At 43.3% G+C, this 102,500-nt stretch overlaps 10 protein-coding genes across 15 annotated transcripts in view; 6 read left to right on the top strand and 4 right to left on the bottom strand.

Annotated features, from left to right (window-relative positions):
- vwc2 (von Willebrand factor C domain containing 2) overlaps nucleotides 1–624 on the bottom strand; it is a gene marked incomplete at both ends in the record, with an annotated part of 14,847 nt that extends 14,223 nt beyond the window's left edge. Inside the window, one exon of the mRNA XM_084470165.1 lies at nucleotides 1–624. This exon is cut by the window's left edge and continues 30 nt beyond it. Within this exon, the coding sequence (XP_084326291.1) occupies nucleotides 1–624 (624 nt within the window).
- A 10,057-nt stretch (nucleotides 625–10,681) lies between these two features.
- Nucleotides 10,682–16,855, bottom strand: LOC311350143 (poly(rC)-binding protein 3; the record flags this gene model as incomplete). Its single annotated transcript, XM_084470164.1, has 12 exons — nucleotides 10,682–11,018; nucleotides 11,428–11,597; nucleotides 12,324–12,376; nucleotides 13,485–13,560; nucleotides 14,007–14,057; nucleotides 14,845–14,931; nucleotides 15,280–15,408; nucleotides 15,787–15,918; nucleotides 16,099–16,215; nucleotides 16,319–16,351; nucleotides 16,628–16,651; nucleotides 16,775–16,855. 12 exons carry the CDS (start codon nucleotides 16,853–16,855, stop codon nucleotides 10,682–10,684), a joined length of 1,290 nt encoding a protein of 429 aa, XP_084326290.1.
- Nucleotides 16,856–22,930: 6,075 nt separating this feature from the next.
- On the top strand, nucleotides 22,931–29,911 carry mocos (molybdenum cofactor sulfurase). Of its 2 annotated transcripts, none has more exons than XM_084470881.1 (15): nucleotides 22,931–23,364; nucleotides 23,454–23,543; nucleotides 23,646–23,712; nucleotides 23,812–24,471; nucleotides 24,705–24,781; nucleotides 24,906–25,105; nucleotides 25,265–25,381; nucleotides 25,482–25,886; nucleotides 26,788–26,950; nucleotides 27,060–27,147; nucleotides 27,477–27,601; nucleotides 27,840–27,933; nucleotides 28,051–28,192; nucleotides 28,347–28,451; nucleotides 29,299–29,911. In XM_084470881.1, the coding sequence occupies exons 1-15, from the start codon at nucleotides 23,253–23,255 to the stop codon at nucleotides 29,407–29,409; spliced, it is 2,556 nt and encodes an 851-aa protein (XP_084327007.1). In that variant the 5' UTR covers nucleotides 22,931–23,252; the 3' UTR covers nucleotides 29,410–29,911. The 2 variants fall into 2 exon arrangements, with proteins under 2 accessions (XP_084327007.1, XP_084327006.1); XM_084470880.1 differs by having other exon boundaries at nucleotides 27,837–27,933.
- A 1,885-nt stretch (nucleotides 29,912–31,796) lies between these two features.
- LOC311350806 (protein ABHD12B) lies at nucleotides 31,797–37,872 on the top strand. 2 transcript variants are annotated; one of them, XM_084470897.1, is made up of 13 exons: nucleotides 31,797–32,019; nucleotides 32,199–32,317; nucleotides 32,440–32,545; nucleotides 32,644–32,763; nucleotides 32,855–32,885; nucleotides 32,975–33,020; nucleotides 33,576–33,705; nucleotides 34,755–34,792; nucleotides 34,874–34,953; nucleotides 35,052–35,137; nucleotides 35,518–35,596; nucleotides 35,687–35,808; nucleotides 35,902–37,872. In XM_084470897.1, exons 1-13 carry the CDS (start codon nucleotides 31,919–31,921, stop codon nucleotides 35,933–35,935), a joined length of 1,092 nt encoding a protein of 363 aa, XP_084327023.1. In that variant the 5' UTR covers nucleotides 31,797–31,918; the 3' UTR covers nucleotides 35,936–37,872. The 2 variants fall into 2 exon arrangements, with proteins under 2 accessions (XP_084327023.1, XP_084327024.1); XM_084470898.1 differs by lacking the exons at nucleotides 32,199–32,317; nucleotides 32,440–32,545.
- A 2,097-nt stretch (nucleotides 37,873–39,969) lies between these two features.
- tm9sf3 (transmembrane 9 superfamily member 3) lies at nucleotides 39,970–50,117 on the top strand. 2 transcript variants are annotated; one of them, XM_084470887.1, is made up of 15 exons: nucleotides 39,970–40,125; nucleotides 41,067–41,262; nucleotides 41,342–41,464; nucleotides 42,444–42,604; nucleotides 43,404–43,481; nucleotides 43,877–44,008; nucleotides 45,011–45,177; nucleotides 45,487–45,581; nucleotides 45,732–45,862; nucleotides 45,979–46,118; nucleotides 46,696–46,764; nucleotides 46,885–47,031; nucleotides 47,174–47,257; nucleotides 47,990–48,066; nucleotides 48,387–50,117. In XM_084470887.1, the coding sequence occupies exons 1-15, from the start codon at nucleotides 40,033–40,035 to the stop codon at nucleotides 48,452–48,454; spliced, it is 1,761 nt and encodes a 586-aa protein (XP_084327013.1). In that variant the 5' UTR covers nucleotides 39,970–40,032; the 3' UTR covers nucleotides 48,455–50,117. The 2 variants fall into 2 exon arrangements, with proteins under 2 accessions (XP_084327013.1, XP_084327012.1); XM_084470886.1 differs by having other exon boundaries at nucleotides 43,877–44,020.
- Nucleotides 50,118–50,180: 63 nt separating this feature from the next.
- prdx3 (peroxiredoxin 3) lies at nucleotides 50,181–52,629 on the bottom strand. The gene is made up of 7 exons (XM_084470910.1): nucleotides 52,582–52,629; nucleotides 52,164–52,236; nucleotides 51,718–51,859; nucleotides 51,379–51,514; nucleotides 51,142–51,245; nucleotides 50,625–50,790; nucleotides 50,181–50,360 (listed from the first exon to the last, which is right to left on the bottom strand). Exons 1-7 carry the CDS (start codon nucleotides 52,615–52,617, stop codon nucleotides 50,310–50,312), a joined length of 708 nt encoding a protein of 235 aa, XP_084327036.1. The 5' UTR covers nucleotides 52,618–52,629; the 3' UTR covers nucleotides 50,181–50,309.
- Nucleotides 52,630–52,909: 280 nt separating this feature from the next.
- Nucleotides 52,910–56,198, top strand: sfxn4 (sideroflexin 4). The gene is made up of 14 exons (XM_084470916.1): nucleotides 52,910–53,049; nucleotides 53,234–53,299; nucleotides 53,378–53,434; nucleotides 53,523–53,549; nucleotides 53,978–54,032; nucleotides 54,208–54,233; nucleotides 54,448–54,501; nucleotides 54,588–54,650; nucleotides 54,945–55,013; nucleotides 55,191–55,281; nucleotides 55,387–55,502; nucleotides 55,582–55,667; nucleotides 55,875–55,992; nucleotides 56,074–56,198. Exons 1-14 carry the CDS (start codon nucleotides 53,011–53,013, stop codon nucleotides 56,149–56,151), a joined length of 945 nt encoding a protein of 314 aa, XP_084327042.1. The 5' UTR covers nucleotides 52,910–53,010; the 3' UTR covers nucleotides 56,152–56,198.
- Nucleotides 56,199–56,911: 713 nt separating this feature from the next.
- dennd10 (DENN domain containing 10) lies at nucleotides 56,912–59,954 on the bottom strand (the record flags this gene model as incomplete). The annotated part of the gene is made up of 10 exons (XM_084470900.1): nucleotides 59,822–59,954; nucleotides 59,667–59,721; nucleotides 59,194–59,390; nucleotides 58,995–59,074; nucleotides 58,760–58,908; nucleotides 58,533–58,644; nucleotides 58,305–58,405; nucleotides 57,716–57,823; nucleotides 57,510–57,604; nucleotides 56,912–57,079 (listed from the first exon to the last, which is right to left on the bottom strand). The coding sequence occupies exons 2-10, from the start codon at nucleotides 59,710–59,712 to the stop codon at nucleotides 56,912–56,914; spliced, it is 1,056 nt and encodes a 351-aa protein (XP_084327026.1). The 5' UTR covers nucleotides 59,713–59,721; nucleotides 59,822–59,954.
- Nucleotides 59,955–60,793: 839 nt separating this feature from the next.
- Nucleotides 60,794–72,388, top strand: eif3s10 (eukaryotic translation initiation factor 3, subunit 10 (theta)). Of its 3 annotated transcripts, none has more exons than XM_084470874.1 (22): nucleotides 60,794–60,951; nucleotides 61,391–61,581; nucleotides 61,671–61,807; nucleotides 61,999–62,162; nucleotides 62,296–62,495; nucleotides 62,645–62,853; nucleotides 63,248–63,419; nucleotides 63,542–63,646; nucleotides 63,776–63,874; nucleotides 64,011–64,127; nucleotides 64,463–64,648; nucleotides 64,920–65,267; nucleotides 65,596–65,700; nucleotides 65,803–65,916; nucleotides 66,003–66,125; nucleotides 66,256–66,409; nucleotides 69,571–69,755; nucleotides 69,869–69,981; nucleotides 70,076–70,491; nucleotides 70,733–70,865; nucleotides 71,324–71,469; nucleotides 72,009–72,388. In XM_084470874.1, the coding sequence occupies exons 1-22, from the start codon at nucleotides 60,903–60,905 to the stop codon at nucleotides 72,242–72,244; spliced, it is 3,702 nt and encodes a 1,233-aa protein (XP_084327000.1). In that variant the 5' UTR covers nucleotides 60,794–60,902; the 3' UTR covers nucleotides 72,245–72,388. The 3 variants fall into 3 exon arrangements, with proteins under 3 accessions (XP_084327000.1, XP_084327001.1, XP_084326999.1); XM_084470875.1 differs by having other exon boundaries at nucleotides 69,866–69,981; nucleotides 70,745–70,865; XM_084470873.1 differs by having other exon boundaries at nucleotides 69,866–69,981.
- Nucleotides 72,389–75,207: 2,819 nt separating this feature from the next.
- On the top strand, nucleotides 75,208–78,627 carry emx2 (empty spiracles homeobox 2; the record flags this gene model as incomplete). The annotated part of the gene is made up of 3 exons (XM_084470911.1): nucleotides 75,208–75,598; nucleotides 76,944–77,128; nucleotides 78,460–78,627. 3 exons carry the CDS (start codon nucleotides 75,208–75,210, stop codon nucleotides 78,625–78,627), a joined length of 744 nt encoding a protein of 247 aa, XP_084327037.1.
- Between the last annotated feature and the right edge of the window lie 23,873 nt (nucleotides 78,628–102,500).

The following is a 102,500-nucleotide window of genomic DNA, read 5'->3' as shown; positions in this document are numbered from 1 at the left end:
GCCTCTGAACTCACAGTAGTTTTTCCTCTCCTTGCACTGCGGGCAGCACTGGCTGGTGTCCACCCTAATACAGCGAGGGTGCATCCGGGGACACTCGGGCTTGCTGCACAGCGGCCCCTCGTCCGTGCACAGGCATGGGCACGCCGACGGGCCCGGCGTGAACTGCTCCCCGATAGCGAACACGAAGCCGCTCTCGTCCATGCAGCCCTTGCCCCGGTAGTCCGGGTAGGCGTACTCGTCGATGGCCTCCTGGGAGAGGTCGACACGGTCCCCCGTGGGGCCCTCGTCTATTTGGTTGTTACGCTCGCTCCACGGCAGCTCCTGCGATGTCCCCGCCTCGCCTCCCTTCCTCTGGGGGCCCGGGTGGGGCTCGGCGCTGCTCCCGTTAGCCTCCCTCTGGAGCCCCAGTGGTGTGAGCTCCTGGAGCCCCGGCTGATCGTCCGCGTCCAGGAGTGGGTCTCGGGTGGCGGGCGCGGCCCGGTCCCCGCGGGCCCCCTGGGTCAGCACGCGCTCCAGAGGGTCCCTGCGCAGCGGCAGAGGCGCTATGGGACCGCCCCGCGCTACGCTCGCTAGGAACCACAGAGCAAATATAACCTCTGCTGTCATGGCAACCGCCTGCAGCATCGCTCTCCCCCTTGAGCCCCCAGCCGCCACCGCCACCTCCGCCTCCCGCCCGCCCGCCCGCCCGCCCGCCCGCCCGCCCTCCTCCTCCTCCTCCTCCTCCACCAGCTAGGTGGGTAACTGGTGTTGGCTCACATAACACTCTTCACATCCCCGGTACAAGCGGGTCCATCTGTAAGGACATGAGAAGGGGACAGTGAGAGAGGTATATGTTGTTACATGTCACACATCACTGACATTGCCTTTGTTCCGTTCCTTTATTGAACGCTTCAAAAAAATAGAAAATTGGACTGACTTCAGAGCATGCTGAGCAAACACCCTGTAGTTCCTCGCAGAAGCATGTAGGATCAGTGAATTGGATTGTCAGAGTAGGGTGTTTTTGCAGGACTGTGTCAAGCAATCAATGCAGCTTCACACCGGAAGACTTCCGTGCATCAATTGCTTCCAGTCGCGGCACACCGAGGAGAAATCTGATTTTTCTGAAGAAAAGTGTGAATATATATTTGTTGCTTTCCTTTTCTACTGCAGATCAGTGCCTTTTTTGGAGTTTCATTATATTAAAAAATCAGGAATTGATTTGAAATTGATTTGAGTATCGCTCCATGCAAGGCATGGATCATTTATCAGAGCTAATAGTAAAAAAGATTAATACAAAACAATCAACATTTAGTTAGTTCAAACAAACTTTGTGTAGTGTGCTCTGGTTGGATTTTAAAACAAGTAATACCAGCCTTTGTTAGAAAAATAGTCGTGTAGAATTTAAATTAGTGGCAGATCTACGGGGTGAACATTACTAATGTGCCAACCCATTAGAAGGCACTTGGAAACGGGGACGTGTAAGAAGTCACCGATTAGCATTTCCACTGCACTTGATACTGCACTGTGGAGTTTTCTTTTATTAGCCTGATCTGTAGAAGTTCCTAGAATTTCAATGGCCTTCTCCCAATCAGACACCTGGCATCTTTGCGGTGCCGTCTGTGGTCTAGTTGCACTCATGTATCACTGAGGCACACTTATGTTGTGCGATGGCAATGTGGACATGTGTAGTTGCACTCAGAAGAAGCTGGGAACTGACTAGCTCCCAATGGAGATGATAAGTTCTGAGGCCTCAATAATGAATTTGTCTGCACAGCTTCGGCTGATTTGTAAACTTCAACAAACAGATCTTATCCAATGACTGATGCAGCAGCTGTCTTATGTCGTCTCGCTAGTAAATGTGTTGTTGGGAAATCCAAGACAATGTAAGCGGTTTGAAAGATAAACACATCTATATTCATTTCTGAATAAAATGCTGTGGACAAAATAGCTGTGAAAAAAACAATTCTTCAAACTCTGTCTTCAATTAAATTGAATGTATTTTCTCTTTAAAATGTATTGTATTTGCTGTGGAAAAAAAGTAGAAGGAATAGCAGTAATAGTAGTAGTAGAAAAACAGAGTGATGGTAAATTGCTGTTATATGGCCATACTATAATAGTTGGCTTGCTGTGTTAGAGACAGAATCCTTGGACTTGCTGTGGTACGGAGGAAGGGAGTGGAACGAGTTGCATACAGATAGAGTTGCAACTCGCAGTTGAGAAATACAGACAGATAGGGAGAAGACAGAAAAAATCATAGTGACAAAATGAGAGGAAGAGGGGCAGTGCAAGAGGAAATTATAGAGAAAACTAGCGAGAGCCACAGAGTGCACGCAAGCAGCAACACAGGAAGTGTTAAAGCAAGAGAGTGAAATAGCACAAGAAAGGGGAGAGAGAGGGATAGAGAGAGATAGATGGAGATGGCAGGAGAGAGAGAGATGAGCCAAGGTCTCATTAGCAAAATAACCTCATTTGGATTTCCTCAGCCTCAGCCTCTCCACCTTAACAGCTGTTGTCACGGCTGCTGCTTTCACACACTGCTGCTGAGTTGCCCTGGGTGTGCATGTTGGTGCCTTGTCTCTCGTGGGCTAAACTGGGATGCATCATCAGCCTGTCTGAACATCTATCCTTGCCTCCTCTTTTTTTATCTGCCTCGATCCATACAGAAGTATCCAAACACACATCCATCCAGCTCGATATTGGCCTCTTTGCGGATCGATACGCACTGGAATTGATTGATTGTTCCACCACACCTGGATCTAGTCAAGTTCTTGTTTGAAAATATATTTTGACTTTGCTCTTATATCCCGCAGTAATAATAATAAACCAAATTTGACCAAATATGGTATTTGAAGGATTAGCCTCTGCTGGGGCTTTGGATCGAAATCCAAATTGAACACGATGTTTCCTAGCAATAGGCTGAAAAGTTGTAGCTGTACTAGAGGGCAGGAATTAATAGAGACCAGTGGGCTGTATGTCAAATAAGACTTGGTTTTCCCACAGCGACCCCGGCGAGGCTGAGCTATTGTGTTATTACCTCTGCCAAGGAGGACATGTTTCTACCCAGGGTCGACAGTTAGTTTTTCTGACAGATTGTCGAGAAGAAGAAAATGCACCCTTAAAAAAAGTTGGGGATAATGGTATGGAGTAGCGCCATAGTGGATCGTGTTTTATGATTCCTCAAGAGAGAAAGGTATGTTTTATTAAAACCCAGAACGGTGTAATACATATTCTGTGTCTGTCTGTGTGACAATAAGTAGGTGATATGAAAAGGACACGGTTTGATAACCAGATTGCTAGAATAGATAATCTGACAGAAAAAGTTCAGGACAGAATAAAATTGATATGAATTCAAATAAAAAAGTAATCTATTCAACTAACATCCCGAATTGTTACATGAATAAAGTACCATCTTATCTTATCGACAGACTTTGGTTGGGGTCCATGGCTAGAGTGTGGAATGAACCATGCTGGGAGAAGCTGGGTATAGAGGGGTGTTTAAACATTCTTACAGCATGGACCCCGCCCCCCCGCCCCAAACACACACACACACACACACACACACACACACACAAACCCGAGGATTTGCTGAATTAAGCATCATGCAACACCATGAAAACAATCACATGCTAGCATTTGACCGATGGTGATGAATGATAGCAGACAGCGATGGAGTTGGAGAGGCTGCCTGTGAAATGTTGATTTTGGTTCTGCCTGTGACTTTGTATTTTACCACACTCACTCTTTCTCACTAATTGCAACAGACATCGAGTTGGCCTAGCGCAAACAAATGGTTAGTTTCGAGAAGAGTGGGCGTTGCAAGTTGCATAATCATAGAAGAGCCTCTGAAGCACCACTTTAGAAGGAGCAAAATTTTCAGAAATTGTTATGCAAATAAAAAATGTATGTTCAAATGTGTGTGGTTGTGGTTGGAAATGGTTAATAACGGCACAGGTTGGCAGGCACAGGACAACATTAACCAACCCGAATATGTAGAAGAACTCTGTAGGCGGCCAGTAACCAATATGAAGCTCTATAAAATACGCAACGACCACACAAACAGCTGTTGTGTTGTTGTGTTTTCCACCCCTAGTGCTCGAGCAGCATTTGCTTCAGTTCCACTTTGGCTCCATTCTGTAAGTCTCACAGTGTTTATTATCAGACCAGAATACACAGCCATCGATACGGAGAAGCACAGGACTGATGGCCTGAGGAGATTTGTGCAACCAAACAGAGTATTCTTAATTGGAAAATGCTGTGATCATTCCCTGGGCCCGATGTGTGCAAAGCACATTGTACAGAACTAAAAATTGACAACTACTCCTGGTCTGGTGTTTCCTGCAAATGAAGACCCATAGTCTAAAAATATATATATATATTGTTTAACATTTAGCCACACAATTGCTAAACTATGAAGTGGGTTTTACTGAGATCTATTGGGTTATGTTTTGAGCTCAGGAACAACATAGTGTGAAAAATACATAATTTGTTCACGTTCTATGTTAACTGCATTGCCAGACAAAGCAAGGCAGTGTGCATGTTGGTAATGGGTTATGTGTATCAGGGAAATTACACTGTTTTGGACAGCTGGGTTGGTAATGACAGCATTCCACATGGTGCCTCATTGAACCTTCCTCTCCGTTCAAGGTATCTCATCTGGTTGCATTCATGGAAGCTGACGTTTATGGCATGCCACATCTGAACAGGTCTTTATGGTCCGCCTGACTGTAAAATTGAATATTTTCTCTCAACAATACAGTGATGTGTGTGTGTGTGTGTGTGTGTGTGGTGGTTTCAAAGGCAATTCTGACCACTGGCAGCCTCAATTCAATATAGTTCTACACATTATGTCGGACATAACTGGTACACCGGTAAATATGACTATTCTGGGGTAGTAGGAGGTATTTATTTTAAAACTGTAAACTGCCGTAGTTTGTTCCGTGAAATATTTCTTCTTTAAAGGCCCTATTGCTTATAATCAATAATATTATGATATACAACTGAATACCTGCCATTCCAACACTGTTGTCTGAGGCCAATGGAAATATGTAATTAATGCGATTAAACACTTTGATAGGTCATTCTTAAGATGTTATGAGTCTAGATGATTTTAATGTGTCTGATTCATATCAGTACCAACAGAGCATTCACATTAAGATGCTGAATTCCTTTAAGTTACTCCCTGGCCAACAATGTACTTTAAGACACCTCATTAATTCAATTATCTAGCTAAGGACTTGTCAAGCAGGATCATAATAATTATGTGGCTAATTTTGTTTTAATAATCTGTTAGACATGAGAGATATCACTTTTACTTGTGCTAGGCATTAAATATAAATTGCATTTATTCTGGAGTGGCCCCATAGATGATTAACATTTGAGTATAAATTAAGTACGTATCAAATAAATGCCAAACCTTGTCTCCTAATAGATACTAAGATGAATATTTCAGCCAGAAATACTGCGTAGCATTCATTCTGGGTGTGTTATTTTAGAAGCTTAACACTGACAATTTTAACAGTATGGAAATCAGGGCTGGCAATCTCAGCTTTATCCCTGTCGAAAACAATCTTCACAAGCACATTAGTTCCCTTGCTACAGTTCCCTATCTGGCCCTCTTTTGATCCTCATGGGAATGCCATTTTATTGAAAATCGATAAATGATATACATATTTGCATATTTAACAAATCAAGTTGCAGTGGAAATGGCAACAATTAAACATGGCCAATGGTGGCAAATGCTAACTAAAGTAGCCTATGCTTTGCAATTAAAAAACCAACTACTGTGTGGCTTGTTAATCTGACGAGCGAGTGCTGACTAACAATTTGAGGTGATGAAAGAAGGAATGTGGCACCTTTGCCAAGATAGTCATTTGCATCATTAGACAGGTAAATCACTCAAAGTTGTGTAAATGTCTCAGGCCATTAACCATAGCCTCTTGTACCATTACGGTACAACAGCTTGGATTTATCCACTACCATTCTCAAACCACCTCCAAATCCAAATTTAAAATCTGCTTTCCTGTGCAGTGAATTATGATTTATTAAACATCTTCCTGCAAGTTTCTTTATCAGCTTGTGTGGCTGAAACGCACATGTGCTCCCATGGTGCTCAAGGTGTGAACCTTGACTGGTACAGGTTTCATTTTGCTTTGAGATTGAATTGCCAAGGATTAGATGTCATTATGAAGCAGGACAGTTGAGGCTAACCAGACCTGCCTGGTCCTTTGTGTCACTGTTCTTTAGTGGGGGGATGGTAAATGTGTTACATGTTCTATGTCATGCATGACAACATTTACCTGTACTCTCATCTCAAGATAGACTGCCATGTATCTGCACCATTAGTTTTCTCACTCTCCTTTAGATGCATGTTATATTTGTTGTCTGGTTTTTTATAGCTGGACCGATTGCAGACAATAAAAAACTGCACATTAAACAGCCTAAATAATCAATACAATCAAATGAAAACACATTTACAAGGAAAGGAGCATGACCAAAGCAAAGCCTTGAAGGCATGGCTTCAGGCATTCTCCTCAGGCAGCTGCTTCATATGCTGCTGTTGTTTGGTATTCAAACGTGCATCAGCCCCTTACACCAAATAACGTTAGCCATGCAAACCTGTCCTTGTAATGAGTCAAATCTGTAAGACAGAGTACGTATGTTGACGAATAATGTATCATGTTTATCATTCTGGTGGCCCAGCGATATCATCCTCACAACATTTAACATTTATGTAAGTCCAGTATTGGTTGACTTCAGCTCAGAGCAGCTCGAGGAAGATGGGATTTAAAGGGTTTAGACGGTGGAAGCTGGTGGGATTTGACAAGGTTGAGAAGGCATTGATTTAATGATGCTCAACTTGAAAACAGGACACAGAGCTAAACGGTGTGAAATTGTGTCCTCTAATTGCACCAATGAGAAAAATGAGAGTATTTCTTTCCCCGTCATTCGCTGAAAAAAGATTGCTTCAGGCCTGTCTTATTGAATTTTATCTTACGAATGTAGAACTTACTTTTGACCTAAATCCATCAAGGTTTTCTGGGAAAGCGGTGTAGTACCAGTGTTTCATTCACAACTGTCACTGTTCCTGCTCCCAGAGTGTCAAGCCACCACCTGAACTGTATAATACGTCTGGTAGAACGGTTTACTTCATATAGTATTGTTCATATTAGCAATTATTATGTTTGTTTATTATTGTGACTTCTATTATTATTATTATTAAAATTATTATTTATTATTATTATTATTAAAATATAGATATATAAATAAATAATAAATACAATAGGGTTCCTACGTTTCTCGTAGGACCCATAATAATAATAATATTCTTCTCATCATTATTATTGGTAGTAGTATTATCATTATCATTATTATTATTGTAATTAGAAATAAGAGATGTAGAGGTCTTTGCTTTACTTTAGCCATGTCTAGACGGTGTCAAACTCAATTCACTCATGTTATTACACTCATGCCAGGGGTTATGTTGTAGGCCTATGAATATAAGATCTTTACACGTGAACACATTGGACCCGTTGTCTCTTAACAACGACAGGCTATTTAGACAGTCTATAAGAGTGCCTCGTTAATATATCTTAGAATAGCCATGCATTGTCTACTCCTCTGCACTCAGCCGCGCTGTATCATCAGGCATGCATGATCCAATACAGAATTATTAGGCTACATGTATAATGTTTAAAAAAACAAAATATGAATGGTGCCAAATCACCAAGGTAACTACCTCGATACATTGGGGTTCAACTTTAAGATTATCCGATATACGGGAAATTAAATATGTTTGCAATAGTCCGCTCCTAATAAAGGAGTGCACAATAAAGTATTTACCTGGAGTGTGTCCGTGTCTTCCCTGGTCCCTTTATTATCGGCTTGGCTGAAATCAAACCCGGTCCACAGTCGTCGGCAAGGAACCCAAGAGAGCAACAAATTATCTCTGCTGAAGAGCGGGAAACTAACGCTCCAGACAGCCGGGAGGATGCTCGCTGCGGGTCATACGTCTCCTCAGTTCAACTTTACCAGCTACAAGTGAAAAGCTTTCAGTCCTTTCTGTCCAACCCCGTGGTCGACGTTGCGAGGGCCCGCGACGTGCATCTGGTACTGAGGTTCCTGCCGTCTACATTGGCACTTTTTCCGTACAAGGGTGACAAAAAACAGTAGCGCTTCTACGTCACTTGCAAGTAGCCGCTGGTCCTCGGGAATTGATAGCGCCCTCTCACCACGAGATGGCGCTGTTGCAGCTTTGAAACAGAAGCCAAGCATCGATGGAGGCATGTTCACATTGTTGCACTGTTTGGTTTGGTGATGCGGTTTATTTTTATTTTTATATACGGTTTATTTCTGTTTTAAATACTTAATTTCGTTCATTGGCACGTCTTACTACATCCAAATGACGTCAGATGGCATCTTACGACGTTTGACTCTGATCTATAATAAGTGATCGTTATCAATAAACTGAAAGTCATGGCGTGTCTCCGACCTATGACACTATGAAAACAGCAGTAGTGCTGGCTGTGAACTCAGTGCAGCCGTGGCCATGGTCCTATATCCGCACACAGGAGCAAGACTTTGTGCCACTGCTGAGCCTCCCCCGAGGTTGAAACGACATTCTTCAATGTCATTACATTTCCACCCCCATTAACTATTGATTCAACATTTTACCCTCGATGGTAGGAATGGTCCGTTTACAGCTCCATCCTACTACTTCTAGGTTTAGGATATAAAATCCATTGAAATCGCCGGACATGGGTAAAATGGAGTGAGCACCAAGTGAGAAAAGTAACGGCTCATCAGCAGGCTACATGGCACATTAGAAGCTGAGCTAGAAAAGTTTGCTATTATTCCTGTGATAGCCTATATTGAATACACCTCCAGGGTGTCTGGGGACTTCGACTCTAGGTCGATTTGTAAAGTAGACCAGGCTAAAAGTACACCTGTATGACTAAGTTGCACATCTTTACACAACTGAGCATCAGGGTCGTTGTTACTAATACAGAAGTCCCCATTTAGTTTATTGTAATTGCTGGGATGTTTTTTTTCTCTGTGGTTTTCCAAAATTAGAAAACACAGAAAAGTAGGTACAACAGCAGGTCTATTGAATGAATGGAAATAGTCTAGTTAATGTGGTCATGTTTTATATTTATGTATTTACAACGATTTTGCAGCTAGCAGAAGAGGGAAATAGTTGCAGGCAATGAGAACCATCCAAATCAAACCAAAGACAAACATCAGCCCTCCCTAGAAACGTTGGTCGCATGAAATGTAGTTCCTAGAGCAAGGTTGATTTGACGAATAGGCTGGATCAGAAATGTGTCAGCTCATGAGATATTGACAATAAGATGAATGAACAGTTTAAAACAAAAACAATGTTAGGTTACAGTCGCATGGATGAAAACATGACATAAATCTCAGCAATAAGCAAAAAACTAAAACAAGAATATGCAATTTTCATTGAATTTCATGCAACAAATGTGACTCATTGTATACGCATGATAATGCTTCTAATGCAACTCATGAAATAACATGAATTCATTTTTTTTTATCAAAAAGTCTTTATTTTATTATTTTTCAAAACGTACAATATGAGATCACCCACAGACAAAAAGTAAAACACCAGCAACAAACAGATGTTTATTTTTTTTTTAAATAAGAAAGTAAGTAAGTACACTTACTTATGAACTGACTTGCTAACTTACTTACCTACTTACTTCCTTAATAACTTACTTAATTGCTTACTTGCTTACAATTTATCAGAACAAAACCAATGACATGATTTAGTGAGGCCAGACAACAGGGTTACCATGACGAGTCTAATCCTCTACAATCCAATGATGTGGCTTTAGGACAATCCCATCAGAACTTAATACAGAACACCCAAGCCTGTTACCATTGAAGAGAGCCTAGTGTGGGAGAGGAGGGAATATAACAAGAATACACACGGGTGGGAGATTAAATTTAAAACCGGATCCCACATCAAGACATCAAATTATCACATGACTAAGAAGAAAAACACAACTCAAAAATTGTAAAATTATGGTAGAAAAGGACCATAACAGAGCATTAATCTATTAAAACAGTTTTAAAGGAAATGTTTCACCCCTTCCTTTAGACATTAAGCTATAATCCGCTCCAAATGGGGCTTCAGTCCCTTATGATGTGACACATAGCACATGCCATTCATACCGATGGTAATTTCACATTTCCAGTTGGCCTAACCTTTATATTTTTGGTCATGGGACGAGACAAGAGTATCCGACAGTAATCCCATGCAGAAACAGGGAGAAGAGCCCACACTGACAGCCAGGACACAACCTGAATATCAAACTGATTATCTAACGCAGAGCAAATAACTAGTGAGGCTCTGTCTACAGTCCTGAGATCATCACATGCCGCTCATAGCATGTACGGTATCACAGAGCTACAACACCCCGGCTGTTACAATTAGTAGTAGGTAGTTTCCTGATGTAGCATCAGCTACAGCATGTAAATCAACCTGAGATCCTTACAGTTGCTATAATATTCACAAGGAATAAAAAACACCATCAGCAGATGGTTAGTAGGGCAGTGTGAGCTTGTTGCCTTTGTATGGAATATAAATATTCATAACAAATGTCCACTTATTCATGTCATCGACAATTGATGACAAGAGCTTACGCCCCCACCCCCTCGTCCCCCAACAATCCATGGCTAACAATTAATAGGGTGCAAACTTCTGCCTTTCAGACTTTGGCATCTTAGCTGTGTAGTGGGAGAGACTCTGAGCTAGGCTGGAGGCGGCGGCCGGATGCATGGTGAGGACAGGGAGGGATTTCATGCCAAGCAGGCTGGACACTGGCACGGCGTAATGCTGGTTCTGCATGGCGGCTAGGGTGGAGGGGGAGTGGACGTTAATGGCAGGCGCCGGCGTGCCAAGCATGGCCATAGAGTTAGGCGAGGAGACGGGCACCTGGGCGGACTGGGGGAAGCCCATGTTGAGGTCAATCGGGGCCATGGAGGACGCGGCCTGCATGGTGTACTTAGCCATCTCTAAGCTGCGGGGGCCGGCGAACAGCAGGCGAAGCGGGGGGGGGGCGGTGTGGATGAAGGGTGAGGGGTGGAGCGGGGGTTCGGTGAGAGGGAAGGAATGGGTGGTGGTAGAGAAGAGGGGGGTGGTGGAGGTGGGAGACAGTGGAGAGAAAAAGGGTGTGAGACAAAAAAGGGGAGAAGTAGGAGAAAACAAGTGAATTAATGGAGGAATGTTATGTGTTAAAAAAAAAAGAAGATGTGAAAATATGGATTGCCATGCTATCAAGAGAAAAGGAGCAGTGACTAGAAGCTAACTCAAGCCTAGCCTGAACCGAGAACAAGGCTATCTTAATACTCGAGCAGAGCGGCATTAGACCGACTTGGGCTTGAGTGTGTTTTGTGATGCGAGGACAGGCGGAGCATGGGGAGACTTACCTGGCGTTGATAAGATACTGAGCCACACTGATGCTGGCTGGGGAGCCTGTGATCGTGACTTGCCGCATGGGTGAGCCATCAGCTGTGCTGGCTATCTTAATGTGGGCTCCGGAGACCTGGCGAATCTCATTGATCTTGCTGCCTTGTCTTCCAATTATGCAGCCAATAAACTGGACAGAGCGGGAGAGTAAAAATAAGCCTCGTTCGACACACTATTTACAAATCAGACAATTAAACAGTTGCCCCAGTGCCTGGATTAGACCTATGAATCAAACTGTAATGAGGGCACATATTGCTGTAAAACATTAATATGACATTTAAAAAACATGAAATGCAAACATTGACATTTGCAATCATACACCATAATAAATGGGAGCCTGTTTGGGTGTTAATGAATGACAGAATTTATTTAATCATGTTCATAACAGATTAAATAATCAGTAGAAACAGATTTATACTGTCACTGTGACATTTAACACCACCTTTTATTTATGCTTGAATGCTGTCTTGTTAATTGCAAACATACACTGCATACAAAATTGCAAACGTTATATAGTATTATTGATGTAAATTATTTAAACTAATATACACAGTGTTAAATTATCATAAATACCTAAAGAGACATTCTTTGGTGCAGCTTTGATCTGTAATGGCAATCTGTATATTTTCTCTTTTTAATGCCCCATTAAGCGTTATTTGTTTCTGAAAGGAAATCGGCTGAGCTTAATAGCACACTGCGTCTGTGTTGGACTGTTTTTGTTTATAAATCTACGGACAGCGGAACTTTCTTCATTACCCGGGAGTGCATGGTCGAGCTTCACAGGATGAGATTGTACCATTAAGGGGTGTCATGGGGGTCTGGGTCTAAATGGAACTCAGAAGGGATGGACACTCACATCGTTCGGTATGGCCAGCTCCTGTGAACTAGTCGGGGCGGATGCATCGAATCCTGAAAAGCAAGACAGTGACAAGTAACACCTGTGTTGGGCTAATGGATTTCATTGTTCACTCTGAGCTTATCTTTCTGTGGCACTCAATCCCTGATGCACTCGGAATGATTACTAAAGAACATGCATTTGAAGTAGCAAAAATATCAGAGACCCATAGTATACATGAACACACACAACAGGACTCAATACACAAAGGCCAATTGGGCACTTTGATAGCAAAACACAGCTCTTGTGTACAGCCTACTGCATGAACACCCCAAACAGCTTATCTAAATTAAACCTCAGGATTAAGACAAGCTCTTTTGTGTTGCTTAAATAATGCAGAGTGCTGTCTTGTAGTTAGTAGTAATAGGACGTTGAATTAGTTGTTGGAAGTAGCGATGGGATGTTTGAGGCTGGGAATGGGGGGGGCCATGACAATGTTAGAAACATGTTGAAGTGGGAAAGGGAGGGGAAGGGGACATTTCAGGATTCATGAAGGGAATTGGGCAAACGGAATTGTCATTTTGTTTTTTTAAGTAACTGGGAAATTGGATGATATTTACAGGCTGAAAATGTTCTTTCAATTTGTAGCACATTTCTATTTCAAACTGTTTTTTTTTCATTTTACTATTTGCCATGCTCTTATCATTGATATATGAAATAACTGCAGAGGATAATACACTATTCTATGAAAAGATTCACCCTCTCAAAGCTTTGGTCTTTACAAGCTACTTTGTATGCTCTCAGAATGAATAGCAGCATCAATGTAAGGGTATCTGATATGTAATTTACTATAAATACTAATACAGCTCCAATGGATGGCAAGAGAATTATCTGAGGTTACCTATATTTATAAAAAGAAACACTATTTGCATAATCGTTTAAACCCGCAGGAGACAGAATTGTTTTTGTGACAATGTAAACAGACTCGGATGTCCTTGGAAAGAGGGGGTTCAGTGATGGTGTGATTTTAAAAGGAAGCATATGTTTGGAGAGAAAGAAAGAGAGAGAGAGAGAGGGGGGGGGGGCTTGGGGTGGGGGTGGGGGGGTGGGGGGTGGAGAGAGAGCTTGACAGAAAGAGAGACAGGGAGACATGGACTTCCCCAGGGATCCTTGGGTACGTACCAGGGAAGGTAGGGTTGCTCTGCCCAAGGGAAGGGAGGGGGATATGCTGCATAGCCAACTGGTGAAGCTTGGTCAACTGCAGGGTAGGAAGGAAGTTAGAGCTAACCAATCAAACTGGATTATTTCAGAGGCGCCCGAAAACTACAACCACGAGCCAATCAGAGGGTCACAAACGAGATTGATGATTGTGTCACTGCGGAGAGATGTGCAGATCCCGATTTTCCCCGAAAGAATGAAGTTATTGTGGCAGTTCACGGTGAAAAGCACAGTGGTGTGTTGTGGCGTAAGGGGCTGATTGTCCTTTACCATTAGAGGGTTAGTGTTTGTGACTAGATATGTGATCAATCAAAGCGTGCAGCTGTGGTTGGTTAGTGTTAGTAACGTCAGCAGAACAGGGAGTTCTTCGGTCGTTCTTGCTGAGTGAGAGGGACACAGAGGGTGTGGTGGTAACTCGGGAGGAATGGGCAGGACTAGGTCATCGGGGACAGATGTAGAGTCAACCGCTCCAACAAACACACTTACATCTTGATGTGGGAATGCATACTGCCCTGGATGCCCTGGGATGGCAAACGCCTGAGACACACACACACACACACACACACACACACACACACACACACACACACACACACACACACAAAAGAAATAAGAAAGAATTGTTGTTATGATGACATTGATTTTTCTCATTCAGAACCGTTTTGCTCTTCTCGTTTCATTTCATTTTGTTTCTAGGAGATTTGTAGTGCCACAAAAAGTATTACAACGAAATCTACTGCTGAGTTTGACATGAATCAAATACCCCCCACTTCGCAAGTCTAGCAATACAGCACGCCAGCATTTGTGAACAGGTCAACCATTCTGTACGGTTTCATTACGGTTATGCTTTCTGCCCGCTGCTTCGTGTCATAAATCTTGATTTCGCCTCAATCAGCTTAATATAAATCCCACAATCATCATAAGAATGCTGAACCAGTGGATTTCACTGTTTCAATATGTTTCTATATATATTACATTTGTATTTATTTACCGTGTTGCTTAACATTTCCTTATTGTGGTTGATTTTTTGACGCATCATTTTATTTCCTTGTAGCTGTGGTTCAAATTTAGAATTGATTGGTTGTTGTTTATTAAACCTATTAAACCTTTTTTACGACCAGAAGTAAGCATGGCAGAATTTGTGTTTCTGTGTTACTACAGAAACCAGGAAGGTGTCCCTCTGGTGGTGACTATATATTATATTCTGTTAGTGACCACACAGCCAACCCATCTAATTGATATTCGTGTTCACGGAGATCCTGGTGATTGTGAGTTCTTAGAACGTAATGGAAGAGTAGTGTTCAGACATCACAGGGATACCTACTGGTGCGCCGTGCTGCTGAGATAGTACCGCATGGCCCCCAGCCAACCCCTTAGGACGATATGGAATAGTTGCTCCTTTTGGGGGGGACTGGAAGATGAAATGAACCAACATTTTATATACTGCTGTAAATTACATAGGGGATTAAACACATTCCCAGCTATTCTCGCAAGTAAGGGATTACATGCTTATTGACTTCATATTTTTGTTTCCATAAAGGGAGAGTTGACTAAATGTTATTGGACATTTCCCCCAAAAAGGGATAGAATTTAAAGAAGGGTCTTTCGAAGAGAGAGTGGTTCATGGGAAAAGCAGTTACAACAAACAACAAAACTATTCAACACTCACACAATTTACTACCGCACAGACCCTTTGGTATGGTGGTTGGACAAATCTTTCACACCGCAGTGAGTATAAAGTGTGGGGACATTCTGTTACCTCCATCATGACAGAGCAGATGTGTCGCACACACTGGGTGATGGCCTGTGGAGCTCCGGAGATGGTGACAGCCCTCTCTGTTGAGTCGGGCAGCATGTCTCCTGCCACTTGCACCTGGGCACCCGTGGTCTGTAACATGGCCACAGGAGCAGAACACAGAAGAAATGGGGAAAAAACACATAGAACACAAGGGGTAAGAAAGCCTTATTGACATAAATGAACATTGAGTTTGTTTGCATTTTCTTAATTTAGTTATGAGGCATGAAGGCATGAGGCATGAAGGAAAGTTATGTACCGATGTATTTAAGCAGATAAACATATTTATTATTATTAACAAAATCATTGTTATTCAAAGAAAACGAATGCATTTGGATGGGGGGCTAAAGTTGAGGATCATATTCTGTCACTGTGATGTTTTTATTTGCGGAAAGTCATAAATCAATAAATACATCCACAAGGAAAAATAAAGTCAGATGACAGACAAGAGAGATGAGGAGTCGTGCATACCTCTCTGATCTCCTTGATCTTGGAGCCTCCTTTGCCAATCAGGGAGCCACACTGGCTCCCGGGGATCACCAGGCGCAGGGTGACGGGCGGCTTGCTCGTCACATTGCTGTTCGTCATCGCCGCAGTAATATCCTGTGGGAGTGTTCCGGAAGGAGAGAAAGCACAGGGCTTTCAGGGCTTGCGCAGAGTTCACTTTCGTCTACAAGTTTTTTTGAAAGTCATGCTTGAGCAAAATCCAGTCTTAAGCCACGGGGTAAATCCTGTGTTTGTTTATGTGTTGAACGAGGGCTGTTTAGATGTTCTGCCACAGACCTCCTCAAACCTCTCAGCGATCATGGAGAAGGCCCTGAAGAGGCCCTCTGTGGGGCCCGTGATGGTGATGATTCTCTCCGGGGAAGACCCTTCAGAGATATTGATGCGAGCTCCACTCTGGAAGCACATTAACAATTCACCAATTATAACACTTGACTTGCTATGTTTTGGGGGGTTTATTTTTGTGTTGTTGGTGCCTATTGCCGGATAATGAACATGCCTCCTCTCTCATCTTCTTCACCGTTTCTCCTTTCTGGAAGAATTTAAGAAGACATAAATCAGACACTTCATGGCACCATGTCATTTATGGGATGTCAATATGATAATAATGAACAAGGGGAGCTTTGCACTAGCCAATCAATTTTGGCTGACAAATAATGCATTAATTTGATAATAATTATTGACAGTTGTTTGACAGTCAAATTGTATTGACATTCATCCTTTGTAAATATTTAAACCAGAGATGATTAGAGTTTTCTCAAGAACTGTGTCAACGACAGGGTTAGACGGAATAATCCAATTCCAGTACCTTTCCAATGATGCTGCCCACTTCCTGTGGATAGAGATGAGATGGAAAAAAGCATGATTATATGTCAGTACAAAAAAAAGAGCATGTCTTATTATCTGAGCCATTGATGGGATTTCATTCCATTCCATACTAAACGTTTGCACAAACCTTCCCATGCATTAAGAGCCTCAGTGTGAGGGTGACGTTGGGGCCCGCCTCCGATCCCTGCAGCTCCTCCATATCAGACATGCTGTGTTTCTCAGTCGTTAGCGTTAACACTCTGCAAAGAGCGGGGAAGACAAAGCCGAGAAATTAACCACCACCATCGCCAGAGTTTTGAAGTACGGCTCACTCGAGGCTCAATACATTAGCATCTTGATGCAATCACCCCCTACGAAGGAGAAGCAACGTTCTCCCCCATATTGCATATTCAAGACAGGGGATTTGACACTCTGTGTGTGCCCTTGGGGAGCCGTACTGTATTAACATGCTCCCATGACACTCACAAACTAGAAAGTTTGTTTTGTCAAAGAGTGAGCGTGTGCCCTCCACTCCTGCTGTGTGTGGGAGGAGACACATCAAGCTAAACAGCGATATGTGTGACTCTGTGATGACCCTTGATACAGAGGCAATGGAACAAAATGTGATCATAAAATTTTTTTAATTGAAAGCAAGCTATTTTCCTCAGCCTACAGGTACCAATCCATCTGTTTCACATCTCACACGTGTTTGATTACTTTTGTTTATCCACGGTGGCGGTGTTGTCGGTGTGTGAAAAGAAGTACCCATGTTATATGTTCAGCGACAGGGACTCCCTGACCTCGGATATAAAGCAAGAAACTGTTCCACAAGAGACGGGGAGCAAGTGAGAACTGCTTCCAAATATAACAACATAAGGTTCCACTGTCTGAATGTCACCATGTTTCAGGAAGGATGAAGGATGGTGTCTGTGGTTGTAATCATTGAGGGGTAGCTGCCGTTGTAACCTTAGTGAACTTGTTCAACAGATGGCTGCGTTACTTTGGCTGCATCTACATCGCAACGTCACACCATAATGGCCGCCATTTTGGAACCACATGAGCATTGGAATTGGAATGTTTGTTATTATGTTATTAAGTTATTATGTTACTTCTTTTTCGTCATTGTTAATAATTAATCGTAAGAATGTATGTCATTATGGGGAGACAAGTGTGTTTGAAACTGCCACAGGAATTCTCCTGCAAAATGTGTGTTGATTAAGGATTTTACAGTCCCACAACTGTCCTGAGCTTCTCAAATTTTCATGAGGCACTCTGACGTACAAGCCCTATTACATTAAAAGGATAGCAGGAAGCTTTTAAAAGTTTATATACTATGGGGTCAGGGTGAGGAGTGGTGTTAAAGCAGAACGTGCCAAACCAAAACTTTAATTTGCATATTATTATTGGAAAACTAGACAAATAAAATAGAAAACTGTTTTGGTCTGGATTCATTTCTTTCTGGATTTATGACTACATTCATTGCGTTGTGATATTCTAATTCGACTGAATGGACTTTTTCCCAAATTAGCGAGAGGCTTTATAGCCAAACTCGAATTACATAAATACTTCCAGGAACCGAGTTGATGCAATCTTGGGGAAACACCATTGGTGGAGTGCACTAAGGTGTGGCCAGTTAATCCTCAAACCAATCCAATCACACTGTGTTTGTTTTTTCATGTAATGATAATATCACATTTGACCTTTAACTCACTATAAAATACTGAAGAAAACCAATGAACAAAGAATTCCCTATCCCCATTCCACATCTAAAAAACAGAGCAGAAAGGTGCACTAAGGTGGCCCAAGCATGGCCCATGTGATTACATTTGATTAATGTCAATACAATTAAGAGCTGTGTATGATAACTTTTCTTTGTAGCAAACGGATGACATTTAGCCATGGTCAAATCAAATATTAATAACATGCTTTTTAAATGAGTAAATTGTGACGGAGAATGAAATGGAAGAATATGTACAAGACCATTTGCACATGGTCAATATCCTCTGATTTAACTGCACCTTATGACATTAACCACACTGCTATCGATCAGACTGTATTTTATTGTACACTCACTCACCCCCTGTGCAATGATGACAATCCAGTTATAGCCAATAACTAGAAGAGAGTTTGTGCATGTGTTTGTGTGTTAGTGTGTGGGTTTGTGTGTGTTTATGAGCATGTGTGTTTGTATATTTGTTTGTAAATATGTTTGTATGCGCAGGTGTGTGTGTGTGTGTGTGCGTGTGTATATGTGTGTGTGTGTGTGTGTGTGTGTGTGTGTGTGTGTGTGTGTGTGTGTGTGTATGTGTGCGTGGGTGTGTGAACAAATATGACATTCATTCCAAGATGTTAGTACATTGCTGTTACTGAGACAATACCACAGAATCTTACTTCCTAACGCCTACAAATCCAGTTCGGTGGCATTCACCCCCACTGAATGTATGTCTGTCTGTCTGTCTGTCTGTGTGTATCAGTACAAAGTTAGGGTATAGGCAACCCTCACCCTAACATTGCCGTGGTGGCCTAATCCTATAGAGCAGGATTTGTTTAGATAATACTAAAACCCTTTTGACCCATTTCTGTCACCCCTGGCACGTCAGCATTCGCTCAAGACTTCAGAACAAAACAAGGACCACCAAACATTACCCCCATGATGACCACACTGAACACACTTGATGCAATGCAAGGAGACACACACTCAGGCTGAGCTGAACAAAGAAAGAGTTTCCCGTGAATATATTTTGGCAAATAATATCTTCTAATACCCCAAAAGTTTAGTTCTCTGTTATTTTATCAAGGCCCTTAGATAGCAAAAGGTGCAACATTTGATTTCAAGAAAGACAAATGTGTCTATCCATAAGATTTCTTGTTGTACATAACAAAACCAATACATTTCAGGAAATAATCTACTGTTTCATTTATTAAAGTTCGATATGAACACATTTTTCCAGTTATCAATGGTACCATTGATAACTGAAAAAATTTCATCAAATCTAATTTTAGATTTGACATAGCCATGGTGACCTGAATATCTTCTCTTAATGTGTACTACACACATTTAGGTAGAAAATACAATGGAAATGTTTATGGAGCATTCATTTAGATTCTACTAGTGAAGACCACATAGGGACAAACATTGGTAGCCTAGCCACACTTTCAACAAAAATCTTGGACGATACCAAATGCACAATTACCCCATAATAAACCCACGCATTGCACATATCTTGCCATGAATTGCAAAATAATTACAAATATATATATATATATATATATATTTAGATATATATATAGATTTATATTTATATATATCCCAGAATACTATTCTGGTCTATCACCAATGGAAACAGGATCAGTTAATCGTCTGATCCTTTAAATCCTCAATGTGGCTGCAGGGGCATGTAATACACCAAGAATGAGAAGCATAAAAAGTACCAACCTCCTCCTCCTTTACAACTTCTTGTATCCTTCTCTGCCACTCCTGGCTGCTGTATCTTCTGACCAAAATGTTCTTTACCTTTCAGTCAGTCGCTCGCTGCGAACGGTTTGCCCCCTCTTTTGTTGTTGGCTACTGCCACTGAGTGTGGCCAGATGGCTCCCAAATGCCCTCAGACCGGCTGGAGCAAGGCTGGCTTTGCTATTAGTCCCTCAGCTTAGCCCAGTGCTAAGCCCCTACACAGGGCAAGTGAACCCGCATCCCTCGCCTTAATTCTCCCTGTCAGCTCCACGGAAGAGGCGTTTCCTCTGCGGACAGCTCAGCCAGCCCAGGAGGCCGGAGGGCAGGGCGAGCGAGACTCTCTCTGGTCTGGGCACTGTCCAGCATGGATCACCGGGCTACAGTTACACTTTACAGCACACACACACACACACACACACACAAACAGACACACACATTCAGAGGTGCTTTTTTAAAGAAACAGAACATAAAAGGTCGCAATCGATGCACTGCTTGATGATCACAGGGAAGAAAAGGATGTGAAAATTTGGAAGAGAAAAAGAAAGATCACGTGTAACTGTGTGACTAACCAGCATGACCGCTGTGCTGATCACTAGGTTCTCAATGAACTTCTTGTTTCATCAAAGCCTGAATTCCCCTTTACATTTTTTTTAAGAATAAATCCCTCTGTGCAAAAATACTATTTTTTTTTGTTGCAAAAGACTGCCTTGGGCACTAATTGAGAACAGAAAGCTGGAGGGGGGGGGGGGGGGCGGAACCGGGGGACAACGTGATGTCTGAGGTGTTCAGTTTTGTTTAGCACAATGTCTTCATGGGGTGCTCTGGCCCCTCTCGCCCCGACGCGACCCCTCCCCCAACGTCAAGGCCTTCGGCCCCAGCCCGTAATGAGGCCATCGCGGATACAATACAACCCCTTCTGCACAGAAACATGTATTCAGTCTGCCTCCCACATTGTGAAGGGAAATGGTTCAGCCAAGCATAAGTGGCATATTTAATTACTTTTCACTGCGTTGCACGCAGACAATGATGGCTGCTGTGGGGGCCATGGCTTGCAGAAGATGACCCCCAGACCCAAAAAGAGCTGGCCTATGAGGCCCAAACAGAAGCTGTCACTATAGGGTCTATGATCAATACCCTTCATTAGACACTCAATTTGTTAAACAGTTTATGGTGGTTATGTACAGTATGCGTGGAATCATAGATTAGGAGAACTGTGTCTCTATGTGTGTTTGAGTCAGTGTGTGTTAGTATGTGTGTGTGTGTGTGTGCATCCGTGTGTGCGTGCATGCATGCGTGTGTGTGTGTGTGTGTGTGTGTGTGTGTGTGTGTGTGTGTGTGTGTGTGTGTGTGTGTGTGTGCATGTGTGCGAATGTGTTATTTTGATAGGCCCACATTCTTTTTTCTGTGTTTTTTTACTAAGATACTGTTAGCCATGTGAGACAATATTATGTGCTTCCATCTTTTATGTACAAAGGATTACACCATTTGGGATTACATTTAAACCCGGATTAGAATACATTGATTACCAACAGAGGGACACCGTTAATTTAAAGTAATGATTTCATTATAAATGTTACAAAGGCAGTTGTAAAGTGACATCAACGTTAACATTGTTAACATCAACGATCACTTACATTTGTGGAGAATAGCTTATCAGAAATAAGTAATTGGAAAGTATGTGTTCAAATTGTAAATATGCAGAGTTGATTACGCGATTGTGAAAAGGGGAATTAGTTTGCATAGTATTATGATTCCTCCATATTTGGTACTCATGACTTGTGCAACTCTCCTTTGTTTTGTCATATTATTATCATGACAGGCGACGGTAGGCAATCCCTACAGTACATCTGGGAGAAAATGACTGTGGTTTGAAGGAAGTATAAGTAATATCTGGTATACATGATTGAAATCAGTGGAAAAAAGTAGGGTCAACTAAGGGCACTATTCAGTGGAATTCCATGTGTCTTTTATTACACCGCCCTCTACAAGGAGCCCCTTATCTCATGTTTACATTAGAGCTCGTCCTAGGGCGACTGGTGACCACTGAAGCTGTTATCGCTCCATATTCAATGACCTCAGTCAATTATTCACTTCACTTATATGTTATGGTTAACTAACTATTGTCACAATTAAAGCTAAACGTTAAACTCTGTATCAATGTATTTACCACATGGGTGAAGGAGTCATTATCTGCCCCTATTTGAAGGAAAGGTCAACAAATATCTACATCCTGAGGGGCATTCATGTGTCATCATGTCTCTCATTTACACCATTTGCTGATCCAGAGATAAACCCTGGTTACCCTGGTCTCTCACTTTGCCTTCACTAAGTTAAAGGTTAAGTTAACTAGTTAATACTAAACTTGGAGTCAAACCCTGCCTGCTTTATGAATGTATTCCACAGTCACGTACAGTGGTTGTCAATTGTTTGAATGCATGCTTATTGCCTAAGTAGATTCTCATTGGGCCCATGTAGTCATATCTTTCTTTGATTATACATGGCTGATCACTTAAGCACATGTGGTTTATTATGTCCGGTTTTAATCAGTTTAATTAATAAGATGACAAATTGATTTTAATCACAGTAATATTTTAGGGTTAGGGTTGGTATTTTATTTTACCGCCCTACATATGATATTACTGTAATGTTTAAGATGTAACTTCTTTACATTTAATGTACAGAGAATTCAGAGGAGGAGTATAAGTGCATGTTTACTTAATGAGGAACTGGGATGGGGGACACGGAGGTGCCAAAGGTCTAGGCCCGAGTGTTGTGATTGGTCAGTACATGTAGGTGGAAGCCACACCGTTTGGGAACATCCTAACGCCTGATGCCAGATCAAGAGCTCGTTGCAAACCAACTCAGGTTTTGTCTTTACTTCTGTTGTGATAATAACTTCTTATAATAACTTATCTTTGAAACCTTGTCCTTCTCGACCTCTCGTATTTTGTTCAAGTTTTACAACAAAGTTGTACATTTACGCAACCTATTCCCCGTCATTGATTTAAGGAAGAATGCGAGGAAAACGGTTTTGACATGCACTTGGTGACACCCGGGATTCGCCATTGTATCTCCGTGTACTTGGACCTGAGCGAGCTGGCATGACACAGCCTCTTCAAAAGGTTGTAAAAACATAAGAATTGCAACTTACGAGGCGGCAATAAAATATGCAATGGAGTTCAGAAATCTCTGCACTCTTGAGACGTTCAGGGACGTTTGCAGTCCCAGTGGTTATTCAGAAAACTTGGAAGACGTGATCAAAAAGGAGTTTACCAGGATCAAAGGTAATTTGCGTGGTGTAAAGTGGAGCGTGTGCTGTGGGCCTATGTGTGTTTGCGGCCGCCTTTTAAACCACCGATGCGTTTCCATACAGGAGTCACCTATCTGGACCACGCAGGCGCAACTCTGTACCCCGAATCATTGGTGAGGGAGTTTTGTCTCGACATTTCAAGGAACGTATATGGTAAGAAAAGTTCAGTTGTCATGTACTTTATACCACATTTACTTGATGTGTGTTTACATTTACTTGATGTGTGTTTACATGTTTACCATATTTACCATACAGGAAACCCCCACAGCCACAGCCCCAGCAGTAGATTAACCCATGACACTGTTGACCGTGTCAGATACAGGTAGGACTGCATCCTGCTTACCTGATTACTAACTATGTTTGCCTTGCGCTTCACTGGGTTAACTATGCAAACAGTCACATGATACGGCCTCCCTCACAGGATACTGCAGCACTTCAACACCACCCCTGAGGAATACTCCGTCATCTTCACCTCCGGAAGCACAGCGGCCCTTAAGTTAGTGTCTGAGGCCTTTCCGTGGATCGCCCCGACTGCCACCGAGCCAGGCAGTCTATTCTGCTATCTGACCGACAATCACACCTCCGTGGTAGGCATCCGAGGCCCGGCCTCAGCGCAGGGGGCTCTCCCCCTCCCGGTCTCACCCCGGGAGGTAGAAGGCCGGGTGCGGGACGGAGTGGTGGGCTTGGTGGGTCATGATGGGCACGGTGCCTGTCAGACGCCACACCTATTCTGTTACCCTGCGCAGAGCAACTTCTCTGGCAGGAAGTATCCCCTGGGTCATGTGCGGGGCATCCAGGCCAGACGCCTCTACCCGGCGTGCGACCACCGCGGCCGCTGGTTCGTCCTGTTGGACGCGGCCGCGCTCGTCGGCTGCTCCCCGCTGGACCTGCAGAGCTGCTCCGCCGACTTTGTCCCACTCTCCTTCTACAAGATGTTTGGCTTCCCCACAGGCCTGGGGGCGCTACTGGTGCATAACCAAGCTGCGGCCTGCCTGAAGAAGAGCTATTTCGGCGGGGGGACAGCAGCTGGCTACCTGGCTGGGGAAGATTACTTTGTGCCCGCAGCAAACGTCTCTGACAGGTGATGAGAATTAAATAACACACACACACACACACACACACACACACACACACACACACACACACACACACACACACACACACACACACACACACGGCTACACCATATGGGTAGCTCTTAGCTATGGCAACATTGTTTCCCTTTTTATTTGTTTTGAATGCATTCAAGTGTTTATTAACGTATTTTTAACATTTTATTATTATAATTCGTTTTTTGATTTCTGCAAATTAAAGGTTTGAAGATGGCAGTATTTCTTTCTTGGACATTATTGCCCTGAACCACAGCTTTGATGCTCTGCAAAGGATCACAGGTATTATGATGGAAGCTAGGAGGAGGGAAATGGATTTGTAAACACAAACAGGCCTTGAAGAGTGTGTTTATAATCAGCGTCAAGGACACTCAAACAGCCCCCTCTCTGTATCCGTTGTCTTCAGGAGGAATGGACCACATCCAGCCGCACGCCTTTGGCCTAGCACGCTACACTCACATGCTGCTCTCCAGTCTTTGCCATGGTAACGGGCATCCTGTGGCTCAGATGTACACCCAAGGCCAGTTTGAAAGTCCGAGCACACAGGGGGCTATCCTCAACTTCAACCTGCTGGACTGCCGTGGACACATAATTGGATATTCCCAGGTGCAGTTTGTTAATTTTATTCCTATTTTTTCCCCTGTTAAATCATTGTTGCAAAACACATATTGTTTTGCCGTTGCCGTTACATTTGGGTATTAGGGTGTGTTTGAATACTGCATGCTAATTCAGAATCCAATGGGCTTATATTTATCCTGACTTCAGGTGGATAAACTGGCCAGTCTTTACAACATACATTTGCGCACGGGATGCTTCTGCAACACCGGGGCCTGCCAGCACTTCCTGGATATCACCGATCAAGAGGTGAAGAACAATCTCAAGGTGAGAAAAAACGAAATAGGATTTCGGGTAAAATGGACGGTCAATTAAAAAATAAATCGAATATGGCTGTAAATGGGATGGTCTTCTCTTCTCCTTCCAGGCCGGTCACGTGTGTGGAGACAGCGTAGACCTGGTGGACGGCAAGCCCACTGGCTCCGTGCGCGTCTCCTTCGGCTACATGTCGACCTTCGACGACTGTCAGACCTTCCTGAGCTTTGTGGTGGACTGCTTCGTCGAGAAGCCGGCCCGAGTGGACCGAGTGAAGCTGGAAAACCTGCGACAAACAAAGACCGGGCTGTGCGGGAGCTCAGACCGGAAACTTTCACTTCAACCGTTGGCCAATGGCAATGGCATTGAGCAGGAAGTTGAGACGCGCAGACCAGCAGAACCATCACTGGTGGGATGTGGACGACCCAGTAGCGCTGTAGACACTACCGTCCCGAAGAACCCCTACACACTGACCCACATCTACATCTACCCCGTCAAATCATGTGCGGCATTTGAGGTCGGTGTCTGCCACATTTTTCACAGAATGCCAAAAAAACACTGAAAAAATGGACGCAATATTTACTTAAGTTAAGTTTGAGTATAAGTTATACATGCAGTGCATTTTTACGTTGGCAGTATAAGATATACCATGACATCATGTGACTAGGACATCAATGATGTCACGTCCTTTAAGCTCAATGAATCGCCCCTCCTACTCCATGATGACACACTTCCTTATTCTCAATGAATCGCCCCTCCTACTCCATGACAACACTTCCTTATTCTCAATGAATCGCCCGGCCTACTCAATGACATCATGTCCTTATTCTCAATGAATAGCTCCTCCTACTCCATGACGACATGTCCTTAATCTCAATGAATCGCCCCGCCTACTCTCTTTAATCCAATCTGCTACTGGCTCCACCCAATTCTGACCCATAGTCAGACCCATCTGATCACATAGTATCAATTAAGTTCTAAGCATGTAATAACCCTTCACGTATATGATCCTAACATTTGTGACAATGGATGCACTTTTAGAGCAGAGTTGAATGTTGAATGTACTTTAGAGGCTTTACTATGTGTGGAATAATATTATGTTCAGGATGTAGGATGGGCCTCCGACTTTTCCATCCAAGATACTGATGGCTGTGACAGTATGTTCACAACCATGCATCTATCAGCAATTTCTGCTGGTGGCTCCATTAACCAACCACTGAGCTGAGGCACCGACCCAGTGCTGCTGCTGCTGCTGCGACAGCAATGTTTCCAGTCCCGAAATTATGTTTCTCACACACTGTCCTCTGTCAGGATCAGAGCATGGATGGATGTATTTCATTATAGGAAAGCCATGAACAGCATGGAGTTTCAAAGATTTTCTACCATCTAACCTTTTTTTTCTTCCTTTTGTTTCTCAGGTCTGCGACTGGCCGCTGGGAGCCTCTGGGTTGCTGTACGACCGGAGCTGGATGGTGGTCAACAGCCACGGGGTGTGTCTGAGCCAGAAAAGGGAGCCGCGCTTGTGCCAGATTCTACCGCGAGTCCACCTCTCCCTGGGGCAGCTGTCACTGCACGCACCAGGTCACGGCGAGCATCGGGTTGTACTCCGACACAAAACATTTGACAAACGAACCACTGTCATGTTATTACTCTTGTCCCTCAATGTTGTGTGATTGAACTCTCCCTTTAGGGATGGATAACCTTTCGGTACCGCTGGAAAGTGCCGCTATGTTGACAACAAGTCAAAGGGTCTGTCAAAGCAAAGTTTGTGGTGACAGGTTAGTTGGCCTTTTCTAAATTTGTAGTATTTAATAGAATAACTGTAACATGACATCACACAGCCTCAAATTCTTTCAACAGACTTTAGTTTAGTTTTTAGTTTTTCATTTGCTAAATTTGCTCTGACGAATGAGAGCAGAATTATTCATATAAGATGTGCAGTATTTACTGCTCTTTTCTGCCATACTTTTCTGACACAAGTCCAAAGTAAAGGGACTATCTTATGCAGTTTTGAAAGTACATGTAGCGCCATAGAGAGACCCTTTGAGGGCCAATGGATCCTCATAGAATCTGGGACACAATATTCACCGACCTCCTCTTCTCCTAGGGTGGAGACAGTGGACTCCGGGGACGAAGCAGCGACATGGCTCTCAGACTTCCTGGGACAGCCCTGCCGTCTGATACAACAAAGTCCTGATTCTACCCGAGGAGGGCAGAAAAGATTGAACACGGGTAAAACAAAAAAAGCTGCTGTTTCTCAAAAGCTTGGTGTCAGATCCACTACATTTTATGTTTTTATTTCGTTTTTCTTACAAATGGTTTTGTATTGGTAAAGAGAACTGATGTAAAATCAGCTGTGGTGCATTTTATTCCATTTCTTTAAAATCGCTGTGATGTAGTAAAGTGAAATATGGGAATGAAGGAATGCATTGAAGCATTGCGGTAATGCATGCTGTTGCCCTGTCAGCAGCCTCGACAGCTGTGCTCTCTCTTGTGAACGAAGCTCAATATCTCCTGATCAACCAAGCCAGCCTGGACCTCATCCAGGAACATATTGGAAGCAGGTCAATATGCTTTTAACGCAAAATAAGTCAACATTTTTTGATGCTGTGACATTAACAATGAATGGAAATGCATATGCCGTCTTCCATGTTCTGTATCCGCTGAATGCCGTGGAACAGACAGGAATCCTCGGAAGACAGCCAGCCTCTCGAGACGCAGAATCTCATCAGTCGCTTTCGAGCCAATTTGGTTGTCGCTGGATTAGAGCCTTTCGAAGAGGATACTTGGTCACAGCTGATCATCGGAAACGCTCAATTTCTGGTGATCTGACGCATCTGATTGCATTTAATGAATGAATGACGGAATGAATCGATTGGTTGTTGGGCTTCAGGGATATATGACAAAAAAAAAAAAAAGATGAATTGAATACAACCAGGGCTTTCATAGTGCACTAATATGCTTCTTAAACGCTAAGGTCGGAGGTAGATGTGAAAGGTGCCAGATGATTTGCGTGGACCAGAACACCGGGACTAAGACCAAGGCTCCTCTTCTGGCTCTCTCTGCCTGCCGCTCAGGGAAGGTTGGTCCAAACCACCCCTACTTGCTTTTACAGCCGCGTCCACAATGACTGCGTTTACATGCTGGACCATAATCGTGTAATGAACGTATTGATTGATATAGATATAGTATAGATTGTATAGATTGGATTCATGTAAACAGGCTTATTCTATCTGCTTCGCCAAAAGGATCGTCTCAGGACCGGTTTTGCGAAGTCGATAGGATAGCTGGGCTTGAGCCGGTCATAGGCGGCTATCTACCTGCATGTGTACTCGATCGTATCGTATTGCCAGGAGTTTGCGTCCTGCGCATGCTTGAGAATTTCGGCCGGGGATTTCACCCGGAAGTGGAAGGAGACGACCTAATAAATAGTAGTGTTGTTGCCGGAAAGGTCAAATGATACCATGGCTTAGACTAATTCAGCAACGCACTCCTGGACGGACGAGGGGACCCAGTTCATGCTGCACCAAGTGCAAGAATTATGCACAAAATGTACACTACTGTTGCCTCGTCAAACTCCTCGTACGCCATCTTTGTTTGTATGCCGCCAGATAGTTTGTTGTTGCTTTTACGTTGCCGTGAACCGGAAGTGGCTCTAGTACCACTTGTTGAAAGGGATACAGTGCCACCTAGCGTAGCGGAGTCAGCCAGGTCTCCGACCATTATTCCAATCGGATCCGATGTATGTATACTCAGACAAGTGACAGCCCCCCCGTCGAGTGGCAACATCGTTATATGGCTTAATCCATGATAAGTCGATCTGGTCCGACCATGTAACCGCAGTCATGTCGTTGTGGCTTTGGTTTGCCTTATGTGTGTGTGTGTGTGTGTGTGTGTGTGTGTGTGTGTCATTTCTTTATTTTCTCTAGCTGACCTTTGGAGTGTACCTTAGCCGTCAGCTTCAGGAGGATTCCCCCTCAGTCCGGACTCTCTCTGTCGGCTCTGCTGTACTGCACAGAACTTCGGATCCCTCCTTGTGATTGTGTTGTCCAAATATTTATTTGCCTATGTATTTCCATTGTAAAAACGTTTAAAATGTTCTCCTGCTGGCAGAGTCCTACAAAATAAGATTTTCTTTGCATGTACATTTTGCTCATTCAAGCCACTTTTGAATCACAGAAACAAAATCATTGACAATGCACAAACAAGTCCCTCTCACTTGTTATGTATGTGGTTATAAAAACACTCCGCACTACTGATTGGATTCATAATTTTTATCATCACTAGTCAATCATTACTGCTAGTTCAAACAATTCATTGACAGAGTCAAACTCGACTTGTTAGTTACTCCAAATGAAGTCAAATTAGGACATCTAGGCTATGTTTACATTGTCAAAGGAAGCATGTACTATGTTGGTTCTATGAACATCCTTACTGCACCGACAGCTATATATTTTTTCACTTTCTTATGACAAACTTAGGCCTACTTATTGTAAGTCACTTTAAATAAAAGCGTCTTCTAAATGCCCTCAATGTAAAATGTAAATGTAAGCAGTGTGCGAAATACCCTTCAATATTCGGGGGGGTCCCCATCTCCTGATTGTTGCGCAATATCGATCTAAATTATTCTTATGCAGTAGGCCTATAGCAGTGGTTCTCAAACGCGAGCGTTCTCTAGTGGTACGAACGCGGAGTATGAACGATTTTTTTTTTTTTTTTTTTAAGTTGAAGCAGAGCTGGGTTCACCGTGTGACACACGCTTTTGCCTGCTTACACACACGCCACACATCCAACAACAATAACAATCCTGATCGCCCCCCCCCCCCCCCTCAAAAATCCCGATCGCATTGTTGACGGTTCATTTATTAGCCTACATAAATGAACTGGCTACAACAATGAAACAATAAATTATTTACAATGCTCCGAATGAGCACATGTGTGATGGCCGTGCAGTGTTTCCCACACATAGGCCAATGTGTGGCGCTGCCCCACAGATTGAACAACGAGCGCCACAAATTGATTCCGCTTTTCTTATTTATTTTTACTTGAACGCGTTTTTTAAATGTAACTCCGCCAGCCCGTAATCGCGCCCCCGTAATGCTGCCAGTCCGACATGTTCCCATTCCGACAGTCCTGTGCGCGTATGCAAATTAGCCATGTGCGCCAAACAGAAGGGCCCTATCTTGCGCCCGGCGCAATTGACTTTCTACACCGACGCATGTGTCGTTGCTAGTTTGCACCCGGCGCAAAGCTGATTTTCCCCTTTACATCGTCTATCTCCTCATCTCCGAGTGCCACCTTTTTCGATGTGAATCCGAAGTGTGCCAGTGATAAACTTTGATTTTGCTTTCGCTTGTTAGCCATTGTTATTGACGGCCTACGTCATTGCTCTGGGCTCTCGCACATGGCTAATTTGCATACGCGCAGGCGCAGGACTGGTTCAGCTTAATGTTAAACAAATTATTATTATTAACATTTTTGAATTATAAATACTTGACATGGTGATCTCTTAAACACATCATTAGTGACAATAAAATTATTATATCATTTTTTTAATTTTTTTTTTTTACAAGATTGAGACCCCCCCCAGGTTTTGCTTTTGAGTCTTTCAGGGGGTCTCAAGGGGTTAATCGGGGGGGTCCGACCCCCCCAAACCCCCCCGTATTTCGCACTATGAATGTAAGTGTAAAAAGTTGAATAATATTCAGAAATAAAAAAAAGGTTTAAAAAAAGGTTTCAAAGGTTTTTGAAGTGGAATATGTTTATATAAAGTATACATAAAGTTTGCTAAAACAAAAGTATTTGTATTGTCCTGTCGCAGAATGTCAGCCACATTTCACAACAGATGTCCGTTTTCATGGGTTTCCATTTTTGTTGATACTTTGTGTGTCTCTGGGAAGGAACGGCTTCTTGGAGCAAAGGAGGAAAATAACAACAGCACAGTTTCTACAAGGTTTTTGTGCAATGGACGCTGCCTGTCTAGGCTGTCTTCACTTTCAATCTGGGACCTGTTGATCCGTGTCTGTCCATCACTCTGCATATGGGATTGTGAAACTGAGCCGAAACCTCGTTCCCAGGTGTTCTGGAACGGGATGCCCCAAATGGCCGTTATTGGCGAGAGAGAGGGCGGGACTTTCTCTGACATGGGTTTAGCGGCGAGAAAGACGGACACAAGCCTAAGGAACACCCCTTTCAGCCTGAAATGCAAAAGGCTAACTGAAAGAGAAAAATAAAAGATGTGCACATGTTTCGGGCATATACTTTTATCATAGTCATGCTTGTCAGGGAGTCGGGTTCTCAGGAAGTAAAGACGGACCGGGATAACGATGCAATGCATCGTTGCATTGCATTGCATGCAATGTCCTCTCTCCACCCACTTGGCTCCTCCTCCATCATGTAAAATATGATTTGAGGGAGGCTTATTTTCGCTATATTGTATTCCCCCCTGTTAAGAGACACTACCTCGAAACACGCGTTGGAGTTGAGGCCGCAGGCATTTCCTATTCCCTGCACATACTAACTCTACTTACTTAGTAATTACTAAGTATAATGAGGAAAAGAGTTACTGAACATTCTGACGGCCGGAATGTGTCCTCATCGTCTCGCATGCAGACGACAACAACCGCATGCCAGGAAAAGAAGGGGCTGGCGTAAGTTTTACTTTTGAAAAGTTGTGATTATTCATAACCATTATAGTATAACTGCATAACAAATGGCTGACGAGCTCTAAGACTCTTATGTCATAGGCCTACCTATGTCCACTGGTTTCTCCCTTGGCAATAAACAACCACGTTCCCTCTGACCCTCTCTCACATACCCTTCCCTGCAGATCAAAATTGTGGATTTGGGTAAAAAGAGGCGCATTTGCACTTTGTGCTATTTTTGTTATGATGCCTATCGTGGAGGAGCTCCCTGAAATAATAAGGCAGCGTGTATATTATCATCGAAGTAAGTTAACCCCTGGAAATCACTGCTAATCCCCCCATGCAAAAGTACCCTGTAAATGCATCTCCATGAAACCTTTGTTGAGTTAATTATATAGGCTAACTTTTACCTTCATCTATTTGTAGTCAGAGCACCATTTGTGTTTGATCTCAGCCATCCGGCTGAACTGACACTAAATCACACCATCAACATGTACCTTGAACCTGAAGAAGGAATCTCCCTTGGCATATGGTGTGTTTGCAAGTCCAAGGCTACATTTAGAGTAAGGATTTGAAATGCTGACTAATGCCAGCTCTATTGTCATATTATTACTACCATTGTTTCTCAAGGCATACTGTCCCGGATGACAAGTGGAAAGAAGCTGAAGGGAAGGACTCTGCATGGTACCACAGATCTCTGAAAGATGGAAGTCCAGTTATCATTTATCTACATGGTAGAACACAGACAAGGTACAAGGTTTAATCATATTGTAACAGCAATAGAATTAGTAACTAGTTGTTAGTAGTCGGTTCTCACTGAAATGTGTTTGCTTTCTAACAGGGCAGCCAAGCATCGCATTGGAGTGGTCAAGGTGCGTAACCGCCGTGAAATCATAAAATAGAGTTTTATATCTATGGAAAATGTGAAAGGAATTCATTATTAATATTATTGTCTCAACAGGTATTGAGTTCAATTGGTTACCATGTGTTGACAATGGATTACAGAGGTTGGTCCATGTCTCATTGGCCTGTAAACTCATTGCTATGTTAATTTTATTTTTGACTGCAGACGCTAAATTGTATGTGTCTAGAATTAAACCCATCCGTCCATTGGCTCAGTTCTCTGAATCAATGGGTGTTCTCCATTGATTCTGGTCTTGGAATCAATTTGGTCTGTGGAGAAAATGTACTCATGGCCTCTTTGCTCTAGCAAAGGCATCTGGCCCCCCTCCTGTTTAGACTGATTTCCAGCAGACCTGGCCTTGGTCAGACCAATCACAACAATTTATCTAATATGGGGCATCTTTATTGACTGTGCAGACAAGCGTCCTATGGGAGCGCTGTTTGGTCGTTTTTTTAGAAACAACCAAGATAGCTGCCACTGATTGGTCACACATTTTTTAGATCTGATTGTTGGTTGTAGGTCTGTACAATTATTTTCCCATGCGCGTTGATAACAGTGCCATAGTACAGGCTCAAGTCGTACAGGTTTCATATATTAAGTTAAGTCATCACTAAGTAATATCATATCCCTGAAACACCAATGGTTGGTATTCTGTCAGGGTACGGTGACTCCACTGGAGAGCCAACGGAGGAAGTCCTTACCAAGGACACTGTCTGGCTGCACCGCTGGGCCAAAGAGCATAGCGGAGGCAGCCGGGTCCTCATCTGGGGACACTCTCTTGGAAGCGGGTAAGAAAGAACTAGAACCTGGTTATCAGAATAATTCAAACTGATTATTAGGGGTCCTACGAAAAACGTAGGAACCCTATTGTATTCATTAGTGTTATTTTTTAAGCTTGTAGAAGGGAATCGTCATCGTCAACAATATAAGTATCCAAGTATAAGCACAATTACAGAATAAGTGCCCTCTCTTGTACGCAAACACAAGTCGACAATGATCATTTTGAAGTACCTAATGGCACATTACACATTCAGGCCAGCACTGGCAACCTTTCGCAGTACAAACTGAATAATCACAGTTAAAAAGTCAAAGTTAAATTGTGTCCGGCGTGGCTGGAGGTTCTTTTCTACGACCCGCCCACGTTGAAGAGGTATGATTTTTAGATGGAAACGCAACATGCCTGGAACCAAACCAAGTCGTACCGCGCTAAGTCGTGGCGAGTTGAGCTGGTACTGTCGGTGGAAAAGCGGCATTACTCAAATTAGCAACAAAAGTTTTTTTACCGCATGTACAGCTCAGCTCCACCTACTGTTCAGGTCGGTGAACTGGCCGAACACAGCTGGATTTCTGAGTATTTTATTTGCAGATTTTTCTTACAAGAGAAATTTGTGGCAAAAATATTTTTAGGGAAGCGCAGATTTGACACTTGCAGGAGAAGATTTGTAGAGTTGTAATCCATAAGATCAGGTTATTTTTATATAAATATATATTTTCTGCGACTAGAAATACCTACCTACAGTTCACATCTGAAAAAAAAAAAAAAAATATATATATATATATATATATAAAATATATAAAAATTCTGACTACAATTACAATACTTAAGAGTAGAATTAAACTCCATACCTGGTTAGTCAAGCAGGAAATGCAATCAAAGTTGAACTGGGTTTGACACAATCCCCTTTTAATGATAGGAGAAATCGGGCATTGCCAATTTTATAATCATTTGAATGATTCCAAGGTACATTTTTCCGAAACATCTCATTACAATAATAATGATATGATTCTTTGTTTGGGTATTAATTGTAAGGTGATTACATTTCCTCTCCCCTTGCAGAGTGGCTACAAACACAGCTGTCAGATTAATGGAGCAAGGTATGATATGATTTGCACTAAACAACTTATTTCATCTATGGAAGATCACAATGACACATTCTTCATCTATGTTTTCTAAAGGTGTGCTAGTTGATGGTGTGATCCTTGAAGGTTCATTTAAAAATGCACAGATGGAAATGCCTCTCAATCCCTTCACCCGGGTAATCTTTTTAAACTCTCCTTGCTCTGCCTATTCCTGCAATGGATTTGCATATCAATTTCACAGCATATCTCACCTCATCTTTTCTAAAATTCCCAGTATTCAACGTTATACTGGCAGGCAGTAAAAAGGTTCATCTTGCGAGACGAATTGGGCGCTAGCATGATCTTCCCTAATGACGAGAAGTATGTCTTGATTGCTTGGTGACACATCCCAAAAATATGTATCATCATTTAAAGTCGCCATGTGTAGGATTGAGACCTTCCTAGTTGTTCGGCGGGAGACTTCCAGAATTCAAAAATTCTGTCCACTGTATCTGGCTATGCAACTGTCTGATTCAAACTAGCTTAGTTCGGCTGGCTGAGTGGCCTGGGTGAGGGGCTATGGGGGTGTACGGGCTAGACAGCATTTTGTATTTGTAGAATATGTAAATTTCAGCATTGACTACAGATATGTCCAGGTTATTTAAAGCATTGAGCTAGTTGAAATGCTACACATGGTGACTTCAAGCTGATTGTTTATGACTACCAGTAACAACAAATGCCTTGCTCTCGTAATGTTGCAGTGTAAAGAAAATGAGAAGCCCTCTCCTGTTCCTTCATTCAGAGGATGATCATTTAGCTACGCTTCTTAACGCTCAACAGGTAAGAAGAGCCAGTATAATAACAACAGTTATAATAATGGTAATATCATTGTTGTAGTTGTAGTGTTTGAATGCTGGGTTTCTGTTCCAGCTGTATCAGACAGCACTAAGTGTCCAGGATGCCGAGCGAGTCAGGATGGCAACGTTTGAAGGTTCTCTAGGGTATCTGCATAATGGATTATATAAAGACCCCCGTCTGCCCCCCATCATCAAGTGAGCAACATTTCACTATACACATCTGTTAGAATAGACGTTTGGTTGGCAAATCGAAATAATTCCATAACATGTTGATTGTGTTCCCAACAGGAACTTCGTGGTTTCAACAGAAGAAATGTTGTGAAGATCTTCAGAATGGCCTCGCCATGCAGGGAACAATGACGTAAATATACACGTCCCATAAATTGAGAGGATATAAATGATATTATGATAATAGACTCCAATGACTTTGTTTGATTTACATTACATTACTGTAAAACAGTATTGGTGCTAATGAATTGTTCACAAATAGAGATGTATATGCATTGGCAAATGAATATTAATAATAATAATTTTGTAAAAATAACCCAGGTTTCTCAGCTTGGCAATGTACTAGATGGTTTAACACAAAAAGTAGAAGCTTCTTTCCTTTTCATTTCTTTTCTTACATTAGATATATATATATCTATATATATATATATATATATATATATATATATATATATATATATATAAGGATGCTTTACACATAACATACAGCAATATTATTACAAGAACAGGGCAGAAAACAGTTACACTGTTTCATGGATTAATATAATGGTGGGTTTGTGGCTTGTCGTCATCTTTTCCAGCCATGAGCTTGTAGGCTCATGGCTGGCAGGCCAGGCTACCATTTCTAGCACCTCTACCAAAGCAGGCCTTGTGGGGTGAAACTTGGGAATCAGGGGGGTTCTAGTGCTTCTTTGGCGCGTAAGGACTTATCTTTGGCCTCCTCCGCTCTACATGAGAGGAGGCCACAGGGAAGACCAGTATGTATCAGGGGCGACTGAGATGCGTACTTCTCCTGCTTGTGATTCAAGAATGCTTTCAAAAGAGGGAGGAAACTTTGGCCCTTGTGGTAACGCAACATTTATAGTACAATGTACACAACCAGCTTTTTAGCTTTTTCGATTCTATTAAACTGGAATCATCCGAGGTGTGTTCTCCATCTGCTATACGTGTCTGCTATTGGCTCGTCTGGTGTTGGACCTGCTCTGAAGCTCACTCTTGATCCGAGTTGGATCAAGAGTGTTGGTTCATCCAACACTCATGCAACTCATCCAACTCATCCGAGTTGGATCAAGAGTGGATTTGAAAGAAACATAATTCCTACACACAGCAATCTCAACTCAAACACACAGATTTGAGTCGAGACGTTTCGGTATCAGACATCCCTCTTGCTCATTTCAGCAACGAAAGCTGCTGGTTTTGAATATAAAGTGCTTCCATAGTTCACAAATCTAAAGTACAGCTATAGTTATAACAATTCTGACTACAATCACAATACTTAGAGAGAGTAGAATTAAACTCCATACCTGGTAGTCTAGCAGCAATTCAATCAAACTTGTGTGTTTGAGACACCATCCCATGGTGATCAGAAAGTGGGCATTGCCATTTTTTTTAATCATTTGAATGATTCTATGGTAAATTGGCCTGGGGATCAACAGACAAGTCAACAGATCCCACCAAAAACGAGATGAACTGAGATGGATTTTTCTGGGACCACATCGGTACTCCATCACACCATCAACATGCACCTTAACACTGAGGAAGAAATCTCCCTTGGCTCATGGTGTGTTCATAAGTCCTAGGCCAAAGAAGCTCTTGTATATTGGATGTGCTGTGCAGTCTTGTCTGTGTGTATGTTTGTGGGGCCAAAGATGAATTTCCACAACAGTGGACAATAAAGATTTCAATCAATCAATCAATCAATCAATGAAATGTAACATGCTCCCACCATTTCCAGTAAGGATTGAAGATTAGAAGTTGTATTTGCAGGCCCTTTTGTTTTGTTATTAGTACCATTGCTTCTAGAGGCACTGTCCAAAGAATAAATGGGGAAAAGCTCAAGAGAAGGATTCTGCATGGTACCATAGATCCCCTCATGGTAGTCCAGTTATCATTTATCTTCATTGTAGAACACAGATGTTACTATTAAATATGTTCAATCAAAAATGTTTATATAAACATTATATATATAATGTTTAAAACATTATATATATAATGTTTATATAATGTTAATAAAACAGAATTACAAAATAACTGGTGACTGAGTGTAATCGGTTACAGTGTCTTGTCAATGGATTACAGAGGTTGGTTTAAACTCCCATGTCGTATGGATCGTATTACATCATCTAATATTAGATGGAAAAAAAAAACAATAGAATGATTTTTTGTAAATTCAAGATTGTGCTGTTTTGTTAAGTTAAGATTTAGGTTCTTAATTAGACCTAGAGAGAATATTACTCATCCAACCATGGCCCAATTAAATTAGGGATTTGTTTTTCTCAATTTGTTCCATTGAGAAAAAAGTCTACAAAATCAAGTTTGAATACAAATCTGACAATCTAACAGGTTCATTGTTGTTTGTTTCACGGGTTATGTTTTGTTGAAACTAATAAGGGTTTGGTGACTCCACTGGAGAGCCAACGGCAGCAGGCTTGATCACGGACCCTGTCTGGCCTTACCCTCGGGTCAAAGGGCGTAACGGAGGCAGCAGGTTGTCATCTGGGTAAGAAAGAACTAGAAACTGGTACTCAAGCAGGGAACTCAATCAAAGTTGTACCGTGTGATGAGACACAATCATCTTTTAGAAAAAAAGAGCCATTTTTGCCATTATTTGAATGATTTCAAGGTACATTGTTCGAAGACGTCTCATTACAATAATAATTCCAAGGTTCTCTCTGTAATCATTTTAAAAGTGATTACATTTCCTCTCCCCTTGCAGAGTGGCTGAAAAACCCAGCTGTCAGATTAATGGAGCAAGGTAGCCTATGATATGATTTGCACTACACAACTTAATTACATCGATCTGTGGAAGATAACAATGACATCCTGTTTGTGTACGCTCATTTGTGACCCTCCCTTTTTTTTGAAGCCATGCCTCCTAACGGACGTTGCAAAGATTTAGAAAGGCCTTAAATGTAATGTCAATAATGATTATAAAGTGATAATGAATATTTTTCTATCACGGTCAAATAATCCAAAAATAAAGCAGTGTTTGTTTCCCTCTACTGGAGATTTGTGTGTAATGAACATAGGTCTACACATATCTGACCTGGTTAATTTCGGACAAGGATGCAGAAAAATGTATTATTAAGTAAGTATGCCTGATGATTAATGTAAACTTTCGAATTTGTAATTAATCAGTTGTGACACAATTTTTTTGACCAAATCATGATCTCGATCATTATTCGACCCATTGTTTTTTTTGCGTAGGCGAAGATAAACATACACATTCAGTCTACAACTAAAACACGGATGTCCACCACTGTGTAACACAAATGTTGGAGTTAAACGTTATTTTTTGAATGTAAATGAACTCAATGCACTTTTACAAGCACTTTATAGGGATCATACATTAGTTGTTACAGTTTTGTTATATTAAGAAAATGGCTAAATCCTTGCTCCTAGCCAGGAGACTAAAGCCCCCCCATCTTAGTCTACACTTCAGATAGATGTATCTGATAGACTTAAAAAACAATAGGGCTCTATGATATCGATTAAATATTTGCGTGTAGCGTTCTCAATTTAACAATAAATAAATATAATCCATTGTTAACTTTGTTAGAAAGACATTTAGACTTGAATGTCCTCAAAACATTTATAAGCAAGTCATAATGTGATTGGTCAAAGAAGTACATGCTTACTTCAAATAACTGGCTGTATATATATATATATTCAGTCAGTGATCATTATTTGATTAGTAGTGACTATTTGCGTAAGCCAAGATAAACATAGCCTACACATTCAGTCTACAACTAAAACACGGATATCCACCACTGCGCAGCACAAATGTGGGAGTTAAACGTTCTTCTTTGAATGCAAATTAACTCAATGCACTTTTACAAGCACTATTCTACTTTATTAGGATCATATCCCATGAATACCCCTGTCAAAGGTGAAGGCGCAGCTCCACTCTTGGCAGTCGGATGACGTGGCTGAAGGTTGCGGACGATGTGGAAGCGGTTGTATTAATCATCGCTGCAGCCAACGCTGCTGAACGTGAGTGGAGGGACGGCTCCACGTGACCTCATTGAGTCAATCACACGCCTGTGCGATGAATGCGCACGAGTTCCTTTACGCCATATGCGTACGAGAGCGTCCCTTAAAAAATCGCTTCTGTCATACAACCAGGAAGGAGGTGGGATAGCCGTGCAAAGCTAACATCCCCGTCTTTTCGCTATTCTTTTGCCGAAAATAATGGGGTCTTCCAGGTGGAAGATTGCAGTGGCTGTGCTTTTCGTAGTAGAGTGTTCACTATTATCTGTGGCGGCAGATGAACACGAGCATACGGTAAGACGTCTCTGAGGCCGGAGGGAAAGAGGAGCCCTGCTTGTATTGAAAATAATGGACGTGTCTGCTGAGTGTGAGACACGCTAACATTAGCCTGGATAGCGAGGGACAATCAGCAATAACTAAAAACTAAACTGGTGACAACTCAATAACTCTTGTGGCAGCCTGGGGTTTCGGTGGTCTGTATTCTGACTGTTTAATGCTCGCATTAACATTTCATTGCTACTTAGCGGACATCTTTCTGCTTGCTAGTGCTAGCTAGCTAACCCTAGCCAGCTAGCGACCCTCAGTCAGTTCTGAAGCTGCATACCCGAGCCCAGCTTTGCAGATAAACTGCATTAACGTTTGACATTTAAATAGGGTTAATAATGTGGTTGCCTTTCTAATGGCATTGGTATCCTATGGTGTGGTGCATGTGTGAACGAACTTGTGTTTCCTGTTCTCAAGCCGGTTCAGGGCCTTTTCGTGGTGATTCTGTCTTAATTGTGAAAAAAAAGGTCTGGTCTTCCACCGTTTAACATAAGTGAATTGCTTTCTGCAGATTATGCTTATGGCAACGCTGGTTTCATGTCACATCAATCTCATTCCTTATGTGGTACTTTCAGATGTCGATTAGTATGGCTATTTTTATTTTATCCATTTGATTGTGGACTGAACTGTAGTGAACGATTTCGACAAGTTTACGAAGTCATGTCTTTACTCACCCTACCAAATAAATAAATACATATTTAAATATATAACGAAACGGATGTTAACTAAGTTCTCAGCTGTCTCATAGTTATCCTGATCTCTAAGTTGCACTTCATCCCTGCCTAAACTTGAATTGTTTATCATTTGGCACGTCTCCATTTTAATAGAAAATGAATTATTGGTTAAACTTACTCTTTGGTTTTTCAGCCATAACCAAGAGCAAAGTGATCAAATGCCATTTCTTTCTACAGTACACAGACAAGGAGGAGGTGGTGTTATGGATGAATACAGTGGGTCCTTACCATAACCGACAAGAGACATACAAGTATTTCTCCTTGCCCTTCTGTGTGGGCACCAAGAAGACCATCAGTCATTACCACGAGACTCTTGGAGAGGCTTTGCAGGGAGTGGAGCTGGAGTTCAGCGGACTAGACATAAAGTTCAAAGGTATTTAACTGTTTCACTTGGCCACCATTCTGAATTTGAATGATCTCAATGTTGATTTGGTGCTCTCTTGTATTTGTAGATGAAGTGATGCAAACCTCATACTGTGACATTGAACTGGACAAAGCAAAAAGGGATGCCTTTGTTTATGCTATAAACAATCACTACTGGTACCAGATGTACATCGATGACCTTCCCATCTGGGGTAAGTAATACTAATTGCTCAGACAGTTTTGGTAGTTAATTATTCGTTTTTATTGTAGCTTGGAGCGATTTATTAACAGGGTTTTTGTGTGCCTGCATCTGTGAATCATTGGAAAGGAATGCATGCATGCACTAAATGATGATGTATATATGTATGTATTATCAATTTGTTTGCATGTTTAGATACTTTTTGACTAGAAGCAGAAAACGTGTATCCGTTTGACACATCATGCCTCTCTATCACTCGCTCCCTTTATTTTCTTCTGGCTTGCTTCTCGATCACTTGTTTAACCTGATAGAAGCAGAACCAGTTGTCATTCATTGCATACCTGGCCAATTGGCTCCTTGCTTGATTAGATTCCTTGAAATAAGTAAGTTGAAATAATGGTCAAAGCTGGCTAATTCTTGCAGTGTAAATTCTTGAAATAAGTTACATTTTTAATAAGAATTGTGATTAGTGCTGTATAATAGTAACATAATAAGCTTTGACAGTTAAAAGTTCATATGGCTTGCCATATGCCTTTCTTTTCCGCCACTCCCAGAGTAACTCAAACAATGCAACTATTACCTGATTGTAATTTGAACAAAGGGTGGGGCAAGGGCTCTTATTTAACTCTACATACGTCAAACACAACGTAAATCTGTTTATTCAGAATAACAAAATATGGACTTCAACCCTGTATCCGGTTTCTTGTTTTTATGGTGGCTTTAATAAGTGCTGATAATAATTTAGGTAGTAGACTTGTTCAATAAATTGTCCTTTCTGCAATGTCTAATAGCAGAGCAACATACCTGAATGCACATTGGTGTATGAATATCTATTTATTTATATCTATTTCTATTATGTCTATTTAAGATTCCATGGCCATTCCACAGATTCACATAACATGACACCTACCATACAGAAATGGTATTGCTTGCAACCAATGACCCTATTATGTCTGCCATTTTAAAAGGATGATCTGTGTCTCGTTGATCAGGTATTGTTGGTGAAGCTGATGAAAATGGAGAGGACCATTACCTGTGGACGTACAAGAAGTTGGAGATCGGCTTTAATGGAAACCGGATTGTGGACGTGAACTTGACAAGTGAAGGCAAAGTCAAGCTTGTGCCAAACACAAGAATCGCTATGTCCTATTCTGTGAGTAATGAATACTATTCATTCCTTTGGCAATGAAGGTGATAAACCATATACGATATCAGTAAAAGTGTCTTTACCCGTGCGCAGAACAGTGCGTAGACGACTTTGCTTTTCTGATCCCAAGAAATGGCAGTGGAGACTTTTAGTTTTCACTATTAAAGATAGATAAATATATGGTGACGGCACCAATTGTTATATATTCCATTAGACGATCATCAATTATTATTATGTTAATAACTGCATTACACTACAGCGATGCAATGTTTACAATCCGTGTAGTTTCCTTTTTAATTTAAATAATGGCATATTTTTGCTTTAACTCTGTATGTCTTTCCTGTTCAGTATTTTTAAAGTTTATTTCCTGGTCTGTTGATATTCTATATACTCCCTAAAAAATCTTCCAAGCATTCCAAGAGGTGCTTTGATGTGTACTACAACATGTAACCAATCGATTTAGGGACGCACTGGCTATGACTGGCTCTGCCCACCAAGTACCAAAAGGAAAACAACCGCAGAAGCAGAATAAATATTAAGAGTGTGCAAAAAAACACTCAAGAGCATAGACAACAGTTGTGCACAGGGGCCTCATTATTGCAAGCAGAGAAATGCTGCCCGTGAGTGCGCAACGACGACGAGACATTCTTGCTCCAGATTTTTCGCAGTAGTATGCCACCATAGGTTTTGTTACGGTATAAAAAAGACAAATGACTAGCTTCTGGTTAATTTAATCGGAAACAATTAAGTTTAATGACCATAGAAGTGCAAGGCAGATCATTGCTGATTGTTGAACCCATCGCAGGTCAAGTGGAAGAAGTCGGACGTTAAATTTGAAGACAGGTTCGACAAGTACCTTGATCCTTCCTTCTTTCAGCACAGAGTAAGTGTTTTTTTGTTATTGTAACGCTAGTGTGCATTTCTTCCAAATATGCTCCTATCCTATTTAACTTCCAGACATTCAGTTTTTTCTGCAAGAATGTAATTTGTTTTCCGCCCTATTACTGTTGCTGCTAGCCAACGGCACTCCCCCCAGCCCTTTCTGATTGAATGTCATGCACTGAACCTACTTTAGCTGAATCTAGTGTAAAAAGTGCCTTTGATCACTTATTGCCAGCTAAGAGACTTGGAATTACCAAAAAAAGATTTTAATTTAGGAAGTTACTATGGTTTTAGTATATTCAAACGATAAGGTTTTTCCAATTTTGCATCTCAGCACAGCGGATCTGGTGATATGATTTAGTGAATGGAGATTTGAGAGGGTTGCTCTGCTTTCAGATCCACTGGTTCTCCATCTTCAACTCCTTCATGATGGTCATCTTCTTGGTGGGCTTGGTGTCCATGATTCTGATGAGAACGCTGAGGAAGGATTACGCCAGATACAGCAAAGAAGAGGAAATGGATGACATGGTAAACATACTTGTCAGTTTGCGCTTTTAATTCATATTTTTAATGCAGTTATTTGTCACTTCCAACCCCAAAAAACACAAAATGCTTTGGCTTAAATTTTTCCAGGTAAATTTTATGCACTCAAAGGCACTTAGAGCAATTGCTAGATTACAATAAGGACTTCATGTTTTTTAGTACATCTGTTGCAGTTCATTGATCTGTGTGTGTTATGTTAAAGTTTGATTCCAGGACGGTATCCTAAAAGGGAATTCCCTTCCCCAGTGTTTTTTAGTAATAATGTAGTTGGAAACACAAAGAGAAGGGTAAGGGCTGATCGGGGAACCACAAAAACTAGTACTGAAGAGCTCGGCTTCAGGAATAAAACCCTGACTAGACTAGCTAGAAACAGTAATACAAAACCTACACGGGAGGCATCCAGCGTTTACCTAGTGTTTCTAGACAAGGGTTATCTACGTATGTGGGCAGTGTAAAGAGTACCCTAAGCTTACCTAGCGCCCTTCCCTGGGAGGACAACACGAAGAGCAGGTAGCACACGGCTTTCAACACGTAGCTTAGGCAAACAAAGTCCAGAGAGGGAGAGACTTCCTGGGATGTGGAGTTTTTGGAGGTCCAGCCGTCCAATGAGGAACAAAGGAGGGTGTGACCTGGGAAGATAGAGGGAAAATAAGACAGGCCCACAAGCACATGTGCCACTGGCAGAGCATGGGACAGAACACTGGCACTGTCTTGAGTCTTTCTTCTCCCTGAGTGACTGACGACAGTGAAGCATTACAAATGAACCATCCATGCTTTACCATGTAAACTCTGTAGCCTGTGTCCGTGTGGCATGTTTCCATATGCCACAAGGACAACACCATGCCGTTGTTTCAGTTTGGTTTATGTGTAGCCTAATTTGCAGCAGTCAACCGCTTGTAAGCAGGCCCCTTCACCCTGTTCCCCATCAGCGACGACGTGAGGGCAGTGCTGTTCTTAATGTTGTGTTCCTCTCCACCCCGGTTCCAGGACCGTGACCTGGGCGACGAGTACGGCTGGAAGCAGGTCCACGGGGACGTGTTCCGGCCCTCCAGCCACCCCATGCTCTTCTCCTCCCTCATCGGCTCCGGCTGCCAGATCTTCTCCGTGTCCTTCATCGTCATCATTGTGGCCATGATCGAGGACCTGTACACAGAGTGAGTGCCCAGAGGGCCCGGAGGCTCAGGGATGCAAAGTGTTGGTCTGTTTGCCATGACGTTTGGTATTCTCGAGTCACCTACTCTGAGACGTTTAAGGGCAGTTATGGAGTTTGGAGATGTGAAACGGTTGTTCAAAAGCAAAAAATTCTAAAATATCTGACACTGTTTTGTAGCTATTTTTATTATACATTGGTTGACCACTTGATATCTGCCTGGTTAAAAAAAAGTACAAGTTGCACAGCGACTACAACAGGAGGTGATGTGGGCTTGGATGCAGACCTATGCTCATGTCCTGTTTCTCTGCAGGAGAGGATCCATGCTGAGCACAGCCATTTTCGTGTACGCTGCAACCTCTCCCGTCAATGGCTACTTTGGGGGAAGTCTGTATGCAAAGCAAGGAGGTAGTTCCCAACCCTTCTCTCCTCTTCCTCTTCTCACTACTTCTCCTGGTTTCACCAAGTCATTCATTCTCTACCAAAGTAATTAGGCCATTTCGTGCTTCTGATGTGCCTTTATATCAAATGGTGTGCTATTGATTTCTGGCAACTCAGGCAGGAGATGGATCAAGCAGATGTTTATCGGGGCTTTCCTGATCCCAGCGATGGTCTGCGGCACTGCCTTCTTCATCAACTTCATCGCCATGTATTACCATGCATCCAGAGCCATCCCCTTCGGCACCATGGTGAGTTCTCCGCTGTGATTTAGAAACCTTGCGCCGACATCACTTGAGGAAAGAACACCCGAGGCAGAGTGTCGGACGTGAATACAACACGTCTTGTTTTGCTTACCTCTGTCCAGGTTGCCGTCTGTTGCATCTGCTTCTTCGTCATTCTGCCGCTAAACCTTGTAGGAACCATTCTGGGGAGGAATCTGTCCGGCCAGCCTAACTTCCCCTGCCGAGTTAACGCTGTGCCCAGACCGATCCCCGAGAAGAAGTGGTGAGTGGGGCTTGAGTTTAGTCTTGTTGTGAGCGTCTCTCCACCTGGAGCCCTGGTATCAACACACACTCCCGCTGTGGTCAGAGAAGGGTGTCACCTTTTAGTTATTTTTGTTTGTGGGTGAGTGAGTCCAACTTGTATGTTCAGTATGAAGTGCATTTTATGGCTATAGATGAGTGTTTTAGAGTGAGGCGTGTTCATACCAGTTTTGCATGGCAAGCCTGCATTCCTTACATTGTAATATGTCAAACCGGAACTATGACCAGGTTTTAACTTTGAAGTAAAAATTAAATTGTGCTGGTATCGGCTATCAAGATGCAATATTAAAAATGATGAACAATATAACAACAAAGGTATTATACCTTGAACGGGCCTCATAGCTTAACTTTGGTAGGCACTGGTTTAGATGGTAGATGATTATTTAGGCTGTATTAGTCTTTGGTTGAATGTTCAGAGTTGCATATACAAATAGTATCTGTATCTAGTATCCCTGTCCAAATGCTCTTTAAGTACTTTTATTTATTTTCCTGTTGCATTTAAGTCAAATGATGTGGTTAATTACATTGTGCTCTGCTAGGTTCATGGAGCCGGCTGTCATTGTCTGCCTTGGAGGAATCCTGCCGTTCGGCTCCATTTTCATTGAAATGTAAGTCTTGTATGTGTGCTCTGTGTATCAGACAAGTGTGTGTGTCTTTGGGTCCGCTTGTCTGTGTGTAATGAAATCCCCCTCACTCCTCTGTTCGCCTCCTTTATTTCCTCCCCCTAGGTATTTTATCTTCACGTCTTTTTGGGCCTACAAGATCTACTACGTCTATGGCTTCATGATGCTGGTGCTGGTGATCCTGTGCATCGTCACAGTCTGCGTCACCATTGTGTGCACCTACTTCCTGCTCAACGCCGAGGACTACAGATGGTGAGGAACCATGACGGCAATCGAAATTACATGCACAGGAATGCCTCTTGTCCATCCCCGGTTGGGCTGTTTCATGTCCCCTGGAGAACTCATCAGATGAATTATTCAAACCCTTTAATGCCTACCCTGTGTTTCTCTCTAGGCAATGGACCAGCTTCCTCTCTGCAGCATCTACCGCTGTATATGTTTACATGTACTCCTTTTACTACTATTTCTTCAAAACAAAGTGAGTTTCCCCCCCCCCCCCCTTCCCTGGGCAATTTCAATTTATCTTCTTGGAGATTGCAGTAGATAAAATAGTTGTTGCTCGATACCAGAAATTGCAGTCGGTTAAAGGTTGATTTAATTGTTTTCTCCGAGAAGACATTTCTGCCGATTTGTATAAATTGCGGCAAGGCACTTCTCCAATAAAAATGCAGATAGTCTGGGGATTTTCTTTTTTTTATGCAGTATTTTCGTTGTACAGGATGTTTCTTCTTTTATGAATCGTTCTGTACTTTTTTGTAGTACAGAACGTTTGTTTTTAGGGGGGGATTTTTTCTTTTTGGTGCTTGGGATCAATTTCAGGCAGGATATCAGCCAACATTGTTCTGTTATATCCTGCCTGAAATTGCATGAAGTTTCAAACTAACTCATATAATCAGACCAGGCTTTTAATAGGCATAATTAAACGTGTAGTTTCACAAAATATTCAATCATATCATTTTATGATTTCATCTATTCTGGTTCACAATTCTAAACTGCGAACTTCACACAGTGACCGCAGTTCGCAATCAGTTGGTCTTTCCATGGCCCCATTGAAATAACTTTTTAATTATAGGCCTATAGATAAATATCCAGGGATGTACAAACGAGCACTGGGCCTTTTCTTTTTTTCCAACTAGTTGTAGCAATAAGTTAGTACATCCTATATACTATTCAAAACTACCTCATAATTGATTTGGTTTGACTGTTTCAGAATGTACGGGCTTTTCCAGACATCCTTCTACTTTGGCTACATGGCTGTGTTCAGCACTTCCCTGGGAATCATGTGTGGTGAGTGGCCGGGAGATTCATGGACTTTCCAGGAATAGTCAAGTCCTCAACCCTTATCACAAGGATTTCTGTAGTCCATCCAGGGTTTATCAAAAGGTTGAATTGATGTTGTAGTTCTGTAAATGTTTTTGATTTGACACAGGAGTATCTAAGGTTACCATCCAATGATAAAATGGCTTGATAACTGCTGAGACTATAGGAATGGTCGAGGCTATTGGAATGGGCCGAGTACGTCATCTCCATCATTAGGTTGGAGAGGTGTGCTGTTTAGTTCTTTGATTTTATATGCTATATTTACAGAGGGATCACCCTTCTTGCAGGTGCCGTTGGCTACGTTGGAACAAGTGCCTTCGTGAGGAAGATCTACACAAACGTGAAAATCGATTAGGATCGGGAGATCTGACCACGGGCATTCTGACCAAGGCGGCGGGCACAAGTCATTCTTTTTTTTTTTTTTCTCCTTTCTTTTTGCAAAGAGATTTCATATAATCTCACTTTGTACAATGTCTTTTTTTTCCCCAAAATTTCTTTCCAGAATGAGTTTCAATGCCGCAACACAAGTGAACACGAGCAAATCCGTGGCAAGACGTGAAACATTGGTTCTGTTTTTAATCAAACGATTTGAAACAAATGTTGGGGCAGATGTTTACGGATATGGTGATTTCTCCTTCCAGTCCCTCCTGAGACCTGAGAACATAGATCTTTATTATTGATGGATTAGTCTCGCTCTCTTCAGTGAAGAGGCCTAAGTGTATCGAAAGCCTTTGTTCTATTGTACTAGAACATTGGAGAGTGAGGTTTGTGTCTGTGCTCGGACTTGATGCTATTTTGTATTACTGAGTCACACTGAATATGGTTACTATTGTTTTTTCGGTCTCCTCACACTCTTACTGTAAACGACGGGGCCGCTGGAGTACATGCATAGGTTGGTAAAAGATGTTACACCCACAGCAGAGAAACACCATGCATTCAACCTCAAGGAGCTCTCGTAACCGTCCCAACACACCTTACGTTCTTTTGACAATGCAGACTCCGCTTCAATATCTCATCCGTTTTTGAGGGAAGTTATTTTAGTCCTGCTGTAGTTTTTTTTTTTTTTTCCACCTGCTCAAAACAAATGATTAAAGAGAAGCTGAACTGACCCAACAGTTGAGGTACGTTTCAACGCAGATTGTTTGAAATGGATGTTTTGATGTAGTTCCATTTCCCCTACATAGTCTGTTTTCTTAGTGTTTGGGTTTGAATGAAGTCTACTTGTAAAGATAATATATGGATAGGTGGGAAAAGTGTATATAACCATAATGTACCTTTTTAGATGTAGATCCCAAATGTATTTTCGTTGTACAGATTTACTACAGGGTTCTTTTTTTCTTTTTTAAACAAATCATTCTGTTCTGGACAGTTCCTCTTTTAGTTTAGTGTTTGGTGCTTGGGGTCGGGCTGGTGGCGCTGTTACATCCTGCCTGAAATTGCATGAAGTTTCCACCTAACGATGTGCTCATCATACTCTACTTTGTTCCGCGCTGTTTGGTTTTCTCTCTGAGCATCTCTAACCTGAGACAGCTATGCGTTTGGGGTTTGTTATTTGAGGATGAACAATATAAAGAGGTTCGGAAAAGCCTGCAGAAAGGGCGTCTCCTCGGTTTGTGTTTTACATATAATTTTTTAAGCTTTAAGAAGACTCAAACCTCTGGTAAGCCGCCCCACACACGTTTCGTTGCCTAACCCAAAAACATCTTTGTGAATGTCCAAAGGACCGGGAGCAGTAGTCTGTCTCCCTCCTGTAAACATATTGTACAGAGTGAAATTAATGTACACTTGATGTTTTCATTACCAGATGCAGAGTGTTTCAAATGCGTCCCAACTGTAAATACAGTATGTACCTTACATGTATGAAAATTGATAATGCCTTTGTTGATTTTTTTATTTAACATCCCCCCCTCTTCACTTAAGTTGATTTATTTGGCACCTCGTTGTGTACCAATGTCTTTAAAGACATTTCAAATCTGCATATTAACTTGCTGTAAAAACAAAATAAACATGTTTATGTACAGGGGTTATGTAAGTGTGGCTTTGTCACTTATGTAAAATGATGGGCAATGAAGGAGGCGTTTCTCAATTACACTGATATATTTACTACTGAGCATGACAAGGACAAATGAAACTGGATCTATGACAGGGTACATCATAATATTTGTAGATGTGGAGGATATGCCAATTTAGTAAACTTTTTACACATTCATTTAGTTTACTTTCTCAAAGTACTCCTTCGACCCTTCAGGGGTTGGCTTGATCTGCAATGGAAGATAAACAGTTTACTTGTTTGGGCATCTCATGGATTTAGCATCAAGTTCATAATTACATAACCAATATAGATTGATTTTATTCTTGAATTTGATGCAAAACTAAAAGTAAAACAAAAGTAAATGAATTATTAATCCTATAAGCATTGCTTATGGTAACCCTGGCATGATATACTAAGAGGCTTTACTTAGAATTGTAAAAGGGGTCAGCATCCACATTTACTTGAATGGGAATCTATTAAAGATTATGCTCACCGTTGGAGATTCTGGAGTCCAGCTGGCTGGGCAGACTTCTCCGTGAGTCTCCACAAACTGGAAAGCCTTCACCAGACGCAGGGTCTCCTCGACGGAGCGTCCCACCGGCAGGTCGTTCACACTCATGTGCTTCACTACTCCCTGGGGGTCGATGAGGAACAGGCCCCTGGAGGAACACAGAACGACTATTAACATTGATATAATTCAACAACAAAAAATTATATATATATATATATATATGCCCATTTTTTGACATTGACAAATTAATTCACAAAAAAATATACATACAAGTTACATATTACATATTTCTATCAGAATATCTTTGTTCTCCTGCAGACGACTTCTGAAACCATATTAAACTGATCACTTTTTCCCCTCAAAACTTCAGTTACTTAACAAATGTTAAAAAATGTATGTTGTGTTAACATAAAAATAATGTTAATTCACTCAACAGAACTGAATACATTTATGTGAGCTCAAAACATCCCCTTGTGATGAGGCTGTAGCAGGGACATGCCTTAGTGCGATACCGGGACCCTCCAGAAGTACGCCGTAATCCCGGGATATCTGCTTGGTGAGGTCAGCGAGAAGAGGGATGTGGAGGTGACCCAAACCCCCGGCCTAATAGGGATGAAAGGGTTAGACAAGAGACCTACTCAAAATAAAATAGTTTATACAACCAATCAAAGGGATTGATGACTGAGGACACACACACCTTAAGTCAACGTGTGTTATTCAGTGATATTAAGTGTACCTTGCGTGGAGTGTTCATCCACGCCAGGTGGCTGAAGTGAGAGTCCACAGACACGCCCACAACTTCACAGTTTACATCGTGGAACTCATTTGCTTTGTCACTGAACGCGATGATCTCAGTCGGGCATACAAAAGTGCTGCAAAGTCGAATAAACAGAAGTTTGAATTCAAAGACTCTGTATCATATATATTACCAAATAGATAAGACCTGTTTAATAAGCAATTCAATATTTGGTTAAAAAATACGCATATCCATCGTGAGACATACTTACAGTGTAACATTAGATAATCTACAATGATGCAATGAGGGCATACATGGGAGACAAGACCTACTACTCACAAATCCAGTGGGTAGAAGAAGAGGACAAGGTATTTGCCCTTGAAGTCATCAAGGCTCATCTCCTTGAATTCTCCATTGTGGACGGCTGTGCCTTTAAAGGCCGGTGCAGGATGAGTGACCGCCGCAGCTAATCTGGCTGTGCCTGAGAATGTCAGTTAAAGATAACATTTAGTTAACCTTCTGAACCATCAGCTCTTGTTCCTCCTGGTTACTGTGCCAACATTTGAGTTTAGCTCGTCACTAAAGAACACGTTGAAAGCAAAGTTAAGAAAGTGTTCACAAATACAGTGAGTAGACAAATGAAATGTATTGGACCAAATTTTAAACAAATTAACAATATTCCAAATTCAAAATATAACTCACTATTAGGCCTTAATATCAACCTATTGAGAAGAAATGTATCAAAACATAAATGAAGGTGAGCTTGGACTGAACATGATACATACTGGTGGAGAAACAGCCTCTCTGGAGGGCAGTGCAGTTGGCCGTTCTGGAGAGTCCTCCCACTGCGAGCCTTGCCTACATAGACAGGGATAATAGTTCAAATCCTTGTTTTGAAATTTGGAAATCAAATTCCCCAGTGAAGAGATTATGATATAGATTGCCACTGCCATTCAAAGGTATACCATTAAATGAATCTAACAAACAAACTTCTCAATGACTTCTACACTTGCAGGGTATTGCATATGACATCAGTCATGCGCGTCTCCAATTAAAGTGTGTAGCAAGCGCCTGGACATGAGTATAATTAATTCAAAATGCTGTCGCAAACCGAACGACTGACCCTGTTTGTCAGTCAAATATAAACATTTTGAAACAGCAAACATCGACAACAAGTCTTAATGAAATCGTATCTACACTTACAGAGGTCTTCAACAGTCTTCCTACGGTGGCTGCCATTTTGGATGATGACACTGAAAGAGTCAGTGTCAGAGTTACAGCCGGTGTGCTCAGTAGGTTTTTACGTCGATCATGAACTGCGCATGTTGTCTATAACATATTCCTACGCAAAATATTTATGTATTTTGTTAACTTAAAATCGTTATTTATGAAATGGCATGTTTTAAAATATTTTCACGGCATGGGAGGCGAAAATATGTTATGGGAATGTATGCGCAAAGTTGGCGCAGAATGACGCTACACAGTAACGTATGAACATTCCCGTCCCACAAGGCGGAAGCGATTTTGTAAATATAATTTGACCTTAAATCATGGGAGAATCTTGGGATAATATGTCATAGTATTGTATACTGAATATAATTTACGTAAATAATCTGCCATAAACAGGTTGAAATGGATCCCAACCTGCAGTTCTGGAAAAGTGAGGGACAGGTAATAGTATGCATAGCAAAGTACTGCATCTCATGCACTGAGCCTCATTCATTGAATTCATAACGATATGGAATGCTTCAGTGAGGCTCCCTTGTCTTTATCAATCATCCTATCACCCTATCAATCACACTGTCAATATTGGTTATGATATTCCTTTAAAATGTACATCTGAACCCTTTTTCAGATGTTCCTTAGTCGACTTAAAATATGGGCTAATCTCCTTGATCCATGTTCCTTGCTCTCCTCAAAAGTAAGTAGCAGACGTTTTAATGACCGTAGTGTGTCATCACTGAAGTCCAGGTCTTCTCTAATGTTTAATTTCGCTTAGGCTGAAATAAAGAACGCCCGTGTCACTGTGGGCAATGTTGAGAAAATAAATGACAAGGTAAGGAACATGTTCAACCCCGTCTTTTAAATACATCATAGATAATTAAAACATGTATGCTGAATATTGTTATTTTGTCCTCTGATAGGATGGAAGTGCGTGGACCTTATCTCTTGTAAGTGGAATGACAACACTGAAGTAAGAATATTATGTGTATATTGCATTCAAGTGATGTGGACTTGATATTACCAACATATCTACCTTGTCCTATTGGTATTAATACAATAATAATAATACAATAAGGTTGATTAACAGTCAAGAGGAGAGATTGTATGTGAAAAACTGAATTTCCAAAATGGCCCAAAACATTTCCATTAATTGTCGAATTTGGTCTTGCATAATAAACTAGGAGGACAGTGAAAACAACAATGATGTCATTACTTAGAGGAAAATGTCAGAAACGAGTGAGAGTGAATAATAATATTGCTAGCCTTTATCCAAGCATGATAAGGGATTGTTGTGGATGAATCTATTATAATGGGACCTCAACCCTCTCTCCCGGTAAGACATTCAGTCAACTGTCTAGTTTTGTTTCTCCAACAGTCCTCTGTTCATGCTGACTCTGGGGCTGTGCTACCATTTCCATTCCGACCTCCAGGTAGATTTATTACCATTGGGTCTTAAATCAGAAAATCTCAGTATTACTGAGATTGGCCTACCTAATATAAAATCGAAACAATTCCTATTTACTGGAATGGAAACTTTACATGATATTTTCATTTTGTGCTGCTACCAATGCTATTTTAACTATCTTTTTTCTAATTGTTTTCTAGCATTATTGCCTGTATCAGCTCCTTTGGTAAGAAAATGTATATTAATAATGCTGATTCTATGTTATTATATTATTCAAATATATATATATATATTTTTTTTAAATTAAAATATGTATATATGTATATTTTATTAGTTTACATATAAAGTTGGTAGTACTATTAACATTGGCAAGCCTCGCCTATGTAACCCATGTTTTAAGTCAGTAAAACATTGTAATGTTGAATCACTTTTTTTCCCAGGTCGTTGCCAGCTTGCTACCCCACAGCAGTGTCAAGTCTGCTCTTTTTTGTCAGGTAGAAATCCCATTTAACCAAACAAAAACAAAAAATCCATGTGTCCAAATGTTCCTCAGATTATAAAAAACCAACCTTTTCTACAGTTTTTGTTGCAGAGTTACATGGCTGGATTCAACCATGCCAACAGAAATTCTTCTTCAGAAAAGGTAATCTCTTTTTTTTGGTTAAGGTACAGTTTTGTTTTTATTTATGCCAAAATATGAATATATTCAAACAAAAGACACAGTTGTATGCTTAGTACAGGTCTACATCGTGTGTAGGCGGTAAAGACCTCTGCAAAGTGACAAGGGTGTCTGTCCTCTATATGATAAACCCCAGTGTGAGCCAACCCATTTGACAGTTGCATTATTTGAGGAATCGCAGGAGAGGCCTGCTCAGCAAATCTCCTGTGGGTTCGCTTTGCATTATCTGCCTTTTATTTCATTATCTCTCACCGGCAGGCCAAGAAGATGCCTTTGAAACAGGCTCTTTTGATCGCAGGGTCGGTTTCCTACACAACATGTGCAGGGGTGGGTACTGCTTGTTTTCGTGAAGACATTGCATTTTTATCGTCAATCATACTAGATACAGTATATTGTTTCCCTATAGCAACGTGATATCCCATACAGATGCTGTACTTTTGTTGTATATTGCACTGATTAAACGAATAATGCAATCAATTAAATGAAAATGTATTCATTATTCAGGCACTTCCATTCATTTTAATCCAAAGATTTGCCATCGGGAGCCAACCCTTACTGTTCTTCTTCAGGTCGATAGTGCCGGTTCCTCTCTCAGGCAGGTCATTTGTTTGTTTAAACATCTACTCTTGCATGAAACTAAAACTTAGGTCAATTTTTATAAATGAAACCAGCTCACAGTAAGTTGTGAAACCTTCCCCAGCTGCCCTGGGCTTCTTCAGCGTGTATACCATCAGGAGTGAAGAGTCGGATAATGGAATCCAGGTGTTTGATTCCAATGGCGATTCTGTAGGAATCTCTCGCGCAGCTGGAGACAAAGTAAGGATTCCAACCCTCTCCCTCCCGTTTCAAATATGTGATTCAGTGCATTTAACATGCCTTTGACTTGTGCATCCAGGCTGTAAGGGACACTGCGTGGTCAAGAGCAGTCATGTTGGGTGCATCGGCCGCTGTTCCTAACCTTCTGGTGTACCTCATGGGGAAGTAAGTCTTTCCTCACTATGGTGGCAGTGCCGTTCCATCCTCTGTTTGGACACAGTTCATCTGTGAGGCACACCTGATGCTACACAACATTTATCCTCACCATGTTTCATGACTCGGAGAAGGGTTTAATTTAGATTCCTCTGTGAAGACGTTGATATCAGAGGTATTTCAAAGACAATTCCAGCTAAGCAGAGTGTTGGCTTACAGGACGAGATTGTTCAACAAGAACTCCATGCTAAGAGCACCTCTTCGCCATGTGAGCACTGCAATGGTCTTCGGAATGATGATTCCACTGTCCTTCAGCATCTTCCCCCAACTGGGAACGGTGAGGCTTTGTCTTCCCTCTCCCTTCAATACTCCACAAGGGGTCGGAAACACCACACCTCATGTCCTCCCTCTTCTGCAGATTAAAAAGGAAAAGTTGGAGAAGGAGCTGCAGGAGGCCGCAGTCGATGGCAAGCTGTTCTACCACAGGGGGCTCTGAGGAGGCGGGGAGCCCCTATGGTATTACCCATTGACTCCAGATAACCTTGCACACCAAGACATTGAAACTGTCAGTCCCATTATCGTTCTGTTGTATTGCTTCCTGTCATGGAGTATTGGCTGCTGTTGGAGTTTAAAACGACAAATGGAAGGGTAATATCTTGGAGAGACATGAAGAATATATATCACATCCTGGGCAATTATTGTGCTTCTTAGTTTAAATTAAACAAATGTTTGTATTAAGATCCACTCATTGTTTTGATAATAAATGTATTTAATGGATGCATGGAGTGCAATTCTTTTTGCTAAGAAACATTAATTCATGAAAATACATTTGTTTCCAAATGTAAATTACATATTATTGCACAGCACACACTAATATAAAAATATTTAGACACAAAAAATACACTTTTGGGTATATGGATCTTCAAAGTAAAAATGATTATGCAGAAATGTCAACAAAAACAAATTGTCCATCATTGGATGCATTGAGCATATATTACAGTACAGTCAAAGTCAGGCCTAAACCAAAAGGAAAATTGTGATTGAGAAGAAAAATACATTATATTGCCTGTACTTGGGTGGAACTAAACCTTCCTTTCATAATTTTCTTTTGACCAGTAATAGCATTTAATCCTGCTCAAATAGTTGGTAATGGCACTGGTTATAAGACTCTGCGCATTCATTTAGTCCTCAGGACAATCCCCAGACAGTGAGAAAGTCCCGTCCTGTGATGGAGTATGTTGGCAGGTAGGCAGAGGTCATATTCTTAAGAGCATCTCCGCGGCCGCCAAGTGAAACAGGAAGTTTTCCGTGGCTGGGGGGAAGTGATGTTTCTTCAAACCTTCTACTGTTATTTTGGAATTTTCACACTCGTCCGCCAGTGCCATCAAGCTAGCAAGTATCTCTTTTGTCTTCGTAGAAATGTCCTATGAATTAAAAACGGGAAAAAAAAGTTTTTTGCAAAGGTGTGAGAAACGCAACAAATCAAGAATATGGAAATTATGTCAGGGCTCAGGGTTGAGCAGCCTACAAAACTCCAAGAGCTCTGCTTTTTTTCTTTGAGAATTGCCAATTTAACTTAACACAAAACTAAAAATGATCTATCTTCTGATCTATGACACAATAAAAATAATTAGATGACTGGAGACGGCTGGCCATTTTCAAATCATCAAATGTCCTCATGTTAATGCAGGCTCTGAGGTTGAACAGTGGAATCCATAGGTGAACTATTATGACTTCATGGTTAGTTTAACCAGTTTTTAACTAAAAACAAAGGCGATGGCACGGACGGCCATCCCCGCAACAATTACATGTCTAGCTGTTATTTCCTGTTTGATACCCTCAGCACATTCTTACCTTGATTACCTGAGCGTCTGTTCGCTCAGCATCTTCTGCTGATTGGACAATAAGCTGGCCGATGTCTTTATGAACCTTCCCCATAGCCATGGCCTCTGTGGCAGCCGAGTGGAACAATGTTAAGAGGACCGTTTCAGACACTGGTTTACTTGAAGATTCAAAGTGTTCAACTCACAACATTACATTTGAATGGATGTTCAACAAACCTTTGGCGGTGGGAGACACAGTTATTGTGCTGTCTGGGAGGTTCACGTACACATCAAATAGATCTGCCCTGTTGCAGACCTCTGGGTTGGTGAACCCTGCCACATATCCTAGAGAACACACATGATGTTGAGGAAAAGACAAGCAGACTGCCCTTTTTCATCGCCAACACAACCACCAAAATACTTGAGTTAGTTATAGTCTTTGTCAAGGTCACTTTTCTCCTCTCAATGCCCAAGGCCACCATTGTTGTCCAATGGCCTATTAAAAACATGCCAGGGCCTTTTTCATTGGGAGTGTTGGCAAGAAACAACACCCCAACAATCAATTACTTTTCCATCACCTTTTCACCACTTGAGTAAATGCATGATCCTGCATCGTTTTATGTTTGAAACAAGTCAAGGTATTTGTGCTGTGTGGCATGTTGGCACGCGACAATATAAAATGAAGTCCAATTTTTACCCCAGGAATTTTTTTTATTTTTTCATTATTTGATATGATGACGTGCACCTCAAAAACATTGACCCACCACAGGCCAAGGTGGGACAGCTACCACACCAAGTTGATGTCCCTGTCTGTGGGCTTCCTCACCTGGACACTTCCTAAGGTCGTCCAGCTCCATCTCTGTCAGGTGCACGTAGGGGTGCAGGATGGACCAGTCTTTCCTATGCCATGTAAAGGCGGGCAACACTCTGGGAAGACAGAACAATTTGATGGTGATGATCTTCCCCCACCCACCCTCCCACCCACCCTCACACAAGGTAGGCAATTTTCAAACCAGTCCTTCCATTTTCCCTTTATTCCATAACAAATAGTTACCTCGTAAACTCCAGCAGTGCTTCGATTTGGGGATGATGAACAACAATTCTTTTCTTCAGCATGAGGGCTGTATACAGGATAATTGACTCCATTCCAAACTGGGCCACTACATCTTAATATGGGAACATATTGGGAACCATAACGGAATGATCTGGATATCATGTCATTATTTTGACTTTCAGATCCTTCACACATGGGCAGAAACAATCCATTATTGTATATTTTACCTTTGATGGAACCTGCTAAATAGGCCCTCCTGACATCATAATTCTTGATAAGAAATGAGCCATTTTCATCGCTCTGGCAAATTCCTTTCGTTAGAACCGAAATGTAACCCTCCATCATTTTCACTGGACTGCCATGTTTGATATACAATCTGCAGAGAGGAATAAAAACACTGTTACCGCACAATTATCTTCTTGCCACCATGCAAAACAGAGGTATACTGAGTCTACACTTTACCTGCATAACACTCTACTAAATGCAGCATATTTCTCAGGGTTGAAGTCTTTCGTGGTAACAACTAGTGAGAAATGTGTGACCTAAGGAGGAAATACATAGAACAAATTAAAAATATGTTCAGCCACCAGGCATCAGATGACCTCATTAAACAGCTACAATAAGAGTCTATTTTGTAATTATTAATTATCAATGTCCCTACCTTCTTTAGGGCAGTAGGTTCCTGTATTTCCACTGTGGTAATATAGTACCAGGTCCGGCGGAACTGGCCAAAAACAAAGGAGTGGAGATCCCGTCCATCCTTGGTCAGGCAGCACTTGCTGAGGAGGATCTGTCTCACTTCCGCGGTGACAGAGGGGTAACACCACACCCACAGCGTGTCTCCATTCACGTCTTTCTCTAGTGTGTTAACAAAATAAAACCAAGTAAGCATTGGGAGCTTTTGGAAGATTTGTAACCATATCATCTATATTAACATAATGGTTGGGCCTGAGATGTTATGGGCAACAACTTCACAACAACCTTGCTAACCAGGAGCCACTCACGTGTATTCTTGGTCACACTGCTCTCATGTGATTTGATTTGACATGCCAAGGCGCAGAGCTAACGTTATTACAGAACGTTTTAGCAAGCTGAAAAGAAGAAACATATCGGACTGAAAGGAGAACTACTTACCGATTAGTCCGACGCTTAGCATAAGGTGCGCTTCAGATGCTGCCATATTCCATACCTGGAAAAATTGACAACCATACCTGGTTAGATACTTGAGGGAGTGAGCAGAGATCCTGCCCCTTATTCAGTAAATATGAGTGCAATGCAACGCTAGTTACCGTGTCCTTCGGCCAAATCACAATATATAATCGCGATGATTGATCAATGCTTGCTCAACACCTAATTTGAATGAACTTGAACAAGGGAAGTTATCTTGCGTTGTAACTGTCAGCAGACTTTGCTTACTTGTGCAGGTCGCTTCCGTTTTCCTTACTCGAGATTTTCGCTGGGAGGAGACACTGGTCACAACCAGTCACAGAGATGGCATTGTTGCACATGCGCAATACACGTTCATACCGGGTTGCCAGTATTGTGGTCGGTCACAAGATAGTAGACAAGTAATTATGAGTAATATTATTCCATTGCCAAAGAAAAAAAAGACAGACCGAGGAAGATACAGTATTTACATTAAAAATTATAATATACAGATATACAGGTATCATATACAGACCATATACGACTTTGACAAAGGTGTTCTGATAAATCGAGAAAACCAAGTATCTCAAATGATACTACTTCATTAAAGTAAAATAAAAAACATACATATATATTGGCCTATATATGGCCTATATATGTACTGTTCTTTTATATATATATATATATATATATATATATATATATATATATAGCAAATCAATAAATGCAATAATAGAGCACAGTTCCATTTCAGTGTTAGAAGTTGTCTTTATTTTCAACCTTCTCGGTTTCTAAAATCAAATCCACCTGCTTTATTCTAACAGTAGGTCTATATATTAACAAAAGAGGGTGGGGAAATATAATATATATAATCGTAATTAATATTTGTAATGAATGAAAAAAACTTAGCATTTACCCCAAAAAACCCACAAACGCTGTGTATGCTCAGCCAAAAGTTGTATATATGTCATTATTGCAAATATATCCATTCAGAACAATGCAATAGATGAATGTGTATTGTAACTATAAAGATGCACTTTGTGCAAAGCTGTATTAGGGGGCTTTTGCCTTTTGCATCTGGCAACCCTAGCTAGGCCGTTCACGAGGTTTTTCCTTTCTCGACTCCGTGTTGAAGCGGGTTACTGCCTGGCCCGGATGGACTGGTGAAATCGGTAAAATTCACCTAAGTCAGCCGATCCTAAGTTTCGCTAATACGCCACAGAAATGCCGGCCTATTTTCAACGCCCGGAGAATGCTCTCAAACGAGCAAACGGTAAGCATAGACCCTGTTGTAGAACTATGAAGACACCGGTCATTTAAGCTAGGTTAGCTGACGATAGCATCCTCGCTGTAGCACGTCGCTCCCAGCGGCGGCTAGCTAGCTAGCTTGCGTTGGAATGGCGTGGAGGCCATATTGCACACAGAGTCCTGCCACACAGCGGTTAGCAATACCATAGTGTTGAATGGGAACGTCAGTAGCCTTCCTCATTTAGCTTAACCTCAATTATTGAACCAATGATCTGCTCTTCAGTTGGTTTTGTTTAATAAGGTCAACTTTACACACCTGTCATTGTCCCGGCTTCTTTGTAAGATACGAGGTATTCTACGCTGACATGTCGATGATGTTCCCATATGCTCTACTCCCACCGGGTCACCTCCGCGGTCTTGCAATAGCGTATAGATGTTATACTAACTACAGTGCCTTTCTACAGAGTTCTTGGAGGTCGGCAAGAAGCAGCCAGCCTTGGATGTTCTTTACGATGTCATCAAAAGTAAGAAGCATCGAACATGGCAGAAGATCCACGAGCCCATCATGCTCAAGTACCTGGAGCTCTGCGTGGATCTCCGCAAGAGCCACCTTGCGAAAGAGGGCCTGTACCAGTACAAGAACATCTGCCAGCAGGTTTGAATGAGATAACGTGTCGAATTTGAAAGTCGCTATCTGGGTGGTTATGATAACACGCAAGGACTTACTTTTTTTTGTTGCTGTAGGTGAACATCAAGTCTCTTGAGGATGTGGTTAGGGCGTACCTGAAGCTTGCTGAGGAGAAGACTGAGACCGCCAAGGGGGAGTCTCAGCAGATGGTGTTGGACATCGAGGATCTGGATAACATCCAGACCCCTGAGAGGTGAGCCTAATGGATCATGTGCAAAGTAGCCATTTATTAATTGTATTATAGACTATAATGAAGCCATTAAAAATTGTATTGTGATAGAATTTTCGTATTTTATATATCTGACATGGTATCTGTATGGGAGCTAAGTCACATTGTGTATTTACGGGAGCTCATGTTAACAATGAGTGTTTGTGTGGCTTCAGTGTGCTCCTGAGTGCTGTCAGTGGAGAGGACACCCAGGACCGTACCGACCGTCTGCTGCTCACCCCCTGGGTGAAGTTCTTGTGGGAGTCCTACCGGCAATGTCTGGATCTGCTGAGGAACAACTCCAAGGTGGAGCGCCTGTACCATGACATCGCCCAGCAAGGTAGACCCACACACTGAACACATGAACACCTCTGCGGTTAACATTCAGTTTCTTAATAGGATTGTGAAATGTTCACTTCTAACAGGCAGCCTTTTTCAATCCAATGTATAAACAAGCTTATGTTTTCCCCCAGCCTTCAAGTTCTGCCTGCAGTACACCCGCAAGGCTGAGTTCCGCAAGCTATGCGACAACCTGCGCATGCACCTGGGCCAGATCCAGCGCCACCACAACCAGAGCACTGCCATCAACCTCAACAACCCCGAGAGCCAGTCCATGCACCTGGAGACCCGTCTGGTCCAGCTGGACAGCGCCATCAGCATGGAGCTGTGGCAGGTCAGTCCTCATACTTATTGTATAACCATCAACCACCATTAAATCCCCTCACTCTACTATCAGCAATATCATTTCGCCTGACCCCAGTGAAGAGGATTGAGGAGTGAGAGGATGTGTTGCTGATTCTGCTTGTTTCTTCCCTGGGTTAGGAGGCCTTCAAGGCTGTGGAGGACATCCACGGGCTCTTTGCTCTCTCCAAGAAGCCCCCCAAGCCCCAGCTGATGGCCAACTACTACAACAAGGTGTCCACTGTCTTCTGGAAGTCCGGAAATGCTCTCTTCCACGCCTGCACCCTCCACCGCCTCTATCATCTCTCCCGGGAGATGCGCAAAAATCTCACCCAAGAGGAGATGCAGAGGTAAGCATTGATCACATCTAGGGCGTCGTCAACCATTACTATTACTGCTCAAATACACTGGCGAAACTCATTTTCAGGGATTTGTAGTAATAATGTCCATTGAGCTGACATAAATCTGAGGCAGAAAAAAAAATCCACATTTACTCAATGCCATAGTTTGTGCGTATGGGTTTTTCATATTGGATTGGTTGAAAACCTCAAGATGAGGTCAAATTGTAATTCCAACAATTTTATATGCAAAAATAACTCATTCTATAGTAGTTTGTAAATAACTATCGGGTAATTTTTGGAGCTTCCCTAATCATAAATATATTTTCAGGGATGTATGGTCTGCATACTTGTTGTCCCACCATGACATGAATCAACTAAAGACCTGAATGTTCCCCATTGTTAGGATGTCCACCAGAGTCCTGCTGGCCACCCTGTCCATTCCCATCACCCCCGAGCGCACAGACATCGCTCGGCTGCTGGACATGGACGGTATCATCGTGGAGAAACACCGCCGACTGGCCACCCTGCTGGGCCTCCAGTCTCCACCCACCCGCCAGAGCCTCATCAATGACATGGTGCGCTGTTCTCCGCCACACAAGTCCACTGCGTCACTATGGTCGCCATGAGCCTCAGACAGACCATCCTTTACACTGAATACGTATCATGGACAGAATTTGAATCCTTTCATTGTTGACAGGTGAGGTTCAACCTGCTGCAGTACATCCTACCAGAGGTCAAAGAGCTGTACAACTGGCTGGAGATGGACTTCCACCCCCTGAAGCTGAGCGGAAGAGTCACCAAGGTGGGCAGCCTAAGTTGGTAGAAGCCATGCGTTCTAAACCTCTCCTGTACTCTAGTCTTTGGATCATACCGTTGATGGTATAGTATTTGAATGCACGGTCTGTTATTAAATACAGTTTCCTCAACACAGGTGTTGAACTGGGTGAGGGACCAGGCAGAGAAGGAGTCTGACCTTCAGCAGTATGTTCCTCATCTGCAGAGTAACACCATCCTCAGGCTCTTGCAACAGGTAACCTTACCCCACTACTGTACCCTCTCTTTCAAACATCGCCCCATACCTACTCAACCAAGAAAACCTTGTTACAGGTCCCCTCTCGACTGTACACAGTCTAACCATATCTGCTTTTCTTCGACATGCACAATAGGTGGCCCAGATCTACCAAAGCATCGAGTTCAGCCGCCTGGCCTCCCTGGTGCCATTTGTAGATGCGTTCCAGCTGGAGCGCTCCATTGTGGACGCCGCCCGCCACTGTGATCTGCAGGTACGGTCCAATTGAAACAGAGGCGGTGTACTTGTATATTAAACATGTTGTACAAACTGACGATAAGACAAATGTTTTGATGTTTTAACAATCGTACCCCTATAATGGATGGAATCCTATATATATATATATATTTTTTTTTTTATTTTTTATCAGGCTTAGTTATGTGACTGTCAAGAAAACCAGTGCACTTATTCGTACATATATACATCTATCTCCATCTCTAGTCCGTGGTGAAGTGTTACCCAGCGGACCTTAACATTAATACCGAATCGTGACTTTATAGTATACGGTTATACCCCTAAGAAAAACGATATCCATTTATTTTACTTTAGGTTCGTATTGACCACTCCTCTCGAACTCTGAGCTTCGGTTCGGACCTGAACTACTCAACCAAAGAGGACTCCCCAGTCGGGCCCTTCCTGCAGAACATGCCATCGGAGCAGATCAGGAATCAGCTCACTGCCATGTCCTCCTCCCTAGCCAAGGCCATCCAAATCATCAGGCCTGCCTCCATCCTGGTGAGTACCCGTCCTGCCCTCTCCAGGACACTGTCTTATCCACTGTTCACTCACTACATGTTCCCATGCTGGGGCCATTTGTAAGACAACAACATCTGTCATCCCTTTTTAATTAATCTTTTGTTCGCCTTCCATTCGTTTTGTTAAAAAATACATGAGGAAACTCAAACGTCCAAACTGACCCACTCCACATGTGTACATCTTAAAGCCTTAGGGTTTATTATCTGGTCTGTGCCTGACTCTGGCTTCTCTCTGTGGTCCCCCCCTCTAGACCGAGCGCGAGGAGCAGAGCCAGCTGGCCATCGCCGCCTACCTGAAGAACGGTCGCAAGGACCACCAGCGCATCCTGGCCCGCCGCCAGACCATCGAGGAGCGCAAGGAGCGCCTGGAGAGCCTGAACATCCAGAGGGAGAAGGAGGAGCTGGAGCAGCGCGAGGCGGAGCAGCAGAAGGTGCGCAAGGCGGAGGAGGAGCGCCTGCGCCAGGAGGCCAAGGAGCGGGAGAAGGAGCGCATCATGCAGGAGCACGAGCAGATCAAGAAGAAGACTGTGCGCGAGCGCCTGGAGCAGATCAAGAAGACGGAGCTGGGAGCCAAGGCCTTCAAGGACATCGACATAGAGGTGGAGTCACTTTGAACAAGCCTATCTGGGCATCATTATCCCCGTCGTACCAACTCGGATGAAGTGATTGAGTCCTGTGTAGAGCCGAACAAATCCAAGTCAACCACAAACACTTTTGTGCATTTACAGTTACTCATTTAGCAGATGTATGTGATAAAAATGTTTGTCAATTCCAAGTGCTGCACAAGGCTAATGCAAACATAACTACTGGACAGACTGCAGAGTAGCTATAGGACTCATAACACAAGGAGGGTTACATTTTTGCTTTGTATATATTCCGCAAGTGCTCAGATGGACTAGCATCAAACTAACTGTCAAATTCGTACAGGATCTGGAGGAGCTGGACCCCGACTTCATCATGGCCAAACAGGTGGAGCAGCTGGAGAAGGAGAAGAGAGAGCTGCAGGAGCGTCTGAAGAACCAGGAGAAGAAGGTACGCTGTCCGCCATCATGAACCTCTCCTCTGGATCATGAAGGTTGCTTGGACTACCGCAGGGAACATTAAAAAAAACATTATGTGGGTTGCTCCGTCTAGATCGACTACTTTGAGAGGGCCAAGCGACTGGAGGAGATCCCTCTCATCAAGCAGGCCTACGAGGAGCAGCGCATCAAGGACATGGAGCTGTGGGAGCTGCAGGAGGAGGAGAGGGTACGTCTCCTCACAGAGGAAGTGCAGCTGTGGCGAGCGGCCGTGAGCCTGAATGTAACCGTGACGATGCGTGTTCTCCCCCTCAGATCAGCAACATGAAGGTGGAGCGGGAGAAGGCTCTGGAGCACAAGCAGCGCATGTCCAGGATGATGGAGGACAAGGAGAACTTTGTGTCCAAGATCACCGCAGCGCGCAGCTTCATCTACGAGGTAAGGACCCAGAAACCCCCCCGAACGGTCCCGTCGTCCAGGAGCAAGCGCTCCACCCTACAGCCTCCTGGTATAAAGCTTGTCCAACGGTCATCAATAAAAACCAATATTAAATTTTTTTTGTCTGAAGGAAAAACTCGCAGCATTCCAGGAGCGTGTGGTGGAGGAGAAGAAGAAGCGTCTGGAAGACAGGAAGCGGCAACGCAAGGAGGACCGCCGCACCGCCTACTACCGCCAGAAGGAGGAGGAGGCCCAGCGCATCCACGAGGAGTCTCTCAAGAAAGGTGAGTGTGGCGCCTGGTTCGCTCAGTACACATCCCGCCCCCCGCAGGATGCTCTGGATTATCCAGTCAACGTGCAAACGTCCCTCAATCGTAAAATCTAGAGTCTGCTAGATTTTAAAGGTAGCCAACCATAACAATCCTCCCTTCAATGCCAGTACCCCATAACGGGGGTAGCTCGCTAGGTTTAGCATTAGGTCTGCCTGGCATGGGGGAGTACTCTAGTCCTGCATAATGAGCGCACAGGCAGAGTGTGTGCAGGAAGGTACACAGATTGCTGTCCGGATGTAAAGAACATTTAAACAAATATGAATTTAAAATAAGTGGCCTACCATAGCTTTAATCAGTTAATATTGTGACGTTTTTTGTTGTAGGGTTGTATTTTTTGTGTGGTTTAGCGGTCCATCATTACTTTTAAAATGATAGTGGCCAGACAGAAATCAATATAACATTGACATTTGTAGCTTACATTTGTGTTTTTAATAATTTAAGTTCCCACACTTTCCAAAATATTGGAAAGGTTGGTTTACAATAGACTTAATAACTATCTCAACAAATTGAACATACTCAGCCCATCCCAGTATGGCTTCAGGAAAAAGCATACTACCAGCATGGCGATTCTTGATCTTATCGAAAAGACCAATGATGCCATTGACAAGGGGGGATATGGTATCGGTGTATTCCTAGACCTTTTAAAGACTTTCGATACTATCGATTTCACCATTCTACTGCACAAATTGCACCATTACGGAATTAGAGGTCAATCACTGAACTGGTTCAAGAGCTATCTGCACCAGAGGCAGCAATATGTAACTAGCCACGAATAGACATCACAAACACATTAAATATGGGGTCCCACAAGGTTCCATATTGGGTCCGCTCCTCTTCATTATCTACATAAATGATCTGAGAAATTCGTCAAAGACCCTCCACAAAGTAATCTTTGCAGACGACACAAATCTGTTCTTATTCCACAAAAATAAATCTGAACTTCAAGAACTGCTCAACAAAGAGCTTCAGAATGTGAATCACTGGTTCAAAGTAGGGATGAACGATTTTGGAAATTAATCTGATTGCGATTTTTTTCCCCTCAATATTGCGATTGCGATTTAATATGCAATTATTTTTTCAAGGTCCTCTTCTCATGTATTTTTCAACAAAAAATCCTCATCCTGGTGCTCAATGTGTTAAATGCATCAGCATTTTTATGTGTTTGCCAGCATACGTTCTATGTGGGCGTCTGCCCAAATATCCAATAGACATTCCGTCTCCTCTTTGCTCCATGTTGAGCCACGACTCATTTTCACCCGACGGTCTGACAATGTGCTGTTACCAGGCACGTGTACACATCTAGGGGTGCTTGAGCCCCTGCCCTTTTTGCCTCGTATTAAAAAGTGCCCTCTGAGTGTTCTTCAACAATCACGCCCGCAATAGTGCTCGTCCACGATCGAACCCCCCCGTCAACAACAGCGCTCATCCGTGATCCAACCCCCCGGCAACAATTCGGCACCTGCCCCTCAAAACTCCTGTGCACGTCCCTGGCTGTTACCGATAATCAAACAATAATTCCCATAATGCGCACGGCTGAGCGGGTGCCTGTTACGTCCAAAGAGGCGTATGCTTTTTAGAACTGGATCGGACCGAGGTGCGTTCGCTTTCACATCTCAAGCGAACCGAGACCACCTCTTTAGCGAGGTCTCGGCCGGCTGATTTGGTGCGCTGAGGTGTTTGTTTTTTTTCAAGGCCGACGAGGCTGTGATCGAAATGCGGGGCAGTTGCGCAGCATCGTCTTTTTTATAGCCAAAATAATTCCACACAACTGATGTGCCGCCCCTCTTTGGTACCAAACTTTCAGCTGTGCACTCTTCTGATGAGCCTGAGGCCATTGTGCAGCAGGTTAAAGCGTAGCGTCTCTCCCTGCCTGCACTGCTTTGCTCCGCTCGGCTCACTCGCAAGTCACGTGACCAATCAAATCGCAGCCTTTGCGGTTAGAAAATCTTGTTTTGTCATATTGCGATATTATCGCAAATGCAATTAATCGTTCAGCCCTAGTTCAAAGCAAACAAACTATCCCTGAACATTAGTAAAACAAACTACATAATATTTTGTCCCAATAAAAAACAACATAACATCGAGGACCTTAACTTTCAGATCAATATTAATGGAGACGAGCTAAAGAGTGAAGACAACTAAATTATTGGGGGTTCTCATAGATGACTGCCTAAACTTTAAATAACATATTGACCACCTTGTGAAACAACTATCAAAATATGTTTGTCTGTTCTTTAAGCTGAGACACCTGCTTCCTCACGCAACACTACTTATTCTATACAAAACTCTTTTTGAACCTCACTTAAACTACTGCAATGTAATATGGTGTAACACTTACCCCAGTCATCTAAAAAAACTGGAAATTCTCCAAAAAAAAAAATCATTCGCGCTATATCATGGTCTGATTTCAATGTCCCAACCCGTCCTATTTTTGCTAGCTATGGTCTTTTAAGACTCACTGAATATAACATATTTCACAATGCTTGCACTATGTATCAGGGTGTCTCGGGCTTGAATAGTAGACTATGTGAGCTTGTTCCGATCTGTTATCCCCAGCACACCCACCATACCAGAAATACGCACATCATTACAGGGAAACAACAGATTAAAACGCACTGGCATGAGTGTAGTGTGCCGGGGACCTCAGATCTGGAACAGGCTTGATGGAAGTTTGAAAACCTCAAGCTCTATTTTCACCTTTAAACATAACCTCAAGAAACAATTGTTAAGCCTATATGTCTTTGTGATGTCTTTTTATTTTATTTTATTTTCTCGCCTTGTATGTGTAATGTCAATCATCATCCTTCAACCTCAAGAAATAACTATTAATCACATGTATCTGTTAACTGATCTGAGATCTACCACTATTTGTAGTATGGATGAGATGTATGTAATGTATTATATGTAGGCCACACCCCCTTTTTGCGTTTGTCATGGCCCCCTAGCATAAGCTTTAGGTAGCTTCTTTTGGACCAGTTCACATGCATGGACACTTCTTGTCCCATGTCCACGAATCATGTATTTGTATGTGAATGAATTCAATTCAAAAAGTCTACCTGACGATTCAAAAATAAAAAATCATCATGCCTTTTTCTTATTTCTTCCCCTCCCAGAACGAGAGGAGCGTGAGCGCATTGAGCAGGAGCAGCGCGAGGAGGAGGAGCGCGAGTACCAGGAGAAGCTGCAGAAACTGGAGGAGCAGGAGAGAAAGCAGCGTGCCCGCCAGCAGGAAATCGAGGAGCGTGAGCACCGCCGTGAGGAGGAGAGGCGCGTTCCAGAAGAGAAGCCGGCCTCCAAGGTTCGCCTCTCTTAACCTCACCGTGTCCCCTTCCCTGGCGGGCTTTTAAAATGAATGTCGTTGGTGTCAATTGGCACGGTGGCTCCGGAGTTTCACCGATTTGCTTCCAGCAGGACTGGGGTGACAAAGAGGAGAGTGCCAGCACAGGTGGCGGCGGCGGATGGAGGAAACGCACAGAGGGGGGCGGGGGCGGAGACTCAGAGTGGCGCCGTGGGGCACCTGAAAGGTGCGTTGATATCTCGTCCGTCTCCTCCGGCGTCAGTTGCGGAGCGTCCAAAAGAGGGGCCCCGAGCCGACTCATCTGCTCTCTGACCCCCTAGGGAAAGGAAGCAGGAAGGCCGCGAAGACGAGCGGGATGAACGCCCCATGCGCCGGGGCGCCGACGACCGCGGGCTCCGCCGGGGCTTTGACGACGAGCGGCCCATGCGCCGCGGGGCCGACGACGAGCGGGCGCCGCGGAGGGCCCTGGACGAGGAGCGCGGGCCCTGGAGGGCGGCGGCGACTGAGGAGGATCGCCCCGCACGGAGAGCGTTCGACGAAGACCGCCCGGCCCGCAGAGCCTTCGAGGACGACCGGGGCCCGCGCAGAGGCGGCGAGGACTCCAGGGGCCGCCGGGATGACGACTGGGGCCCCCGGAGGGGCGGCGACGAGGACCGTGGCAGCAGGAGAGGCATGGACGACGGGCCACGTCGGGGCGCAGATGACGGCACGCCCTGGAAACCCCTGGGGAAACCTGGTAGGGACAGGGCGAGAGTGGACACCTGCACTGTCATTCTACTGCAGCCTATTTACTCGTAATACTAAAGGGAATATTGGATTATTATTGGATGTTAATTCTGGTCCACTCCCCCCAATCGTAAAACGTAGCTCTTGTCTGTTAATTCTATCGCTTTAATGGTTGCTACAACCAATCCACTAGAGGCTGCTCATGGGAAAACGTACTTGGTTTGAGATGTATGGTGGACTTACAGTTTTAGTTGTACCTTCAGGAGGGGGCTGGCGAGAGCGGGAGAAGGCCCGGGAGGAGAGCTGGGGACCACCACGCGGTGGAGGCGCTGACGACACGGAGGCCGAGGAGAAGCCCAGAGAGCGCCGCCCACCGCCACCAAGGTAGGCCCCGCCCTCGATGGAATCCTCATCCTTGTATCGCTGGCCACCCTTGGTGGGAGCTTAGTACAAGGAGTCCTTCCCCACGTCTTCTGCTGAGAAGGTGTGCAAATAGCACATGCTCTTACCTTATGCCGGCCTACAGGTGAAACTGGAAAAATTTGAATATCGTGCAAAATCGTTAATTTATTTCAGTAATTCAACTTAAAAGGTGAAACTTCTTTTTCAAGCCTTTATTTGTTATCATTTTGATTTTGATTATGGCTTACAGCTTATGAAAATCCAAAATCTCAGAAAAGGTTCAATATTGTGAAAAGGTTCATTATTGTAGGCTCAAAGTGTCCCACTCTAATCAGCTAATTAATCCAAAACACCGGCAAAGGGTTCCTGAGCCTTTGAACGACGCCTCAGTCTGGTTCAGTTCTATTCTCACTTTTCAAGTTTCCCCTTATATCCTCCAGAGAGGAGGCCAGCGCCTGGAGGCGAGGCGGCACAGAGGAGACCAGCAGCTGGAGGGGACGTGGCGAGGAGCCGGAGCGCGAAGAACGCCGCGTCATCGAGCCGCGGCGTGAGCGAGAGACGAGGCCGGCACCCAGAGAGGACGAGGGTGAGCAGTGGTTTCATTCGTCATGTCGTCAAGAGGACATGCACATAGGCTTCCAATCTGTGGGTTTACAGTAACGTACATGTATTAGGGCTCTTCAATTCACCTCACCATGTCCCACTGGATTTTGTCCAACTGGATTTTGAACATGACCAGAAGGGCTGTGTTACCACAAGTGACCACTGGATGTCGACATTTCCTTTGGTAAACTGCTGTGACGTAAAATGATAGACTTCCTCTGCCATGGTGTGAAGGCTGATTCTGACTGCCATGAGGACACTTGCATGTTGGCCCTCTCTGGTCTTAAAGGTTGCTTTAAGTTGTTTTAACCTCTTTAGAGTCAGACTATCAGCAGTGGGAGCGTTGTTTATGCATCCACCTTTATCCCGTCCACATTACTGATGGAATGGGTTTTTATACTGAAATCTATTTCAAAATGAAATGATGAATGTTCCAATGCTAAAAAGGTATATTGTATTGTCACAGTAGCAGCTACATCATATGATGAAGGCCTATGGTTCATTTACCGCGTGCTTCCCCAGGAAGCCTCTGGCGTCGTGGTGGAGACGAGAAGAGAGAGGAGCGGGAGAAGCCCAGGGAGCGGGAGGCCGAGGGAGAGAAGGCTGCATGGCGTAGCAGTGGAGGTGGCGCCGCCGCTCCTGCTGCGGCTCCTGCAGCTGCTGCTGCCGCTCCTGCTGCTGAAAAGGAGCCCCAACGTCCCGTCAAGAAAGAGGAGGCCCCCGAAGACGACGACGGCTGGACCACCGTCCGCCGCTGAGCCCCCCCCACCACAGGGCGGCCGGTCACCGCTCCACTGCTCACAGACGACCTTCCACGGCCCCCCTGTGACCCGGGGCCTGCTGGCAAACTGGTGGCACAGCTTTTGTACAACCCCATTCTCATTATGATTACTTTGAGTGGTACATTTATTATAGGCGTTAGTATTTCCAGATGTTTTTCTTTGATATCTCTCTCAATATATATATATCTATACATATATATAATAAGCAGATGATTAAGAGTGCAAGTTTCAGCTTTCCTGTGAGGATATGGTTGTGCAACCCGCCATTACATCAGTTGCTTCACCTGTGAGTTTGTCATGGAGTTGCCAATCTTGTATGTGACTGTGACTGCCCCCCCCCCATGTGCGCAGAATGATTATTTAATTGGATTAAAATACACCACAAAAGGAAATTACATTGTAGCGCTATAATGGTTTAACTTGTTTCAACTATGGACATGTTACAACTGTGGAATTGTAGTACTTTTCTGGTGATGGAATAAATCCAACACCAAGTTTCTAATCTGAATTAGTATATTGCCTGTCATCTTGTGAACTTCATAACCTCTTTAACTGGGATTTCCATTTTGGTGTGCATGATTAGACTATAAAATAATTCTCCAAATCCGTGGATTGGTTCAATCTTATGTAGCATTCAACTGTATGACAAGAGATTGAATGTATACATGATGAAGCCTTTATTAATAAAGCGGTTTGCTCACCAATGTTGTCCAGTTTTGCTTTTTTTTTTTAAAGTTTTAGCAGTATATAAAATTGTCCTTACGTCTGCATTTACGTTACTAATCTGTCCGAACCTTTAGCGGAGATTTTTTTTTATTCGACTTCAGCGGCATTGTAAAATTGGAGTGCACTTTGATCTTGTGTCCACTGGATGTCGCTAGAACGCCATGGACGTAGGACATCGACTTGTAAAGGCAATGATCTAGTCATTAGATGCATATGATACCTTCTCTGCCTAAAAATGACGTTGTCAACTTAAATTTCATTAAATTAGATCCATCAATAGGCTATAAATACATACATTTTTATTAAGGGTCTAAAAATCCCCTAGAAATCTCACATGGCTGATATTGAACCTGCCAGATAACCCTCGAGGCTACTGACGGCATTTGTAGGCCTATTTGCATTTATATAATTATAAAAATAATTACAAAAATGTTCAATTGAAAAGAGAAAAACGGATCATTTATGATTTCTTTGAAACAAATAAACACGTTCAGCATTTTATTTTCTCAAACGATATTGATGGTCACCGACTTAAAATTGATGGGCCTAATTTCTAGTAGGGAGACCCTTTTTTTTTTGCCTATCAGAATATATATTTATATATTTATATATAATTGGATTATAAAGGCGCAAAGATAATTAATGCATAAATATATTTTACAAACTGTTTTTTTTTTGTTTTATACATGCTCTACCATTTCATATTTGTTACAGGTCCGAATCTGATTCTATTCATATGTTAGATATTCTACGATAATATAATATAATATGCCCAATGCCAAGTCTGAACACCTGGCATATACGGCAGGTCGGTAAGATATTTGGTTTTGCACGACGGCAAAAACAATCCAACAAACCACGCCTATTAATTAGGCTACTCCTGTTATTATGCATTTGTGTTAATGATTGTTATATTAGTCTGTGAAGGCTTTCGAGCAACACACAAAGACAATTTGTCAAGTAGCCTACAATTTAGTGTTGCAGTCTTATATTCCAGCTGCGTTTAAATAACTCCACAAGACACCAATGGATTCTGGTCAAGCATTAACACAGAAATTAAGAATAGACTTTGTATTAGCATTAAACAAATATCTCAAGGTCGTCATAATTTTTGCTGACCTAAAGATGAATACAAAATAGCAATGAGAAATTAAATAAATACAATTAGACATGACAAGTCCCGATAATAAAATAATCAACCTGTAATTTAACATATTCATATAGGCCCAGCATTGTGTGTAACTCGCGTTTGACAGCAGAACCACATGCCATGGGACTGCATCTGCGGATGGAGCAATATTGCGTTGTTTGCTGTAGCCTATATGTTTGATGTTGGCCTATTATATAAAATAATGTCAAACTCGATTTTGCTACATTGTGGTAAAACGGATCACGTCCCGTTTATCAAAAACACTAATAAAACATTCTCTCCGATTTGGTAATATATAAAAAATATAAAAACCGAAGAGAGGTCTGGACTGCTGTTTCAAAAACATGAAGCTGTGAGAAATTACAGAAAAACAAATTGGGTGCAAATTATCCTGGGGGCTGATTGGCAATGTATGCTATGTATCCTCAAATAGATGAACCCAGAAATACCGAAATATTGTTGTTTATAGTCCTTATAATTAGAAGAAGTCGTATAGCCTACACTAACCCTATGCCCCCCCCTCCTCCTCCAAGTCGGAGTCTCATAGGCCTTATCGTTGGACATAAATGCAAACGTAAGTACCTCGAGTAGCTTTTCTACTGGTTCAGCTGAGTAGGTGAAATGTTGTGAAGATGGGCTTCTGAACGAATCCGTTCCCTTTTTTGCGCGAGTCCGCCTCTCCGTGCGCGTTTCTATTGACGCACTTAAAGCCTCTTCCCTCAACCTTAAGGGGAGTAGAAGCGACCAATCACCATGCCATTACAGGCTTCAGAGGAAGCTGTTTATGGGACTCCAGCACTAATTAGGCTCATGAACTAACAAATCGGCTGCACAACCGGTACGGGGGAAACGATCACATCCATGGATTGTCTGGAGTAGTCCCACTTTTACTGCGATTTGCTTGTTTTTGGGGCTTTCTGTATCGTCGCGTTTTCCTTCCAAACTTGTGCTGCTGAGAAACTTTCCTCTCGCGGGTGTGCGTGTGTGTGTAGTGGTGGAGTATTTCAACGAGGAACGACTGCAACACTTCCAACTTAAGCTGGGGAATCTCGACCATCAAACCATGTTTCAACCCACACCCAAGAGGTGTTTCACCATCGAGTCTTTGGTGGCGAAGGATAATCCTATACCGGTGTCGAGGTCCGAGGAGCCCATCCGACCCGCCGCTCTGAGCTATGCAAACCCCGGCCAGATGAACCCCTTTCTGAACGGCTTTCACTCCGGCGGCCGGGGCGTCTACTCGAACCCGGACTTGGTGTTCGCCGAGGCGGTATCGCATCCTACAAACTCGGGTGTACCGGTGCACTCGGTGCCCCCTCCCCACGCCATGCCCGGCCACCCGCTCTCCTCGTCCCACAGCCCGCACCCCCTTTTCGCCAGCCAGCAAAGGGACCCGTCCACTTTCTACCCCTGGTTGATACATAGATATAGGTACTTGGGCCACAGATTCCAAGGTATGTTTGCGATTTTTTTCACCTTGTTGTTTTACACAAATTCGAATAATCGATAGAATTCGTGCACTGTTGGTTTTATCAACGCGAGGGTGGAATTAAATGAGGCCTGAAGTAAATATAATATGAGCCATAGTGATGGTCGATTTATTGTAGGCTACATTGTATTAGGTCTATTTATTTCTGGCTAGGTCAAATGGCACAGAATCCATCGATAAAATTGAATTATTGAGTTTGAATTTTGATTTAAAAAAAGAAACGTTCAATGCATTTAGTCAAATACAATACAAAAAACGAAAATGGTCTGATAAGGCATAATCGCCATTTGTTTGAAAACGCAATAGGGGATGTCCACGGGACTAAAATTGTTGTTTCCTATGTGTAAGCCTACTGTATTTTTCTAAATTATAAACGTTTTAATACATTTTTCCTAAGTAAAAATGAGCCCTAATTTAAATGAACGAATGAATTTAAATGAAGTAGGCCTATAATAGTATGAAAAATAGTAGGCCTATGAAACCTTTTTTAAATGGAATTCAGACCGACCAATAACCCTGATGTGTGTGCGTATTAAAACATCTAGGCCTATTCATTTTAAAAGGCCAATTTTCATCGGTATAATTTCTAGGCCAATTATTTTTTCAACAACAATTTCTGTATAGTAAAATAATGACAATACTGAGTGGACCGGATCTAAATTGTCTTAATGTAGGCCTACTGCATAGTCTTTTTATATTTACCCAGTGGCGGCGCACTGTGTTTTAGGCCTTTATACTTTCATCAGCCAATCTATTTATTTACTATAGCCACTATCGATTATTTAAAAAAATAATGAACACCTCTAGTTTTAACACGTTTGTCTGCACGCTCGTATCCCTGCACAGATACGTTTTTAGTTAGAGGAGACATATTTATATTTAAAACGGGCATGTCTTTTATCAATCAAGGTGGATGTCAAATGTGTTAGTCCAAATAAATGATGTATCGCTTCCATCATTTATATTTAAAACCCAATTTTAAAAAGTGTTGACGTTGTGTGATTCTACACGAATGATCTCCGTTTATTTCCTCGGTTTGGGCAAGCGGCGGCTGTGCATGGCGTGTGTGTGTGTGTGTGTGTGTGTGTGTGTGTGTGTGTGTGTGTATGTGTGTATGTGTGTATGTGTGTATGCGTGTATGTGTGTATGTGTGTGTGTGTGTGTGTGTGTGTGTGTGTGTGTGTGTGTGTGTGTGTGTGTGTGTGTGTGTGTGTGTGTGTGTGTGTCTGCAGCTATAGTGTCTCGTCAGGCAACATGAGAACACACACATGATGCTAATGAAAAAACCCTTGGTGTTGGTCGTTTTTCAGGTAACGAAACAAGTCCAGAAAGCTTCCTTTTGCACAATGCACTGGCGAGAAAACCCAAAAGAATCCGCACAGCCTTCTCCCCCTCGCAGCTCCTCCGGCTGGAGCACGCGTTCGAGAAGAATCACTACGTAGTGGGGGCCGAGCGGAAACAGCTCGCACACAGCCTCAGCCTCACAGAAACTCAGGTGAGAGAGCCGCCCAAAGCTTCATCCGATCACCCGTCTGCGTAAATGTGTGTGTTTTTGTATTTGACGGTATTGTCAACGTCTCGGCCTGTTATCGTTGCAGAGGTGATTGTGTGTAGGCCTTTAATGTCGTGATGGGCCTTCATCTGACCCAGGAAAAAATAGTTTGGCAATAGGCCTACGTATTATTTTACTTTGTTTCTTATTATTAAGAAAATATTTTCCTAAAGAACCAAACCTGAATATCTTTTTTTTCTTTTTTTGTATTTGATTAATTAATGAATCGTTTGTTTGTTTTGAAATTGACTAGTAAAATATTAAGATAGCCTTTAAGATAGATTGAAAATAGAAATTGGATTTAAAAAAATCGCACCTAAGACCTATAGGCCTACACGTTGTCGGGTGCTGACTTTAGTGGGACTGAAGCCCAGAGCCAGTGGATCAGGCCTGCCGTGGTGTAAAGAAGGGGCTCTGCATTGAGGAGGATGTTTCTGTTCAAAATGGAGGGTGATTAACCAGTTAACCGTTTTATGGGACTCGTAATACAAAGAACAAGACGATGGTTCAATGGATTCTCCGTAGAGCTCATATTTAAGAGCGCGTTTGAAGCGGCGCGCCTGTGGACCCTGTCCCCGTCTATTGTCCCCCGTGTCAGCAGCGGGTCTCTCAGAGACGGGGGCCCATAGAGCCGCTGAAGGGAGAAATGAACCATCGCCTACTTCAATTAGCCCAGAAAAGACATATTAAATACAACTGAGTTGCTACGAAGACCTTCAGGGCGTTGTTAACAAAGCCTACAGAGCGTTGATCGGTCTGGATGATGCAGGCCTAATGTCCCAGGCCATTGTCATATGTGTCAACATCTTTAAACGTGCCGAAAATTAAGCCTCAACGGACAACTGGAAACTAAACCTAAACGCTTTATTTGTTTCATTCACATAGCCAGTACAGTACATCAGCCCCATCGATCAGCGTCACGTTTGGATGGACCAGTAGGCGCACGTTTAGCGCACCAGTCAGTATTATACCAGCGGTGGCCAGTATTGCGTTTTTATGCGCAGGCCTGTGGCTGCGTCTTGTTCATTGTGTTCTGCGTTGTTTTGATGTCAATTGTGAAATCTAAATGTGTAACCTACAAGCTCACTGAGATCTTGTATTCTGTAGGCCTGCTTGAACATTAGGGCATTAGTCAGTGTAAGCACACTGGATAGCGCACGTCGGTGCGCGCTGTTTAATCTCCATTAATGACACAGTGTTGTTTTTTTTGCTGCGCACATTTTTTAAATATCCAATAATGACACGGTATTTGTTTTTGTGTTGTTGTTGTTCAGGTAAAAGTGTGGTTCCAAAACCGAAGAACAAAGTTCAAACGGCAGAAGTTGGAAGAGGAGGGCTCCGAGTCGCAGCAGAAGAAGAAGGGAACGCATCACATCAACCGCTGGAGACTGGCCACCAAACAGGGCAGTCCTGAGGAAATAGACGTCACTTCGGACGATTAAAAAGAGGACAAACTTTGACCTGGGACAAGCAGCATCGTGAAGGATGACATGGATATAGATGCTGGGAAAAGACAGTGAGAGGGTACAAAGCCAATGTCAGAATTCAGACGTGCGGAGGTCGGCAGCTGCGGGCGAGAGGTCCTACCGGTGGCGGAGCTGTCCCCACAGGAGGGGCCCGTCCCACCGTAGGCCATCACAGTGATCGATCCACCTCCCTGACCCCCCTCCCACGCACCCTCCCACCACTATACACGACCCCCGTCAACAAACCCAAATTTGTACTCCAATTCACATTGGACATTTGCACTTCTGAAGGTTTTTAAAAACGTTTTCACTCAAAAAACCAAAACACAAAACTGTTTTTTTTGTAAAACTTGAACTGCATGGTAGAAGTTTTCCTCTGGTAGTTGTTTTAAATTGACAAACTTCTCAAAAAACAGTTTTGTTTTTACTCTATTTTCAAACTGAGAGATGTTGTGCTTTTTCCTTTTTACAAAGTGTGCAGTCTTTAATTAATAATTCTCGTGTAAAAGTGATTGTGAAAACATGAAGTAGCAGTGCTGCGTTATAGTGTTTTAAAGAAAAGAGAACAGAAAATGACAATTCAAAAACTTTATAAAAGTTTATCACACCACAGATTACAGTACGTAAATGAAAAAGGTATACGGTCATTCCTTTAACCTAAAGCTTTACCAATCCGTGATTCTGGCCCGGGCCGACCGGCAGGACTCGACCCTCCCGTGAACGTGGCCCCAAGGACTAACTGAGAGCTTTGGCCCCCGAGGCGAGAAAACTCCAAGCACTGAGCCTATTCCATGTACAGAAATACTAAAAGTTAATGTTTCTGTTCAACCTTCTTTTACAGAATGTAAATAATTTGTGTATGTGTTAAGTTTGCTACAATTTTAACACAAAGTATACTTCCAAGAAGTATGTAATTGTCAATATTTTGTCAATAAAGTTTTATCAATATGTTGCGCGCAGCTTAAGCATATAGGGCTTTTGATTTTAGGAGGGTCTCGATTGTTAAGCGACTTTTAAATCGGCCATCAGCCTGTGTGAGGTATTCTTACAACAAAAGATAGAGCCTACTTCAGCTCTTAAATTGTAATCTTCACACAAACGAGTGTCCTAAAACGAGCAGATATAAAAGTCCACCAGCCTAAAGTCACTGTCACCGTTTAGACCTGTGCCTGAAATCTGGGGGTTTCTGTATTTTTAGGGGGGCGTTTGTTTCTCGTTCTGATAGACAGGGTTGGTTTTATTTTTTTCCAGAGCTAACGTCTAGCCTGCTCCAACCACAAAGAGTCCTACAAGCTTTTGTGAAAGTGCAAATCAGTTTAGGCAATTATCATGCGGGTAATATGAGGGGGAAAGGGGATGCATTGCCCAGTGGTCCGCTCTAATCTCTTAATCCATGCATCCAAGGGGTTCGGCTGGACATAATTTAGTACAATCTGACTACCCCTCACGATGTGATAAGGAAAGGTTGCAATGTGCCACAAAATAGGATCTTTGTTGAAACCTTGTCTTGTCTACTTCGTGTTTTAATTGAACAGCCAAACGGTTGCAATATATTGGAGTATCGGCTAAACAGTGCTATAGGTGATACTAATAATACAGATGCACAGTGTTAATTATTATTATGTTAAGTAAATTAACTCCTTAATTAAACTAATAAATACACCTTAACATAGACTGAATATTCATTTTGTACTCATAGCTCATTCAAAGAGGAAAAAATATTTTTTTTTTCAGAAGACATTCAGAACATTTGTCACGCATCGAAATATGTTTTTTTAATTATTGTTTTCTCGTTGGTGCGCGTGTGTAAACCCGGGTAGGGGTGGGCGCTGGCGGGACGGGGCTCTTATAAAAACTATAGGGAATTTCCTATCTGTCTATACACTATAACCGCAATAAAAAATCTTTAGAGAATACCATTAGCTCTGGAAAAAAACCCTAAAAGCTTTATTACAAACCCAGCTTTGAAATAGGGGGATTAGAGGACTGAAAGGGTCCCACAATAGTTAGAAGAAAAGGTTTCATGCTAATGAGGTTAATGCCCTTTGTATCTCCGGACTCCACAACTTCATTACTCCTATCTCCCGCAACACCGAGCGGCTCAGAGCGCCCAATCCACTCCAGCTTCTCCCCACCCAGCCTAAAGAAGGATTTGATAGCGGTCCTGTTCAAACTAGATAATTATATCTTTTCAAGTCGGAATTAAGATAAAGAAAGTGCAGTGAAGGCGGTGAGCCTTGATCCGCTGCACAACAAATTTGGCGCACTTTCCGTTCAGTGCGCCTCGGCGGAGCAGCGGGGAGCTCCCTTATTAACAGACGCTCGTTTAATACTTGTGCTAAATGTTGTCTTTACTTTGTTTGCTGTTTGTGCATGGATGTATATATTTTGTAGGTTATTAATTTTTTGCCGAAATTCATTTTGTATAATTGCAATACTTCAAGGCCAGTCATATGCATAACAAGAACAATTATTTAAAAATAGAAGAAATCCTAAATCAATGGGTTTATAATGCAAATTGAAAAACATTATTTTTACTGACTCATGCCTTTATGGGTCTGTTAATCTAATGTCAAACACAAGAATGTTATTCTAGTCGTCCACTTAATGTTGGTTCCATGAAGTCGGTTTGAGGCTTAAACGTTGTCGCCCTATAGCTTTTATGGTCCATTCAAATCAAACAATGAGTCAGTGTCGGTGCAGGCATCGGTCGGAGCGTCTGCAGAAACAAAGCCTACACAAGTTTGGACACAGCGTGGATGTGAGATGTGTTTTGTAATATGGCCAGGGTTGTTGTTTGTCTTGTAGGGCCTCTGCAACATGGGGAATACTAAAAAGTGAAAAAAAAAAAAAAAAAGAACAATAATTAAATTGGGATGTAAGGTTTAAATCCGACGGGCGGGATTTTATGCACCAATGAACGTTAAGGGCCTCACAACAGTGACCCGCTTATCTTAACCTTAAACTCTGCGCTTCCATAGGCAAACGTGTTGAGAGCAAGGAAGCGATCAATCAACACGGTTTCAGGATTGGTGGCTGAGGAAATTAAACGAGACAATAGATTAGTGGCCAAGTTTATAATCCTAGATTATGTCGCGTTTAGGGGTGGATAGGCCCACACTGTGCATATGCGGACCTGACGTTAGTTATACAAGCCGTTTGGTGATCGTATAGCAACATGAAATGATTATCCGAGCAGAGTATCCGAGTCCATCATATCAAATGACCTCATTGACCCAAAACCTCTAATCTGCAATTAGTAGGTATAATTACGCACGCTGTACACCGTCATGTGAATGCTTATGTGAGCAACTCGATCGGAGGCCCAACACGTTATCACTGAATAGTTCACCTCCGCACTGCAGATGGTTCAGGGGAAAGTTGGTGTGTTTAAAGTTGGTGAAAAGGCTACTTTGTAGCGTGCGTTAGGATCGACTCAGAGTGACTTATGCTCCATCTCCCTGTTGGCCTGCACCGAGGGGAGCCGCATACACCAACAGCTACAGGCTATGGTCCCACCTAGGCCTACAGAAGCCTATCATTTCTATTTTTTGAGCCAAATTGAATCATGTCAAGTTAAAAATGTTTTAAATATGCCGCGTGTCTCAGCCTCGCGCTGGGCTGTCGGAAGGTGACGTCACCACCAACTTGATCTCCCCGTTTCACAAATTGCATTTGAAATTGATCCTTGAAACGAGAGAATGAACCCTACACAATTCCCTTGGCCTTGACATAAGGTACAGCGATAAATATACAAGACTAATGAGCAATTACCATATAATCACCCTCCAAATAGCTTACATAATAATACATTAAACATTGGTGGCCCGGATGGAGTTTCTGTCTTTATTATTAATAACCAGGGCGGGACGGGCCCGTTTGACCATCATGTGCTCAGATGACCACACGGCCTTTTACGATTGGCAATTGTTACAAGAAGCTTTTCTTGTTACGGATTAACAAACTATGCAAGCACTTAGTCACCACCCCCCATAGACCTAATAACTTTGGTCCTATCGTATTTGATCTTTTACGAATGCATAGACATGTTCAATGTAAATCGAATATTGCTTGTAGGTCTACATAGCCAGCCCTTTTTTATATATAATTTTTATAACTACGATTCAGTCGATTTTTTTTATTATTAAATAATTCACCTTATTGATGACCCATATTTGGTGTAGTCCTAGTAAATATGTGCATCGCTAGACAGGCCTGTACGCCTATATCACGTCTTCATTTGTAGAGTTGTAATTTCTTTCATCAGACTTATGCCCGACTCCATTTCTTTAAAGAGATGGTGCCACTTTAACGCATTAACGCAATGGCTTTTTGCATCTTAAATCCAATCAAACCAAATGCTGCCAATTGTATTTAAGGTGGTAAATATGCTGGGTTTTGGGAGCTGATGAATCACATTAAAGGTTACACTTATGCAACACGATTATTTGCTCAGCCGACCCAGGCAGCGTTGAAGGCTTTATAAGTGAAAGCCATGCTCTGGCCTGCATAGATAAAATGGCCATTTCTTAATTAAATATTCATACATAGCCTACCTTCATTAAAACAGGGTTAAAAAACACCTAAGATCTAAAGGCAAGGTTCTTTATTCCTTCCTCAAAGGTAAATAAAACAACACTGTTCTGCACTATAAATCAAATTAATTGCTGTATGCTTTACTATAATATTCTACAGTAGCATTTGCTTTTATATGTACCTTGGTCTGATCTCTCGTGGCTCAAGATTTACCCGGGTAGGGATCGCATCTCGCTTGCTCTACTGACACCCCCCATGCCTACAAACGCCTCAGAAGTGCAACAGAACCTCTGAAGTCTCCAACTTGAAACAGTGAACATTTGATAGGTTATATCTGCAACCTGCGTTCTCCTCTGAACACTAATGGGTAGCATATGGCGGACTGTACACCTGATCAAATACCTCAGGGCCCCTGCAGTTTGGAAAATCCTCAATTCGCTCCCTAAATAAAACAAACATCGGCCTCCCTAAATATATCCCATGTGCCCGCTGAACTCTTCTGTGTCTCCTGACCTAAGAATCCCCTCCCACATTTTCAGCCATGATACGGGTCTTTACAGCTCCCCACCAGTGGCCATGGGAGATCCAGCAGGTACTTTGGACAATAATGCACAGGTTTTATGAGCTTTCACATTCACCTGCTGCAGGGGCCCTGTCCAGTTCAAGAGGTCATGGGGACCAGGGTTCACTCAGAGGTCTGTGCTGGAGAACTCCCATGTTAAACCAACACACGTATGCAGACGCACACACACGCACACGCTTGCGTGCGCGCGATCACATGCGTGCACATAAACACATGCCTGCACGGGTATTTGTTCTTGAGAGCTCCACGGTAAACCAACACATACATGCATGTGCACACGCATACACACATGCATCTGCGCACATTGACACGCACTGCAGAAGACGTGCACATACATCAAACTGGCTCTAATATAAAAATGTTTGGTGCCTGCGTTTATCTTGTGTGCCACGTCCGTGGAAGACACATCCCTCCTCTTCCCCTCACACAAGCCGGTCTCACATCTCCTGCATGTGCTGCAAATGTGGCAACGATTAGAGGTGAAATGTATATCCTGTTGGGGCGCGAGTCCCCCCGCAGACAGGTGAAACTATGGGCACCTGTTCCCCCCGCCTGCCTGCCTCTTGTTGTTGGCAGGCCGCTGTGACGGGTGCATGTTGCAGTGTCTCCCCCTCTTGGCGGCTCTAGTGGTGAGGAGAGGAGCGGGAGGAGAGAGGAGGACAGGGAGCCAGCGTCTGGCTGGCTGTGGCCCCCGTGCATGACTGTCCAGGAGTACTGAGCTGAGGGCCAGGCAGGGTGCCTTCCTTGTTCTGCTGGTGGTGTTTACACCGTTTTTTTTTCCATTATTATAAGGACTTGAAATTATTTTTTGTGAGAACTGTGCTCAGTTTGATTCGCAGAATATGAAATAGACGTACATTCTTGCTCATATTTGAATGTGTAATATGAAAAGTGACTGTGATAGAAGGTGCCTGTGAATTGTCATTCTGAAGTCAAGCAGAGCTCGATCTCATTTTTTTTTTTTGGTTTTATACACACTAAACTACCATTGCTTGTTCAGTATTTGTTTCCTTAAAATAAAGCCTGCAGAGCAGCTGTCCCATAATAATGTCCTTGTTATTCAACAAATCCAGTGGCACAACTGGATGTTTGTTACTAAAATAATAACATTATTAAAGACTAAAGACTTTAACTAGCACGAGGCAACAACAAATAAACAAATAAAAGCAAACAACAAACAATCAAAAAAAGCTGGACACTTAGTGGATACTTAGTTGTAGATATTATTATTCAAATTTCGCTCTTGGTCATTCCCAATTAACAATTGAGAGATGCTAAAATACTTTATAGGAATACCACTCAAATCGTGGTATGTACTGTAGTTATTCATCTAAGTGGCACTATCCCAGCCAGTGTTGGTGAACTATTGAATGGCATGGTGCAGCATACATGTGAGAGGGCCATATATAGCTGTACTCTAATAGCAGTAATAGTAGCCTTTAGGTCCTACAGCTCATGAGACTAAACACAACGCCAGTTCACATCACGCCGTCATAATAGCCACAGTCTTGCATGAACTCCTGCATATACACCACAGCTTTGTGTGCCAGAGATTGCAATCAGTTGGAGCACAAGTACAAATAGTTACATGATTATAATGACTTTGTCTGGGTGCATGTGTGCCAACTTCCTTCTGGTTGATGAACCACAACAAAGAGTACGTATGTTGATTTGGTTGACACATTTACTGCGACCTAACTAAGATGTTAATGATATTTTCCATATCAAGCAAAAGAATTGCAGAGTGAATGAAGGTATTTAGGTTTGTGTCTCTAAACTCTCTAAACACACACTTTAGGACTGTGTTTCATCCCAGACGGTGTAAATGATCTGTTATGATAAATGATTTGTGTTGATGATCCTGAATATGACATCTATTACTGATCAGCAAACACCATGGGGCCTCCGCAAAATAAGTAACCCCCCCACCCCCCACCCCCATCTCGCACCTCACACACCTCAGATCGAAGCTGCTAATCATTGACCCCTAGTCACTCATCTCCCACAGAGTGTACCGAGGGAAGGGAACATCATTTGCTAGAGAACATTTCCTCAACAATCTAAAATGGACTTCTCAAGAGGAGGTAACAAGCATAACTTAACTGGAAAGGGTTTAATGTTTCCGTTCAAACATGAAAAATGATTACTTCTGCAGTGGCTGGACTCTGGGACTTTGATGTTGGCTAGCTTTCACCTAACCTGTAATGGTTAAAAAAAACAGTTTGCTATAACCAGAAAGTAGGCTATGCTAGAGCTGGCCATCACATTGATATGGAATCGAAATTGATTTGAAATCAGTGGTGTGGACAGGGAAGAATATATGATCTGGAATTTTGTAATATCATATCATAATATGTCTTATGGTTGTCATTCTTTTAAAGGTTGCATTATGTAGTACTCATGTGTTCAAAACTGAGTAGACTTGTTAAATAATAGTTAAATAGTTAAATAATATAAGCTTCAATTCATTATCAGTCATTACAATGGTTGTTTGTTTTTGTATGTATAAACAAATGAACTATAACTTATCAATATCAAGATATAGGGCATTGCCAGGGTCTGTTCTGTGCCCCGTATATGACTAACCCCACATAATTGACTGTGGCTGATTAACACTAAAGGTTTCTCTTCCTGTGTGTGACGTTTAATCTTCCAAGCCAGCGGCAGTACTAGTAGGCTTGGGCTTCTCAGGTAAACCATTAACACCCACCATGTCTGACGGTACATTCACTACCTTCCCATGGAGCATCGTCAAAACAAGAAAATAACAAGATAACATTGCAATACGCATTATATGTATAAGTTAACTTGTTAACTAAAGTCTGGTACACTGAAATACACTGTAATTTACACTACCACTGCAACAACAACGATAATGACATACAAGCAGACTACAAACCATTGTGTTATACATTAACCTCTGACTCCGTCCTATGTGACGGTGTCCATTAGTAGGAGCCCGTAGGTCTGTGTGCTGGTCTTTGGAGGTGCGGACGGCAGCCAATCAGAGCGCTTGACACTTGAAAGGCCGCAGCATAGTCCATTTAATTCTCGGTGGCGCTGTCAGCACAGCTCCCGCTGTCCTTTTAACAGGTAGCTCCAGAGGCTAGTTAAAATGTGTGTGATTCTCACCATGAATCTAATTAGATCTCCGACCGGGGTCTTAACATCTCTTTGGCATAAAAATAAGAAAAAAAAAGAGAAAGAAAGAAAGAAAAAAATGTACGGAGGACAGAGGTGCTGAATCGCGACCCCTTGCCTGCCTTGGCCCAAATCACGCCCCCGCCCCCACCCCCTCCCACCACCCCCTATCGCCCTCACGCACACACACACACACACACACACCCTCCGTTTTCTGGAGAAAAACAAAGTCCTGCGAGCTAATGAAGTTTGTAATTAAGGAGATTCTGTCAGGCTGAACGAGTAATTAGGACGTGGTTTCTCATGGGTGTTAGTGGTGGTCAGGCTCCAAGGAGCAGAGGGCTGCCTGCTTGGCCAGAGAGAGAGAGAGACATAGAGGGGAGAGAGAGAGAGACATGGTGTTGGAGAGAGAGAGAGACATGGTGGGGGGGAGAGAGAGAGAGAGAGAGACATAATGGGGGAGAGAGAGAGAGAGAAATTGTGTGTGTGAGAGAGAGAAATGGTCGGGGTTAGAGAGAAAAAGGGAGAGGGAGAGAGAGAGAAATACATAGTGGGGGACAGGGAGTGGTAGAGGGGGAGAGAGAAAGAGAGAGGTAGTGTGTTGTGTGTGTGTGTGTGAGAGAGAGAGAGAGAGAGAGAGAGAGAGAGAGAGAGAGAGAGAGAGAGAGAGAGAGAGAGGAGAGAGAGAGAGAGAGAGAGAGAGAGAGAGAGAGCACCTTTCATACTGTGCCATGGGGCCACACAAAGGAAGAGGAGGGATTTTCACTTCACAACCTTTCCCTCTCTCCAACCATTCTTCTTTTTCTCTCTTGTTTAATGCACTCCTTGTTTCAGAAGAATGTTTCGTAAATGGTTTTCCTTGATGCCTACTACCAATATGCACTGGAAAATACTGTAAAGCATATGAGACTGGATGCAAAAACAAAATGTAAGAAAAAGAAAGGTGTGTGATTTTCCTTCAGTTTTACTCCTGGCCAAATATGACACTCCTTTGTTCGTGCACCACACTATAACGTACATTACGACTGTACAATCTGCACGTGCGTGTTTTTGATGTGCTAGAGATCTGTGGTGCACACCGAGATCAGATCTGATGTGTAGACTCCGTCTGGGGGGACGTCAGGGGGGGGGACATCGCCATACTAATTATCTTTTACTTCAGATTGGTTGACTGTAGCAGCGATAATGGAAGTTCACCTGGCCTCAATTAACCATGTTTATCTCAGCTTATCGTACTTGCGCGAGATTTCGGCTCTGGCGAAAAGATTAGCGCCATTGCACGGTGGATCTGCGGGATGAACGCCTTCTCTGGACAAAGTGACATCTTTTTAGTGAGACAAATTAAATCACCGCAGAAGAGGAACCAAAAGGTTTGGCAAGATGTGTAGAATCTGGGGCAGGGCACACGCACAATGCAGCCATATTGCTGACCGTATTTGTCTGTGAACAAAAAAACAACGAAGAATACATATTTTAGCCTTTTGCTTTATAACAACAAATAAGAAATGGATTCTAAGATGTAATCAGCACTTCCTATAGAAGCAGGGGAGTGGACGGGGCTAAACTAGTTTGTTCCACAAAGGGATGTCTTCCACAGATATGGTGTATGACCTGTTATCAGACCATGGCTCTCTTTGATCCCAGGCTTCAACTTTAGCATTCTCCCCTCTCTGTGAAAAAAAACCCAACAAAATAATAATTGACACTGCTGATGGACCGAACGTGCGTTGCTGCGAGGGACAACACCTGGGCTTTGAACCCGTGACCTCACATGTGAGTGTTCCGAACAGAAGCCTGGGTGCCTCCCGCCCAGAGGATCAGCGTGGACAGACAGAGCCGAGTCTTCATTTCCTGTTGCAACCACCAGCGGCCCTCGCCAAACCAGAATAAAACAAAAGAATAATAACCCCCGAGAACAGCGTGACCCGCGCTGAGGTAATATCATCACGTCGACAGCGTAACCAAAGCATGACCTCCGCGGGGACCGCCCGATGCACGGGCACACCGGCAGATGCAGGTGCACCGGCCGACATAGCTGTAGAATCCCACAGACACAGACATCTGCACTGACACACTCACACACACACAGGCACACTCAGGCACATGCACATGCACGCACACACGCACACACGCGCACACACACACACACGCACACACGCGCACACACACAGACACACACACACACACACACACACACACACACACACACGCGCACACACACACACACACACACACACACACACACACACATACAAGAGCAGCCTTTTCAATTGGCTCCAACCATAAAATATCATGTTGTCGTTGCAAACTCCAGAACCAGTGGTTAGTTCAGGGCGAGGCCCGTGGAAACCGGGCAGCTAGCATGAGAACCTCACATTTGTCACAGTCTCTAAAGTCTATGGTTGGTTTAGCCACAGGAGATATTTGGCTGTGTTTACGCTATAGGACTTCCAAAACGGTTGACCAGTTATTTGGTTATTTATTCTTCCTGTCTATTACGATATTCTCAACTAATATCAACAAGAGAGACTCTAGGTCCAGACAGAGTGTGTGTGTGTCTGTGTGCTGGTTTAGCAGAGCAGGTGCTTGTCAGCTCTAGGCCAGACCTACATGGACGACAGCACTTTTTTTTTCTTTATGTGTGGGGCTACTTCCTCACACATTAGTCTTTAGCCAAATTGCTTTGAGTGGAGGCTTTGCCCGGCCCATTTTTCATCCTTCGCGCTGACCTCTCTGCTCCGAGCGCTGCAGGCAGGACAGGAGATAAAGAGCTGCAAACGGGCTCTAGGAATCCTAAATATTAGTGGTTGTAAATCAGGCCCCAGTGGCCTATGGGTAGCAATTATCTTTTTCGCACTAATAAATCCCCCAAGTCATAGATAAGATGGTTTCCTTTCTTAACCTGCAGTGAAAAAAAAATGAAATCCTGCCAGATACTTAGCAAGTGAGTAGGAGAGGTTCCAGCCAATACATGAGTGATCTTTAGCCACGGACTATATTCAATCATGAGCGGGAATGCGTAGGCTTTCATATGCAACCGCGTATACTAAATCATCCATATGTACGCTGGGTTCCATCTCGGCAGAATCCAAATGAAATCAAGACGTTTGCCGTGGGTCTCGACGCCAAGCCCCGTATCCAACCTGACGGCAGGTCACACACTTTGGCGTGTGAAAAGTGGCAGAGACGGAAGTGCGACTTTGAGGAAACTAGGGAGAGAGCCTGAGGCAGCGGCGGCGGGGAACAGCGGGCAGGGGACACACATCAGATAAGGGCATTCTTTGATTCGATCTTAACACCGTTCGGTGTGCTCAGCGGGGTTAAGCCGCGATGGAGTCCTCACCTCGGCTGTTTGAACTGTCACCGTTTCCAGCCCTTTGGCTGTGACACCTTTCGGTGGCAGAACGGGGAAACGGCGCCACATCCAACCGTCTTTACGGACAACCTCTGTGATAGTAACCTCCATTGGGGAGGAGGAGGGGGGGAGGTCTTGTTGTGTGGTTGTTTTTCATCTTAAAAGGGTGAATGAAACGACGCAGAATCACATGTTTTTTCTTCTTTCCCTTCCTCTTCTCCCTAAGGTCAGTGAACCTTTATTACCCGTAAAGACTCACTAACCTCACTAAGCTCGGGATGCACTACTACTGCGTAATTATCCCGGGGAGGATAGTGAGCGCTAAAACAAATTAGAACGATAATTAAGCTACTGAGACTGGTCACTGCGTCTTCCCAAGTGCAGGACCCACAGAAACCATTGATGCAGATTAGAGCCGTTGTTTACAGTCACCGTCAGAACCTTCTTTACCAGTGACCCAAGGAGCCCAGGAAAAGCTTTGATGAGATTGACTGGGTTCAACTTGACTGCAGTCAAAGCTACAGTCAAGTTTGTGACCTCAGCAAGAGAACAGGCTTGTTTTTCCACACAGGTGTTTGAGTCACAGTGGGACAAGCCGTACAAGGTAGTAGGAATTCATCTCCTACTGGTGTCGGGTAACCCTGCCTTGCCAAAAAACGTCATTCGAGCCCCATTGTGTGAAACGCCATCAGGAACCTATAAAGATTGACACAAATGGCACTTCACCACCTCAATCAAAAGTAGGCCTCTGATCCTCTCTGTTACAAGATGTTTTAGTGTTCCCACCAGTCCTACAACGACTTCAACCCTCCTCAAAGGCCTCCGCGAGGTGAAGGGAATGGTTTCTCCCTTTTGCCATTACAAGCACTTCGTCAAACCGGAACAACAAATATGGGTTAGTTTGACACTCACTTTTTCAAACGACTTGACACCTGGACAGCAGATACACACTGTAATGACCAAGCCCCCTGAGCACCCTTTGGGTTGGATGACAACAAACACGTCATATCCAACCTTTCTCGGCACCCCATGGTTGTGATGAGATCAGGGAGAGCCTTCTTCGTGAAAGTATGTCATAGAAGATAGTTAAGTGGACCCAGATGGACACGTTTAGAAGCCAATTCTCTCCTGTTATTTGGAAGAGCACTTAGTGGGTCTCGGCCCTAAACAGAACTGTGTGATCTGTTTGAGAGCGTTGAGGCGATTCAATGGAAATTGTTATTTGACAGCCATGCTCCCATGAATTCATGGATCCTAATCCAACCCAGGGTTGTAAAACCTCTTTCTTTTTACATTTCACCTTCGCGGTGAGGGGCTCGGGGGAAGCAGGGAGTAAAAAGGGAAAGGGGAGGAAAAAGAAGTGCACTGGTTGCGGGCCAGCCCGCGGTGCCGCGCGCCGTGCGGTTTCACGCGTTCCAACCCTGCGTGTGCAGCGCTCTGAAGTCAAAGTGTTGACTCATGATGGCACCTCTCTCTCCACGGGTTTAGCAAAACAACCCCCCGTGTGTTGGGATAGACCCGCTGTGCAGCTCACTGACCTGAGCCAAGGGTCACATTAGCCTGGGTCTCCTCCAGACCTGCAGCCCCCTCCCGCCCCTTTACACCCTGCCCCCTTCTTCCCTCCCGGCCTGGCCCTCCTCCCAGCACCGACCAGGGGAGAGGGGGAAAGTGTTTCCTGGGCAGGCCTGCCTGCCAGGTCATGGGGGGAGTCGCTGAAGAAAACAGGAAACTGACAAGAGAGACAAATGATCGGGCTCAACCCCCCCGACCACGGGGTGTTTAGGCACGTTGCTAGAGGTTGATCGTACATAATTGCTCCAAGGGTAATAATTACAGAAGTCTTTAGACAACATAGAGGTCTTAAGAGATTTCCTTCTTGAACCAATTTCTTTATATTTCTTCGAACGGCGCACATTTTCTTTTTCCGATGGACATTTACATTTACAGGAAACACTAACCAACCAAAAATACTCTCGATGCAGGTCAAATGTGGTTAACTCCAAAGTCAGACTTGGATTCTGAGCCCCAAGGGAAGCGACGGTTTATCATAAACAAAAAGTTGAATGCCCAATCAGAAGAAACATTAACCACTCGTTGTTGTTCTTTGACACAAGACGCAGTGACAGAGTAACAGCAAAGGTTTGTAAGACTCTTCATTCCACCAAGAACCTGTTGGAAACACAACAATAACTCACTTATATAGTTCCTCTGGCTAAGCCGCAAAGTGTGTGTGTTTGTATCTTTGGGTTTGTGTGCGTGTGTGCGTGTGTATGTGCGCGTGTGTTTTAATGCATGCGTGTGTGTGCACGTGTGTGCGTGCGTGTCTGTGAGAGTGATTGGAAGCGGACTCAGTAGAGGCTGCATTTTGCCCGAAGGCAGAGATAAGCGTGGGTGGGGGGGGGGGGGGTTAGGGAGGGGTCGAGGAGGGAGTGATCTGGGGTGTAAGATCTGCTATACTAGCCCTAATTTCCCCTCTTGTAGGAGATGTGTGAGTGGAGATGGAAAGGGGTGAGGAGAGGGAGAGGAGGGAGGGAAGGGGGGGAGGCGGGCAGGGGAGGAGGCCTTTGGTGTGTCAGAGAGGACTTCATCTGAACCCGGGGCAGCACGTTTCACTTTTGATGAAGGCCAGAGATAGGACGCAAAGGTGGAGATGTGGTTGTGGTGGTTGGAGGGGGAGGCGGAGAGGGGTGGGCCGGGAGGATGAAAGATCACCCACACCTGCAAGGGGCTGCCGCAAGTTACAACTCACTCAAAGAAGCTTTTCTACCAGACCTCCATTTGTCAAGGAGGATGGGGCCAATTGCAGGGGCGTGATCGGTGCTTTTTTCTACTTTTCCCCTTGTTTTGTTTTCACTGGAGGCTCATTGTATGCGTTCACCGCCACCGCATAAAGATGGCATTGATTTGTCTTGTGACCTTTGGCGCGTTAGTTTTTTTTCAAGGGGGGGAGGAATAAAGTGCTTGTTTGTTGGAGGAATGAGAAAATAATTTGTTTGTGATCTTCTAAACAGGAACAGCGTACTACACAGCTGATGTGGACACTCCACACAGTGGAGTATCCACAGCCTATAAAACAACAGTGATTTCTACTCTTATGTTCTTTGCTTTCAGACAGATTTTCACCTTCTCTCTCCAATGTTCTGTCTCGATATCCAACAAAGCGTTTTATACGCGCTTTAGTCCATGTCACGATAAATCCATCAAACAAAACCGAAAGTTGAAACATTAAAATGTCTTCGAGCCACTCAGCGCTTCGTCTCTTTTCGTTATTTTCCACTGGCGTGTGTGTGTGTATTAAAGCTCTCCCATAATCCTCGTGGAGAGAAATATGACGCACCGGCACTCAAGAGTCTCCCCCTTTGGCCTCTCTGCTCAATCGCAGCACTATAAAACTAGTGTACCATCAAACGCCTGCATGGGAACCATAAAGCACAACTCCATCGCCACACGACCGGACTCTGCGTGAGCACCGTGGTAAAGAAAAAGAAAACACACTGAAACACCAACCGTCTCCTCACCAAAGAAAACAGCTAAAACAATAGCATTCAGAGTCTGAGAACAATGCAGGCTTTACTGTACAAGAGCAGTTACATTCAATGCACACAAGCAAATAAAAAACCCAAAAGAACCCTGTCCGAGCCGGTGTTTGCTGCAGTTTAGTTAAAACAATTATTATTCGATTTTATTCACTGCAAGAAACAACCCAAATATTGAATGTACATATCTCTGTGTTCTCAAGTAGTGGCCCCAAGTAATATGCAGTGGTGAAAAAAAAGAGAAGATATTGGAAAGGGAATCATTGTGGGCCTCCTCTGCGTTTCATCTGGTGCTGTCGCAGTCTGTCTCCGCTTGCAGCCCAGACGCTGCCGGGAGCGCATCTGCACATCTGGATCCGAGACTGTGGAACAGGGAGGGCGAGCAAGGAGGGATCGTCCGTGTGCATGTTTCTCCCTTGGACTCCGACAGAGGGGCATGAATCAGCTGGAGCATGATTCACTCTGTGTGAGTGTGTGTGTGTGTGTGTGTGTGTGTGTGTGCTTTTGCATGGTGAAAACGGATTTCCTGTGTGTGCGTGTGCGTGTGTGATTGGAGTGTATTTTTCTGTGTGCCTATGTTTGTACATGTGTTTTCGTATGTGTGTGTATGTATATCAGTGCACGTGGCCATATGTGTGGGTGTGTGTTTCCATATGCATCTGTTCATATGTATGTGTGTGTGTGTAGCTCATATGCGTACATGAAATTGCCTTTGTTCTTGAATGCAGGCAAATATTGCCTCCCATCTGCATGCATGCTGCATAAATGCACACACACACATACATGTGTATGTGTGTGCACATGCTTGGCAGAGGTATCCCCCTTCTCCATCTCTGGGTGAGGAGTGGGGGTTAAGGGGGTTACTCTAGAGTTTGTACATCATGATGTCACAACGCAATGACCGCCTCCCTTTTGGAAGCATAAGAGCATTGATATGTTAGTTATTGTGTCAGTAGAAAGGTTATTTTGGTAATTGACTAGTAATTAATCTTGAAATGATAGTCATTATAGGGAGACATTATTGTGTTTGAAAATGCCAAAGCGTTTTTCAAATGAGACGTGGCAAAACATTGTTTTTATAAGCCTAGGTCAAGTTATTTTTACTGCGAATTAGGATTTTACAGTACTACAAATCCCTTGAATCCGCTCATTATGGCAAAGTATCGCTAACCAAAAACTCCCATAATGCATTATGTTGTACCCTATGGAGAACATTGACTCTGCGGCCCCCACGCTCCCAGGATGCATCTGAAGGTAGCAGTGGCCACTTACAAACAAACACATGTCGTGGTGCAACAGGACGTTCCAGACTTTGCTTGCTACGCCCCCCGACGGTCCCGGCTGGGACTGAGGCATCCGTCCGTGGGAACGCCGGTCTGTGAATTATTAGCCGGACGGGGACAATATGTTTCTTTTCCCAGACGAAAGGCCGAGCTCACAGATGGATGCATGTTCTAGGTGCGTGTTCCTTTCTGTGAATGAGTTAATCTTGAACTTGTCCCAAACGGTCTTTTGAGGAGTTCTGCATCTGAAATGTGATTGCCCTGACATTTCCTGCTAGATGCATTACCTTTAACTGTCGGAGAACGCCAAACACAATGCGCAAAAGACCCTCTTCCCCAGGACCACCGGACTCCACCGTGGAATGTTTTGTTTTGAGGGGGGCTGGAAGTGTGCTTTGGAATCTAATGCTTTTGAATTTATACATGAAAACCCTTTTCCATATGGTCTGCAGTCCCTTTCCACTGCCAGGCCATTTATACAATATGAATGGGGGTTTATGTATAGACGTATGTGTGTGTGTGTGTGTATGTATGTGTGTATGTGTGTGTGTGTGTGTGTGTGTGTGTGTGTGTGTGTGTGTGTGTGTGTGTGTGTGTGTCTCAATGTGTGTACATGTGTGTGCCTTAGTATGTTTGTGTGTAGGTGCATGGGTGTGTTTCCATGTTTGGTGGTATCAAACATTCCAGCTCGCCCCATTCTAATGAGGCACCGTTCAAATACAAACAGGGCATTGGGTTAGACGGCCGCAGTGTGACAACCGAACACAATAGGCCTGTATATGCATGCAGGTATTCGTTAGTGAAGTGCAGCTTTCTGTTGGTGAAATGCAGTAGAACAAAGCAGGCTGAATTACCCAGGTCACACACATTGTTACTTTATAATGGCTTGTTATTGGGCAATGCACCAAAAAAGTTTTATAAAAGGCTCTCGCGGGTAAACACTTCATGTTTGGGGCCAATTGGGACTGTGTTATAAACACACATATACACACGCACGCACACACATATTATTATCTGCCCCGCTGTACGTGTGTATACCTAATGACGTTGGAAACATACCAACTGACGTTTGCCTTCTCTGTCAGATAAATCCTACTCTATCTCTCTACCTGGCACCAATCAACATCCACCAAAGTCCAGGAAATGGATCTGTGATCTTTTTTTCCCTACTCTTTCTGTGAGCCGTTGGATGTGTTTTTTGGAATGGCTCTCTATTTGGAGTTGGTGGCAGACCGCTAACTGGTGTCAGCGGATGTGAGACACTGTTGCCAGGATATTTCGCCACACGGAGGTCCGGGCCAATCGTGGTGTACTGCAGCATCTCTGCAGGGAATATGGACGTTAAGTGGCTCCGAGTTGCCATGGCGGTGTCTTTTTTTTTCCCTCCAAGGCTTCTCCTGCCTCCTCATTATAACGCCGGACTGTGTCCTGATTGCCTCCTCCGAGTGCAGCCCAACTTTCACTGGTCATCAGCGACCTAACACGACGAGAAAGAGAAGACGAGAAAAAAGCCTGTAGCCCACTGTGTCTACCCGTGAGGCCCTGCTTCTGTGTGACATGTTCTTCCTTGGCTAGGGTTCCCACTGTGGAGGTGATCGGTATCGAGGGAACTCCAATTTGACACCCAATTTTGTGTTGCTTTTTTGGCTATTAAGAGTGTTGGTGTTTTTGTGCTTTTTCAGTAGTAAACATGTGTCCTGGGTTGTTGTGAAAGCCATTAGCGTTGGCTGGAGGAGGCTACTGGATGAGCTTGTTAAACTGCTTTTTTGGTGTTGTGTTGTAGCGAACGCTGTGTGAAGAGAATAGCAAATAGGCTGTTAGCGCTACTATTATCTTTCAAATTTCCATAGTTACTGTTTCCTGTTTCTGTGTCCTATGAGCAACTCCTTCTACCTCCATTGTTACTCTAAGTTACCTCATTTATCCAATGTTGTGTATTAATACCACTCATCAAGTGCATGTGTGCATGTCTTAATTATAATAATTCATAAATATCAATATAAAAACAGGCAATACATGTTCTGTCCACGCCTTTGAAGTCTTTGTAAGTGAGTTTACTTAGCAATGTGTGTCTAAATGTGTGTGTGTGTGTGTGTGTGTGTGTGTGTGTGGGGGGGGGGGGGGTAGGTGGGTTATGTGTGTGTGTGTGTGTGTGTGTAGGTGTGTAGGTGTGTATAGTATAGGTGTGTGGAGGGCGTACCTGGGCCCCGCGTGGTCACGTCCACAGCACTCTACCATACTCTACACATAGCGAGTGAGAGCCATAAATATCTCCAGGAACGTAAACAACCTTTGAAGCGGGAGAGAGAGGTGTGCCAGTAGGCCATCCTCAATCAGGCCCCCGAGGCCGGGCTGCTGGGGGCGAGGGAGGGATGGGTGCAGGTGGGATCCTCTCTGGACAGAAAGGAAGTGGAGGGTGAGCTGGGCCTAATGACTAGCCACTTATTGTAAAGTGTGTCACATCCCTGGGGCAAACGGAGCAGTGAACCGAACACACACCCTCCCAAACCAACTCCCTTGAATAATAAAGATTAAAGATACATTGAGTTTTATCGTCTATCTACTCACCCCTCAAAGTAAAGGAGTTGGTCGGACACATTAACAAGGAAAAGGCCCATTGGTTTCCCCACTAGTGACGCTACAGTCTCTCTGGTACGTTCAGTTATGTCGGGGACAGCTGCACTGCCCAGGCCAACGCCCTGCAGGCAGAGAACCAGAGACGGGTACTCAGAAATGAATTTGGGGAAATTAGAGTTTGATGTGATGTAAGCATTTACATGTGGTAAATATCCTGTTGGATTTGGTATAAATGTGAGGGTTTAGGCATTTACACCCACAGGCTACAGGCCAGAGGAGGGGTGCACACACAAGCTCATCCAGATGCATGCACGGCCATGTGCAAACATACACGACCCGTCACACACACACACACACACACAATGCACACATGGTGCGTGCACACACACACACCACACACACACACACACACACACACACACACAAACACAAACACGCACGCATACACACAGACACCCATGCACGTGAGCACACACACACACACACACACACACACACACACATATGCACATGAGTACACAGACATACATACACACTCACACATACATACTCACACACACGCACACACACACACACACACACACACAGATGTACAATGGCATTCAATTTACATTGGCAGAGCTTGAGCATTATTTAGTAATCCAGATCATATTCATTTTACACCTTGGTTTGGATAATCTTCAGCATCTTGAAGCCACAATGAGCAATTTCATGGATATGGTATATGAAAATGTGAAAATTACATGCAATCTATGAGTGCAATCATTCACTCAACTGGTAAATAAACAGCTAAAATCTGTAACCTATGTCAATTTCTGCCACCTAGACCGTGAAATATGACTCTAATTTCAAGGCAATTATGATCATCGCATTCCTATTTATTTTTTCAATTTACTTCCCTTTTTGGTAATATCGTGTTTTACTCGTAGAATTAGTAAAAAATTGGGTCTATCACAACACAGATCGTATCGGCGAAACCACCTATTTTCGAAGTCACGCTCGTCGTCATTACGTGGAGAAGCGAAACCACTGATTAGTGAAAAAACATATATAGACAGTCCTCGTGTGCAACGACAGCAGTCCTGCGTCGTGACACCGACCCCCGGCATTCTTGTGTCCCCTGAGTGAGTTCCCTAAGTTTTGCGGCTCTTTGCGACGCGGCGCGACAGAGATCGCAGAGGCGGATTGCCGCCACGGAGCCCCTTCAGCCTGCTGTTGAGTGTGTTGCCATTACCTGGAGAGCTACTGTGTTGGGGGAGAATAATGGCCATAATGGGAGATCTCTATCCAGGGGTACGTATCTGATCGAGGGGGCTTTAAAGATCAAACAGCCCACCAAACGTTTGGCATTCCACACGAGGCTCTTTTGATGTCCCTCCGTGGCTCTCCCCCTTCAAAGCTATTGTCTGCGTATCGCCACGACGACACACACGATGGCTGAAGCTAATCAGTTTGGACGTGTTCTACAATGCAATCTGGAAACAAACCTTTTCCTGGAAAACAAGTATTCTCACTCTATTTAGTTTCAGTTTGACGAGTCTGGAGGAAGTGGGGAAGAGGCAGTTGACCTTGTGGTACAAGTATACATGTTTTTTTATAAGACAGGATTGTTACAAAGGTCAGTCCTTTGACTTCTTGAACTCATCCCCATGCACAGCAGCAGCTACGTCAGAGCAAAGGGTTACACACAAAGGGTTATTTAGGAGCCAGCAGGCCGTGTCGAATGTATAGTAAACACATTAATTCATAAATACACTGCATCACTCGCAATTAAAATAATGAATGGCATGGACAGACAGGCAGACAGACAGACTGACTGACTGACAGACAGACAGAAAGACAGGCCGATAGAAAGATATACTTTTTTTTTTCCAGTTAAATATCATTTTAATTTTTATCTAACGCTAAATTGTATGGTTATTAGTCCGCCTGTGGGATGCTCCCTCTACGTGAAAGGAAATAAACGGATGAGCGATAGTGTTTGGGGCTTATCTTTATCTCTACCTTGATACAGCTCAGAACGACGCAGACATCCGCGGCTGTGTGGCAGATGCTGTGTGAAGTGCGGGGAATATAGAACGATAAGTGTTACGCACGCCCAATCACTTTCCCCGAGAAATTACAGAGGATTAATTCTGAAAGGCTGAAAACACGACGCTTATTAAATCATCCCCCCCCCCCTCCCCCATTCTCCCTTTGCCCCCCCCCCCCTCCGCCCCTCCGCCCCCCCGCCCCCCCACCCCCCCCCCGCCCCAACCTCCTCCCGCTTCAAGCTTTTCATGGGTGGTCAACAGTAATCAGTTTACCGTCTGCCTCGTTACCGTCTAGTGCTAAGACATCTCCTTTTCATTTTTAGGCACACAGGGTGATAGTTTCAAGCACCCGGGTGAATTAACCCCCCTCAAAGTTTTGTGTAAAAAAAAACAAAAAACACCCACTTTTAATCTAAACCTTTGCCGTGTTCTTTTTTTTTTGTTGTAAAAATGGATTTACCCACAATTCCTGCACCCTTTGCGGAATACGCATCTGCATGAGTTTGCATATACACACACGCACACACACACATACACACACTGTATAATATATAAAGCCTAAGCCCTTTCAATACTCCAAAATGCCAGATAAACTTTTCTCATTTGCTCCTAATTTGGTCACGCAAGATAATGCCAACATCTGAGGGCTTTTTTAAACTGCTTTTTAAAATGCAATCCTGAAAGGAGCTGGCTCTGGCACCTCTGCACCTTGTCAGACCCCATAATTATTTCCAATCCTGAGCAAGCCCTTAATGTGCTGATTAATCCAGCCCTTTTCTGCATTCAGCTCCATCCCTTCTTCTTCCTCTTTTTTATAAAGGGCCCCACTCCCCTTTTGGAACGTGTGTGTGTGTGTGTGTGTGTGTGTGTGTGTGTGTGTGTCTGTGTGTGTGTGTGTGTGTGTGTGTGTGTGTGTGTGTCATTATAACTTAACACCTCCCTTTCCCCTAGGGGCCTGGTATGGACCTTATGCTCGCCCCGTTCTGACACCATGTGACCTGATGTACACCCCATGGTGTACGTCGCCCAAATTGCCCCTCGCTGCACCTGGCCTTCCATGATCCTGGACATCCGCCCCCCCCCCTCCCCCTCCATCAAATTCTCCCTTCCTACACAAACACACACACACACACACACACACACACAAACAAATATGGTCTGTCTTTCACAGGCACGGTTCAAAACCCTCTTCAAAATCTTTCTCTTGGTTTCCCTGAACTACACCCCCCAGAATCCCCCAGCCCGGGTTCCTCCCAGGGGCTGAGGGCCAAGTGTCCGCAACGATGTCGGGTGGAGGAAGAAAAAAGGCGGAACCTATAAGGAGCTTCACACAGCGACCACCCCCCACCCCCCACCCCCAAACCCCAACCCCACCCTCCCACCCTCCCGCCCCCTCCCAATTCAAAGCGCCGGTTGTAAAAACCTGCGCTCCAACCTCTTGTCACTCCCCAGCTTTGTGCTTGTCCCTAATGCAGACTGGCTACAAGCTGTCTCCATTGAGGGACCCCCTCCCCGCGGCCTGCCCCCATCCCTCCACCTCTTCAGCCAGGCTTTTATCTGCCGATAGGTGGGTGAATGCTGGAAATTAGGATTCCTGGAGAGACTCGGGGATGGAGAGAATAGAAACAAAGACTTCCTCATGTCAGGGAAACGATGCCTCTTTTTTTCCAACCCGCCTCCCCCCCCCCCCCCCTTTCATCCCAAGAGCTCCCGTCACACACACAGAGATGGGAAGGAGAAGGAGAGGCACATGTATAATACCTTTTAAGAGGCTGCCAGTTCCCTCTCCCATGCGATAAGCCCGACTCACAATGGAGGTATTCGGGGGAGCCGCCGGTCGGCGAACACACTCCAGCGTGTGCACACACACACACACACACACACACACACACACACGGCTAACATGGGCTAGCGAGCTGCATTCACCAAACATAGCACTTCCGCTAATTAGTCGGGGAACTGCACGTCCGATACCACTTGCCACCAGGAACGCCACGTCCTCGAGACCACTACTCACGGCTCGCCTGCATAGTTCTCCTTTAAGCACTGTAAACACTCTGATTGTTGTTGTGCACTGGAAAGTTGTGAATCAGGGAATTGATAAGGTACAAAGTACAATTTGACACCTAACTCAGCGCTTTCCCAATTAGTGAATATTATCCAATTAAAACGTATAACTTTTGCTCAGCAGAAGATATAACAGGGATGTTATAACATATACACTATGTATTTCTTCTATACAATCCCCAGAAGTATTAGAAAAAGAAAAAAAAAAAAGTGTATAAACAGAGTCAGTGTCAAACACTTAGCCCTCCTTTTGAATGCTAATGAATCAGAGGTTTTAGTATGTCGGCAATCTGTCCAGTAATGATAACAGTACAACTCCTGTTTACACTGCGTGCGCTCCCCACTCCCTAAACCCAAAGTGCGGCCTCATTTACGTGCTAATGCGGCCGCTGCAGATAAAGGAGCGGGGCGCAGCTATCACACGCCGTGTCAGGAGTGTCTCCCTTTGAACCCGTCCTGTCTGCTCGTCAGGAGGAGGGGAAATGAAAAAGACTCACCTTTCAGAAGTGAGGCGCACACACACACACACACACACACACACACACACATTTCTAAGCGTACGCATGCAAACACACACACACACACTTGCACGCATACTCACGCAAACATACACCACACACAAACACATACTCGTACACCCACACACACACACACACACACACCCACACACACACACACACACACACACACACACATACACACACACACACACACACACACACACACACACACACACAC

Source organism: Micromesistius poutassou (genome assembly GCF_964030765.1).
Source record: "Micromesistius poutassou genome assembly, chromosome: 7".
Lineage (NCBI taxonomy): Eukaryota > Metazoa > Chordata > Actinopteri > Gadiformes > Gadidae > Micromesistius > Micromesistius poutassou.
Note: the sequence above shows the minus strand (reverse complement) of the source record. Positions and strands in the feature narration are given on the sequence as shown.

What these genes read in the sequence shown, in the direction of transcription:
- mocos (XM_084470880.1), top strand. Translation starts at nt 23,253, where the DNA reads ATGGAGTTCAGAAATCTCTGCACTCTTGAGACGTTCAGGGACGTTTGC. An exon ending in GGAGTTTACCAGGATCAAAG is followed by an intron (nt 23,365 to 23,453) that starts GTAATTTGCGTG and finishes GTTTCCATACAG; the next exon opens with GAGTCACCTATCTGGACCAC. An exon ending in GTTGACCGTGTCAGATACAG is followed by an intron (nt 23,713 to 23,811) that starts GTAGGACTGCAT and finishes CCTCCCTCACAG; the next exon opens with GATACTGCAGCACTTCAACA.
- LOC311350806 (XM_084470897.1), top strand. Translation starts at nt 31,919, where the DNA reads ATGAGGAAAAGAGTTACTGAACATTCTGACGGCCGGAATGTGTCCTCA. An exon ending in GGACACTCTCTTGGAAGCGG is followed by an intron (nt 33,706 to 34,754) that starts GTAAGAAAGAAC and finishes CTCCCCTTGCAG; the next exon opens with AGTGGCTACAAACACAGCTG. An exon ending in CGCTTCTTAACGCTCAACAG is followed by an intron (nt 35,597 to 35,686) that starts GTAAGAAGAGCC and finishes TTTCTGTTCCAG; the next exon opens with CTGTATCAGACAGCACTAAG.
- tm9sf3 (XM_084470886.1), top strand. Translation starts at nt 40,033, where the DNA reads ATGGGGTCTTCCAGGTGGAAGATTGCAGTGGCTGTGCTTTTCGTAGTA. An exon ending in ACTAGACATAAAGTTCAAAG is followed by an intron (nt 41,263 to 41,341) that starts GTATTTAACTGT and finishes TTGTATTTGTAG; the next exon opens with ATGAAGTGATGCAAACCTCA. An exon ending in GGCTCCATTTTCATTGAAAT is followed by an intron (nt 46,765 to 46,884) that starts GTAAGTCTTGTA and finishes TCCTCCCCCTAG; the next exon opens with GTATTTTATCTTCACGTCTT.
- prdx3 (XM_084470910.1), bottom strand. Translation starts at nt 52,617, where the DNA reads ATGGCAGCCACCGTAGGAAGACTGTTGAAGACCTCT. An exon ending in GAAGACTGTTGAAGACCTCT is followed by an intron (nt 52,237 to 52,581) that starts GTAAGTGTAGAT and finishes CTGTCTATGTAG; the next exon opens with GCAAGGCTCGCAGTGGGAGG. An exon ending in GGTCCCGGTATCGCACTAAG is followed by an intron (nt 50,791 to 51,141) that starts GCATGTCCCTGC and finishes GTGTTCCTCCAG; the next exon opens with GGGCCTGTTCCTCATCGACC.
- sfxn4 (XM_084470916.1), top strand. Translation starts at nt 53,011, where the DNA reads ATGGATCCCAACCTGCAGTTCTGGAAAAGTGAGGGACAG. An exon ending in AGTCTGCTCTTTTTTGTCAG is followed by an intron (nt 54,502 to 54,587) that starts GTAGAAATCCCA and finishes CCTTTTCTACAG; the next exon opens with TTTTTGTTGCAGAGTTACAT. An exon ending in GAAATTCTTCTTCAGAAAAG is followed by an intron (nt 54,651 to 54,944) that starts GTAATCTCTTTT and finishes TCTCACCGGCAG; the next exon opens with GCCAAGAAGATGCCTTTGAA.
- eif3s10 (XM_084470873.1), top strand. Translation starts at nt 60,903, where the DNA reads ATGCCGGCCTATTTTCAACGCCCGGAGAATGCTCTCAAACGAGCAAAC. An exon ending in TCAGCATGGAGCTGTGGCAG is followed by an intron (nt 62,496 to 62,644) that starts GTCAGTCCTCAT and finishes TCCCTGGGTTAG; the next exon opens with GAGGCCTTCAAGGCTGTGGA. An exon ending in GGCACCCAGAGAGGACGAGG is followed by an intron (nt 71,470 to 72,008) that starts GTGAGCAGTGGT and finishes GTGCTTCCCCAG; the next exon opens with GAAGCCTCTGGCGTCGTGGT.